At 39.4% G+C, this 102,746-nt stretch overlaps 6 protein-coding genes across 11 annotated transcripts; 3 read left to right on the top strand and 3 right to left on the bottom strand.

Annotated features, from left to right (window-relative positions):
- The first annotated feature begins 5,648 nt into the window (after positions 1 to 5,648).
- dcun1d5 (DCN1, defective in cullin neddylation 1, domain containing 5 (S. cerevisiae)) lies at positions 5,649 to 51,890 on the top strand. 3 transcript variants are annotated; one of them, XM_074641070.1, is made up of 10 exons: positions 43,244 to 43,362; positions 46,509 to 46,580; positions 47,488 to 47,530; positions 47,628 to 47,727; positions 48,254 to 48,416; positions 49,080 to 49,171; positions 49,377 to 49,485; positions 49,766 to 49,870; positions 49,983 to 50,082; positions 51,472 to 51,890. In XM_074641070.1, exons 4-10 carry the CDS (start codon positions 47,660 to 47,662, stop codon positions 51,525 to 51,527), a joined length of 693 nt encoding a protein of 230 aa, XP_074497171.1. In that variant the 5' UTR covers positions 43,244 to 43,362; positions 46,509 to 46,580; positions 47,488 to 47,530; positions 47,628 to 47,659; the 3' UTR covers positions 51,528 to 51,890. The 3 variants fall into 3 exon arrangements, with proteins under 3 accessions (XP_074497172.1, XP_074497171.1, XP_074497170.1); XM_074641069.1 differs by having other exon boundaries at positions 43,246 to 43,362; positions 49,980 to 50,082; XM_074641071.1 differs by lacking the exons at positions 43,244 to 43,362; positions 46,509 to 46,580; positions 47,488 to 47,530; ... (1 more) ...; positions 48,254 to 48,416; positions 49,080 to 49,171 and adding an exon at positions 5,649 to 5,677 and having other exon boundaries at positions 49,980 to 50,082.
- Positions 7,244 to 16,148, bottom strand: LOC141771125 (solute carrier family 35 member F2-like). The gene is made up of 8 exons (XM_074641063.1): positions 16,001 to 16,148; positions 14,583 to 14,758; positions 13,194 to 13,321; positions 12,101 to 12,260; positions 10,878 to 11,034; positions 10,714 to 10,766; positions 9,714 to 9,868; positions 7,244 to 8,257 (listed from the first exon to the last, which is right to left on the bottom strand). Exons 1-8 carry the CDS (start codon positions 16,108 to 16,110, stop codon positions 7,928 to 7,930), a joined length of 1,269 nt encoding a protein of 422 aa, XP_074497164.1. The 5' UTR covers positions 16,111 to 16,148; the 3' UTR covers positions 7,244 to 7,927.
- Positions 17,288 to 37,152, top strand: LOC141771123 (cullin-5-like). Of its 2 annotated transcripts, XM_074641059.1 has the most exons (19): positions 17,288 to 17,411; positions 21,697 to 21,806; positions 23,160 to 23,259; positions 23,891 to 24,067; positions 24,633 to 24,774; positions 25,734 to 25,879; positions 26,648 to 26,728; positions 27,334 to 27,427; positions 29,168 to 29,298; positions 29,820 to 29,927; positions 30,332 to 30,396; positions 30,496 to 30,628; positions 30,771 to 30,902; positions 31,650 to 31,773; positions 33,136 to 33,311; positions 34,314 to 34,475; positions 34,663 to 34,781; positions 35,021 to 35,144; positions 35,755 to 37,152. In XM_074641059.1, the coding sequence occupies exons 1-19, from the start codon at positions 17,388 to 17,390 to the stop codon at positions 35,947 to 35,949; spliced, it is 2,343 nt and encodes a 780-aa protein (XP_074497160.1). In that variant the 5' UTR covers positions 17,288 to 17,387; the 3' UTR covers positions 35,950 to 37,152. The 2 variants fall into 2 exon arrangements, with proteins under 2 accessions (XP_074497160.1, XP_074497161.1); XM_074641060.1 differs by lacking the exons at positions 17,288 to 17,411; positions 21,697 to 21,806 and having other exon boundaries at positions 23,163 to 23,288.
- Positions 51,891 to 53,217: 1,327 nt separating the features above from the next.
- Positions 53,218 to 56,802, bottom strand: LOC141771124 (uncharacterized). 2 transcript variants are annotated; one of them, XM_074641062.1, is made up of 4 exons: positions 56,520 to 56,802; positions 55,911 to 56,080; positions 55,267 to 55,642; positions 53,218 to 54,663 (listed from the first exon to the last, which is right to left on the bottom strand). In XM_074641062.1, exons 2-4 carry the CDS (start codon positions 56,071 to 56,073, stop codon positions 53,646 to 53,648), a joined length of 1,557 nt encoding a protein of 518 aa, XP_074497163.1. In that variant the 5' UTR covers positions 56,074 to 56,080; positions 56,520 to 56,802; the 3' UTR covers positions 53,218 to 53,645. The 2 variants fall into 2 exon arrangements, with proteins under 2 accessions (XP_074497163.1, XP_074497162.1); XM_074641061.1 differs by having other exon boundaries at positions 55,911 to 56,164; positions 56,520 to 56,797.
- A 4,069-nt stretch (positions 56,803 to 60,871) lies between these two features.
- capn5a (calpain 5a) lies at positions 60,872 to 89,349 on the top strand. Of its 2 annotated transcripts, XM_074641056.1 has the most exons (14): positions 60,888 to 61,012; positions 63,757 to 63,834; positions 65,241 to 65,400; positions 71,179 to 71,310; positions 80,894 to 81,102; positions 82,389 to 82,581; positions 82,673 to 82,866; positions 83,135 to 83,212; positions 84,293 to 84,488; positions 84,604 to 84,726; positions 85,331 to 85,527; positions 86,675 to 86,796; positions 88,104 to 88,240; positions 88,905 to 89,230. In XM_074641056.1, exons 3-14 carry the CDS (start codon positions 65,245 to 65,247, stop codon positions 89,079 to 89,081), a joined length of 1,914 nt encoding a protein of 637 aa, XP_074497157.1. In that variant the 5' UTR covers positions 60,888 to 61,012; positions 63,757 to 63,834; positions 65,241 to 65,244; the 3' UTR covers positions 89,082 to 89,230. The 2 variants fall into 2 exon arrangements, with proteins under 2 accessions (XP_074497156.1, XP_074497157.1); XM_074641055.1 differs by lacking the exon at positions 63,757 to 63,834 and having other exon boundaries at positions 60,872 to 61,012; positions 88,905 to 89,349.
- ompa (olfactory marker protein a) lies at positions 77,321 to 79,611 on the bottom strand. Its single transcript, XM_074641057.1, has 2 exons — positions 79,453 to 79,611; positions 77,321 to 77,892 (listed from the first exon to the last, which is right to left on the bottom strand). The coding sequence occupies exons 1-2, from the start codon at positions 79,519 to 79,521 to the stop codon at positions 77,461 to 77,463; spliced, it is 501 nt and encodes a 166-aa protein (XP_074497158.1). The 5' UTR covers positions 79,522 to 79,611; the 3' UTR covers positions 77,321 to 77,460.
- Positions 89,350 to 102,746: the final 13,397 nt, after the last annotated feature.

Below are 102,746 nucleotides of genomic sequence, written 5' to 3'. Positions count from 1 at the left end.
AACAGTGTCCTCGGAGCATCCTTCATCATCACTTCAACAGCACTGTCGCAGAAAAGATACGACATAATTTGGCGTCACGAGACAGGATCGGAGGTGACCATCAGCACAACTTCACAGAACGGTGAGATCACTCATTGAATGCTGGTCATTAATTGGGGCTGTTATGTGGAGTTGTTTGGACACACCGTAAATTAAGAACCTTCTGGTTATAGACATGTACTGTTGATTTGATGTTTAAAGTGAGGCTCCGTGCTAAATTTAATGAAAAAAGGGGGAATGAATAGAGAAAAGATATAAAGGGAAGAAAAGAAGTATGAGAAATACAAGGAATAGTTTAGAATAGCTTTATGGTAACGATAAGGTGAGTTAAAAAGTATCGTGCAAGATTAATGAAGAGGGGCCCTAAACTTCTTAACGGTAAGACGCATGCATATTAGCCACTGCGTAACGATGGCTCTGACATAGTCCGGAATTAACTTAGAAAGACAAAATTGGGAAACCTGGATCCAGGTAATTTGAATAAATAAATGTAAAGAGTGTTAAGAGAGATAAGGAAATAAAGGAAATAAAGGAAATGATCATATGACAAGCCGCAAATCGGATAGGATAGAGCCCTCAGGTGTAGGAGCATTGTAGTACGGGCCATTAAAACCTGAAACAACATCGGATGGTCAGTTAATAACTGGAGAGTGTAGAATCACAATTCGATTGACAGTTACCACTCTGACGCTGTTGACGAACGGTGTTCAAGAAGCAGCTTCTCGTCGAAGATTTTACACCTCAAACGGTAGCAGAAATTTTACGAGAAAAAGTAAGGAAATAGCGGCAGAAAGCATGCATAGGAATATATCTAAATGTTCAAGTGAAGAAAATGTGGGTGCGTGTTTACTTTGGGATGGAAGGGTGCAGTTGAGAAAAATGTGTGTGCGTAAAAGGGAAAAATGTGTGTGCGTTGGAGTTTTGGAGTGAAGAAAAGGTGGGGGTGTGTTTACTTTGAGGGGAGCAGAAGGGAAAAATGTGGGTGCGTAAATGTGTGTGACATTTGGCTGCTGATGGAGTCCAGATGTGGGCCATAAAATGGTTAGAAGACTAAATGAATTGAATGATATATTGTGTAAACCAATGAGCTTCTTGCCTTTTTCTAAGAAGACTGTTGAATTGAATAATGTAGTGTGTAAAACCATGAGCTTCTTATAAAAGACTAAAACATGAGCTCTTCTTAAAAGGGACGTTATATAATAATTAAAGCTGTTAAAGCACAAAATGAACTTCTCTAAGAAGGGTAGTGATGGAAACCTCTCTCTCTCTCTCTCTCTCTCTCTCTCTCTTCCCAAAATTCCTTTCGATGACCCTTTCTTGGGAGATACAGAAAATTCCTTTGCCATTTGAACTGTTTGGTCCAGTGGGGTTCTTTAATGTTTAGATAAGGGGTTTAAGTTAGGAATATAATGTATGATGCTGTTAAAGGGACCTATGGGTTCACAAGAGACTAAATCATTGCCTGTTCCTTGTCTGTTATGTCATTTATGGTGAGTGAAAATTGAGACGGGAGGCAAGGCAGAGGGCCGGCACATCACGGAGGGTGGATTGCTGACGTCAACTTGGAAGGCTTTCCAGGTCAATCTACTAAAAAGGCCGGTACAATTTATACACAAACTCTTTAACAAAAACAAAACCTGCATTTCCATATGTGTATGTGTTCTCAGTCATAAGCAATATTGATGGTACACATATAGACCTGCTTTCATTTATTAAGCCTAAGAGGAAACTGACCTGCTCAGTTAGGAGAAATAAATAGATGAATTAATAAAAAAACTTGGCAACGGATTGATCAGTTAATGCATTTGATTAATTAATGGCATATGATTGTTGAGTCTAACCTCTGCTGACAATTACAGAAGTTCATGTATGTTATGGTGCGTGGTTTGTCTGATCTGTGATGTGGTGGACATTCAAGGTGGTGACTGTTTGAAGATTTGAGCTGAATATTGATTGATTAGATAACTGGTTGTTTATTGATTGATTGATTAAATGACTGGTTAATAATTGATTAATTGAGTAGTTGGATAATTGGATAAATTGTGGATTGACTGATTGGTTAGTTGATTAATTGGTTAATTGGTTGATTTGATTGATTGGTTAATTGGATAATTGATTAATTGATTAATTGGGTAATTAGATTTAAAAAAAAAAAAAAAAAAAAGGGGGGAAGTAATCTAAATAAGCCTTGAGTAGTTTTAATTTCAGCAATTACTTCTTAAAGTACAATAACGGAACATAAGGAAGCCGTTATAATGGGGAAGAAGAACACTAAAAATCCGAAAGTAATCACTCCTGTTGAGATAGTACAGAAGAATAATCCTTTAATTAGGGGCATCGCAAACATTGCAAAAATATCGGAAAAATGGCACAAACGCTGGCCTGAAATTGACCAACCATGGCCAATGGAGGGGACGCTTAACCCAGATGTAATTAAAATAATGCTGGTACTTGTATACGACAAAAAAGAAGTTGCAAGAGGCTCCGGGGCTAGCCATTCCAGACTACGCTAAGAATTTTGTGTTATATGTATTTACTTCTATTGGGGGTAAATATGCATGTGCAGTTCTTTGTCAACCAACGGGTACGGGTACGAGTTCTCAACCTATTTCGTATTACTCCACGGCTGATTCAGAAGTAGAGCTAGGGTTACCACTGTGTTACAGAGCTATGGGAGTTTCTCTAATGTACAATAAAGCATCATCTGTAACAATGGGTTATCCAGTGACAATTCTTACACATCATAGTCTAAGAAATCTTTTGAACTATGGTAAGAACAACTTGACCATGTCTAGGCTCAGAGACTATCATAGGCTTTTAGAGCAGGAAGATGTTACCCTAGCAAGGTGTGTTACGGTAAATCCAGCGGAGAATTTGCCAACTCCAGAAGACGGTGAGCCACACGATTGTGTTCAAGAAGCAGAGAAATACTCTAGGCTTAGATCAGATTTACAAGCTCTCCCATTGCATGTGGTAGACCTGGAGTATTGGACTGATGGGTCTTGTTATCGTGTGGGCGATAAATTAAGGGCCGGCTATGCGATAGTAAAAGCCCAAGGAACTGGATTTACAGTGGAGAAGGCTGAAGAGATACCACAACCTGCATCTGCACAACTTGCTGAGCTGGTGGGGTTAACTGAAGCGTGTTTGTTGGCAGAAGGGAAGCGAGTGACGATATACACTGACTCTGCATATGCACATAATGTGTGCCACTTGTTTGGAGCAGTGTGGAAGAACCGAGGGTTTAAGAAAACGGATGGTTCGCCGATACAGCATCACGCCCAGATCATGAAATTGTTGCATGCTATGATGAAGCCTAAAGAAATAGCAATAGCTAAATGTGCGGCACATAAGAAGGATGCGTCAAGGGTTTCACAAGGGAACAGAGCGGCTGATGAAGCTGCAAAAGCAGTCACTGGAGCAGATAAATTGGGCAAAATTCTTCTCGTCACGCATGAAGTGAACTTGGAAGACAAAATCACGCTTAAAGATGTGATTTTAATGCAGGAAGCTGCTCCTGAAATGGACAAACAGTTGTGGCTAGACCGAGGTGCCACCCGAGATGCTACTGGACTTTGGAGAAATCATGAGGGGCTGGTACTATCACCTCCAGACCTGTTGGGTCTGATGATTCAGGAGGCGCATGGCTTAGCTCACGTTGCAAGGGGGGAAGTGAAGAGAAAGATCACGAAAGAGTATGGTTTTTGGGCACCATGTTTGCTTGAACAGATTGATTATGTCATAGGCAGGTGTACTATCTGTCTGAAAAACAATGTTCGGAGGGGAGTGCCGGTTCCTCCTGGCCACATCCCAACTCCAAGAGGTCCGATGCGGGAACTAGTTATAGACTATGTTGACATGATAAAACCGATTGAAGGGAAAAGGTACATGCTAGTCGTGGTGGACAGATTTTCACGATGGCCTGAGGCCTGTCCAACAAAACGAAAGGATGCTCAATCGGTTGCCAAGTTCTTATGCAGAGAGGTCATAAGCAGGTGGGGACTTCCAGATCGAATATCCTCAGACAATGGGAAAGAGTTTGTGGATAAGACGGTGAAATTGATTTTGCAAAAAAAACTAGGAATTAAACAGCGTACAATTTACTACAGTAACCAAAGGTGATTAGTACACAGATAAAGCTTGTTACGTTAGTTCCGGAAACAACTAAGAATGTTCATACACCTACTCAGGCTACTACTCTAGTTATGACTTCAAAGGGGATGAATGCTACAACAGTGACGACATCCGTGGCATCTACGACATTTGTAAATACAACGCAGACATCTAATATGACATCTTGGACCTTTAAGGATGTGGTTAATTTAGTCGAGAAGCAAGTGTCAAAAATAGAGCCTAGCGTGAACAGAAGTAATGACATTGTGGAAGTTAGAGAACAGAGGATAGAAGAGAAGGATGTAGAGTCATCTACGTCCAGCTCAGAGGCTGCTACTTTAAATTTGAAATCAATAAATAATGATAATGCTTCCAATCAGAGTACTACCTTGGCGGTAATATTAACGCCTAAGAAATTGGAGAATGTGACACAGACACTTGACAAAGTATCCTTGAAAGTGAAAGAGATGGTGAATGAGAGCCGGAAGTCTATGTTAGAGATGGGGATTAGTGTGAGTAGTAGGAAGGAGATTGAGGAAGTGAAGGTTGGAAATTCATTTGAGACTGTTCAGAGGAATATTGTAGATGAGGGAAAGGAGTTTGTTGACTCGGATCGGATAACACAGGAGATGTTTGAACAGAACCATGTAATGCAGAAGAGAGAAGCTAAGTGGAAAGCGTATGGATTTGATGCTTTAGCGTTGGGAATTGTAGACCCATGGGCAGGTAGAAATTTATGGTTTCAGCAGTTAACACACTCAGTGAGATCAATCAAGAAATTGAAGGGTCCATGTGTGTTGAAAGTACCAACACCAGGTACATGGCCTTCAATTTTGGAGGCGGTACCGGAACCATTAACTATGGCATGTCAATCTTCTGTACTGTCATGGCTCTTGTATCAACAGCAGTCATCAGTGGATAAAGTGATGGCTTTATCAGTGAACCTTTTTAAACCTAGAATGAATTGTTCTTGGTTGGCAGGATTACAATATGAGAATTTACTTGAACAACATGAAAATGTGATGACAGCGGTACCTGATCCGATGGAAGTGACACCTGTGAGGGCAAAGTACTGTTTTTGCTCAAACGAAACTATAAGAGGTTTCGAAATGTTGTCAAACACCCAAAGGAGCCATAGATTGACATTGTTAAAACACGACATGGCTCTTGATTATATTTTGGCCAAACAAGGGGGCTTATGTGTTGCTTTAAATTTATCAGGAGATGCTTGCTATACGTTGATTCCTGATAGTTCTGACAATATGACTAGTGTCATAGAGGCATTGAAGCACATAAGAGATGCGTTTGGCCCATCAGAAGACGCGGGATGGTCTGCAAACGCTTGGTTGCAGGATAAATTGGGGCCACTAGGAGCGGTGTTAGTTCAGGTTTTGGTAGCGCTCGTTATGTCGTTGTGTGTGATGTTTTGTTTTTGCACGCTGTTGTTGACCTTTGCAAAGGCTATGATAATTAAATGGGTTGGAGTTGTGCTGCCCGGCGATCAAACGCTGATGCCATTATTACACGAAGCTGACACGGACGTGGATGAGGATGACGCAATAAAGATCGAATTGGTGGAGGAATATCCATTTTAAAACATAATCCTATTATTTACCTCTGTTTTTGCTTGTGTAGTTTGTAGTGTTGTTGTTGTGTTGCTCTTTCGAGACTTTGTTTAGTCTCGAAGGGGGGATATGGCAACAAATGAACAATATGATTAATGGACAATATTTACATTTTTACTTATCTTATTCTGTGTTTGATGTTTTAATTTGTATCTGTTCTGTATGCAAAAGATACTGGTTTTCTTTTCTTTCATTCTAGAACATATTGGGGAAGAACACTGTGAGGGTGGTGGATTGTCAGGGACTCCGATGGGCTGAATGGATTCAGACACTTCAAACATGAAAATACGAATGGCCTGAAGAACTCTGAACGTGGACTGTCGATACAACATCCAGAGTCAAGACGTCATCGATACTACACCGGCGTCAAGGCTGCTGAGAAACTACAGCGTTATACAGTCTTATGTCTTCTCTTAAATGTTACATTAGTATTCTTAAAAAATGAATTTTCTTTTTTGTGTATTACGCTTGAGAAATGATGGTTTCTAAATATAATGGGACCTCAGATGTTTTCTGTTTCTTTTTCTCGATGGTTAGGGACAGTGGGGTAGGCAGGAAAAGGTCCATAGAAGGTGCGATGGGTCGACCAGCCTGACTTTGGACATTGTTTTGTTTTAATTTGCTGAGAGTTCCATATGTATTCGCTTAAAGTCATTTCCATATACAAATTGCTAAAATTCCTCATTTCAGTGTTATGGAGTACGACGTATGGTCGCCTTGGCAGAGGGACCGTGAGAGAATTTTCCTGTATACATTGTTTAATACATTGTTCAAGAAAGATTAGCTGCCTGACAGGTTTTTCACTCTCACTTTTATACTCCATACAGTTGTTTCAATGGTAATAAGGACAAGTTGTTAAATTTGTCATGTTTATACACCTGTATGTTTCTTCTTTTATGTTTTCGAGACTTTGTTTAAGTCTCGAAGGGGGGAATATGTGGTATATTTTCAGGTCTTGCACCGGACAGAGAGGCCCCCAGTTGTAAACATATGTGCAGGAAGCGGACGGGGAGACCTGGGGTCATGCGGTGGATCCAGGGGCTGAAAGATAAACATGTAGGTCAAAGGTCACATACCTAAGCATACGCTTAGCTCAGCAAGTTGCCTGAATTGAACCCAATATAAGGAGGTACGAGAGCCCCAAGCTGCAGGACTTTCAGATTCGACTTGAGACCTCCGGGCGCTCTAGACGCCCGTATGACATGTGTGGCTTGTTTGTAATAAACTCTATTTTACCAGCAAGAACAGTGTCCTCGGAGCATCCTTCATCATCACTTCAACAGCACTGTCGCAGAAAAGATACGACAGTAGTCAACGAAGAGAGACAAATATTTTTTTGATGCTGTTTGAATTGCGCCGTGAATCACACAGATGATGTGTGTCAATTTAAAAGATGATTTTGAAGGTCAAGAAAGTCTCAGTTTGTTGTAAAACTGTTGAAGTATCAGACTGTGAAAATACGTCTCTCTCTCTGAATCTACGATGTCTGTGTGTTTCCTACTGGGATGAACTCAAACCAGCGACAGGTCTGATCGTTCTTTCGCTTCCTGGCTGATAAAAAGACCAGGAGTCGCTGGATGAAACACATCAGGTCAGATAACTTTACATCTGTGCGTGGATCATAGCTAAGCTAGCTAGCTAGTGTTGGTGACGTATATTGTGCGAGACGAGAGATGTAGTTCACTGAGCGGTTTCACACAAAACTAAATGATAATACGACAAACTGAGACTTTCTTGACTTGCAAAATTATCTTTTAAATTGACAAACATCATATGTGTTAATCATGGCGCAATTCAAAAAAATATTTGTCTCCTCGTTGACTACCGTTCATATTTTTTCTGAAATAAGGGGTAGTGGCTAGAAGGGAGCCCGCAAACTGGTTAAACTCCCACGAGATTAAGGTTAGGCAATGACCTTGAATAGTCTCGCGAGAGTTTTTGCAGATTTCAGATCAGATTTCGCAATCTGCCTTTTAGACACGACAGAAATAAGGTCTCATGGCGTCCACTGGAACACAAACACTTCCCAGCACATCAGCTGGTGCCATCTTATATCATGCCAAAGTCCAAATCATGTATAGATGCAAAACTCAATAAATACATTTGTTAAAAAATATATATGACATATTGATAGGTTTTCGTAATGTAGTTCACATTTTAGTGCTGCGTTCAACAGCAACATCCTCATCATTATTCCCTCGTCCGAGGCTCTGTGATGGCCCAGACGCTCTCTTCTTCTTCTTCTTCTTCCTTCTCTTCTCCTGCTGCTCCTCCTCCTCCTCAGTGGTGATCCTCAAGGCCACCTCCTGCTTGGTGATGTCATTCTGAGGGGCCATTGGGTCATCATAGTAACCTTCCTCACAGACGGAAGAGGAAGAGGAGGTGGCAGGGTCTGTGCAGTCGGTGGGCGTCGGCACGGCGTTGAAGGCGATGAAGCCAACGAGGATGACCACCAGCGAGACCATGTAGAGCCCAGAGAACTGTAGAGAGGGTATGAACAAAGGTGATGCTGAGGTAAGGGGACATTAGAGAGGACATATTATGCTTTCCTCCTTTCCTTTAGTGTGTTATATAGTTTTTTGTGCATGTAAAAGTTCTGTAAAGTTACAAAAAAGTTCACGCCAAAGGGAGTTCTTCTCATTTCATATCACATATTCATTCACATATCTGGAGGTCAGAGGTCAAGGGACTCCTTTTGAAAATGGCCATGATAGTTTTTCCTCACCAAAATTTAGCGCAAGTTTGGAGCATTATTTAACCTCCTGCGCGACGAGCTAGTATGACATGGTTGGTACTAATTACGTTAATGTGTTAAAAGATTAACGGCGTTAAAACGATTTTGCGTCAACGCTTTATTAAGTTAAGTACAAGCGCCCCACTTGAGTAAATTAATTTAATTACTGGTTCAGTGAGCAGTTTATGTTACGGAAGCAGAATAAAAACGAGGTAAATTATTGCACGAGTGACGTTTTCAGACGAAATATTCTGTTTGCCGTGAAAAAATCGTTTGATGGACTTCGGACTCATGAGTTTATAAACTGTGTATATGCATGCAGCTGTGTGAAAACATATGACACTGAGATTACACTTTAACAACAGTTATTATTCATTAACGCTGCTGTGTCACTGTAACACTCAGAGGGTCGTTGTGACCCAGACAGGAGGCCAAGACGAAGACCAAAACCAGCAACGTCTCTCAGTACACTCAGGCCCAAGTCCATTGAAAAAAGCTGAAACTACTTGTCATTGTAGTTTTTTTAGCATTTGTTACTCAAACAGGAGTAAATAGTGCATTTGTTGGGGACTATTTTAAGCGGCGGATTAATCCACATTTGGTGCTCTAGTGCAGTGGTTCTCATCTTTTTCATTAGGGGACCTCTTTTCTATCATTGAGTAAACTGACGACCCCCGACTAAGTGACTATTTTATGAATATTTCATATTATGTTTAATGCATAATGATAAACTCTATAATTCACCCAAATAGTGAACGCAATAACTGCAAGAAGTTTGTGTAAAATGAGCCATTTGGATGAATTTTGAGCAGATTATTTCCTGCGAATGTTGCATCAGAGATGAGTTTTCAGGACCTTATAATACACTTCTTTATCTGTATTATGTATTTTTTTAAATTCTTACAATTATACCTACTTAATAGGCTTTTTTGTTTGACAATTTCTGTATTTTCTTCTCCCTGACACTTGGCCATTGTCCTATTAGCACTTTGGCTGTTTTAACTGCGTCCTTTTCTAATTCAGGACGAGGCTGTTCAGCAGAGAGGGAAGGCTCTGTGAATAGTTCAGATCTTCATTGTTATCACCCTTATCTTTTTTATGTCTTAAATAATAATCCAAACTTAACAATTTCATTTCGTTTTCTTCACAGAACTTAATGTGTGTGTGTGTGTATGTGTGTGTGTGTGTGTGTGTGTGCTCACGTTGTACTGGAAGAGGAAGATCCCACAGAAGAGACTGAAGAGGTCGGCGGTGAGCAGGGAGAGGTTGACGGCTGTGGCGCTGCTCAGCTTCACCACTATGGGCATACAGCTGTACATAGCGTACATACACAGCGCATAGGCAGAGAACAGGAGCCCTGAGAGGAGAGACGCCCGGCTGTTAGTTCATAGTAACAACAGAAATAGAAACACTCCACCATTACGCTGATTCGCCATCTTAACCAGTTGAGAAGTAGAAAAGGGGAGACTCGTGGGTACACATAGGACCCATTTTCATTTACATATCTTGAGGTCAGAGGTCAAGGGACCCCTGTGAAAATGGCCATGCCAGTTTTTCCTCGCCAAAATTTTGCGTAAATTTGGAGCATTATTTATCCTCCTTCGCGACAAGCTAGTATGACATGGTTAGTACCAATGATTCTTTAGATTTAGCTTTAAAACTGAGCCCGCTACAACCTAAATATCACAAGTTGCGTTAATGCCTTTAAGAAATTAGTGACGTTAAAACAGATTTGCGTTAACATGTTATTGTTATTATCGCGTTAACTTTGACAGCCCTACTTAGTAATGTCTAACTTTGAGTAGATTTCCCCAACACTGACAAAAACATAAAAACAATATCAGAGTTTTTCTGTCCCTTAGTAAACAAAAACATTTAATGCAGCTTTAAATATTGATTGATTTATACTGATTGATAAATGCTGTGGTTATTCTGGTCCTGTGATATAAAGGGGACGAATTTAATCTGTATTTTTAAACTCCTGCAGGTCACCAACAGTCAATATGGGGTCTATAGATTACCTATTGTGCCTTCATGCTTTGTGTTTTACGACGTTTAGTCCGGAGAAAAGCTAGAGACTACAAAGAAGACATTTTATATCTGTATGTAAGCAATATCTATCAATACAAAAAATATTTTTTTTCATTGTAAAATCAATGAATTGAACCAGGAGAGGTGAAATCTTTTTAGATGAGTACTTACCGACTTGCCAGCTCCACTGGATGGAAGCAACTTCATTACGTTCCAGGATCACCCTGGGTAAAAGACAAAACACCAGATTAACCATAATGTTGAATGTTGAATATATATAATATACATATATGTTGAGTGATTCCTACGTCCCTCACACACCCTCACACACTTACATCTGTATGGTGCTGATGATGGTGCCGAACAGGCCGACCATGCCCAGGAACTCCACCCGGCTGAGGTTCTTCACTGTGTATTCCTGACACACGTTAGACACGGCGTACAGCGACGCACTGAGCAGCACCAAACCGTCACCTAACAGGATGTTTGAGGCTGAGGAGACCAGAGGGGACACGTGTCATTTCTGTGGTCCAACATTGTTAAAATAACACTGATCGGCCTGATGGTGGTGCAATGTCGGTGTGTTCGTCTGGGATTTTGTGAAATTAAATTCTCCTCTATTAAGAAATTCACTGATCGGCCTGAAGGGGACGATAACGTTTGTGTTGCCTTGAAGACATCTGACATCACTGCTGATGTTTACCACCATAGGTCCATATTTATCAAACTGCTAAATGTGTAATTTTGGATTTAAATGAAAGATAAAAGTAAACATCCTTCACCATCACTCACTCTCCCAAACTTAAAGGTGCAGTGTGTAGGATCTGGCGCCATCTAGCGGTGAGATTGCATCCAACTGAGACCTTAATGAACTTCATAGTCATGAAATTCAATGTACTGATTTGTGTATATAGACACAAATTGCCCATTTTTTTGTAATTGGGAACTGGGAAGTATAAAGAGCGGCGAATGGCGCGTAGGGAGGAGGTCGGAGTGGATGAGTGGGTAAAAAAGCATCCGACTTTCGCCCAGGAGACCGGTGTTCGTGTCCCGTGTGAAACAAGAAGTCAACATTGATTTATTTGTCACGTAACTTCCGTACTTAGTTACAGCACTTCTGGTGTTATTTTAACCCAAACCACGATCGTTTCCTAAATCTAACTAAGTCGTTTGATTTTGAAAAGACTGGAAAGGAAATTGACACGTGTGTCACGTGTTGCTGGACATTCATAGGGAAAAGCACGAAAATAAAAGGGAATGAGAGGTCTGGTAAGATCACTTCTCTTTACCTCTGCTAAATTTATTTCATTTTCAAACTTGTAGTCCTCATCCCCAACCGACGCTAACTCAAGTGACATCACTCGAGGATGTTTATCAGACTTCACACAGCTCCCTCTGTAGACACTAAAGCTTTATAGGCTACTGCTCAACACCTGTAAACAGACTTTGCTGTGTAAAAGTGACAAAATTCCCCTTTAAGTGTGTGAATGCAGGCCCTGATCACAGGATTGTGTTCATTGATGAGCTCAGTGAGTGAACATTTGAAGGAGGTTCTTACTGGAGCCCTGGTCTCGTCCAGCCAGCAGATCGGCCCCCACCATGGCCCCCACGCCGAGGACACAGATGCAGACGGCTACGTAATGGACTGGCCTGTAGCGTGTCTTCAAAACCCACCAAGACAGGAACATCAGGACCGGGACCACAAAGCAGTCCAGCAGCTGGAGACAGGGAGCCAGAAGCACACTTAAATATGAATTTCATTAAATACAGATAAATTCAATTAATTGATACCTACACTAATATTGGTAATCCTTCAAAAAGGTGACACAAAACTAATCTTTGGATACACTTAACATGGATTGACATACATTTGTGCTTCATTAACATGAAACATCCTTTTTTCAATGTTGAAGAGTTCAAATAACCTCATTGGTTGGATTAAATTTCAGCAGGTGGAGCCAAAGAGCCACAGTTTGTCTGATTCTGGCAGTAATGTTAGCTGACTGATTCTTTGAGTCTGACTCAGTTTTAGGAATTGGACATTTTTGTCTTCTATGGTACCTTTTTTTTTTTTAATCTGACACTGCACAAAAAATATAAATGTATAAAAATCAATGTTGTTGCTAATCATTGACAGAACATATAGTATGTAAGTGTATTAAGTATGTAAGCAAAATAAAATTCAAAGAATTAATGAATATTTTGGTAGTTGGTTTAAAATGTAACTAATGAAATGAAATTAATGAAATGAAATGAATATTAATATATAGTATTTTTATAGCAGTTTTAGGAAGGTGACATTTTTGTCATCTAAGGTAAAAATTAAAAAAAATCTGACACTGACAATGTTGTTGTTAATCACTGTCATATCCCAGACTGAAACCCAGCATTTAGTATACAGAAAATATTTTTTTAGTATGTAAACAAACTGAAACTTAATGAATATTTGATCATATTTAACTCAGTATAAGTAGAAACTTATTAAAATGAAATCAAATTAAAATTATAATAAATAATTGTAAAATAATAAATAATAAATAAAATGAATATATAATTTAATGTCAGGTTTTTGAGGCAACTTTTTTAAAGCTTTTAAAGCAACACGATGTGTTTTCACTGATGAAACCCACACAAACACAAGCTGTACCCACCTGTACACTGGTGATGGTGGTGTACTGGTATGCTTTAACCACAGCGTAGTTGGCTTCCACGTCCACCAGCCCCAGCAGAAGATACTTCCACCAGCGCCTCTTCAGTATCTGTAAAATATTGCCATCCCCTACGTTTTAAAGGGGAACAGCCCTGAACTTCAGTATTGTATTTAATTCACTACAAAGCCACTGAATCACTGCTGCTCCCTGCGGCCACATGAGCTGCATCTACAATCTCTGCTTGTTTCATTCATTTATTAGGAAATACATTTTCCCATTGACCCACAAATTGCCAATGTAATGTCATGAAATGGAATAAGCAGCTGTTCAAAAAACAATGTAATCTGTAAGCAATGGCACTGATGAATGATAGTAGTATTAGTAGTAGTAGAGGAAGTACTCAGATCAGATATTATCTGCAAAATATATTAAATATAAAATAACTCAATGCAGAAAAATGGCCCTGTGTGTGTTATATTAATATATATATTATTATATATTATGCCAATAGAATATCATGTGTACGTCACTTCGGAGAATATGCCAAATTTAAAAATGTAAATGTGAATATTATTGCTGATGCATTGATGTGTTAGTAGTATGTTACTGTTGTATATTAGCTGGTCAAGGTGGAGCTACTATTTTATACACTGTTGGATAGTTTTAGATATAATATTGCATCATATTTTTTCCAAATAAAATCTTAATTTGTGAAGTAATTAAACCCATCAATTAAATGTAGTGGGGTAAAAAGTACATGTCCCTCTGAACTGCAGTGGTGGAATGTAACGAAGTACATTTACACAAGAACATCTCAGAGGGAAATTGCATGTTTTACTCCACTACATTTATTTGACACTTAATAGTTACTAGTGACTGTTTACATAAAAAAACATTAATATAATGCCGTGCTATAAAATAATAAATCATATTTATTATTCTTATTTTATTTCTTCTTCTTCTTCTTTCAGTTAATGTTTTTTTTTTTTAATTATGCACATTTTTTTATTAATAATTTCCAATTCGTATCTTTAAAACCAATTAAATTTGATCACAAAACAATGATGCAGTATATATCTACATTAAGCAGGAGTATACAAAGTGTCTGAAATAGGCTCCACATTGACGAACTACATCAATAAAATTTATATGAAAATGTTTATGATAAAAACTGAATAATATGATATTCTACAATATTATAACACTTTGAAAGGAGCCATTCTGCATAATGAATACTTTTACTTTTGGTACTTTAAATACATTTAGCTGATAATACTTCTGTACTTCTAATATATTGAATTCATGTTATGTGTAATGGAGTATTTATAGACTATGCTATTTCTATATTTTGTGTTACAGGTATATTATCTCAGGTGTTGGTGGTGTTACCTGTTCTGCGGAGCAGCATGGTGGTGTAGGTGACACACAGCAGGGCGTAGTTGAAGAAGCTCTGCAGCATGGGTGTGTTCACGTGGAAGCTGGTGGCCAGGTACTCGGAGGACATGGCCGTCCCACAGATGAGCACAGCCAGGCCTTGACCCATCGCCAACGTCTTGGCCAACTGCCTGAGAGAGAGACGAGGACGACACAGAAGGCACGCTTAGTATTTTTAAGTAGTATATTTTAACGTCACTGTACTGTACTCCAGGTAGCCTACTTGTACTTTACTTGAGTATTTACATTTTATGCTACTTTACACTTCCACTCCACTACATCTCAGAGGTAAATAATGTACTTTTTACTACATTTGTCTGACAGCTTTAGTTACTTTGCAGTAACTACTGCAGTTAATACTGCAGAAGAGTTAGTTTAGCTCTGAGAATATCTAGTGAATGTACAGTGGACGTTTATGCAGAAATAAATGCTGCAGCTCCTCCAGACCAACAGAGGTTTTCCGTGTCTTGTGAAGTGACGGGGCTCTGCAGAGAGAAACGTTATCGTCTCCAACCAAAACTCCGGTGTCTCCCCTGTTCCCTCCGGCCGCGGTCGGGAGGCAGAGGCAGGAAAAGCCAACACTAGGATCAGCAGTGATTCATGGAGAGACTTTCGTCTGGTCAGCTAACATTACTGCCAAGCAGGTGAAATATGGAGTGATATTGTGGTTTTAGCTGACGCGTGTCGCCTCGCTGTTTTGAGCGATGCTCGTTCATGTCTATGTAGAGCGAGCACAAGCGCGAGCAACAGGACTCTGACTTTCATTGACTTAGCGGCCACAGTTGTCGCTGTTAACAAGCAATTTCTGATTCTTACAAATAGTCCCTTTAACTTTTGGAACTTGTTTTTTGGTGTTACCTGTCGCCTTTACTAATCCTGCCTTTTTTCCCTTGTGTTCAAGATCCACCACATCTGCTTGCCGCATTTGCCCCGCCTGCCTGCCTGCCTGCCTGCCTGCCACTCTCCAGCTACCCCTTCTTAGTAGCTTTATTGAGCACACAAACATTACCCGTGCTTGACTCTGGAGTTGTGCTCAGCCTGTCCACACTAAGATCAACTTCCCAGGACTGGACACCCCGAGCCCCTTCGACCAGCCCCCCTACCCACTCCCAGCATAAGATCAAGATTCATTTTTGTTATTTAATAAACTTACCTTAACTTGATTTGTGTGTTCTGTGTGCTGCATTTTGGGTCTGCTCTTGCCAGCTTAAAACAGTAGTGGTGTATTTTCACAGTGTGGTATTAGTACTTTTACTAAAGTAAACGATCTGAATACTTCTTCCTCCTCTGGTGGTGACTATAATCTTAAAAGAAAGGTTTTGACTGAAACCAGGTGGAAACGAAGGTAACATGTTTCTCCTGCGTCCACTCACCAGGTAAAAACCTCCTTGGGGTTGAACGTCCTGATCCTCCCCATGACTCCACTGCTTCGGCTCTGGTAACTCTCGTCTCTGGATGCATCCTCCGTCTGCTTCGTAGCCATGTTGCCACAGCGGTGATGGAGGAATCCTCTCTGAGTTTAACTGTTAGGGGCTTTTAACTCCTTGACTTTCACTAAATGATTAACGGACTCAGAGGGCAAAGATCACTCTGTCACTTATCTGTGTGAGTAATGTGTTGAAGACAGCCAAGCAGCACTTAAAGATTTATAATCACTGATGATTAAAGATAAACTGAATCACTTTGTCTTGTCTTCACTCTCATCTGTTATCTGCTGATGAGATAACAACTCCTATTGAAGCCAAAGCGCTTCCTCATTGTCTTTTTTTATGGAAATGACATTGGTGGAAACTAAGTACATTAACTCAAGTACTGTACTTAAGTACAATGTACTGGTACTTTTCCTGAGTATTTCCATTTTATCCACAGTGGGAAATATTGTACTTTTTACTCCAGTTGTAATTAGTTACTTTTCAATAAAGTACAATGAATTGTTCAATAAAAAAATCAAACCAATGGTTCTAATATATCATCTCAGGACCCCTCAGATTTATGTTGTGACCCTTTGGAGGGGCCCGACCCCTAGATTGGGAACCACTGGACTAAACCATCTAAACTGTCTATAAAGTAGTTTTTATTGCTTCTTATATTTTTTTAATATATTTTTTCTTAAATAGATATTTTTATCGATTCTTATATTTTGTTATATATTTTTCTTAAATGGATATTTTTATTGCTTCTTGCGTGCTTCTCCTTGGCAAAATAAACCTGATTATGAATATTTCTGATGAACTGAAAATTAGCACAACCTTCAACCAACCAATCTAAAGCAGAAAAATGCAATATACACATTAATGCAGGAGTAATATTAATCCAATATATATATATATGTAAATTAATTCAAATTAATATTATTCTTAATATGAATTAATTTATATTTATATAAATGAATGAATGAATGAATTTATATATAATATATATATAATGCAATACAATAATAACACTGACAGAGAACATTTTACTGCACAATGAGTAATTTTAGTTTTTATACCTTAAGTACATTTTGCTGACAATACTTAGATCCTGTTACTTATAAGACATTGAATGCAGGATTTTTACTTGAAGTGGAGTATTTTCACAGTGTTTTTTCACAGTATTAAAGTACTAATACTCTTAGTACTTTTACTGAAGTAAAGGATCTTATAGTATTTCTCCCACCACAGTTACTGTTAGTGTGCAGGGTTCCCATGACGTCATCCCGAGCACAGCTGTAGCACCTGTTGTCTCGCGAGATTCCACGAGATGATAAGTTGAAGAAACATGGCGACGTCTAATTTGTTAAAGGTAAGAAGCACTTGAATATATCGGATTTCCTCTCATTTGTGTGCAGATTTAAACTCTTTAGTCTTCACATATTTCACTAATAGTGCCTATATATATAAATGCACTATGTGGCGTACGTGTTTGTGCACTAATGCTGTTAAATGTGTGGAATAAGAGCACAGATAGGAGCGTCTGAAGTCACAGTTTGTCACCGTTTGTCGTTGTTTGAGTCTGGTGGATTTATTCAGTTTATGACCTCCTAACTCGACCAGAACCGGTCCTCTAACAGAACCACTCTTCTGTAAACGAAACCGAACCGAAGCCGAGTCACCCGGCATCTCAGTGACGACGAACCAGAGCCGAACCAGAACCGGATAAAGCCCTAAACCCAACACCGAAGGGGACATAAAGTTCTGCTCCTCCTTCCTCCATAGAGCTGCTTCTCTTTATGCTGACAGCACTAACATGTTAGAGCTGTTATTCTGGCTATAGCTACCCAGACACCATCTGTATGTGGGGCCCATGTGGGTAGTAAATGGGCTGACAAATGGGCCCTATATGGGGTTGTCACAAACAACCTACACATCACTAACACCAAGAAAGTGGATCACATCAGTCCAGTTCTGAGGTCTCTCATTAAATTCACTTCAGTCAATAAATAGAGCTGATTGTAAATGTAGGGAGATGGGATAAAGACATTGCTTCTGCCCAAGTATTGAATACATTGTTTTGTTCTAATATTCAGTAACAGCTGGCTCTAGACAGTAATAAATGGCAACTTTACCAAAACAAACATATGATGGTTTTCAGTTTCCTCTTTACTGAGAGGAGAAATGGGCATATGAAACAAATGTTGAAGTACATGCATTAGGATGTAGACAGTTGGTTTTATTCTGTCACAAACAACCTACACATCACTAAGACCAAGAAAGTGGATCACATCAGTCCAGTTCTGAGGTCTCTACACTAAATTTAGCACCAAATCTGTGTAACAAATGGTATATACCCCAAAATTGCTGCAACAACTTATGAGGAATGGCCATCATAAATACACTTTCACAATTTATTTTAATTAATTCATGTTTATTTCTGATTTATGACTAGAACAATGTGACACACAGTGCAGAATCTTCAGATTCCCAGCTTTCAGATGATGTACACCACTTATATGTGACATCTATACTGTTGACCTGCTGTCTCCCCCTAAAGACCTCCTGTACCCCCCTAAAAGAGACAAAAGCTGGTCTATTGTGGGTCTCAGAGGGTTTATTAGGTCTACTATTTTGTAGCCTGGTCTTCCTAAAAAATCGATCAGACAGCTGCAGCTGATTCAGAACGCTGCTGCTAGAGTCCTCAGTAAGACCAAGAAAGTGGATCATATCAGTCCAGTTCTGAGGTCTCTACACCGGCTCCCTGTCTCTCAGAGAATTGATTTAAAAATACTCCTGCTGGTTTACAAAGCACTAATAGTCCATGATCCAGACCCCCAAAATGTGGCCGTCATGCCACTTTGGAGGGACCAGGACTCATAGTGATTTTTTTAAAGGTCTATGTCCCTAGTGTTGGAAAATGCATGATAGCATTGCAGCAATGGTAGCTTTCTATGTGCTATCACTCCTTTTTTCATCCCTCCATCATTACATTGTTTCCATCTTTTTTTGCCATTTTACACATAGATCCAGTATAAAAGAGGTAAACCAACACACAATATCATGAAGTCATATATCATTGTAAAGCTTAGACTATAATCTATCCATCGGTCACATTGTCATGACACTGAGGTCAAGAGAATTTGACCTTTGACCTCTAATGCCGCAATGGGGCAAATTCTTAATGCCACTGCAAATGCCCTTATAACTAACTTCATATTGATCTGATGTGCCTATCGATAGTTCCAACATAAAGAGCACAAAAAGAGCTTTAAAAAAATATATTATATGACTAACAACAATAACATTTCCTATGAGAATAAATGTAACTTTGTGCAGTTTGAATCTGATAGAATGTCAGAACTTTGCATTGGATTCTGTTATTGGGGCCGTTTGTAAATGGCTTTCTAAGCAGCAGAAACACAAAATAATACAAAAACTCAAAAAACTTTCCTAAGAAATTAATTCTCTATCCATTATTTTATGTTTTCCCACTCTTACCTCATTGTCAATATAAACTTGTTCCAACTGATGAGGCCCCGATTCAGTAGCAAAGGTTATATTCCAGGTGATATGTGAAAATGATGTTCACTTTTTTATAAAGGCATGAAACTTGGTACACTTGAACAGTTTGGAGCCCTGATCATTTTATAAATGGTTTAGGGCAAAAATACATTTCTGAACTTCTGCTATGTTATGAACCATCCAGACCTCTCAGGTCATCTGGATCAGGTCTGCTTAGTGTCCCCAGAGTCAGAACTAAACAAGCAGAAGCAGCGTTCACTTTTTATGCACCAAATATTTGGAACAAGCTCCCAGAAAACTGCAGGACTGCTCCAACTATGAGTTCTTTTAAATCAAAGCTTAAAACGTTCTTGTTTGCTGCTGCCTTTTATTAAATCAAATAATGATCTTATCCTGCACTATAACTTTTACTCTTGTGTATTACACTCTATTTTAGCTTCTACCCAGCCAACATTTGTATGTGGGGCCCATGTGGGTAGTAAAGGGCTGAAAAATGGGCCCTATATGGGATTGTCCGCGGGTTCCATAATGACCCAATGTCAATTGCCCACATGGTTTCCATGCAGGATTATAATGGGTGTTATGTGGGCCCCAACTGGGCAACATACCCAAGACCCATCTTGGTCCCTGCTTTAAGTTCTATGTGGGTACTACATGGGGACTCCATGGGCTGAAATATGGGTTGTAAGTGGGTTTGTCCACAGTTTCTATGTTGGCCCCATGCACTAATTTCCCAGTAGTGACCCAACTAGGACCCACATGGGTAGCCCACATGGGGAGCCCATGTGGGACCAACTTAGTTGATCCAAGTGGGCCCCAGATAAGATGCCCATTTTGGGCCCATACCCACTTGGTACCCAGGTACCCACAGCATAACCCATGTGGGGCGCACATAACCATGTTGGCTCGGTAACAAACCGAGCTCCTGTCAAAGATTACAAAAATACACTGTCTGTGTCCATTAGGCCCTTTTAAACATCATCTCTCCCAGTAGAGGAACAGTTATTGACGCTGTAAAGTAGACTGTTCAGGTATTATTAATTAATAATTAGAGCTAACCGTTAGAGCTAACATGTTAGTAAAAAGGCAGTATAAAAGTTAGTAGTGCAAAGTACAAAGTAAAAAAAAAAATATACCAGATATAAAAATACAAGGAGATGAAGAAAACAGTTAAAACTGAATATAGTGCAGAGTAACAGCTGTGATACAGGACTATTAAAAAAGTGAATATAGTGGAGAAGAGACTGTTAAAAATGAGTATAGTGCAGGGTAACTCCAGCAGCTTAGTCTATGAAAGTGCATTGTATGCATTATTATCTGTCCTGCAGACCGTCCTCCTTTGTCCCCCCCCTCCCTAGAGAGGTGTTGTACAGTTTGATGGCTCGGGGACAAAGGATTTTGTTACATTACATGCTGTAATGTAAAAAAAATCTTTATTTTCCTCGTACTGTCTGCCTGAATATACCTGTATTTACCCTCTGTCTGAAACGGGACACGTTTAGAATGATTACATTTAAAACTGGGAAATGATCTAAATATTGTATATTTGTGACATCACAAATGGACAGAAATCCTGACGGCTTGTTTCAAACGCACAATTTCTGAATATGGGCTGTGCGCATTTCTCTGTATATTGAACGCTTCAATACTTTCACAGTATTTATATAGCACTTAAACCTGCTTTATAATATAAAAGACCTTTAACATTACTGTCTACAATACTACTTTTTTACTGTCCACTACATTTATTTGATAACTACTTTGCAGATTCAGATAGACAATACAAATTATAATCAACAAATAGATTATGATGTCCTATTATGGAACAATGGAACAATCCCATTGGCTTTTTGTCGAGGGAACCAGGGCGATGCTAACTTCCTGGTTGGCCTACAAAAATACGTCATCTCTGGAGCACTGTGTTGCAGTAACATTTAAGAATCTAATTAGCTTACTTGACCCCAGCCCTTGGTCTGTGTTCAGTCTTTATGCCTGTCTGTCTCTTCATTTCTGCCTCTGTCTGTCTTCTCTTACTTTCTCTTCCTCAACACCTCCCTTCACATTGCTGTTTTTCATCCTTCTTCTTCTTCTTCTTCTTCCTCCCACTCCATCCTTTTCCATATCTCCTCTAGAACAAGGGGTCCCTGCAGTTTGAGGACAAGTGGGATCTGATGCGCCCCATCGTTCTCAAGCTGCTCAGACAGGAAGCCGTCACCAAGCAACAGTGGTTCGACTTGTTCTCGTAAGAGATGCTCTCTGCTCTGTCCCTCATTTCCCTATGTCTTATTTAAGAAAGTGGTCCAGGATCAGCACAGCTGCTGAAAACAGTTGCCTTACACACCACCCACAAATCACAGCGTACTATTTTGGTGCATTTCAGCAGCACACACATTTAATAGACAGGCGTAGTTTTTACCAACATGTGTTGTGCTTTGCATAATCCCCACACAATGACATACAATGTAGGTAAGCCTGTTGTTGGATTGTGTCCCACTCTTAAACTGGGATGGGAAAGAGTCTTGTTTCCATGGCTTAAATGTCCAGTGTGTAGGATTTCGGGGGATCTATTAGCAGAAATGGAATATAATATTCATAACTATGTTTTCATTAGGGTATAATCACCTGAAACTAAGAATCGTTGTGTTTCGTCACCTTAGAATGAGTCCTTCACATCTACATAGGGAGCGGGTCCTCTTGACGGAGTCCGCCATGTTTCTCCTCCATGTTTCTACAGTAGCCCAGAATGGACAAACCAAACACTGGCTCTAGAGAGATCCTTGCGTGTTTTTGCATTACCTGAAGGGAACCGCAGTTCTCTGACACACTCGAAAAGGGAGGGATGAGCAGAGGGGTATTCAGTTGGTTGCAATCTACAACCTCACCACTAGATGCCACTAAATCCTACACACTGTACCTTTAACTGCCACAACTTGATGTACAACCGCCTCTTATAATAAAAAGCTTCTTCATCAGCCTGTTATCAATAGATAGTCGGACGCTACAAGCTGAAAGTGAATGCATCTACTCCGTACGGAGTCTCAGCTCAGAGTAGCAGGTGTCAGATTTCACACACACTGGATGAGGGAGAGTTGACTGACAGAGAGATGGCAGAGGATTTGGTGTCAAAGCGAAAAGCAAACGCGGCCTATTCGGCAATATTTCAGATTTAAACAGAATGCTGTAAGAACCATAACGTAAATCGAGTGTCCCAGGTCAGAGGGTGTTGCATGCTGTACAGATTGTGAAGGCCCTTGAGGCAAATTTGTGATTTGGGGCTATTTAAATAGAATTGACTTGACTTTACTTATCTGACTAACGTTAAATAACAAAGTGGGTAATATGGAGGGTAAAAGTGTTCAAGAAGAGGAAGTTGGTGATTGCTCTTTTTGGTCTTGAGAAATAGGATGAGATGAGGAGAGGGGAACAGGAACATGGAGAGTTCAAGTTCTCTTTCTGCAACTATATACCATGTGAGTTTGCAACATGTTGAGTAAAAGCTCAGGAGAGTGCCCCAGAGTTTGAGGTGCATAGTTTGACTTGACCAACTTCGAATGAACTTTAGTGATGTCCCATTTTCTTCTTGTCTGTCCCCCAGAGATGTCCATGCTGTGTGTCTATGGGATGATAAAGGACCAGCCAAAATCCACCAAGCCCTCAAAGAGGACATCCTAGACTTCATCAAACAAGCACAGGCTGTAAGCAGTGTGTGTAGAAGTGTGTTTGGGTTGGTTTCATCTTGATGTTTTTTTGTTGTTTGTTTGCTTGTCTTTGGCATTAGTATACTCCTTTCAGATATGCAACCCTTTATGTTAATCTGATGGCAATTCAACATGTTGACCTGCACCCCCTCTTAATTTTTAACACAAAATTACACAAAAAGTCCGTTTCACACATGCATTCAATCTCTGAAATGTTCAGGAACATTTGCTGCATGGGGTCATGAAAATTTGAGCAGGGATCGATATTCAGGGAAATCTGCACCGCCAATTTCCCACCTCAAGACCTTGTAACATTTCAGGGAAAATGCTTGGACGGCTGTGTTGTGAATGATACCTCGCTGAGAAGTTGCAGGTGTGCAGCCTGTCACCTGCAGCTCTTCATTTAACAGCTCACTGTAGCTGTTCCATTACTCCCTGAAATATTTCAAACTTTTTTAAATGACAATTGTCTTGTTGTGTAGATGCATTTTTAAAGAACGATGAACTTAATACAAAATTTAGACAGATAGTGACTTGACAGATAATTATTGCAGGGAACAAAGCATCATAAGTATTTATTGGCTGACCTGTATCATCTAACTTTTGCTCGCATCTGTTGTCATGGTAGCGGGTGCTGAGCCACCAGGACGACACAGCCCTGCTAAAGGCCTACATCGTAGAGTGGAGGAAGTTCTTCACCCAGTGTGACATCCTGCCCAAACCCTTCTGTCAGCTGGAGATCACGCTCATGGGCAAACAGGGCAGCAACAAGAAAACAAACATGGAGGACAGCATCGTACGCAAGGTGAGAGGAGGAAGTGGGAGGTCAAGATTTGAGTGGAAAGGTTAGCAACAACAAGCACAAAGACAAAAAGGAGGAGGAATGAGGAGAGGTGGTAAGAAGGCATATAAGACATAAGAGGAAGCAGTAGGATGGAGCACAGGCAGGGAGAAGGCCAACAGAATTTATAGTTGACAGAAGCAGGATGAGAATAGACGAAAAGTAAGAGGAGACGAAATGCACCAAGAAAGTGACCTAAAATCTACTAAAATATCTACCTAAACTTACTATCTAACTAAAGCATGTTAGCCATCTCAGTTAGTCTAAAAATCCTCCTGTGAGAGAACAGCGTGTGAAAGTTGTTTGATCCCTGAGAGGAAGGTCGAGAGATAAAGTGCAGCAGAGGAGGAAGTTGTGGGTGAGGGAGAATGATTCAGAGGACAGACAGAAGAAGTTCCCTTAAAAGCACTTCATAAATAAATTGGGCTTGACTATTCTCGGATGGGAGGAAATAGAGGTTGACTTATTATTTAACATGTTTGGTGCACTTCATGCACATTTATTACCGCCCTTACCATATTTTTTCCAGCTGATGTTGGACACGTGGAACGAGTCGATCTTTTCCAACATCAAGAGTCGCCTGCAGGACAGCGCCATGAAGCTAGTGCACGCTGAGAGACAGGGGGAGGCCTTCGACTCCCAGCTCGTTATAGGAGTACGAGAGTCGTACGGTAAGACAGACAGAAATTAACACATAAGAGGGCACAGAAACAGAGAGGAACTACGGCTGTCAATCGATTAAAATATTTAATCACAATTAGTCACATGATTGTCCATAGCATTTTGTATCTGTTCAAAATGTACCTTAAAGGGAAATTGTGAAGTATTTAATACTCGCATCAACATGGGAGTGGACAAATATGCTGCTTTATGCAAATGTATGTATATATTTATTATTGGAAAGCAATTAACAACACAAAACAATGACAAATATGGTCCAGAAACCCTCACAGGTACTGCATATAGCATAAAAAATACGCTCAAATCATAACATGGCAAACTGCAGCCCAACAGGCAACAACAGCTGTCAGTGTGTCAGTGTGCTGACTTGACTATGACTTGCCCCAAACTGCATGTTATTATCATAAAGTGGGCATGTCTGTAGAGGGGAGACTCGTGGGTACCCGTAGTACCCATTTACATTCATATATCTTGAGGTCAGAGGTCAAGGGACCCCTTCGAAAATGTCAGTTTTTCCTCGCCACAATTTAGTGTAAGTTTGGAGCGTAATTTAGCCTTCTAGTATGAAATGGTTGGTACCAATGGATTCATAAGGTTTTTCTAGTTTCATATGATGCCAGTATCTTCACTCCAGCTTTAAAACTGAGCCCACTACAACCTCCGATAGATTGAATTGTGCTAATGCGTTAAAGAAATTAGTGGCGTTAAAATTAATTTGCGTTAATGCGTTATTATCACGTTAACTTTGACAGCCCTAGAAGAAACACAAATTGGTACTAAAATCTGTCCAATTAAATAAACCCCTACTGCTGCAGGTCTACTGTAAATATTCAGTAGTAAGCAGGAATAAACAGAAAATGAACTGAGTACAGCAGTAACACTAATTACGAAAAACCACAACAGCGAATGACCACTTTATGTCCCAATCTCTGTGCTTCTCTCCCACCAGTGAACCTGTGTTCTAACCCAGAGGACAAGCTGCAGATCTACAGGGATAACTTTGAGAAAGCCTACCTGGACTCCACAGAGAGGTTTTACAGAACACAGGCACCGTCCTACCTGCAACAGAACGGCGTCCAGAACTACATGAAATATGTACGTCACAATAATACTGATTATTAAAAGTACAAGTGTTAGTACGAAGGATGTGATTACTTTAAAACATGGAAAAGATGCTCTGTACTGCTGTGGACGGGGGCGGCAGCAAAAAGGATTTTAGACACCTAAAAAAATCAATATCAGTTTAAGCGTACGCTATATTTAGAATATTTTCACAGCTTTTCCCTGCTGTCAGACAGCCCTTTCTGATGGGGAACTGAAGCCGTTGTATATTCTCTTCAAAGCCACCAGACTCCTTTGACAAAAACAGTAATTTTACCTCACAGAACACAGGAGTCTATCGCTGCCTCGATCGGTTAGTCTGTTTGTGTTAGTGTGTGACTTAAAGGGTTAGTTTGGATTCACCAGAGTGGTAACAAAGAGGTAAAATTACTGTTTTTTTCAGTGGAGTCTGGTGGCTTTGAAGAGAGCATAGATAACGGCTTCAGTTCCCCATCGGAAAGGGCTGTCTGACGGCAAGGTAAAGTGGAGACAATGGAGCAGAACATTCACTTTTTTCTTATGAAATTTTGTAAAGCTTTAAAAACAGTCACCAATCCCCCATCTGTATAGTATCTATCTATCCTACACTGACTATGGGTAAGTACCTCATACAACTCCATTTCAAAACATCCAAACTATCCCTTTAAGCTAAATTTTGTGGACAGATGTTAGGAGAAAAAAGGAGAGTTTTAATTGCTGGTTTGTACGTATAACCTCTATTCTTAGTATCTGTGTTTTGTGTTGATGTGTGTTTCCCTGCAGGCAGACGCGAAGCTGAGAGAAGAGGAGAAGAGAGCACTTAGATATCTAGAGACACGTCGTGAATGTAACTCTGTTCAAGCTGTAAGTGTCTTCGACAGGATCTGAAGTATCAATACTAGAGCTGTCAATCGATTAAAATATTTAATGAGGATTAATCTCGTAATTGTCCATAGTTAATCGCAAATTAATCACATTTTTTACCTGTTCAAAATGTACTCACCAAAATTTAGCACAAGTTTGGAGCGTTATTTATCCTCCTTCCTGACAAGCTAGTGTGATATGGTTGGTACCAATGGATTAATTAGGTTTTCTAGTTTCATATGATACCAGTATCTTCACTCTAGCTTTAAAACTGAGTCTACTACAACTTTAAAATCGCAAGTTGCGTTAATGGTTAAAGAAATTAGCGGCGTTTAAAGAAATTAGCGGCGTTAAAACAAATTTGCGTTAATGCGTTATTATTGCATTAACTATGACAGCCCTTATCAATACGAACTTATATTTCATGTTTGTTTACAGTTTCTTTAGCCAATTATTTCCCTCTTGTCATCCTGAATTATGTGTCTGTATTTACAGGGCATCTCTTGAGTCTCTTGAAATTTGAAATTGAGCGCACCTATCATGGCCGTTTATTTATTTAAAAGTTGCCCTAATAGTGAGTCTCTGCTTTCTGTGTGTCCTCACAGCTTATGGAGTGTTGTGTGAACGCTCTGGTGACCTCGTTCAAAGAGACCATCCTCGCCGAATGTCCAGGGATGATCAAACGAAACGAGACAGACAGTAAGTAATGCAGCAACCACTCGCTCTACACAAAGGACACACCTGTATTAAACGGGCCGTCGAGCAGCAATCAAACGAAACGGACGAGTTATATTCATTAAAGAAAGTTGATTTAATAGAAAAAAGACTGGCTCTTATGATCCGATGAATCACTTTATTCAAATTGATAATTTTAGATTTAATGTTAGAGGATTATTTTTTTAGGGTGATGACGACAGACATTCAAAGCTTCATCTGAATACCTCAATAGAAGATTCAAATGTAAAAAAGAGGACATTTGGCAGCCGCCAGCCCTGATTAAAATACAACGCAGCTTTTTTTTTTTTTTTGGAGCGAACTGAATGGAGCGGCCTCGAGTGGCTTTAAGCTGAGGACAAGCAGCTCTGTGAGGTTGCCAGTAGGACACGCACACAGTTTCCATTCACTTGATGGTATCGAATGAAGCACTCTATCAGTATCGGTATCACTTTAAGGGTACTGGTATTGGTACTGCCATCATCATTTTTTAAACGATACCCAGCCTTAGTTATGACATACTTAATCGTTAATTTAGTAGGCAGTATGCACGCACATACTGATTGAGTATGTAGTATGCGGTATGTTAGTATGTGATTTCACACAAACACACGCATAGTTGGTATCAACATCCACTATTGCATCAGCCAGATAGACTTTAAAAATAGAAAGCCTCTCCCAGTGTTTGGTTGGTTTCCAGCCAGCGAGGCCAGTAGAGCTGGACAATCTGCAAACGACACTCACAGTTGATGAGTATTTGTCTGGTAGCTGGTGGGATGTTTCATCGTGACACTTTTACCTGCTTTTGCTTTGTTGTATTGTTGGGCTTTGCAATGCAGATCATTCACAGCGTTGCCACCAATTAGCATTGTTATATAATGAATATATATTATTATTATTATTATTATTATTATTATTATTAGTGGTAGTAGTAGTAATTGTTGTATCTAATCTATATTGCTGTTGAAGAATTATGATTAACTTTAGGAACAAAGTCTGTAGGAGCCTGCACCAACAGCAGACCGCTTGAGGCCTAATGGGGACTCAATGACTCCTGCAAAGGCTGTGAGTCTGTGAGGGTTCAGGGCTGTCCCACTGTCAAATCGTCAAGTCCGTGAGGGCTCTCTCGCAGACATTTTGCCTGAGGGAATTACCCACAATTCATAGCGATGTGACAAAACACAGGGTTACCAAGGTTACCAGGGGAAGCCAGGAGTCATACAAAAAAAAGGTAAAAAAAAGAGAACGGCACATGGGTGTTCACCCAGGCATATTTAAATTTACACAGAAACGTTAACATTAACGATGTAAGATGGTCCATAAAAACACATGAAATCAGAGTAATATAAGCATTAGACTATATTACACACCTGGTTTATTCATCCACCATTACTTGCTTGCTTAATTAAGTTTGACAAAAACAAGTACATTGATTTTTTTTACCACTCGTCTCGTGAGGCAAGAGCCTGGAAGACGTTCAAATAGGCAGTTAAATAAAAACCCACAATTGGCATCGTCAAGGTAACGTGATATGTCGCCGCAAAGTGCCGTCCCATTCACATTTATACCATTCCAGGCCCTTGCAGCCTCTCACACTCCATTTACCAGGTGACGTCAGTCCGGTCCCTGAGGGTTCAGGTCTTCAGCCCTCAGGGGGGACATTGGGATCGGGCCTACGTTTCTTGTCCTGTGTGTAACACTGATTTTCTTCCCCCCCCTGAGCAGAGCTGCACCTGATGTTTTCACTGATGGACAAGGTTCCCAGCGGGATCGAGCCCATGCTGAAAGATTTGGAAGAACATATCGTCAATGCTGGACTAGCAGACATGGTGGCTGCTGCCGAGACTATCACTAGCGTACGTGCACAAACACACACTTCAACTATTAGTTTGCCTCTGTTCGGTCCAAGTTTCACGTTATTTATTGTCATGTGCACAACAATTACAGAGAAGGAGTCGTTGGCAAAGAAATTCTTAGATCTCAGGCACCTTCCAACAATGCTCATTAAATATGTATAAAAAATAAGTCAGGAAAGTAAAGTGAGAATCTAGGACATAAGATAGTGCAGAAGTTAAAATACAGGGATACAATACAACATATGTAAAATAAAAATAATGTATTTCTGGTAGACAGGTGTGCAGGAATTGCAAAATGAATAAACTGTGATGCAAACAGGATTGTAGTCAATATACTGTATATGTATAAATTTCTTATCATGTGAAGGCAGCTTTACAACTCCAGAACTCATAGAGTGAGGACTTAACAGTGTGCAGTGAACGAGATGATTAACAGACCAGAGTTAATATTGGAGGGCAGCTTTCACAGAATGTACCGTAGTTTTCAATATGTGTGTCTGTGTTTTTGTATATTTTTCCAGGACTCTGAGAAGTACGTGGAGCAGTTGTTGACTTTGTTTAATCGCTTCAGTAAGCTGGTAAAGGAGGCCTTCCATGACGACCCTCGCTTCCTCACAGCAAGAGATAAGGTCTGTTTTATCCGACTTCCAAAGCCATCTAAGAAATTGACTTTTATACAGTGCTTTTCTAGTCTTCCGACCACTCAAAGCTCTTTACACTACATGTCAGCATTCACCAATTCACACACACATTCATACACTGATGGGAGAGGCTGCTAAGGAGCTAACTTTGCCCATCAGAATCTAATCTAAATACTCATTCACACAACGATGGCTATGCCTTCGGGAGCAATTTGCGGTTAAGTGTCTTGATATATGATTATATCGATAATTTTATATCTGTTATGTCTTTTATATATATATTTGTTTTAGTGAGTCGACAGCAAACGTTTACTTAGACAATGTAAACAATTATAAGTTGCAGCCCTGCTTGTTTGGTCCTCACCTGTACATGTTTTCTGTTTCCCCTGCAGGCTTACAAGGCTGTTGTCAATGACGCCACCATCTTCAAACTGGAGCTGCCTCTGAAACAGAAAGGGTGAGTGGAAACCTCTGCTTTGTCTATGTAGATGTGGAATGACCCAACGTTAATTATGTTGTGGTGTGTATGTAAATGTGTGTGTGTCCATCCAACCAGTGTGGGTATGAAGACTCAGCCGGAGTCAAAGTGTCCTGAGCTGCTGGCGAACTACTGTGACATGCTGCTGAGGAAAACTCCTCTCAGCAAGAAACTCACCTCGGAGGAAATCGAGCTCAAACTCAAAGAAGTGGTGAGTCTCTGTCCTGTTAGCCCGGCTTGTACTAAACAGGACACAACTCAGGGCTAACTTGCTTTTAGGTGATCTGCTTTCGCCTTCCCTTTTCCCCTCTCCTATCACACTAATTTTCTTCTTATATCTTGTCTCCTTGCAGCTCTTGGTGTTGAAGTACGTCCAGAATAAAGACGTGTTCATGCGTTACCACAAAGCTCACCTGACCAGGCGCCTGATTCTGGACATTTCAGCCGATAGCGAAATTGAAGAGAACATGGTGGAGTGGCTGAGAGTGAGTTACACTTAACATTCTTTGTCAGACAATACATCCACAATGTAAGAGCTGTGCTGGGGATCACTGACACCAGTGTTATACCAGAGACTCGGTACCAAAATAGTACTTAGCTTTTGGGAAATATAAACATATCTTTCTACAAAACCCTTTTTTCTATTTAACAAACATCTCAAATGCATCAGTGTTTAACTTTGTCTTAACACAAAGCAGTTGTACAAGAACTTTACCTAAATTTAATACTGTTTTTCACGACAGCATATTAGGGCCTTTTTCGATAAATAAAGCCGGAGGAGGGGGGAAATACTCAAAGAAAAAACTCAGAGTTTCCGAGATTATAGTCAAAAATTTACAAGAAAAAAACTTGGATATTCTCTGACATTAAAGTCGTAAATTTAAGAGAAATATGACCAAGAATTTAGTGCCAGCTTTGGTACCTGATAGTCCTTGATACTACGGAAACATTTAGTTTGTTTACTCAAAGTTCAGGTTCAGTAATCAGCCCTAGGTAAAAGAAAAACATCTGAAAATAGGTACGTAGTGAATTAATTTGTGCTTTGCCTTGTTGTCCTCCTTTCTCTTCCTTTGGGTTGTTCCCTGGTGTCGTGTGTGTGTGTGTGTGTGTGTGTGTGTGTGTGTGTGTGTGTGTGTGTGTGTGTGTGTGTGTGTGTGTGTGTGTGTGTGTGTGTGTGTGTGTGTGTGTGTGTGTGTGTGTGTGTGTGTGTGTGTGTGTTTGTGTGGTTGTAGGAAGTAGGAATGCCTGCTGATTATGTGAACAAGCTGGCCAGGATGTTTCAGGACATCAAGGTCTCAGAGGACCTCAATCAGGTCTTCAAAGAGATGCACAAACACAACAAGCTGGCACTGCCAGGTACCACACACACACACACACACACACACACAAGCACCCACGCTTACACACACAGCAAAACAAGCTTTAGTCTCTTATGGTGTGTTCACACCAAGAGGGAAGCAAACTTTTCGCGTGGCACGATTACATACAAAGTCAATGCAAAAAGGCGAATAGACGGCAATGACGCAAACACTTGAAATTCGCACCATTGTGTATTCGTAGGAGTTGAAATACTTCAATTTGAGCGAGAAATTAGCTTGACGCTGTGTCGCGGAAGCCTTTCAGCGTTGAGAATCTCCTCCTGCCGTCACTGACGTCCAGACATTGTTGAATCAGAGATGGAGGAAGGAAATAATGTAGTTGTCTGTGGTCACCCAGAGCTTCGATAGTACATCATATCTGTACAGAGACTGGACCAAACTCTGTGTGTAAATGTGTGTGTATAAACCACCGACTGTCTATGATAGAAACAACAACGTCGCTGCCGTATTTATGCCTAGACGACGTTATGTTGAGTGTTGATGGAGCAGCTGCATAGCTTGGCATTGATCCATCCAAACTCCATTCAGAAAACAAGCATTTTAAAAGTTGTTTGCTTGTCATCTTGCGGACAGACCCTACAAAGCATGAATTCAGACTTTTTACAAATCGGCATCATTATGTAGTTATTTCGGAATCATTTTGATCTGTTTATTGCAATTAAATCACAGCACAATCTGTTTATTTTGGTTTCATACTGCAGTAGCGACGTGTGGCTCACTAGATACAGTCAGTGCAATTGCGCTGTATCTGAATGCAGGTCGCCACCGGGTGATGTTATGAATCCAGACACGACGGCGTTTGTTTTTTGGACATATCTGGGACTTCAACAACATGTACAAAGCAACAACAGTGTTTATTTCTTCCATGGTTGATGGCGGAAATGGTGGAAATAAAAGTTGTCGGTATCTATGGAGACAAGCTCCTTCTCCTCTCCAACGCATCTCGCGTGAATGAACACAAATGATACTGGTGAAAATTTGCTTCGCTCATGGTCTGAACGCAGCATTAGAAACAGAATCATTTTAAATAAAACAACGTGAACCAACTTTATACAAATCAGTGTAACATTATCACTTTCTAGTAATGTGTCCCTTTTATTACTTTTTCTTTCCATCACCCCTTTTATGCAGCAGACATATAACTTGTGAGAACATAAACACAGTTACATCAGAGCAATGATACTGTTCAGTCAGGATTTGGATGCATTTTGAAATGTTTGTATTTTAGACTTTTTTTAGACACCAATGACAACTTGCTCGGTCGTACTTCATCAGATTAAAAAGTTCTGTGTAACTAATAAAGACTAATCAGAGTTTTTCTCCCTATTTTTCCCCACAGCGGACAGTGTGAACATTAAGATCCTGAACGCCGGGGCGTGGTCACGAAGCAGTGAGAAGGTTTTTGTCTCGCTGCCCACGGAGCTGGAGGACCTGATCCCTGAGGTGGAAGACTTCTACAAGAGGAATCACAGCGGTCGCAAACTCCACTGGCATCACCTCATGTCCAACGGCATTGTGAGTGAGCTATAAAAGTAGATAATTCTGCCATAAAGAGCCATAAATCAGAATCTCAAGGAGTTAAAATACTGTATTTTTTCTCTCCTGGAATCTGGACAATATTTAGATAAATGATCCGTTTGTTCCTGCAATCTCTCCTCCTCTTCCCGCTGGACTTTATCCCCCTCATATTCTCACTAAATGATTAGTAACGTTGAAGTACATGCGTGCATTGTTTGACAGAATCCCTCATGTATGTGATGGTAGTTTAATCCCGTGTGGGAATGGCGGACTTTGCCAGTAACAGTGAAAGCTATAATAATACAGAAATATATAAGTTTGGGGAACTAAATAGGAGGGAAGAGCATGCAGAAATAAATACATAAATTAATACATACAATTTAATAATGATAAATAGATTTAAAAATAAATACATACATTTAAAATGCAATAAAAATAAATAAATAAAAGGAAAAATTGAATAGAGTAAATGAATAGGGGAAGTAATACAAAGATAGTTAAATAGAGAAGCAAATTAAAACTGAAATATAAATTTATGTCACATTTGATCAATTAATTAAAGCTTACATTTATATTTTAATATTATTATTTAGTTCATTTAATGACATATTTAGTTATTTATCAAGTCATTTATTTATTTATTTTTGATTTTGATTGGTTCTGTGGGTGTCAATGTCGGATTATCGTTTTTGGAAAGTTATATAAATAGTCCGATGCAGCCCCCCAACTGAGATGTTGGAAAGGTGTGGGGGGTAGGAGGTTTCCAGAGCTGTTCAACCATGTGTCTAGTAGTTCTGATGGAATTTACTGGCAGCATTATAGTGAAGCTGAACTTAATGAATTGAAGAAAGAGATGGGATGGAGCGGGCAGTAATTTTAGTTGCAGTATTTTTCTAATGTATTCTTTTAAGAAGTTGTCAGGCTACTAAAGCAAACTGACACACTCTGCTCTTCTCACCTCCTCTACCTTCTCCTTTGTTTCTCGTCCCCTCTGCTCAGATCACCCTTAAAAACGATGTGGGGCAGTACGACCTGGAGGTGACGACGTTCCAGCTGGCGGTGTTGTTCGCCTGGAACCAGAGACCCAGAGAGAGAATCAGCTTTGAGAACCTCAAACTGGCCACCGAGCTGCCTGACGCAGAGCTCCGCCGTACACTCTGGGTCAGACCAAGGAAACATTTTAAATGCTTTATTTCAATTAGTGGTAGATAGGAGTTTCTAACGTAACACAATGCAAGGTGACTGTATACTTGGTTGGTAGCATCTGTAGGAAGGAAACACACACGTTGGCAGTATTTATAACTTATTTTAAGATTAACTTGTACTCCTCTGTCTTCTCTGTGTGCAGTCTCTAGTGGCCTTCCCCAAGCTGAAGAGACAGGTGTTGTCGTATGACCCTCCAGTTAGCACGCCCAAAGACTTCACAGACAGCACGCTCTTCTACGTCAACCAGGAGTTCTCACTCATGTATGTTATGGCGATTTTAGAAATGAGAAAAATTGTGGGGAAAAAAACACAGAATAAATTACTTTCCCCATCAAAAACTTGTGATACTGAGGAATCTGGACGCAAAACCAGTAATTTCAGGCCTGCTCCACACCACAACTATGCATGTTGTTCAGTGCCACCTCACCAGAAATTACTTTTAGAACTTAAAACATTTGTGATACTGATCGTCTGTGTCTCTGTGTCTGTTATTTTCTCAGCAAAAACTCCAAAGTCCAGAAGCGTGGAAAGATCAATCTGATTGGTCGTCTGCAGCTGACCACAGAGCGAATGAGAGAAGAGGAGAATGAAGGAATCGTTCAGCTCAGAATACTCAGAACTCAGGTACGAAAATACACTTATAGATACACATCAAAGCGCTCACATTGTCCTCAGGTGTTTTAACTGGAAGGGCGACCTGTAGCTGGAGTCTCAAGTTAAATTTTGCTATTAAAGCTGGGGTCAAGGGTCTATATTTCTGGGGTTCCGGTGTAGCCAGCGGATATCCGGGCCAAGACTTCCTTTTCCGTGCGCTGCTCATTGTTTACAGTCCGATCAGCAACTCGAGATGTGAGACTGGAGTTGGAGTTGAGAGACGACGTGTACGACCGAGTAGCCAGATCACAAGCTAATTTTAAACCAATAAAAAGCTAAATCATCATCCGATGATAGCCGGTGGGTTCCCAGATTGCATTTCAGCCAATGCGTTCTGACTCTGTTGCTCTCCACACGGACTGTTTACCTGCATTCAACCAAAGCCTACTCAAACATGATATGTCAGTACTACTCAGACTACAAACCGAAACCAGAACGCTTTCGATGCCAAAATCTTGTCCCGTTTCCTTCAGATTCTGAATGCAGAATCTTTTTGTGGAGATTAATAGTCCACAATACAGTTTGTAGAACGTGTAAAGATGTAACATGTTAACATTTGCTTCTTTTGTTTCTCGTCCAGGAGGCCATCATCCAGATCATGAAGATGAGGAAGAGGATCAGCAACGCCCAGCTGCAGACGGAGCTGGTGGAGATCCTGAAGAACATGTTTCTGCCTCAGAAGAAGATGATCAAGGAGCAGATCGAGTGGCTCATCGAACACAAGTACATAAAGAGGGACGAGACAGACATCAACACCTTCCTCTACATGGCCTAGGCAGCGAGCGAGAGAGGGAGCGCTTTCTTGCTCTGTTTTTTTACTTCTGGCCTGCAACCGGCGCTTTAAAACCCTGCGAGAGGAGAAGGAACAAAAGGATGTGTGAAGACGACGACAGGGGGTGGTGAGAAGAAGGGAGCTCGTCGAAGGACAAGGAAGAGCCGTTTCAACAAAAGTGTGGATATTTATTTGTGTTTGTGAGACACCAGTGTGTCATGGAGGTGAGAGTCGAGTCATCGGACTGTCTGTTTGTCTCCGCTGCCCTCTAGTGTCGATCAGAGGACAGAGACACAGCAGCTGAGATGAAAATAAATAGTGACTGATAATTCAATTAAATACTTCCTGCCTTACTTTGTCAGCGACGGACTGCAGAGGAGGAGCTGTGAGGAGGAGACAAATGTAACAAGCTGATATCAATCCTTTGCTTTCACTTAATGCCACAGCTGCCATCTTAGCGGCAGCCATTTTGCATCCCTCCTCTTCTACATTTGTCTTATTTTTGAACTGGGAATGCAAAAAAAGCCGCAAGTGAAAGCTGCCATTGAGGAGACGGATGAAGAGATTAGTTGAAACTACCGAGGAGTATTTTGCCAAATTGTGTGTGTGTGTGTGTGTGTGTGTGTGTGTGTTTGGGTGCATGGTGTGTATCTGGTCTTTTAGATGTGTGTATGTGTGTGTGCACTTTTCAACAGCATGCTGCTCTTTGGTTTTTGTTTGTTTGTTTGTTTATTGGAGGATCTGTCACACTTTGTGGTTGTGTCTGAGAAGGTTGGGAAATCAAGACCAGCCCCCTTTTTAAATGCTGATATTTAGTTTTTCTTTTTGCCTCCTGTGGCAGCCGCTAATGTTTGTCAACAGGAAAGCAAGTGTTGTCTGGAGAACCCTCTTAATTATCATACTGCAAACTGTTTGGTGTGTAAAGATCAGTGTTCTGAACAGATTAGAGACCAGCTGATTGCATCAAAGAGGCTGTAAAAGACAGTAAAATAGAAACACAAATACTTACTTAGACTAGATTGTAGCTCCATTACTGAATTTTCACCTCATTCTTTGCACAATGTCAGTACCAGGAAAATGCTGTTAAACTAAAACAACAGACATTTATTTCATTAAGTTTTAAAATGAAAGAGCTGCTGTGTTTTGGGGGTCTTTTCCCCCCAAGGAGGACATTATCTGAGCTATTAATTATAGAGTTCACACAGCCATCATGATATGTGTGTGTGTGTGTGTGTGTGTGTGTGTGTGTGTTGCCCTCTCTTCTCCCTTTCTGCCCAAACTCTCAGATCCGACAGATTCTCATTCATATCAACATATCAGCCGTGGTTTTAATTGTGTTGACGATGATAACGATGTTGAAGCTATACATTACACAATCAGTGCTTTCCTCTGAAGGATCACTTCAGACTTATTACTTTGATTTGACTCTCGAAGGCCACATGTGGGTGTTGTGGAGTCCAGTCCGCTGTAAGAAATAGAGAGATACTCATTCCAACATTCAGCTGATGTGATGCTGCAGAAGTCAGTCTGTCTCTTTAGTACTAAATTCCATCTGTGTGTGTTCTGCTGGTGTTACAATATATTTTGTGACCTGTCAGATTCTGTGACCTTATTGGGAGTTCCAGCTATAGAGAGGCGAAATCCCGCCCTTCCAGTGGACCCCATGGGACCTTATTTCGGAAAAAATATATACGGTAGTCAACGGAGAGAGGCAAATATATATATATATATATATATATATATATATATATATATATATATATATATATATATATATATATATATATATATATATATATATATATATATATATATATATATATATATATATATATATATACTGTATATATGTATTTTTTTTTTCCCATTTGAATTGCATCATGAATCACACATATGATGTCTCACTTCCACACTTTTGGGTGTTTTAATTACGTATTTTCACAGTCTGATACTTCAACAGTTTTACAACAAACTGAGACTTTCTTGACTTACAAAATCATCTTTTAAATTGACAAACATCATATGTGTGATTCATGGCGCAATTCAAACGGGATCAAAATAAATATTTGTCTTGAGTACCTTTCATAGTTTTTCCTAAATAAGGTCCCATGATGGTCCACCGGAAGGGGCAGGACTTCGCCTCTCTATTAGCTAATAGCACTTTTCTACGATGGCGTATAAGGAGCATTGTAGGTAAAAAGAAAATTAATAATAACGAACCTTGGGAGGGGGGTAATACTCCAAGAAAAAACTCTGAATTTCTGAGATTAAAGTTGTAAATTGCCGTGCCGTGCATGGTTAGCACTTTCGCCCCACAGCATGTGTGGAGTTTGCATGTTCCGGTTTCCTCCGGGTTCTCTGGTTTCGTCAGTCTTCGTGCATCAGGAAGGGCATGCCATGTAAAACACATGCCAAATCAAATACGTGGATCATTAAATCAAATACCGGATCAGTCGAGGACCGGGTTACCACCTAGATGGAAACAGATGATCCGCTGTGGCGACCTCTAGCGGGAGCAGCCCAAAGAGGAAGAATCTCAGAAAATATCTGAGTTTTGTCTTGTAAATTTACGACTTTAATCTCTGAAATTTTGCGTTTTTTCTCGTAATATTACACTCCTCTACAATGCCACCAATACGTCCTCTTACTTTTCTACCTCTCAGACAACCTGCTCTGCCTCCTGAGCCACAGCCGTCCAGGGTCACATGTCTTGTTAGCTGTTACGTAAAACACTGACCTCATTGTTGTTGCATAGTTTGACCTTTATTTGCTCGCTGTAACGGCAGGAACTGGTGGTCAGTAGTGTGTAGTAGAGCCAGTGTTAACGTTTCACAAATGTCGACCAAGAAGTAACAAGAAAGTGCAGTACAGAAATGCAAAAGATATTTTTTGGAAGTAATTTAAAAACAATGCCAGAAATAATTATCTTTAAATACTTTCTAAAAAAAAAAGAAAAGAAAATCATCTGAAGTGGGACGTCAGCTTCAGCTGAATGTTGGATGAAGTCTTAACGAGAACCAGTATGGAGGATGAGTTACTGGGACTGAGAGAGCTCTCTACATACAGTTATGCAGAGAGTGTTCAATCAGACTTTAATTAATATCTAAAAAACATGGAAAATTATACTCTTATAGAATGATTTCTGGCATGAAGCTGAATCACTGTGGGATTATATTTAATGCATTACAGTTTAAAATGAATAATGGAAACTTGATCCTAAACACTCACCATGTGACAAATGACCTTCATGTAACATATTTCTTAATTTTGGATTTAATTATCAGTCGGGTAGTCAAGGCAGACTGAAGTGAAGAATAGCCAGTAGGAAATGAAGACGTTGCTTTCGTTTCCTTTAACAGCTTTTATTCTTGAGAGCTTCGCACATTTCTATTGGTTCCAAATTCTCTACAGAAAAATTTCCAGCATTAAATTTTAGTTTTCTTTCAGAGGTGGTTATAGGGAGTTGATGGGAAGTGGAGCTCCTCCAGTGGCTGAACGGCTATTAAAAACATATTTGAAAGAAATACTGTAGTCAAACCAACGTCGCACAGTGGATTTCTACACTTGCTGAGTTGCATCACTGCATTCTTGCTGCTGCTCAGACATTTAATATATTTTAGGTTTTAAATAATTCCCACAGCAGCTCCCCTCATGTTCAGGGTGAATCTGCTGCAGAAACTACGCACTGAGCAATAGATGTCTTTTCAACATCACCTCTTTGCTTTAGCGCTGATAGAGACCACAGGATTTATTGGCCACACATAGCCTGGTTTTAGACCATATTTTAAAAACAAAATTACATATTTTTTAAATGCAAAACCTGTTTACAGTATAACTGTATATGTTTATACACAGATTCACAGATTGAAACAATGCCTAGGCTAAGACTAGACGTCTACTAAACTTAATGAATAATCTTAATCTAAACTAAACGTCTACAGACAAAATGAGATCCTGTGAGCAGTGAGGAAGAGGAAAGACAACAGTGAGTGTGTGGGATTGAATTGTTTTTATATTTATTCTATATTTATGAAGAATGTTACTTTCTTTGTCATTTGAAATGTTTTTGTTTTCTTTTCCATGTTTTGTTTCTGGAAAGATGTTTTCTTAGCGTACATTCATAGAGCTCACACAGTATTTATTTACTGCAACGCTCTCTAATCTCATCTAATGATTGGATTCGTATCTGCTGTTTGTCAAAATGCTGAAATATATTTTCACTTTCTGTTACTACAAGACCAGGATGTTGGTAATAATCACATTTACATTTTACACAAGAGTTGTCTTGTTATTAGCAATTCTTTTTCTGAATGTGGTGAAGCTTTTTTTCTTCTGAGATGAAACAAACTCCCCAAGTCAATCACATTATGCAGTTTCCTTCTCTATGCACAGATCGGGCTCAGTTAGTATTTTGCAGATGATCTCCTGTTGTTATACTTTTAAACCATCCTTGAGTACACAGAGTACAGTGAAAGTACAGTGAAATGAGTCCCAGTAAATCACATTCATTCTTTCTGCAATCAACAACTTATTTAACAGCGTTAACACGGTGAGCTCCACTCATTTGATCTTCCCCAGCAAATCTAAAGAAATGCTAAAAATAATCTGCGTATGTATTATCTCATCTACCCAAAAAAACAGTGACTGATATGCTGCAGGTGATGTATCTTGTACTCCTTGGGCCGTTTTGTTGTTTGGTTTTATTTTTCTTCTCCATCAAAGAGCGAAGAGTTTAACAATCGTACAGGGAGTCATTTGTCACACAAACACAAGAGTGCACAACCACAGAGTCTACGCTGTGGTCACAAGTTTATATGTCTACATCCTGACAACCAAATGTGATTGAAAGCAGCAGAATGAAAGCATAAGGCATTCTGGGAAATGTAGGTTAAAAACTGAACCTTATAGGCGTCATAAAAACAGACTTCATGGCAGAACGGTTGTTTTAGATTTCACCAGTCTGTACAGGTGTACCTAATAAAGTGGCCACCGAGGATATGTTACTGAGTTATGGGTTCTTTTTTTCTGGTATTGACTAAACTAATATGTCACTATTTTAATTTTTTGTAGTTTGGTCATCATATTGAATGATGCCCTCATCCACAACTGCTTCCTGTCTACAGCAAAACTGTAAGAAACCCAGTATGTGTGAGCCGACTGTACAGCTCTCAGACCAGAGCTTTAGACAAACTGCACAGAACTAACTATTTAAAAAGGTCACTTCCCTCCATGGTAACTTATATTGAAATACAGGTATAGGTTTTATTTTACTGCCCTTTATATTAGACATTCTGTGTTATGATGAACAATAGCTGAATGTGTTCTGTTTTGTCCAATCAATAATCAGTATTAGAGCTGAAACCTTTCCGTAGACTTCTGGTTTAACTTCAGTCGAGCTTAAAGGAGTTGAAAGTGTTTGTTAGCCTGTGGAGCGGGCTGTGGTTGCCATGGTGTTTTTCTCGTTGGATACCTTCTACCCGCCCACCCATCAGCTTGGACTGCACAGGTGGGCAGACTTACCTGTAGCCTTGCATAATGACAACACTTGAACTAAACACAATCAGTCACAGCCTAAACCAGCTGAATGTTTGCCACTGCATCAAGTAAAGATATTAAAAAAAACGTGTTGTTTGGAGAATGGGAGGAGAGTGGTTCAACTACTTTCATGTGCGCTGTTTGTTTTGCTTGTTTCAAATATTTTTTGAAAGTTGAATAATTTATTTTGTGGCAAAATAAAGCTGTAAACAACTATAAAGACAGAGAGATTTCTGTTTCTTTTTCCACTTCCAGACACAAGTCACAGATTTATAGAAGTTTTTATTGGACTTTAATTGTTTTTGATGTGCAAAATGACAATAATTTGTTTTTATTGAATTGTAATAGTTGTTATCCAAATATGCAAAAGTCATTTCACATGTGTGTATACTATTAAAGTTAACCCGCAAATTCACTAATTTCTTTAAAGGACCCATATTGTAAAAAGTGAGATTTTCATGTCTTTTATATTATAAAGCAGGTTTAAGTGCTATATAAATACTGTTAAACGATCAAAACGCTCAATATACGGAGAAATAAACACAGCCTGTGTTCAGAAATTGTTGCATTTGAAACAAGCCGTTAGGATTTCTGTCCATTTGTGATGTCACAAATATACAATATATAGATCATTACACGGTTTTAAACATAAACATTCTAAATGTGTCCCAGTTTATTTCCTTTTGCAGTGTATGTAAATAACATCAGCTGACAGGAAGTAAACATGGACCCAAACTGTTGCCTAGCAACGCAATTCCGTTGAAATGCACTAAAACAGAGCGTTTCAGACAGAGCGTGAATACAGGTATATTCAGGCAGACAGTATGAGGAAAATAAAACTGTTTTTTTTAACATTACAGAATGTAAACATGTTCTACTAGAAACACAAAATACTATAATATAAAAGTATGAACCTGAAAATGAGCAAGATATGGGACCTTTAACGCATTAACGCATTAACGCAATCAATCTTCCGGAGGTTTTTCCAGGCACAGTTTTAAAGCTGAAATTGAAATACACATATTCTTCATAGTGGTACAAACACAATGTTTTTTTTTTTTTTTATTAAAATAAAATGTTCCTTTTAGGTTATAATCCCCTGTCTGATAGCCTCAGTGGGTTTGTGTCTAGTCCACTGATCATGTGAGTGCTACATGTGAGAAAATCGTATCATAAATTCGTGAACCTGGTTTGATAGCTCAGGGCTCCTGCCCTTTTCTATCCATAGAATCATTGGAGGAAGAGAGAGGAGATGGAGGAGGAAATCAGTTGGTGTTGAGGCATCATGGCCCATGCCCGGCCAGTTGAGGAGGTTTTTTTTTTCTTGTTTTTTTCTTTTATATATATATATATATATATTTTTTTTTTTTTTCTTCTTTTTTTTCTTTTTCTTCCTTTCTTTTTTCCCCCTTCCTTTTCCTCATAACAAAATGAAATAAAATGAAATATTGATAAAGCAAAATGGAGAGAAAAATAAATTAAAGGAAGAAAATAAATAAATAAATAAAAATAAATAAATAAACAAATAAACATGTGAGAAAAAAATATGGACTGCTCCTTTAAAAAGATGCCGGTTTCCCCCACTTTTTCGGTCCGGCAGGGTGGATGCACAGGATCTTATAGACGTTTTCCTCTATTCCTCTTTTCTGTACTATTGGTATTTAAATAAAATTAAACATATTATTTTCTAAATATGTCTTTGTTAAATTTGTGAACATTTGAATGCAAAGACTTTTAATGACATGGGAACGTTTATTTCGCAACACCCCCATAAAGCGTCGGTGGTATCCGCTCCCCCGGAAGCGCCGGCGACAGAAGCAGAGAAACCAAAGCAGCAGCAGGTGGAACTGATCTGATCTGTCAGCTTAAGTGTGATAAAAGGTGAGTGTTTAAAGTACTTTAACCACCTAAACTCTTACCGATTATTAGAATAAGTAACTCTCTTGTATTTAGTGTTAACTGGTGGTTTTAATGAGCTTTTGACGAGGGTCATATTGAGAAATTAACGTAGCTAGCTAACGTTAGCTAGTAGTTAGCAGCTAACGGTAGCTAACTGCTAACGTTAGCTGCTAACTCTGACCGCTATCAGACAAAAGAAGTGTCCTAGCAGCGACTATTGAACCCTAGAACCATTTAAAAGGTGTGTTTGATGCTGTATTTAAATGTATTTGACGTTTCTGTGGTGTTTAATCGACAACCAGATGCGGTATCTGGTTGATATTTGTGACATTAGTCATCGTAGCCTCGTTAGCCGAGTTGAGCTAAACACCAACACCAACGGAACACTAACGGTAACTGAACGTCCTCAGAGTTTAATATACATATGCTATTTATATGTGACTGTATGTTGACCTGTAGATGTGTTGTGAAAGAATGGTAGAAATAATCTCAACTTTTTCATTTGTACTGTTTATATGCAACAACAGCAATGAGGTTTATTTACATATTTTATTGTTGTTTTATTTATTTATTTATTTGCACATATATAAAACTGCACAAAATCCAGTCAATGAAAAAAAAACAATAATAAAAAAGGAAGAAAGATCTAAACTAACATAATTTTAAAAATAGAACAAAAGTTAAACAACAACAAGAAGTACACAGAATGTGCAGAAAAACCACCAATAAAAACAATGAAATACATACAAAAAACAGTACAGAAGAAAAGAAAATATATCTTTTGACACCTGTAATTGAAGGTTTAAACAATCGTCAGACCCCTCAGAGTGTATTCACTCTATGTATGTGACTATTTGTTGACCTGTTGATGTGCTGTGAAAGAATGGTAGAAATAATCTCAACTTTTTCATTTCTACTGCTTTTATGCAACAACAACAATGGGTTTATTTACATTATTGTTGTTTTCCAAGACGTCTCTGCTACTAACAGCTAACGGTTAACACAACAGCATATACAATATATAGATCATTACAGTTTTAAACGTAAACATTCTAAATATGTCCCAATTTATTTCCTGTTTCAGTGTATGTAAATAACATCAGCTGACAGGAAGTAAACATGGACCCAAACTGTTGCCTAGCAACGCAATTCCGTTGAAATGCACTAAAACAGAGCGTTTCAGACAAAGGGTAAATACAGGTATATTTAGGCAGACAGTATGAGGAAAATAAAGTGTTTTTTTTTTTTTTACATTACAGCATGTAAACATGTTTTAGTAGAAACACAAAATACAAGTATGAACCTGAAAATGAGCAGGATATGGGACCTTTAACTCATTAACGCAATCAATCTTCCGGAGGATTTACCGGGCCCAGTTTTAAAGCTAAAATTGAAATACACATATTCTTCATAGTGGTACAAACACAATGTTTTTTTTTTAACATTAAAATAAAATATGAAATATAATAATTTGAGTTCACATAGCAGACACCCAATAGTCCTGTTTAGTCATTTTCGTTCCTAATTAACGTAACAAATCTTATTAGCGTTAATTAAACACTGTTTTGCTCCTACCTGTTACTCAAGATTTAAGATTCAAGATTCGAGATGTTTATTGTCACGCCGGTTATACAAGTACAATCGTGTGAAATGCTTTTTGCTGGGAAGCTCCATTATAAGTTATATTACAATAATAAAGGGAAATACTTTGTACAAGGCATATTAAGAACATATACAGTATAAGATATATGATTGAGGTATTGCACTTGTTTATTGCAATTTTTGTGTGAGAAAGTGTCGTATGAATTATCTATTTAAAAGTCTGACGGCCTGGCGGAAAAAACTAGTGCTAGCACTGTAGTTAAGTATTGTAGTTAAGTACAATACTTGTGTAAATGTACTGAACTTGAGTACAAATTTGAGGTACTTGTACTTTACTTGAGCATTTCCTTTTTATACAGCTTTATACTTCTACTTCACTACATCTCAGAGGTATAAAGTGTACTTTTTACTCCACTACATTTATCTGATTCAGCTTTAGTTACTTTACAGTTTTTCATCCACTTCCTGTCCAGTGGCTTCTCACAGGACAGCAACGCTACAAACATGATGATCTTATTGCTATAGATTAAACTAGCCAACAGGATATAAAGGAGTTAAAATGCAACATACACAATAATGCAGCAGTAATAGTATTTCAGAAACATCAGATATAATAGTAAAACACTGACAGGGAACATTTGAGTACACTCAGTAATTTTACTTTTCATACTTTTAAGTACATGTTGCAGATAATTCACATACTTTTACTTCAGTAAGGTTTTGAATGCAAGACTTTTACTTGTGTTTTCACAGTGTTGATTATTACTTTTACTTCAGTAAAATATCTGAATACTTCTTCCATCACTGATGACAGCTAATAGCAGGGTACAAGTTGAAGTTTTTAAATGCAGACCCTTTTTTTTTGTTTAAAATGACTTATTCAACTTTTTTTTCAATATCAGAAATTGCTGACATTAAGGAATAATGAGTCCTACTCGTGACAGCTGCTGCACTCTAAACTCTATTAAATCTGTAATTGAGAGTGGCCTCTGTGTCTAGTAAACTTACCTTATACAGCATGATTCTGCATACTAATTTCCGAGATTAATTTTGAATGTCTGCATGTGATATATGGTTTTTAAGAAGTGGATAGTATGTCATCATCTCACTTAGAGCTGAAGCAACGCTCCCCCAAAAATTCAACCACTTGTGTGTTTTTATTTATTATAAATTTTTCATAACACAGTGGTGTTTTTCTGTTTGCCCGTTAATGCTCTTGTAGCTGAATGGGAGGTTCCCAAATATTATGGATCCGTATAAAGCAGACATCCATTCATAGATTTAAATTAATTCATATTAAAGCAAAGCGATTATAGTTGTATGTAACATTGTATGGTTTGTAAAATCTTTACATTAAAAAGATTTTTGCATTAAAATAAACTTTTACAGCGACTTGTTTTGATTCAATTCACAACAATTAGATTGTGTTTAATGGTGAGATGCTTTCAATTACTTGTGACCACAGTTTTCCTCTAGTTTTTAATTCTCTGTGTACTGATAATGATATCTTGCTTGTATTGATTCAGGTGCCCACAGGTAGGACCAATCCACACCGCCTGGCAGGCATCGGTACAGCATCAGTAACACTGGACAAGCTTGTAAGTAGTCATGTTTATTTTTAGATGTAGTGGAATATTGCCATTATCATGCAATGATTTTTTTTTTTTATCATATTAAAAATGATACCTGTATTATCGTGAACAATATGATATGGTACACCCCTAGCGGACAAAGCTGATGTGGTCCAACATTTATACAGTGAATATACAGCTGACTGGGTTAAGGATTATCTCTTTTTTGTCCATCAATTGTTTTTATTTAAAAAAAAAAATTAATATAAAACAATGTGGTGCAGGAACAAGGGCTGTCAGTCGATTCAAATATTTAATCGCGATTAATCGCATGATTGTCCATAGTTAATCGTGATTAATCGCAAATTTATCACACATGATTTATCTGTTCAAAATGTACCTTAAAGGGAGATTTGTCAAGTATTTAATACTCTTATCAACATGGGAAAGGACAAATATGCTGCTCTATGCAAATGTATGTATATATTTATTATTCGAAAGCAATTAACCACACAAAACAATGACACATATTGTCCAGAAATCTTCACAGGTACTGCATTTAGCATAAAGAATATGCTCCAATCATAACATGGCAAACTGCAGCCCAACAGGCAACAACAGCTGTCAGTGTGCTGACTTGACTATGACTTGCCCCAAACTGCATGTGATTATCATAAAGTGGGCATGTCTGTAAAGGGGAGACTCGTGGGTACCCATAAAACCCATTTTCATTCACATATCTGGAGGTCAGAGGTCAGAGGGACCCCTTTGAAAATGGCCATGACAGTTTTTCCGCGCTAAATTTTAGCATAGGTTTGGAGCGTTAGTTAACCTCCTTCATGACAAGCTAGTATGAATTTGTGTTATTATCGCGTTAACTTTGACAGACCTTGCAGGAACTTTTTTAACTGAGATTTTGTTTTTTTTATTACAGAATATCCTAGATTTGAATGGACAAGGCAGCCAGAAGTACACAGGTATCATCCTGCACATTTTATTCTTTCATAGATTATTGCCTTGTGTTGTCATGTAGAAGTGTGTGACAACATGTTTTTTTATTTCTCTAATGTGTAGGCCACCTAGTGAAGCCCATTAAAGGTTCAGTGATGCCTGTGAAGAAGAAGAGGAAGCTCCCTGATGCAGATGATCATGAGCACAAATGTAAAATTACAAGGTAAACAGACACAAAGTTATAGTGTGAGTGAGCGTATGTCTGTCCTCTCTTGTCATCTACTGTATCTGCAGTGCAGGAAATCTCCCCCACTCAAGTTGTTTTTGTATCTTGCGTCCCATTAGAATTTTCTTCTTTTTTTTGCGGTGTATCGCTCAGTTTGGGTCCTAGGTGTTTTGTGGCATGTTGAGCCAACCTCTAATGAGGATCTAGTGAGTAATAGGCTCTTTGCTTGAGAGGACAGTCACTGGCTGAAAGCCTGAAAAAGAACTAGCAGGGTTGTTTTTCACCCGGCAGTGGACATACTGAACCCCTCGCCTTCTCATTTTCCGCGCGTGCGTGTGCGTGTGCGTGTGTGTGTGTGTGTGTGTGTGTGTGTGTTAATGTTGCATTCAGACAACAAGTCAAAGAAAATACATCTGTATGTGTTCAGAGTTTTGTTCCTTTCTGCCCTTATCAGTACAAGATGCATTTATTCATTTAAAACTGTTGTGTAATTTTGAACCTAAAGCTTGTGTCTGTGTTGTAGCTTCACCCGACCTCAGATCCGCGGTGCAAGGCCGATAGCTGAAAAGCTGTTCTCCAATAAGAAGTGCCTGGCCTGGTTCCACGGGTACGCCGGCCCCGACAAGGTGGTCGGTCCGGAGGCCATGGAGAAGTTCTGTATAGACATCGGTGTGGAACCAGAGAACGTGAGTCACCCCCGGCTGCTTATCCTTCACCTGGTCCCCGAATTAATCCAGGACTAGAGTCACTCCTACCTCAGAGTAGGATGCAAGTTATTTATGAAGCTTCATACACTGACGTCCAGGAACGAGGACGACTAGGCGACAGGGAGACAATATTGTTTTACACTCTGAACTGCAAAGTAGAAAATATGATGACATGGTCTAGTTTAGAGCTGCAATAATTAAGCGATTAGTTCTCAACTATTATATAAATTAATCGCAAACTATTTTGATAATTGATTAATCAATTTGAGTAATTTTTTTTTTAAAGAAAAGTCCAAATTCTCTGATTCCAGCTTTTTAAATGTGAATATTTTCTGGTGTCTTTCCTCCTATGACAGTAAACTGAGTATCTTTGAGTTGTGAACAAATCAAGACATTTGAGGACGTCATCTTGGGCTTTGGGTCATTTTTCACCATTTTCTGATATTTTATAGACCAAACAACTAAACCGATCAATCAATATATATTGTCCAGCCTTAGTTTGTGTGCTCAACTCTCCTTCATTTCCCTTTTTACAATCTCTGGAAGCTGTAAAGAGATTACACAGTGTGACGACGACCCTGTGCTCATGCACCAATGTTGATTTTAAATCGGGATTAAATGTATTGCCTCTCTTTCCTTCAGATTATCATGTTAGTTTTAGCTTGGCATCTAGAAGCAGCAAGCATGGGGTTCTTCACAAAAGAGGAGTGGCTCAGGGGAATGACGTTATTACAGTAAGTAACTTCATTTTAACTTTCAATTTTATATTGATTGAAATTAATGTTACAAATGAGACTTCCTCTTGTTCTCATGACCCACATTTAGTTTATGTGTCTGTCTATGCCGACCACTGACTGTCTTTAGTTGTCAGTAAACCTGTCAGAAAAAGTGTTGAACTGTTGCTGTCTGTCTTACGTGCGGCCCTTCACCTACTTTCAGGTGTGACTGCACAGAGAGGTTACAGAGCAAACTGGATTACCTGCGCGGTGAGCTCAACGACTCTGTCGTCTTCAAAAACATCTACAGATACGCCTTTGACTTTGCCAGAGTGAGTTTGCTGTTTTTCTTGTTTGTTTGAAGAATAACTTAACACCCCCTGAAAATCTTGTTTTTGCTACCGTCTGGTGGTTTAACTTCTCACCTCTCGCCTGCAGTGATGTGCAATGAGTTGAGATTTTAATACAATGAATGTGCAGCCTTTAAATATTACCTGAGAGCTCTGTGAGAAAGCAACCATCAGCCGTAGTCACAGGATCAAAAACAGAGACTGAAATTGTCACTCTGTCACTCACTGTTGTTGTCTTTGTGCCATTGTCATGTCTTATCAGGATAAGGACCAGAGGAGTTTGGACATGGACACGGCTAAATCCATGCTGGCTTTGCTGCTGGAGACAACGTGGCCTCTCTTCCCAGTCTTCCACCAGTTCCTGGAGGTAAATATCTTTTCTCTCGCAGCTTGTACAAGGACTGCAGAAGGTTGCGACACCAGTAGGTTTTCTTTGCACTTCCTAACTGCCTCCCCCCCATTCATCTCTCCTTCAGCAGTCCAAGTACAAGGGGATGAATAAGGACCAGTGGTATAACGTTTTGGAGTTCAGCAGGACCATCAACACAGACCTCAGTAACTACGATGAAGACGGAGCTTGTGAGTATACAATCAGCTCGCTAACATCTTTGATTTCACAGTAGCTCCACACTGATGGCCACACAGGCCACTTGAGCGGCGCATGGCGGCTACCTCGCTGAACTGCTGCGTCTTTCACGCCTGTGGTGTCCACACCGGCAGCGTTTCTGCTTCTGGGCTGCTACTGCTTTCTACATAGAGTTTGTATTTCATGATGGCCATTTCACTTCATTATAAATGTCATTTATATTTATTTTAGACCGAAAAAGGTTAAGAAGTGTGTGGTCATTTGTAAATTATAATAATAACCCACAATTAAAAGCTGGCACTCTATTCATTTATGGAGCCGTGCAAGTCACTGCCCTTTCTACAACACTGTCCTGCAATTATTTCAGAATAAAAGCCTTGTGTTAACAAATGAAGGGATACTGTCCACAGAAAAACGCTTGAGGGCTTTTATTTTCGGTGTGGCTACTTTCACTGGTGGATACAGAGAGGAAATCTCTCATTCAGCAGAGCAAGAGTTATACGACACTGCATGATGCAACACAGCTAATATGATAGCTTCCTTCATTTAGACCCTCTGGTTCTCTCCAGACATTCAAAGGTCAGCTCTGCCACGACGCTTTACGGACCTTAAGTGTAACTAAATAATTACAGTAATAAAAATACAAAGATTTACCGGTATGATTTTCATAAATGCCTCAACTTTCCCAAATAATTTATGTAGATGTGGAAAAACTGATCCACATTCATATTTAGAGACTAGTTTATGGTGTGTTCAAGTGCTGTTAGAATAAATGAGTTTGGTAATTGCCATCTGAAAGGGCTAAGTTATGTTCAGGAACACAATAACATTTAAATTGTAGTTTATCGACGGGTGTTTTGAATCGGCTGCTCCTCGGTTATGTTGTGGAAACGCTGTGAACACATCACATGGTAGCACGTGCAGGTTGGATGACTTAACATAACTTTGCTTTTTTCCCAAGTTGTTTAAAGGGTTAGTTAAATTGGTTAGCATGTCTGATTCAGTTGCTATCAAGTAGATGTGTACTTTCTAACCATGTAAGAGATGATTTCATAGATAAGTTAAAGCCATAAACTGCACATTTTTTTTTAAATCAGACTTACACAGAGAGGAACGTCCCTGTCTGTCATACCAGTTAGATCATCACTGAAAATGTCCTGGAAAATGATCTCTGTGAACCATAAATAGGGATCATGTAGCACTGATCACTGTGGTAAAAGTGATTTTAGTTTGAAGTTTTGCTCTCTGAATGAGAGTAACTGTTTATACTTTTATTCGGATGTGATTTTGTTAATGCTCTGTGCTCCATGATTTCTCAGATTAAACGGCTACCCTTAGGATCTATATTAATATAATTTATGTCCTTGTGGTTTTGTCTGCAGGGCCGGTGCTGCTAGACGAGTTTGTGGAATGGCAGAAATCGTGGTCAGCTTCGTAGCAGACGACGTCGCGACACCAAAAAGGAGAAAGAGGGAGAGAAAACACAAACCACAAACAGGAGGAATCTCTGTATCGTTTAAGAAAAATGGAAAAACTGCAGTTTCACACATCCCACCTTGACAGACTTAAACAATTCACACACAAACATGGACTACAGAATCATCCCTGTGTGGGTACGGGCCTTTCTCTCACCGAGTCGACTTTTTATAGTGTTAATTTGGAGAAAAGAAAAAGTTCTTAAAATAAGAAAACAAAATGAACTGAGAAGAGTTGTGGAATTTATGTTTTCTTGATAACTATTTTTTTCCATTTTGTGTCTTGTTTATAGATGTTTTCACAGTAATAAAAGAAATGGAAGTATGACGAGCTGGTTCTTAATAAATGGTACAACCTCTAGATTTCATTCACCAAACACTATAAGTACACACGCGTCACGGTGATTTCTAATGCATTCATAACTGGGCATCCTGAGGCAGAGTGATGCACTTAAGCAATGTTCACACGCCGTTGAAGTGTTGCTCAAGCGTTCGTTGACGTCGTGATGTTGTTAAATAGCTGTGGGAACCACGGTTCTAGTAGTTTTGAATTTTCAATTAATTAAAATTTTATTTTCGTTTTGACTTTTCAAATTAATTTTAGTTAGTTTTCAGTTTTTCAGAAAGTTTTAGTTTTTATATATTTAGTTTTATAGTGATTTTAGTGTTTCTCAGCAGTATGTAGCAACATATACATGGAGAACTGTGAATAGTCATAATGTTTGTTTAATCTTCGCGCTGCTTTAGTGAATCAATCATGGCATCGTATCATCTCCTGGAAGGTCACGTCTGTTCAGTTTCTGTAGTTCAACGTCACGAGACTTGACGGAAATTCTTCTTTTTCCGGTAGTGATATATTGGAGCTAAAAACTGAAATGAATTTGTTCATTTTGATTTTATTGTTTTTTTACTCCAGCAATATAGTTTGTTTAGTTTTAATTTTTCTAAAAGGATTTAGTTTTTAATTAGTTTGTTTACTAACGGATTTTTCACTGCTTCTTTTTGTTTTAGTTGACTATAATAACCCCGCTGGAAGCTGGCTAACGGCATTTATTTTTGTTAGATGGAACCGAACAGGGTGAAACAAAAAGATGATTGGTTGAAACTTCACCGCGTCGTTGGAGCGCTGAAAAAAGTTGAGACAAGATCAACTTTGTAGCGTGTCATGCAGCGACGAGTGTAATGGCCTCCGTCCTTTCCACGCTTCCCGTTCATTGTCTGTTAAAGCAGCCGTGCAATGAATTCTGATAGTCTGGCGGCGCCATTTGAACTGATTCGCGTCATGTCGACCGCTCCTCATTTGCATAAAGTTGAGGTCTAGGCTACTTTATGCAAATCACGGGCGTCCGACGCAACTCGCCGCCTCTAGAAACTCACGAGAGTTTAAAACCTACCGTTTTGGATGCAGAATAACAACAGATTCAGCAACTCTATGGTTTATTTCTCACATCAAAAGTTTTCAGAAACACATTTCGGTGAACTATTTTCATAATATAAGAGAAGAAAGTTTCCAAACGAGCCGCCATGTTGGTTCCGGTTTGAAAGCTGGGAGCAGCAGCCAACGAGGGAGAAAGTTCATCCAATCAGGTGCCTCGTGTCTAGTGGCAGCCCATCAAGCGTCCAACGCTGGGGAGCGAGATGATCCCTCATGATAAAAAAACGCCCCTGTGGACATGTATCATTAAGGTGTCAGTTTGTAGCTTCATGTCTCCGACTTCCATTGAATATGACTTGTAGCATGTTGCTTTAGTGAAGTGCCAGCTGCTGGATTGTATCGCTGATTGTCACTGAAACCTGAAATGGTGAAAGTTAACTGATATGATGGAAGAACGTTGAGTTAAATTATCCAGGTAGATATCTGAATTCATAATTGTGATCTAGTTTTGTTGTTCATACCAAAATGGTGTATTTATATCAACAATATTGTAAATATTTAATGATGCTGTGGTATAGTCCTTTTTAAAGCAAAGGTATCGATAGTTGATTGTAAGCTAAGTATGAGACGAGTGATCCCATGAAAAGATCCTTTGGTTTACTCAGTGGTTCCTACTGACGGTGGACCGGCCCTTTAAACGTGTCTGTTAAATCTCCATGTGGAAGTGCGGCCTCTCCTCTTTCTCCTCCCTCCCCGTCTCTCCTGTGTCCAGCGGCCCTGCTGAGGCAGCGGCCATGATGGCGTTGAGGCGTGTCAAAGAGAGGGAGCGCTGCTTGAGCCTGGGGGCGGGGCCTGCCTGGTGGGGGGCGGGGTCTGGAAGGTGACCGTACCGCTGGCCGTCTTCGTCGTACTGGTACAGGCGAATGACGCGGCTACGACGGCCTGGCGAGGGTGATGTTTCTCCTCCTCCTTCTACGACGCCATTTTTCATTGTGTCCTCCTCTTTGTTACTTCCTGTCTCATCGTCTGTCTCTCCATCCTCCTCTCTCTTCGTCTTTTCTCCGTCCTCCACCTCCTCGCTCTTCTCATCCCTCCCTTTCTCCCCCTCAACACCTCCTCTCCTCTCCTTGTTCCTGTTCTCCTGCTCATCTACCTCCTCCTCCCTCTTCTCATCCCTCCCTTTCTCCTCCTCCTCACTTCCTCTCCTCTCCTTGTTCCTGTTCTCCTGCTCATCTGCCTCCTCCACTTCTTCCTCCTCCTGTCTTTGTTTCTTCTCCCCCCTGCTCTCTCTTCCATCTTTCTCCTCTCCGTCCTCCTCTGTTTCGGTTTGACTCCCTCCATCCTCCCCTAATAGATAGAAACCACTGAACTCTCTTTTTTCCTCTTCCTCCTCATCACACCCTTTATTCTTTTCCTCCAGACGTCTTCTTGCTTCCTCCTCCTCCTTCATGTAGTCACATCCCTCCAGATAGGCCGTGGTTTCCTGCTCCTCCTGTCTTTTTTGCCGGAAGCTTCTCTGAGGTTTGGCAGGAGGAGATGTGGTTGACGACGAACTCGTCGTTTCCATGGTTGCACATCTCGCAGAGTCATCGTCGTCCAACACCTGCTCCATCTCAAAGGCCTGGTTGTCGTACATGGGCGGCAGGGTTGTCACGGAGACCTTAGGGCCATGGCATCGTCGTTGCCGTGGTGATCGCAACCTTGAAGTCACTGCCCCTAAACACCTAAAGAGGAAATGGTGTTAATTACACCAGGCTGGTAAACATGCACCTGGCCATTAAAGGGGAACTACACCAATTTTCAAAATTCATAAATATAATTCCTATTGGCTAAGACAATCCAAAAATTATTAATAAACATGGACAACTTTCCCAAATCCCAAATCTAGAGTGCTAAAACTCAAACTTGTGATGTCGAAGGGTATAAAGTCTGGAGCTGCTCCTTAGACAATGAATTAGGAAAGCAAGTGGATAAAACTCTAGTTTCGGGATTTAGGAGAGAGTTGTTCATGTTTACTAATACTTTTTGTACCGTCTTAGACCATAGGAATAACATGTATGAATTTTGAAAATGGGCATAGTTCCCCTTTAAAGCAGTTTTCAAAAAGCTCCCTCTTGCTAGCATTCAGCTTCTGGCTGTCTCGTTGTTCGGCTGAACTCAAGTTCTGTTCTGTGGGAGAACCATAATCACCAAAACCAATATATCGTAACGTACAATGTCTTGAGAATTTACTGACAGAAAAATTGCAAAATAATTTAACAGAAGTGTCAGATTTTGAGAATCTGATCCCAGTATATAAAGCTGGGATGTACGGGCCATGAACGCACCTGAGAACATGAGTCCTGGTCAGAGCTCCAGCGCTGAATCCAACCACAAAGGTCAGCAGCACTGATGCAGCCACAGCTCCTGCAAACTGCCCATCTGAAACACCTGCCTGCCTCTCCTCTACAGACCCGACATCCCTCCTGAACCTGAACGCATCACGCTGCTTATATTGACTGTCAGGACCCACAAGGAGCTCGTATCGCCAGAGTGTCGTTCCCTCTGTGTGATGCAGGAGGCAGTAGTACATGCCGCTGTGCAGGATGCTGGTGTTGGGGACCACCAGGCTCCCGTCAGGGTGCATGAAGACGGGGTCCAGTTTGCTGTGGAAACCGGGGGTCTGGAGGTCTCCAAAGGGTGTGTGCCAGTACTGGACCACACCTACACATTAAAGGAGGAGCAGTTACAGGTGAGGAGAGCTGCAGGTGTATGCTGATGGTTTTACAGATTTCAGTGGGAACCAAACTGCTGATATTTATTAAAATGTTAATAAGATGACAGCTGTGTTGTAAAGAAGATAAATTGTTGGTTTTCCTTCATAAGTAGAAAAACATCCTTCAAAATCTGTCATGATTTCTATTTATGTACAGAAATAACTGCTTTCATCACTGATGAAACAAGGAGGCAGGACTTGATCCTCTTTACTAACCTGCGTTCTTTCCGTCTCCACAGTTTAAAGTCAGCTCTGCCTCCGGATGACCTTTGACCCTGCAGGTTGGTGCGACGGTGAGAGAGCCGCGGCCAATAGCTGCTCTCTCTGGATCTACTGAGCCGACCAGAAAGGCCGTGAAAGTTAACCACCTGGTTAACATTTTGAACCTTCGCAGGAAGTGTGAGAGTCAGCTGCGTTTTTATGGTTCACGTGCAGTAAATGAGTCAGTGACAGCTGGATTCACAGCAGGGCTGCAGAAAAAAAAACTGAACTGATTAAAGTTACTATACAGGTGAACTACACAGTGAAACCAGCAAAGTTACTCAAGTCATGCTCACACAGAACAGCAGCTGTCGTATAGAAGGCAGTGTGAAACTTTACAAAGAGAGACGAGTCAGAGTAAAATATTATATCACAAGGAGTCCAGTATGGTTCTGAAAATATTGGCCTTTCAGTAAATATCTGTCGACCTGTCGTATGATGTTTTTTTTAGTTAGCAACCCCTTTAACTAAACAGCAAGACTTTGAAGTAACAGACAAAATCTGAGTGATGATCCACATATAAAGTAGAGTATCTGTCATACGGTCTGAGCAGGTGATATTTACCTGTAACAGCTGGTATAGTTTCCTCTAAATGCAGCTGTGTATTCCTTTTCGTGTGTGAGCACACATCGTCTGATGGACGTGTTGGTGGTACAGTCTCCTCTGGCAAAGTGTAAAGTGCAGTTTCTCACATGACACCGTGGATGTCTTCTCCTCTGATGATGTTAAAGATTAATAGCATCACAGAGGCAGACACATTGTTTTATAAAACGCTTTTAGTTTAATTTATTTTGGTTGTTTTCAACTTATACAACTCAGAAACACATATATAAGATAATGATTAACAATAATAAGCTTTTTTTTTTTTTAGTTTTGCAGTAGTGACAAACCAAAGCAAGTTTAAGCTGACCGATAAGGTGTAGACTTATTACACCTACTCTTTTTACATTCACTATTTTGCATTACATTTATACCACCTGGTTCGTATGTTATCAGCTGTTTAAATGTCCGTAAAATGTATGTAAATTATATATATATATATCCAAAAGTCCCAAACAAAAATTAATATACACACTAGTTTTCATACCTCATCTTTATATTTGTTAATCATCTCATTTTTTAAATATATTTTTAAAAATCTATTAAGTGTATTTATAACACATTTTCATTTCCTTTTCAAAACTATTCCACAAATGAACTCCTTTGACTGTTTTATATACTTTGTTTTGCATTTGTTCTAATCTTTAATTAAAATTAAATGCAAAACAATTGTTCATATTGACTTTAATTTGGAGCATCTTCTGCAAGAAACTTATTTTTTACTGTGCAGTTCTAAAGTCCATCAAATCTCTTAATTTGAGAGCATGTGAGTTTATAAATAATATGTTGGTTGATTTGTGATAATCAGCGCTGTTTACAATTCTTATAGCTCTCTTCTGTATTTTGTTCTAAGTCGTGCCACCTCTAGAGTCACGCAGCCAGCATGACTTAAAAATGTATTTATGTTCATCAGAGTTGGCTTTTGTCTGTCCACTCATAATGAAATATAATCCTGTTGTGCTCCTCGTGAAGGATTTGTTGCCTCGCATCAGAAAATGAATGTGAGATGAAGCTCGTTGTGTTTCAGACTGGAGGTTGAGTTTTCTTGTCATCTCCTCCCAAAGGCTTTACTCTGCTGAGATGGTTAGGATCACTTCTTCACCTCACCAAGGCTTGTGCTAATGTAGATTTTGTCAGAGCCGAATTGACGTGATATTTGCCCCTGGGCCACCGAGCAGGCTAAACTGTTGGAGCCTGTTCAACCCGTCAGGTGGACCAGAAGAAAATATGAGCCGTGGGCCCCTCCTGACGTTCCACCCAGACCCTGTATGTTGTGTATACTGTATATGGTGCTGCCTTTAAGTACTCCTCAGGTATAGAGCAAACAGCAGACCACACATGGCTGCATCATTATATTTGGCCCAGACCCCCCAAAAACCAGCCAGTAGTCCCAGAAGAGCATAAGGCTGAAAATCAAAATAAGAAATACTCCATTGTTTTTATTGTTGTTCATATTATGTGTATGTGTTGGCTATTATTATATGTGTAGGCTAAGTGTTGTACATTCATGCAAGAATATTCATGTTTTGGCTTCATTTGCATATTTCTGAGGTAATTAGAGACATGCACCAACATTATTTTGTTGGACTGTAAAATTTAAGGTTGAACATTTTAGATTGATTTTACTCCCCTGCCTTAAATAGAGCTGGCACATCATGCTGATGCTGAACGTACTGCACATGTTGACACAATAAAAATGAATTGAAGGGATCAGGTCACTGTCCGGAAGTTTTTACATTTTACAATAAACACAAATTTATTTAGAAATAATCAAGCGCTGACATCATAAAGGTATTAAAACTACATTTTGACACTGTGGGAATGTAAAACTGAAGGAGCCAGCTTAAGGGCTTTATCATTTCAGTATTGTGCTTTAGTCACGCACATTACAAAATAAACATAAAACAATTAATCAAATTACACAGAAAACGAATTGCTACTGTATACAAATACAATACATGCAGTGATAGCCTGCTCGTTCTACCTTTGTGCAGGATTTGCATTAGTATTAATTGTGAATTACTTGTTATAGTAGCAAGAACTCATTAGTCTTTTGGTTGTTCTGCTTATCGTTATTATTATTATGCTTTCATGATGCTGATTTGCAGAGGGATGAAATATGAATATTTGGTAACTGTAATTACTACAGCGCCCACCAGAGGTCAGTGGTGTTTTACAAAAGCTTTGAGGGAAACTTTCCAACTTTCCTTGATAAAGTAAATTCCTTCCAACTGTCATAAACTGTTAAAGATGCTCCTTTTTTTCTGAGTTTACAATTAAAACCTTCTGTGATGTATTCCCTTTGTTTTGTTTGTTTCTTTGGAGTACTTTAGAACGGACATCATCCGGTCTGTGGTATCTTTTCTTAAATGCTTTACAGATGTTGTTTATAAGACCTCAAACTCAACAGTTGAACCTCTATTATAAAGCACTGTGAGTAAGGCACTCTAGTATAATGAATACAATATAAAGTTAACTCTGAATGAAATATGCCTATGTTGACACTAATTCATTAATTTGACTCTAAACATACTTACAGATAGAATACAAGCTACAAAAAAACATGTTGATTTGAACACAAACTTATTTAAATTTCTGTGATAAATGGACATAAAAACACAACAATGTGCACTGCTGTTCTGATGCAGTAGGACACAGACTCTACTCATTCTGGATAAAGTGATCATAAAATGCTGCTTATATATAATTTGCGTTTTTACGTTACCTGAAGGCCAACGTAGTTCTCCGACACGCTTGGAAAGGGAGGAGTGAGCGGAGGGGTATTCAGCTGGTTGCAATCTGCAACCTCACTGCTAGATGCCACTATAATCATACACACTGTCCCTTTAAGTACAATTTTGAGGTACTTGTACTTTACTTGAGTAATTCCATTCGATGCTACTTCTACTCCACTACATTTTTGAAGCAAATATTGTTCTTTTTACGTCATTTATTTGACTGTTTTAGGTACTTTGTAGATTTAGATGTTTAATGTAAAATTTAAATCAACTAATAAATTATAATATATTATTATAAGCTACCCAGCAGTATATTATTCAGTAAAATGACTGAAGAGTTGTACATTAACTCAAATACTGTATTTAAGCACATTATGGTACTTTTCTTGAGTATTTCCATTTTATACTCTGCAACAATTCAGAGGGAAATATTGTACTTTTTACTGCAGCTGTCGTTACTACTTACTTTTGATATTAAGATGCAGCGTTAAAACATAAAATATGCAAATAAAATACAATGCATTGTTAAAAATCAAACCAGTGGTTCTAACTTATCATCTCACGACCCCTCAGATTTATCTTGTGACCCTTTGGAGGGGCCCGACTCCTAGGTTGGGAACCACTGGACTAAACTCGCTAACTGTGTATACTGGAGCAGCTACGGCAGAAGAATACTACTTACACATTGATGATTCAATATTAACACTAGTATTTCCATTTTATGCTACTTTAATCTTCTACTCCACTACATTTTTGGAGGAGAATACTTACTAGAACTTTTTACTACATTTATTTGATAAGTTTACTTTGCAGATTTACAATATTAATACAAAATAAGTATAAAAAGTAATTAAAATAAGCCCTAGCTTTACCAGCTGCAACATTAAAGAGATTAACACATTAATGCATCAATAATTATAATCCAGTAATATAATATATATTATTCTGAAATGGGCCATTCTGCATAATGTTTACTTTTGGTATTTTAAGTATATTTTGGTGTTAATACTTTACTGCACCTTTACTTAAGTAAGAGTTTTTTTTATGCATGATTTTTACTTGTAACTGAATATTTCTACACTGTGGTATTGCTATTTTTACTGAATTTAAAGATCTAAATACGTCTTCCACCACTGGTAAACAAAACAATATTGAGTAGTTCCAATTTGTCCGTGCCGTACCTGAAGGCATCATAGAGTCTGGATACCAGCCTTCAGGGTTGTGTCTAGGGAGTCCGCAAATTGCAAAAACTCTCGCGAGACTCGCTGCCCGACGACCTATTCTAACCTTAACTATTCGAGGCCAATGCCTAACTTTAACTATTTGCGGTAAATGCCTAACCCCTAACCATTCGAGGTCAACGCATAACCTTAATTATTAGACATCAATGCCTAACCCTAACAAATCTCGCGAGAGTTCTCCCAGTTTGCGGGCTCCCTTCTAGCTACTACCAGCCTACTACCAGATGAGTGTAGGCGGGCTTCTTGGAACCTGGAGCTCCTCCTGAGTGTGTGTGTGAGTGTGTGTGAGTGTGTGTGTGTGTGTGTGTGTGTGGCTTTACTTTGACGTTTATAAACTAACGAAACTCCGGATGAGAAGCTCCGCTCATCACCGACCTGACAACAGAGAGAGGGAATAAAAAAACACCGAAATCCTCCCGGGAGAAGAGAGAGAGACCCCGGGGAGCTGATATTTAACATTAACCAAACCTTTCTCCAGGTAAAGTCTAATTAAAGCTAATTTATCCGTTTTAATACGCCACAATATACCGGCAGTTTAAAGTAACTGCCGTTCACAAGACGTTAACGTTCACAAATTACGCGTAGAAACGATTTATTAAACTTGTATTAGCAGTGTTAGATAAGAAAAACTGTACATAAGTGTTACAGTTAAAACAGGACATTAATTGTTCACGGTTTCTTCAAAGAAGTCGAACAATCTTTTAGAAAAGAAGAAACTCGCCATCTTTCAAGCTAGCTTGTGTAAACCAATACACTTTCGGTAAGAACCTTCAAAATAAAATGTAATTGTTATGCGTTTCAGGCAGAGAGTTTGTGTATTCTGCACAGCGCTGGGAGATTGTACTCAGATCTTTTACTTGAGTAAAAATAGCAACTCTAAAGTGTAGGAATACTCTGCTACAAGTGAAAGTCCTGCATTGGCATTAAAATATTCTTAAAGTACCAAAAGTAAAAGCACCTGTTATTCAGAATGGCACATTTCAGAATAATACTGGATTATAATAATTGATGCATTAATGTGTACATCACTTGCTGATGCTGGTAAAGGTTGGGTTAAATTTAATTACTTTATATTCTGTTGGGTGGTTTTTGAATTTAGAATCAATAAAGTTTTATTTATTAAGGACTATACCGATCCAACTTTTCAGTCCCGATAGCGATACCAAGGCTTTTGGTATCAGCCGATACCGAGGACAGATCCAATACCAGTGTTTAATTAATAATCTGTACTCTTCACTGTGATGAAGTGACTAGGATTATTCTGTTACGTGTAAGGCTACATCAGACTTAACTTAAACATTACTTTCCTAACAAATACATAGATATACATTCACTGAATTGATATTTATTATTAAAATAATAAATTGTGCACCAGCAACTTGGAAAAAAAAAATAATACAGTTGAAATTTTATAATTTTTTTTAATGCAGCAACAAAATGTCCCAAATTTAAACAGGAATTAAAATTCCAGTATAAAATATATATAGTATATAAACAAATAATTGAATTGAATAGATCAGCTCCAACTATTTGAGTCAGTATCGGCTTGAAATCCGAAATCCCTAGCTTTATTTTTATCTATAATATAGATCAGAATTTATTAGTTGATTATATTTGTATTAATAATCTGAATCTGTAAAATAACTAAAGTTAGAAAATAAAAGTAGTGGAGAAAAAGTATAAAGTAGCAGAAAATGGAAATACTCAAGTAAAGTGCAAGTACCTCAAAAGTGTACTCAAGTACTTGAGCCCCACTTCTACCAGCTGTAACATTAAAGTTACGTAAACATGAATACATCAATATTCATAATCCAAGATACTGAAAGACAAAAATAGGATGATTAACAATAATGACAATTAAAGTCTATCACAAAAGATTGATAAGAGGCCGTTGTGGGGTTCATATAAACATGTACAGTTTCTCTGTGACAGACATTGTACTTTTACTTTGAAGGCACATTTTCCCCAATTTCCGGTGTAATATTTGACTTACTCTTGGTGGTTTCACACAACTGAACAACACTTGAAGCTTTTCTGCAAAATGTGTCTTAAAGTTAATTTCAGCAAAGTGAGAGAACAAGTAGACTGATTTACAAAAACTGCATCCGAGTACATCACATATGTTCATGTTGTTTATGTCACACATGATCTAAAATGTGTTATTGTAACATCTGCATTGTTGTTCAGTTGTCACATATATCTGTAGTGGCATGCCTATTGGTGCCCACATGAAACCACACCCATGTTTGGCTGTTTTTCCTCTATTCTTGCTCCATAATCAAACCTCTGTGTCTGTGGAGAGTGGTCCTTAAAGGTTCAGCTTAATCCACTTCTCAGTTGTTTTCATGTTAAGAAACAGTTTATTAACATGTAGCATAGTAAAAGGTATCATACAATCAGGTTTGGGAGTAAATCTGGTAATGCTGCAGGCAGTTTGAAAGAGGCGTAAACTGTGTTGTTGACAGCTGATTGATGTGAACAGGTGACTTCTTGTAGGCGGTTCCTCCCCCTCACAGTCACACACCTTAAACTGTGATCGTGTTGAATTACCGTGGGTTTTCAGCAGTGCTGACAGTTATTTTAGGGGTTGCAACTAGTGATTATTTTCAGTGTTATTTGATCTGTTAAGATGTCAGAGAATAGCACAAAAATGGCCATCACAACATCCGATAGCCCAACGTTAGGGCTACATCTTTAAAGTAAAGCCTAATAAACTAGCCGGGCCTATATTTGGATATAGATCAGGTATCAGTATGAAAATAAAGAATCGTTGTGTTTACAAGATTCTACACACTGGACCCTTAAAGGGTTTGTTCAGATTCACAGTCAGACAATAACACAAACAAACTAACCGATCAAGGCAGCGGTAGACCAGCCACCCCCGTGTTCTGTGAGGTAAAATTACTACTTTTGTCAAAGGAGTCTGGTGATTTCTAAGAGAGCATAGTTAACAGCTTCAGTTCCCCGTCGGAAAGGGCTGTCTGACAGCAACATGCCACTGTCTGTTTCTCCAAACTGGGGGCGTGCCGACCGTCACCTACTGTAGATAATACACTGACTATGGATCAGTACCTCATACAACCCCATTTCAAAACACCCTAACTATCCCTTTAATGGTGTCATTCAGTAATTTGCACATTAACACAGTGTTTGTAAATGTAAGAGTGACAAACATGATTTGAAACAATTTTTTTTAAATCGATTAAATGCACTTAAACACAGAGAAACCCACTGTCCACCCTCCCCCATCTGAGGATGACTCATGTCCCAGTCATGCTGAAGAAGAGGAAGAAGAAGAAGGTCAACTCAGTTTCTTCTTACCAGCTCACAACCCCTCAGGGTCGACATGTTGTTTCCCTTTAAAAACGTTTTATAGCCGTGCAGCTTCACTCTGTCTTCAGTTTAGTGAAAATTCAAATGCTCCCTCTTTCTTTCTGACAACCTTCAAACATCTCTCCGTGACTTTTTCACAACCCACTTTCAATAGAAACACTTCAAAAATTTTAAACGATACCATAAATGGTATTCTCATCCCTATTATTCTCTTCAGTAGATGCCCATTTTTTTTATTCCTAAAAACCAACAGGACTTTCCCAGTGTTAAAGGCTAATTCCCTCCTCATTACAAAGAGATATGCTTTATTTTTTTACTTTAGCAAGCAGATAGTTTGTTTGTTCAGGTTTTGAGATAATTGTCTTATAATAGTTTTCTTTCTTCAGCGTTGTTCACAACAAGGTCTCTGGATTATTCAGAGTAACCAGGATATTATTTCTGGAAAGACAAGTTGCTTTTGTTTTATTCAAATACTGTATATATTTTTTAAATATTTTCAGCATCACAAAGGAAAAAAAGTATTTATTGAAACAGACCACCAAGCAGATAATATCATTTGCTGTTTTGTCTGCTCTGTTCAGTATCCTCTCTGTGTTTAGTGCCTTTAATTGACACTGATATAATTAGTGACTGGCCTGATGTGTCCCGTTAACAGTCTCCATGGTAACTCACATCCTGGCACTCAGTGTTGGAAGAAGATCCTGTAATTAAGTAAAAGTCCTGCATTCAAAACCTTACTAAAGTAAAAGTATTATCAGCAAAATGCTCAATATCTGCAATATTTTTGTAGCCAGAAAAAGCAGATGAATATTTAATGAACATTGCAGCACGAAGTAATAAACTAAACACTAATGAAACCACCATGTTTAGGTCGAACTCATACACCACATCCTCTTTCCATCATTGTCTCGCTTTATTTTTCAGAGAGGAAGTTGTTGTTAGGACTCCACTCACCAGATCAGGCTCTTAATGCTGCTGCATGAAACTTTCATCATGTGTTTGCTTTGCTGGTGATCCGTAGTCAAACATGACTGTCAGAGTTTCTGTTTGTCATCCTGTCACATGACTGGTGGGATAGTTTATGTAATGTGTAGCAGACTTGTGTGGGTCTTATATGTTTTAAAAGAGAAGGATATCCTTGTTAGTAATCTTTATCCACAACACAATGTGCCTTTGAGGCCTTGAAGCCCAATTTTCCTTCAGCTGAGCAGCTGTCCTCTCTTTTCCAGAATAACAAACACTGTTTTAGTCTCAGCCCTGCCTTTATTTCCACTTTTATATTGTAACATACAGTAGGAGCCTTTTAATGTTTTTTTTATTATAAGAATATTGCCATAAAGCCCTGATAACTAAGTCAGCTTCTGTGTGTGCAGGGTGATGGTGGTTCCCTACGAGGGCCAGTCCTTCTCTGCTCTGAGGAGGCAGTGCCAGCAAAATGGACGTCTGTTTGAAGACCCTCTGTTCCCCACATCCGACCAGTCTCTGTTCTACCAGAGCAACCGCATCGGCAGAGTCACCTGGAAAAGGCCCAAGGTGAGGACAAAAGAAATAATGTGTTAAATAGTAAGCAAGACTTCCACATATTTCTAGGACGGCGCATTAGGGCCATTGTAGGAAAAATAAATAAATAAATTAAGGAGTAAAGGAGGGTGGCAATATTACGAGGAAAAACTCTGAGATTAAAGTCGTAAATTTATGAGAAAAAGAAAAGAAATTGGAAATATTTTGGGGGATTTTTGTCAATGAACCACATCGCTTCACTTTGCAAGGTTGGGTCAACCTCACCACACCACAGACACTGCTGCTTGTGGTGTATTATACTTGTATTATTATGTACAGTATACAGTGGATGACCTAATGAAATTATACTTTGCAATCAACGGCCCAGAAACACCATATTATCATCAGCATCCAGACTTTGAAGAGTCATTGCCATGAATTATGATATCAACCACCATGTTCTGTACTGTTGCACCTCCTCACTAATGTGCGTGTGTTGCATTTGCTGTTTACCAGTGGCGTCTGTGGTGGTGTGATAAGGTTGATTTGTTTTTTTGGGGGGGTTTTCGTAAATGTGTGACTCTAATCTCTAAGAATTTCAAATTTTTTTATTCTTGCAAATTTATGATTTAATAATCTCAGAGAATATTCAAGTTTTTTTCCCATAAATTTGTGAGCCTTTTTTCCCGTATATTTACCACTTTAATCCCAGAGAATATAAAAGATTTTTTCTCTGAATACTACCCCCCTCCCCTGCTCCATGATTTTCTTTTTTCTACCTACAATGGCCCTAATAAGGTATGGTAGGTTTCAGCCAAGGATTGTAAGATAAATATTTAAATTCTCCACGTCTGCCTTACAGGAGTATATGATTTATTTTCTGCCTTTTTTTTTAAACGCATAGCTGGTGGATTTGTAGTGGCCACCTGACTGTTTACCCTATTAGACAAACCAGTGAGCTGATCAGCTGATTCACAGTGGAGATAGAGAGAGACAAGAAACAGAGACAGGAGGCAGTAGGTGGGTAATAATGAGGACGGTGGTCATGAGACAAGTACAATGGAGAGTATGCATATAGAGAGGAGAGAGGTTACTCGGACTGAATGGGGAGAGGAATGTATGGAATTTATTTTACCCCACTGAAATCCCTCCCCAACACCCTGGAATGGTTTTCTGTGTGTGTCTGCATGCTGTGATTGCTCTTTGAAGAAATATTTGGACGACAGAATAACATGTTGAGATGTGTCTCTAGTAGTGATTAAGCAGCAAAGGCAAATTAAATTTGTTTCTTACTTCAGTTATTCTCATACGTGTGGTTCAAATCAGGACTACAGGGATGGTGGGATAATATAAAATATGACTCAGCACAGACGTGGAAAGTGTTCTGATTCAATGGTCTTCGGCTGGAACAAATTCTGGATTTGTATAAATAAATAAAAACCATCATGATGTTACACATCCCTGTTTCAGGTGAAGTTGTCATCTGGAAGGAATGTGTAGATGTGTGCCGCAGCAAAAGGTTATCAGTCCTCTTAAAAAAAGGTTTCCAACACACCTGAGCAACAAAGAGATAATCATTAACTGATATATTTACTAGTTTCTTTCTATCCAAGCCCAGCCTCTGCGGAGAGGCCCAGCTAAGTTTAAAGAAGGCTTTTCAGTAACAGGATCAGTACAAATTCATGGCTAAATATAAAATGACATGGCGAGTTTCTGACGTTGGTGTACATGAATTCAGTCATATAAGAGAGGGTGAGTAGTAGATGAAGGATATACATAGGCTTCTGTTAGACACCCCGACCTTAAGTAACCTCTGCATCCAAAACTGTTAATTTCCTGAAATGCTTCCTCAAATTCTCCACAAAGAAACACAGGAAGTCCAACACAGGCCAGCTCTCCCCTGATTTAAGACTTGTTCACTCTGAAGTCTTAGATGGAAACAAACCAAAACACTGAGGCCTCTAGAAGGGACTTTTTTCCTAGTCAAAAATCCCCAAATCTTCAAAGCTTCATCCCAAACTTATTTATTCCAGATTTCTGTCAAGTTCAATTCACTGTCACTAAGCAATATGTAATATTATATAGCTGTATTGAGGATCTGGTCTGTGTCATATTGACAAAACACAAATATTTTAATATATTATTTTAATTTGTTATGAATACTTTTAGTGCGTAGATATCACTGTGATCATATCTGATTGAATAAAACATCTCAACAGATGGCCTTAGTCTAGAATAAACATTGATCTTTGATATCACAGAGTTGTTTGCTTAACGTGACTTGGCTCAGAGACTGAGTCACCCGCTGCATTTCACTGAGCCATATTTGGTTTTTAGGAATGTTTTTATGCAGTGCAGCAGTGACCACTGAAGCTGGTTTATTTGTTAAGATGATGGGGAAATATGATGCTCGTGATGGAGTTATTGCTTAATGGCTTTCCAGCCTCTATCTCTACACTGTACAATGTCTCTGTAATACACACACGCACACACCCACACACAGTACGGGCATTTGTTATTTTTGTTGAAGGAAGGGAAAATATAAGGTGCTAAAATTGGCTTTCTGTAGCAGCTATTCTGCTTGAAATCCAGTTAATTCACTTTAAAATGAACTTTGGTGTGCTTCCCAGTTTAGTCCAGTTCATTTAGGCAGGTGACAGTGATAAGATAAGAACAATGCCATCAATTGAACCATTTTTGAGACCAAAAAAAACTGCAGTAAGATCGCAAAGACGGGTCTGAATATGGATTGGAATGAATACTGGATTTTTAAATTATGCTTATTATGTGTGCAGTTTATTTTTTGAACAAATTCAAATTTGCAAGTCTGATTTCAACCATCATCCAGTATATGCAGTATAAAAGAACACCCAGCTAAAGCCTGAACTGTATCTTTATAATATGCTTTACTTTCAATCATTGATGATCTGAGCTGCTAAATAATTAAACAGGAAACTCAAAGCACTCCAATGGATCAATATTATCGATTTGTCCCAGGAGTGGAGAGAAAGGAAACAATCGTATAACTTCAGCCTAAACTTAAACTGTCCACAATTGCTCCACTTAAAGGGTAACTTCGATATTTTTTAACCTGGACCGTATTTTCCCATGTTTTTGTGTCTAAGTGATTAATGGGGACACACATTTTTGAAATTGGTCCACATTTTATATACAGTCTATGGTCTAACCAAATCTCGGTCAAGGAAAAGTCTCGTTCTGAAATCTGCCGTCGCATCCACATCATTGAAAACATCTAAATGTTCAGCCATGACACTGAAAATCTTTTAGATAACACTAAGCTACACTTTCTGTACTCCAACACAACAAACTCTGACAACACCGGACCTCCTCTCTCCAACTCTCACTCACGTTTTCACTGTTGTCAACAAGTCACATGACACAATAACAAACAGAGTGGATCAAGCAAAAGGTAAAAAATAAGCATGTAAAAAAGTGTCAATGAGGTGTCACATTTATCCTGCCTGTTCAGGGATCAAGCAAGCCCGCTTCTATAAACTTCATGCCATCAATATATCTGTGATAAGCTAAAAATTGCAGATATTATCAGCCATGATGCCGGTGTAGTCAAACGTTAAACTTAGACTGAATGTGGGGCAGTAGTGATTTGCAAAAACAATGACTGTGTTCATTTGAATGGAAGAATGCAAAACAAAATGCCTGTGGGTTGTTAAACCCATGTACATTTTGGTAAAGCCCTCAAAGATCAGTGTGACTCGAGTGATTCACAAATCAGAGAGTGTGTTGCATGTTGCACAACACTGAGTTGTTGAGTTGAGACAGGATGGTAGATCTCCACAGAGTCGTAGGGATAATGACTGAAAGAAAGAACAGAGGGAAACATTTAAAGTGGAAAGATGGCAGACGTGCACGAGAAAAAGAAGGCTATGAATTAAAGGACTGGTTCATATGTTTTCAAGTCCATCTATAGACAATATTGACACACACAAAAACAGTTTTTGTCTGTAAACAATGCCATGCATTACGGTTGTCATTTTGATGTATATCTAGTTGATTCAGTGGAGGTTTCATGTTTTTTAATGAGGTCTTACTGTATGAACACATCAAATTTAGCATGTTTTGTGTACATTTAAGGAACAAAAGAGGAGGATAGGAGGATGAAGCCAGTGTGTAAAGGAGAACCACCCAGGCTATTTCTTCCCACTGAGTGTGTGTCTTTTTTGTGGTTGAACAGATGAGTACATTTATGGTTCTGCGTGTGTGTGTGGGGGTATAATACAGTATTTGTACTTAAAATAGCAACCTCTAATTTTGGGAATGCACACACAGCGAGGGGCAGTTCAGATTCTTTTTTTGTAAAGATTTGTTTTATTGAGAGATGCTCAATTTACAGTGCAATTAAGAGGCATAAACATTTCCATCTGTGCATGAAATAAATGGATTTAAAAGAATGGTAAAGGGAAAATGTAAAGTGTATAGATACACGCAAATATACTTGTAGAAAAAAGGGTTAATTATAAACATAGTAATACATCCACCCACAGGAACCCACAGTTTGCTGTTAAGCAACTGTTGAGGTCACACATTTTATCTTTTATCTTTTATAATCATATTTATATATTTCATATATATATATATATATATATATATATATATATGATATATATAAAGTTCTTTGAATTGCCTTGTTGTTGAAATGTGCTAAATAAATAAACTTGCCTTGCCTTACCTTTACAAGTAAAACAGTGACAATAACATATAGCATATTACTAATAATAAACATAGGGCACTTGAGATTCTTTACATACATCGGTCAGTTAGTCATGTGACTTTACAAAAGTAAATACAAGACAATACTTCAAAATATAAAACAAAACAAAACAAAAAAACTCTGTAGCAACTACCGAACAGAATCTTGGGACATTTGGGGAAATACGCCTACTCGCTTTCTGACAGAAAGTTAGATGAGAAGATAGATACCACTTATCTGTGCACACTAAATATGAAGCTATCATCGCAGCCTGTTAGCTTAGCATAGCACAAACACAGGAAACAGGGGGAAACGGCTAGCCTGGCTCTGTCCAAAGATAACTAAACATGCCTAACTGCACATCTAAAGCTCACTAATTAACATGTTATATCATGGTAGTAAGTGAGCTTCATGTATACGTCCACATAGTTAGTGATCTTACTGGGTGTGTGCCACTGGTTTATTCTAGCTCTATCATTTGGCTGCCTTCCTGATAGTCTGCCTCTCATACGCTCTGTGGTTTGTTTGTCTTTGAACATTCAGAAGCGATTTCTACCTAATCGGAGGGTGTTTTTTTTAACCCTGTATTTACCTTAAGATGGTTGACTGAGTGCTCAGGCTAACGCCCTACAGTACTTATCCAACACTGGCAGCTGCCCAGTATGAACACATCTCGTGCAGCAGCTGTATGTTGACCAGAGACACAACAATATAAATATAGTATTCAGTAGAAAAGGACCCCTTTTAGCCTTAATCTACTATAAATGAATTGTAAAAACTCAACTTATCAAATGAACTTTGACATTATGTCACGTTCAAAAATAACTAATTGTTCTGTCATTCTTTTGTGCGTTATAATTTTGATTGGTTTTGGCTGATATTTCCAAATGCAGCTGTTGAGTGTGTGTTGGATTCTTTCTAACCTAAAAATATTATTGGGATCAACGTTGGCAAAACCATTCAATGGACAATGGACACGCCGATTCTCAATACATTTGAAGGACTTTCAGTCTCATCCTTTTGTTGAATTGATAAGAAGAAGAAAAGGTTAACACTGATTGCAATCATCTTTGTCCTTCTAGGAGTTATGCAGCAACCCCCAACTGTTTGTGGACGGCATCAGTGCCCACGACCTGCACCAAGGCCAGCTGGGAAACTGCTGGTTCGTAGCCGCCTGCTCCAGTCTGGCGTCCAGAGAGGCTCTATGGCAGAAGGTGAGACAAAGACACAGTGTCCATGTTTTATTATCTATTTTTTGTTGCAGCTGTGCAGTTTGAGTTTTTCAGGCTGTTCTCACACAGCGTTCGTAGCTATACTTACACAATGTTAATGCTAATTTGTTTTAACGCCACTAATTTCTTTAACGCATTAATGCAACTTGCGATTCTTAGGTTGTAGCGGGCATAATTTTAAAGCTAGATACTGGTATCATATGAAAGCGAAGGAGGTTAAATCATGGTCCAAACTTCTGGCGTCCCTTGACCTCTGACCTCCAGATATGTGAATGAAAATAGGTTCTATGGGTACCCACGAGTCTCCCCTTTACAGACATGCCCACTTTATGATAATCACATGCAGTTTGGGGCAAGTCATAGTCAAGTCAGCACACTGACACACTGACAGCTGTTGTTGCCTGTTGGGCTGCAGTTTGCCATGTTATGATTTGAGCATATTTTTTATGCTAAATGCAGTACCTGTGAGGGTTTCTGGACAAAATGTGTCATTGTTTAGTGTTCATTGATTTCCAATAATAAATATTTACATACATTTGTATAAAGCAGCATATTTTCCCACTCCCATGTTGATGAGAGTATTAAATACTTGATATATCTCCCTTTAAGGTACATTTTGAACTATGGACCATCATGCGATGCGATTCGATTCGATGCCATATGCGATATGTAATCCACGTAATTGCGAACTAGGAAGTATAAAAAGCGATGCCACATAGGGAGTTGTTTAAGGTGGATGGATGGGTCAAAAACACTGGACTTTTGCCCAGGAGACCGCTGTTCGTATCCCGTGTGAGTCACGTAACTTCCGTACTTAAGTTACGCCACTTCCATGATATTTTCCTAAACCTAACTAAGTAGTTTTGTTGCCTAAACCTAACCGAGTTGTTTCCTGTAAAGACGTACGTTTATTTTGAAAAGACTGGAGTGGAAATTGATGCTGGACATTCATTGAAAATGCACGAAAAATTAGGAATAACGTTTCATAAGATATAATACGAACCGTTGTATGAGGATACGCTGGAACAACTAGCTCCAACAATACAGCATCCTAATGAATGGATCTAGTTATATTTCATGGCATTGATAAATACAGCATGTCAGTTAGAGACTTCTGTTCAAATGACTGAGCCACAGCCGGCGGAGCAGGATGCATGCACACTGTGTGTGTGCATGTGTTTGTGTATAGGATTGTGTGTGTGCGTTAATGGGTGTGGGCATGTGTGCATGCAAGTATATGGGTGTCAGATTTGTGTGACAGAGTGTGTGTTTACTTTAGATTTGTGTGTGGCATTTTGTGTAATCCAAGTGCTTTTAGAGTACTGCGTTGAGTACTTTTCCACACACGCACACACACACACACACACACACACACACACACACACACGCGCGCTCATTAGGAATTTAAATTCTTAATATTGATGTTTGTCAGAGCTCATAAATCATTTACATGATTCACTGTGAAATGGTCATTATCACAACATTAGCCCTGACAGATTGACATGTGAACATTGTACATATTTCATGGCTGCTTAACAAATAGACTTTAAACAACATTATAGATTAAAATCATGTCATTACACACAGATCAATCAGATAAAGGACTTGAACTGGATGCTGCAGCAACCAGGAAATAACATCTTTCATCCATAAGGTGGCACCAGTAACCTTCATTTACAACCCTGTTATTCAGAGATAAGTAAGCAAGATTTTATTTATACAGCCCAAAGCTACAAAGGTGCTTCACTGGACGATACAGAAAAATAAGAAACATGTATATACAGCTATAAACAGAAAAGACACATATACAAATACAGAGGACACAAATAAATTACACCCCCTAACGTCGGTAGAAATGGGTTTTGAGAAGTTTTTTGAAGCCGTTTACAGACTCAGCTGATATTACAGAGGGGGGGAGGCAGCCTTGGATTTGCGGAGGAAGCTGGTTAAAATTAAGAGACCTTGGTCAGATGATCTGAGTGGTCTCTAGAGGACTGGTGTGATGTGGGATCTATGGTTGGATTTAGTTAACAGCCTGTATATATGTATAACTTTATGAATTGGTCTCTAATCATGTTATGAAGTTTAAAGGCTACTTATGTTTCAGAGTTTAATCTAAGATTAAATAATAGCCTGACAGAACGCTTCTAATTCAACACACGTTTAGTCTCTATTAACAGATTCTGCATTAACATGTATAGAGCTGCAACTATTAAAATCGCCAAGTAGTTTGATAATCTATTAATCGGTTTGAGTCATTTTTTAAGAAAGAAAACTTCTCTGATTCCAGCTTCTTAAATGTGAATATTTTCTGGTTTCGTTACTCCTCTATTAGGGCTGCACGATTTGGAAAAAAATATATAATTGTGATTATTTTAACTGATATTGCAATTGCGATATTAGTGGGTATGATCATTTTTACATCACTATTCTCATTTTCATTGAAAAACATATTAAAATGATTATGGTGTGATTTTGCCTTTTAAAAAATATTGTGATTTCCTCCTCATCCTGTGATTTGAAAATTGCAGTAGGCCAGATGTGATTTTGATAGTATTTAGATTAATTGTGCAGCCCCTATCCTCTATGATAGTAAACTGAATATCTTTGAGTTATGGACAAAACAAGACATTTGAGGACGTCATCTTGGGCTTTGGGAAACCCTGATGGAAATTTTTCACCATTTTCTGACATTTTATAGACCAAACAAGCAATCGATTTATCGAGAAAATAATTGACAGATTAATTGACAATGAAAATAATCGTTAGTCACAGCCCTAAACATGTAGAATTTTTAGAAAACGGGATACGATTTTGGCATTCGAAACGTTCCTGTTTTCGTTTGTAGTCTGAGTAGTGTTGAAAAATCACGTTGGAGCAGGCTTTGGTTGAATGCAGGTAAACAGTCCGTGAGGAGAGAAAAAGAGTCGGAGCGCATTGGCTGAAATGCAATCTGGGAACCCACCGGCTATCGTGTGACGATGATTTAGCTTTTTATTGGTTTGAAATTAGCTTGTAAACTGGCTGCTTGTGAAACAATCCAGTCGTACACGTCATCTCTCAACTCCAACTCCAGTCTCACATCTCAAGTTGCTAATCGGACTGTAAACAATGAGCAGCGCACGGAAAAGGAAGTCTTGGAGCAGATATCCACTGGCTACACCAGAACCCCAGAAATATATAATATAGATCCTTGACCCCAGAGGCTGATCTGATGGGTTCAGAGATTGACACATGTTGAACAGGTTCTATAGTGGGTTCAGTGCCTTGCTCAAAAGCACTTCAACAGACCATGTTTGTTTGACCTTTCAGCCACTTAGATGTACATATTATAAACATAATGAGAAGGTATTATTGGAGTCGTGTGTGTGTGTGTTTCTGTCGGTGCATTGTGTGTTTCTGCTGTTGGTTACCTCCCTCTCCTGTCTGGTCTCGGAGGTCCTCTGCAGCTCTCAGTTTTCCATCAGCTGAAGGGAAACTAAAGCCTGTTTTAGATGTCGTCGCCTCAGTGGAGCAGCCAGTTGTCTTGACACCCGTCAGTGGTCCAAAAACAAACACTTATTAAGCCTCTAAGGCAAACTACACACTTTTGACGACAATTATGACAACACTTCCAAGGTGAAGAGACCCGTAGTAAAATAACTCACATACAGAACATGTCGTGTTGAGAGGTATTTCTTAAAGTTATATAGATGTTCATTGCTGCTTACACAAGTTATGGCTGGTTTAAATTAATTATGCAAAGATTATTATTCAGTTTTAAATAATTTATATAGCGTCTCATTTTCCAAATATTGTTCCTGCATCCTGAAATAAATTTGACAAACAAATCAAAATAGAAATCTTAACTCAATGTCCACTTACTAGCTTATTGGGATAAACTAGGCTTTCAACAAATCCTAAATTAAAATGTTTTTGAGATTATGTTTTAATTAATTGTCAACAAAACCTGCAGTGATGTTGTTCCTAGTTCTGTCTGTACTGAAGCAGTTCTGGCTCTCTAACTCAGTTAAAAATGTATATCATGTTCCTGCCGGTATTTGGCTCCAGTAAGGTGGAAAGTTTGACTGGAAACAAAATGGGAACTATTGTAACTGATGAGCAGATACTGGAGCTGTAAACACTGAACATGCTGGAATTTCCCCCTTCAGTCCAACTGAAACACAGAGACAGAAAAAAAACGAGAGAAATGCTGCATTTTATGAAAGTCAAAGTGTGAATGAGCAGTTCTTTAACTCATACGACACTGTGACGGTCAGGATCTAACAGTCATTTACTCCTTCCTAGTCTCCTCTCCTCTTGTTTCCTCCCCTCCTAGTCTCCTCTCCTCTCCTGTTGTTTCTTCCCTTCCTAGTCTCCTCTCCTCCCCTTTTGTTTCATCCCTTCCTAGTCTCCTCTCCTCTGGATTCCTCCCTTCCTAGTCTCCTCTCCTCTTGTTTCATCCCTTCCTATAGCCTCCTCTCCTCGTTTCCTTCCTTCCTAGTCTTCTCTCCTCTGGATTCCTCTCTTCCTAGTCTCCTCTCCTTGCCTCTCCTCTCCTCTTGTTTCATCCCTTCCTAGTCACCTATCCTCTTGTTTCCTCCCGTCCTAGTCTCCTCTCCTCTTGTTTCCTCTCTTCCTAGTCTCCTCTCCTCTCCTCTCCTCTTGTTTCATCCCTTCCTAGTCTCCTCTCCTCTTGTTTCCTCCCTTCCTCGTCTCCTCTCCTAGACTCCTCTCATCTTGTTTCCTCCCTTCCTAGTCTCCTCTCCTCTTGTTTCCACTCTTCCTAGTCTCCTCTCCTCTCCTCTCCTCTCCTCTCCTCTCCTCTCCTCTCCTCTCCTCTCCTCTCCTCTCTTGTTTCATCCCTTCCTAGTCTCCTCTCCTCTTGTTTCCTCCCTTCCTCGTCTCCTCTCCTAGTCTCCTCTCCTCTTGTTCACTCCCTTTCTAGAATCTCCTCTCCTCTTGTTTCCTCCCTTCCTCGTCTCCTCTCCTAGTCTCCTCTCCTCTTGTTTCATTCCTTCCTAGTCTCTGCTCCTCTCCTCTTATTTCCACCCTTCCTAGTCTCCTCTCCTCTTGTTTCCTCTCTTCCTAGTCGCCTCTCCTCTTGTTTCCTCCCTTCCTAGTCTCGTCTCCTCTTGTTTCCTCCTCTTCTAGTCTCCTCTTCTCTTGTTTCCTCCCTTCCTAGTCTCCTCTCTTGTTTACTCCCTTTCTAGTCTCTCCTCTCCTCTTGTTTCCTCTCTTTCTAGTCTCCTCTCCTCTTGTTTACTCCCTTTCTAGTCTCTCCTCTCCTCTTGTCCCCTCCCTCCCTCCCTCTCTCCTCTGTCCAGTAACACCGATACCAATCAGCACCAATGAGAGCACAGAGACAGCTTTCAGTCAATGTTTAATAGATGTCACTCCATTGATCTGTGTTTTGTGTCGGGCCGACAGTCATGCAATGTGAATATTTCATATTCTCTGCTACTTTCTACTGTAGCTGCCTCTCCTGCGAGCGCTGAAAGACTTCAGAAAAGAAATACAAAGACAAACATATTATCACAATATTCAGCTGATCAGTGATGGCGTTTTATTTACAAGAGGAAGTTTAGTTTGTATCCTCATAAGTTTTGTATTCAAAGGTTATAAAAATTCAAAAATTTTAGTTATTGATTATGAAGTTTCAACATCATCAGATAATATTTTTTAAATATTTTTTAAATGATTGCTCACGTTTCTGTACGAATTTTAAATATGTTTTGAATTAATGATTAATGTTGATGATACATTGATCTTTTAGCACCAGGGAACCTACAAGAGGTTTAGTTCCATGTAAATAAAGTGCGTTCATACTTGTTCTTTCTCTTGTTATTTACTAGGTTTGCTTTGTTTTGTGGAAAAATACTTTCTTTTAAGTGCTTATAAAATTTTGACTTGGCTGTTGAGATGCTGTTAAAAGTTAGCTTTTTGTGCTAAAATGTTCGGAAATTAAATAAATCGCGCACAAAGAAGAGGGAACTACAATCTTGTTACTGTGGACGTTTTGAGGGAGAATATTTAAGATGATGTATTTCTTTGATTTGAGGAGAACCAAAGTTTTTTAAAGGTCTAAGATTGGACAACATATTGCAATGCTTCTCCAGTACTAACAGGATTCTACTGACAAACAGTGAAGAGTCATTTGTCTGGTGTGAACGCCACCGAGCAGCAGACATTTGCGGCCTCTGCTGTATCCTTGAAAGCAAACAGGAAGTACATGACCTTCCTGACCTTGGCCAGCTCAGCAATCCTTTCGCCGAACTCCTGCATGTCCGCCTCCAGCCATTTGAGCGGCGAATCCTCCGGGTCGTTGGCGTTTCGCCAAAATGTTCCGATCGGTTCTAGTAGCTGACGGGTCATCAGGTGGGTGAGGTCAGGGGTCCAGTGCTGGGAAATACCGGTGATGGTGACGCGGCCGTGGTCAGCGAGGGAGAAGTACCAGCGGGAGAAGTTCAGCTCCTGGGTGGGGAAGTCCAGCCGATACACGGCCTCATGGGGGAGAAGCAGACGCTCACCGTCCTGACGCTTCTGCCCTGAGCGCTGCAGAGACGACACACGGAGACGCATCATCTGCAGAGGAGGTAAAAGAACACACAGGAAGACAGAGATGAAGTGGACATTGAGACGAGTTAGAAAAGAAGGAGTAATGCGGAAAGAAAAGTCGTGTGTGGGTCAGATTTGATTATCCAGCCCATTTGACCCCAAAGTCCAGTTCGTTTGACTCGTGTAAACACTGTGTAGGCTACCGTGCTGGAGCACGGTTTGTTGATCCGTGCCCGTGTCCACTTGAAAAGGTGGTCTTGAGTACGGTTCAGGTGCACTTGACTACCAACTATACGAAAACCACCAAAAGTGAACTGTTAGTAGCAGCCAGTGAGTAGTTTTGAAAGGGAAGGCTTCCTTCAAAGCTGCCGGTCTCCTCCGAAATTTGCATAGGCGCATGCTGCGCCAATCTCATCCTCTGAACTGCACGGCCATGGGTGATGAAGCAGGAAGGCAGGCGAGAGGTTCCGTAAAATATGAATATAAAATATAATATAAATAAATGATTAATAGATTATCAAAAGAATTGGCAATTAGCTTTCTTTTGATGCACGGATCGATCAGTTGACCAATCGTTGTGGCTCTAAACCACTTTTTTCTCTCAGCGCAGCAAAGGTGCACATTAACATTTGAGCCCAGAAGCCGTTGACCTCCACTGTGGCCGCCAGACGGTCGGTTAGAAAGACAGAAAGTAAACAGTTTTTTAGGCAGAGTGCCAGGCTAGTGGTCAGAGTTTTAACTCTTCTGATGAGAAGACCTATTGATCACTACACTGGGGACATTCAAAGCACCAGGCACACTATAGAAAACTTTAACAACAGATGCTATGAAGACTGTTCATTAAAGCAGGGAGAAAAGTTTGAATAAAAAGTTGCATGAATCTCCAAAAAGTAAACTTTGAAAAGTCAGCCAACAATAAAAAGAAAAGCAATACACTACATTTTAAATGTAATTGTTACAAACTTCATATAAAAGCATTATATAAGTATTTGTTAAATGTATCTATGTTTAACGTCAGCAGTCGAAACCGCAATGTTAACATTTTTGGTGATGTGCACAAATGCTCCAATGTGCACAAAAACCCCCATCACATCAGGTTTAATCTTTGTACATTCAGTTATATGTTCTATCAGGTAAAAACAAAAATTGCATCCACACTAGGGCTGCCAAAGTTAACGTGATATTAACGTGTTAACGCAAATTGTTTTAATAGCACCAATTTCTTTACCGCATTAACGCAACTTGAGCATATTTTTTTATGCTAAATGCAGTACCTGTGAGGGTTTCTGGACAATATTTGTCATTGCTTTGTGTTGTTAATTGATTTCCAATATAAATAAATACACACATTTGCATATTTGTCCACTCCCATGTTGATAAGAGTATTAAATACTTGACAAATCTCCCTTAAGGTACAGTTTGAACAGATAAAAAAATGTATGATTAATTTGTGATTAATCGCGATTAACTATGGACAATCATGCGATTAATCGCGATTAAGTATTTTAATTGATTGACAGCCCTAATGCACACACATTATGATAACAGACAAGGTGAGAAGTTGTCATGTCAAAGTGAGATCCTCACCTCTGTCAGTGCCGGGTCTTCTTTAAACGCCAGCACCAGTGTGTTGGAGGGGACTTTGGCATCGTCCATGTCCGACTTCGAGGTTATAGTCCTGGGTTAAGGAGAGGGTGAGGCTGGCCTGTCTGGATGGATGCTGTGATAGATGGAGCTCTGGTAGAGTTTCAGATTTCTCTCTCTACCGCTCTCCCTCTCTCTCTCTTTTCTCACAGGCTTGTATGCCGTCTCTGTCTCCCCTCCCCTCTCCAACTATTTCCATCACAGAGTGGCGGTTTCTCACTTTTGTCCCCCCCCCCCCCACCTCCCTCCTGCCCACAGGGTAGTTTAGTTAGGACGCATTGATTAGCCACATAACATGAGAGAGGATGGGGGAGAGCATTGGGAGATGGGATCAATGCAACAGTCAGAATAATCAGTATTCAGCCCAGTAAACCTTTCAATCCTTTAAAGGCTCATGTTTCTGCACCAAATTCTGAACGTTATTGACACCAGAAGCAGCTGAATTATTTCATATAGATCAGGTTTGAAATGTCTGAATATCACATGAAAATACTCTCCAAGTTTTTTTGTTTTTTTTAAGGCGTTACGGAGGTGGGTGATGTGTGAGGGTGCTAGGCAACAGGAGGCGCTGATGACGTACGAGAGGGAACTCTGGGAGTTTCCTGAGGGCTTCTGGGAGCTTGACTGGTTGTGGCTCAATGGATCAGTTATTTATTTATATCACTCACTTCACTGAGGATTGTTACGGTGTGTATGTGTTAATGAATCGTCAGTGGGGATCTTAGCTCAGGATATGGGTGGATGGCATTCCCTTGTTAAACACTTTGTACATCCTCAGGTTAATTAAAGGGGAACAAGTGGAAAACCAGATGTTTTTCAACTTTTTAGGAACTAACAAATGGACAGAATATGTACAGATGATATTGTCAGAGGTGATGCTTTTAAAGAAATAATCTCGAAGATTTTTATTTAAATAAATGTCTGTTAAAGGCAGGGTTGGTGATCTTGAGAAACTAGCCAGAGTACTCTAGGTTTTAAAAAATGATCCAACCAAAAAACTGGGCCCAGTCTCTTTTCCAAATGAAAGTAGCTTCAGCACTAGCTTCAAAGTCCCTAAATCTAGTGGGAAAATCACCAGCGAGAACCCGGGATTTAGGACATGTGCGTCTGCGTGTTGGTGTACTGACGTTTATTGTATGTAGTGAAACAAAGACTTCCAAACCTCATTAACACGCTGTCACAGTCTACTTAAGTCCAACAGGTATCACCATGTCCAATACCCGAGTGGAGGTTATTGGATCCAAACAGAACAGCACACTGCGTCTTTCTCTTGTTTTTATTTTTTCTATTCATTGTGGATCCCAGTATATCACTTTATATTCTGGAATAAAACCTGACCTTTGACCAGATGATGACCGTGTGTTCTTTCTGTTTTTTTCCCCAGGTGATCCCTGACTGGAAGGACCAGGAGTGGGATAAAGAAAAACCAGAGTCCTACGCCGGGATCTTCCACTTCCGGTTCTGGCGGTTCGGTGAGTGGGTGGATGTGGTGATCGATGACCAGCTGCCCACGGTGAACGGAGAGCTGGTGTACTGCCACTCCAACGACAACAACGAGTTCTGGAGCGCGCTGGTGGAGAAGGCCTACGCCAAGTAAGACTTTTACAATTACAGTGGAGCAGTTGTTGGCAATGAAATTCTTGTTCTCAGGCTCCCTCCAACAATGCTACCTCAAAATGCATCTTCCCTAAAATAAATGAATAAATAAATGAATAACTCGATAAATAAATAAATATGTCATTAAATGTAGCAAAAATAATATTAAAAATAAATATAGCCATTAAATAAATGATAAAATGTGACATAAATTGATATTTTAAATTTGTTTTAATTTTTCTTTGCAATAATTTGCCTCTGTTTAATTTTCCCTTTTTTTAACTATGTATTTATTTTTATTACTTTTTACATATATTTATTTTACATTTATTTTTGTATCTATTTATTTATTATTGCTTTTATTTTTGTATTTTATTTTTATTTTTAAACGTACAAATGTATTTATTTATTTATTTATTTATGCACTATTTTTCCTTTGCATTTCACCCCTTATTTATTTCCCCAAACGTATTTATTTCTGTTCTTTTCTTTTTACATTTCTGCCTCTTTATGCGGATGAGGGGGCTGTCACTCAACAAGTGTCATCATGGAGTTAGGGTGCATGACTATATGCTAGCTAGCAAGCGAACTAACTGTGTCTGCTTCTGCTTATCACTGGCTGTAATGCAAAAATACATAAATAAATACATGCATTAAAAATAAATGCAAAAATAAATAGATAAATACAAATAAATGCATAAATAAATACATTGAAAATTAATAAAAATAAATTCATAAATAAATAAATAAAAGGGAAAATTAAACAGTAGAGTAAATACATAAGGGAATTAATACAAAGACAAATAAATAAACAATTATTTAACATGAGAAATGGGGAAGAGAAGGCAGCAAGTGTTTTTATTTAAATGACAACTACATTCTGAAAAAACAGGGAAAGCCTGGCTCCCCTTGGCCTTCGGGAGAAAATGGCAGTGATCACATCAATGGTATTAAGTTTTGAATGTTGTCTTTGAGCACCACATAGTCAACGTCCTGGTGGAGTGTGAATCATTTCAGGTTCACCACAGTTGAAGGAATAACACCAGCTCTTTTTGAGTCCATACCAGTTCCTCATTTGTTATGGCTCTAAGACCACAGCAAATAAGGGAAGCACATGCGAGGAATTAACTAAAAGAGTATTACTATTTAATAAAGATTGAGGGTTGACGGTCACTTTCTTTTGCAGACTTTTCTTAAATTTGAGGGCAGAGATACATGAATAAAATGTATTCATTAAGATGTCTGTGTGTGAGCGTTAATGATCGCTTGTGTGTGTCTTCTAGGATGAGTGGATGCTATGAGGCGCTTGATGGGGGCAACACAGCTGACGCTCTCGTGGATTTCACCGGCGGTGTATCGGAGCCAATGGACTTGATTGAGAACGGGTTCAAAGACGATGAAGAGAAACGCAACGAGCTGTTCGAGAGAGTCCTGAAAGTCCACGACAGAGGAGGCCTCATCAGCTGCTCGATCCGGGTGAAGAGAGGACAAACACACAGCGGCTGAATGATTGAATGAATTGATTTAGGAAAGATTTATAGAGACTGACTGAACTGTGTTGTTCCAGGCAACCACTGCAGCGGACATGGAGGCCAGGCTGGCCTGTGGCCTGGTGAAGGGTCACGCCTACGCGGTGACGGACGTCCGCAGGGTGAGGCTGGGCCACGGCCTGCTGGCCTACTTCAGGTCAGACAAGCTCGACATGATCCGCATGAGAAACCCCTGGGGAGAGAGAGAGTGGAACGGGGCCTGGAGCGACAGGTGATATGACCATATTCCTACACAGATTGTAAATCGTTTTTTAAATATGCCCAGAGAACCTACGATTTAGATTCGTGTAGTCCCACATGATTGGACTACAAACTGTGTCTGCCTAGTTTGTAAATACACTGAATTTATCATGTCGGTTTGATGTTATTTTGTTCTTTGGTGTTGACATGTTTACTTTTTACTACACACATTTCACATCTGCCATCCACATTTTATTATTATTAGAAGAATACAGATGTTTTTTTCTGCCTGTCTGCAGCTCTGAAGAGTGGAAGAAGGTCAGTAACAGTGAGAGGGAGAAGATCGGTGTCACTGTGCGGGATGATGGAGAGTTCTGGTGAGTTTTAGTTCAATGATGCCCCCTGTTGGCAGACACCTGGTGCCTGCATGTGGAGCTTTTCCCCTAAAGTCAAAGACCTACAATAATTCTCATCTGTTATATTGACATTTGTTCAACCTCCATCTCTCAGGGGTTAATGTGTTGATTTAGCAGATCATTTTACTGATTCTTAAGTCTTCTTCTTCTTCTAGAGGACTCATTATGCTCATTTTCAGGTGCATAATAGTATTTTGGGTTTCTACTAGAACATGTTTACATGCTTTAATTTTCAAAAAATGCTTTACTTTTTTCATACCGGCTGTGCTGCAGCACCTCATTTCATTTCACCCTCTGTCTGAAACACTCTGTTTGAGCTCTAGCTGCTAGGCAGGTATTATGCAAATGTTGTACTTTGTGACATCACCATCTTCCTCATCCTCATCCTCATCTGCAACCGCTTATCCCGTTAGGGGTCGCGGGGGGGGGCTGGAGCCGATCCCAGCCGACATTGGGCGAAGGCGGGGTACACCCTGGACAGGTCGCCAGTCCATCACAGGGCTGACACATAGAGACAGACAACCATTCACACTCACATTCACACCTACGGGCAATTTAGAGTCCACAATTAACCTAATCTGCATGTCTTTGGACTGTGGGAGGAAACCGGAGTACCCGGAGAAAACCCACGCTAACACGGGGAGAACATGCAAACTCCACACAGAAGGGTCCCAAGCCTGATTCGAACCTGCAACCCTCTAGCTGTGAGGCGCCAGTGCTAACCACTGCACCACCGTGCAGCCCATCACCATCTTACGGAAGAAAAAGCAGGACCTTAAGCAAGGCGTTTCTGGCAGTTTGGGAGCAGTTTTTCTGTGGAGGAGAGTAACTCCCTTTGGTGTGGACTTTGCAGAACTTTTACTTGCACAAAGAAATACATAACACACTAAAGCAAAGAGGAAAAACACAAAAACAAAATAGGTCCTCTTTAAATATTTTCCTCTTTCATCATAAATCTCTCTGAACATACAGTAAATTACTCTCATTGTAAAAATACCAGAATTTCTACTTATCCACCTCTCTTTCTCTCCCTTCCTGCAGGATGATATTTGATGACTTTATCGCTAACTTCACAGATCTCATCCTGTGTCGTCTCATCAACACGTCCTACCTGAGTTTCCATAAGACCTGGGAGGAGACCGTGATGCGGGGCTCTTGGCGCCGCCACGACGACCCGCTGCTCAACCGAGCCGGGGGCTGCACCAACAACAAGCAGTCCTTCCTCCAGAACCCGCAGGTGCTATTTTCTCTCATTAATTCATAAGCTCTCAGATTTGGTGTTAGGCAAGACTGTAGTTTGCAGTAGTGACAACTCTAACAATACTTGTGTATTCCTTTTCTCTGTGTTGCAGTACGTGTTTGACGTGAAGAAGCCGGAGGACGAGGCACTGATCTGTCTGCAGCAGCAAGACCGCAGAGCCACACTGAGACACGGACAAGGAGAAAACCTGGCTATGGGCTTTGACATACACAGGGTCAGCTCACTGTGTGTGTGTTTTCAAGACATTCATAGATGTCATCTCAAAATCCTTTTTGTAACCTTTATGAAGGTGGGATTTGTTGCAGGGCTGTGTATTAGATTACATTAGTTTTAGGGGTTTTGATAGGGGCAGCTGTGGCTGAGAGGTAGAGCGGGTCTTGGTGGAAGACTCAACTGGTTTTAAAATTTAAGGGAAGATGCATGTTTTTTGTGAAGCAGTGAGCATACAACTGGATAAATGAGACTTGAATATACTGCACAAGTTGTGTGAGAGTTTGTAAACGGATGTTTTGATATAGTTTTGCTGTTGTTAAACGCGGCCCCCCATTTACTTAAACTCAAGACTTGTCTCCGTTTTTTGATTCTCCGTTCACCGTGGAGGCATGATTTATGTGGGTGAGGCATTCCTTGAAGTCTGACTTGCACTGATAAACGAGAGTCCGGTTTACTCGTCAAACAGTTGGATTAGTTTAGGATAATGGGGTCAACCCAGGCCACTCCCTGGACACGCTGCTGCCAGATTCAATACAATAGTTAAGCCAAATACTGTTCAGTCTTCAGCTATTTAAGTCTGTGTCTTCTCTGTTCTCTGTGTTCAGGTGGAGTTAAACAGGATCTACCGTATGCATACCACCCAGCAGAAGGTTGGTGGGAGCACCTACATCAACTCACGGTCTGTGTTCATACGCATCGAGCTGAAGGAGGGGCGGTACGTCATCTTACCCACGACCTTTGACCCTGGCTTGGAGGGAGACTTCCTGCTCCGCATCTTCACTGACGTGCCGTCCGACTGCAAGTAAGCAGAAGCACACTGGGCTCGTTTTATTTTGAACTCTGCTTCATTTTTTTTCTGTGTGACCGTTTCAGTGTTTGTTGTTCAGCAGCATTATTGGATATTATATAAGGACGAATTGATTTTGTGAAAAGGCCATTTAAAAATGAAAAGTGACATTTAAAATCTTGAAATGGAAAATCGAACGCCACTTCGGGAGTTATTTTAACCCAAACTACAATCTTTTCCTAAACCTAACTAAGTAGTTTTGTGGACTAAACCTAATCAAGTTGTTTCCTGTGAAGACGGAACTTTATTTTGAAAAGACTGTATACATGTAACGAACGGAAATTAGCACGTGTTGCTGGACATTTGTATGAAAACGCACGAAAAATGGGGATTAACTTTTCGTAAGATATCATACAAACTGTTGTATGAGGATATTGCAGAACATTACTGATTGAGAGCAGGTCTTAGTGACTCTTGACTGCATATAACTTCTTTCAGAATTAGGAGCTACTTTTAGTCTTAGAATGTTTTGTGAATGTGACTCCGGTTCTGCAGCAGGTTTAAGTTAAACCTTGGATAAAAAGAACTCTAGCTGCATTTCAATGACTTTTTTTTATGACACATAAACTAGTCTGCACTGAACCACAGGTGCAGATTACGCCTGAGGACACAGCATTGAGGTTTAAGAGACCATGTAAATGGTAAATAGACTTGCATTTATTTAGCGCCTTTCTAGTCTGCCGACCACTCAAAGCGCTTTACACTAGATGTCAGCATTCACCAATTCACACACACATTCATACACTGATGGCCGAGGCTGCCATGCAAGATGCCAACCTCCCCATCAAGATCTGATCTAAATACTCATTCACACACCGATGGCACTGCCTTCGGGAGCAATTTGTAGTTAAGTACTTCCAATTGGTGGACGACCCACTCGGACCTCTCAGCCACAGCTGCCCCCATGTGATTTTCTTCCAGACAACATAGGATTACACTGTAAATCTTTAAGCTTGAAGCTAAGCTAATGACAGAGCAGCAGTCCCTTTTTTAACAACAACATAAACATATGGTTCTAGATAAAAACATGAGAACACAAACACAAGAATAAAGACAAGTGTCCCTGTCTCTCTCTCTCTCTCTCTCTGTGTCTGTCCTGTAGGGAGTTGACTGTACATGAGCCTCCACAGACCTGCTGGTCCGGGTTGTGTGGTTATCCCTCTCTGGTCACTCAGGTCCACGTACTTCAGGCTGATGGACTCGCAGGACAAGACTCTGACGGAGGTATATTTTAGTTTTTTCATTTACACTTTACACCATGACCAGATTACTGAGTTTAATCAGATCAAATTGAGCTTTATAAGCTTCACAAAACAGTCTTTTTTATATTCTAGTCTATATTGTGCAGTGTTTTAAGGTGTTTCTAAGACACTTTGGATATTTCAGTGTTATGCACTACCCCATCTTTTATTGTTTGGTTATTATTTAAAATACTTTGTGTCCCTTTTAAAACTGACCTGCTGTCAGCTGAAGCAGCTCCAGCACGTCTTTTTTGATAGTAGATAGCAGTAGCAGCTTTGTAAGGTCAGTTATTGGCGTAGCAGCAAGTTAAGCCAGTCTGAATGCAAAACAGTCATGATAGCAGACAGCTACAAGGCCTGTAGTCATCTACGACGTTTACAGTTGTTAAAAATACTTGGCACCTTCATTTTCTTTGATAAGCGTGTGTAACATTTCAATTATTTTGTCTATCTTTTATATTTAGATACCAATACAAGGAGTTAATTTGAATTTTTTTTTTTTAATGTATATCCACTGGATAATTAACTGTATGAAATAGGAAAAGATAAGAAAGAAATTTCAACACAAGAGTCAGAAGTCTGAGTTAGTTATAATTGTTTACAGAGTTAGTGATTTTGAGATAAGACCTCTGGTTCAGTACAAATATTTCTGCTGTATTGTCTTGTTTAGAAGTATAGTGATACGGAGGACGGAACCTGACAAAATAAAAAATAAGTAAATGACTCGATAAATAAATAAAGATAAATAAAGGGAAAATCATGCAGAAATGAATAAATACATCAATTTAATAATAAATAAATAGATTTAAAAATTTATTTAAAATAAATAAAAAATGCAAAAGAAATTAATTAAAAAGTTAATAAAAATAAATGAATAAATAATTAAAAGGGAAAATTGAAAAGAGTAGATAAATAGGGGAATTAATACAAAAGAAACAACTTATTTATTTACGTCACATTTTATCAATTAATTAATGCTTACAGTTATTTTTTTATATTGTTTTTAGTATATTAAATGGCATATTTATTCATTTATAGAGTCATTAATTTATTTATTTTTGATTTTGGCTGGTTCCGTCCTCCATATAGTGATACCCAATGGTGGCGGAAGAAGTATTCAGATCTTTTACTTAGAAGCATTACAACAGTGTAGAAATCTGTTACAAGTAAAAGTCTTGGATTAAAAATGTTACTTAACTAAAAGTAGATAAGTATTAGTATGAAAATATATATTTCCTAATATTAAATAGCACATCAATTATTGCTGTGTGTGTGTGTGTGTGTCTCCAGTGTCGGACCCCTACGTGATCATTTGTTGTGAAGGACATAAAGTTCGCTCTCCGGTCCATAAAAGCACACGCAGCCCCCGCTTCGACACCAAGGGGCTCTTCTACAGGAAGAAAGCCAACCAGCCAATCAACATCGAGGTTTGTGTGTGTGTTTGTTGGTACCCAAAGTGAGGCATAAACATTGTAAACATGAGTTTATGGTTTCAATCTCTAGTTTCAAGTCTTCTTCAATACAGCATGATGTTCATTTAGTAAATTATGGTTCCATTTAGAGTCAAATAGACCATAAAGCAGGGAATGCTTTAGGGCGTGGCTACCTTGTGATTGACAGGTCGCTACCATGGCGTTGTCCGGTCTGGGAGTCGTCCGTGTTTTTGTCTTACAACTTTAACCCTTTCACAATGTGTTTTCAGTTCATGAAAGTTAGTTGCAACATTTTGGTCTCCTAAAAATGTCTTATTCAGCGTTCAGTTGTACTTAGCTCCACCCTCTGGTGTCACTTTTGGTTGCAAAAACCAAGATGGCGACAGCCAAAATGCTGAACTGAAGGCTTCAAAACCATAGTCCACAAACCAATGGGTGACGTCACGGTGACTACGTCCACTTCTTTTTTACAGTCTATGCCAGCAACTTCCGTGTTCTGCAAGGAAGCATAGCATAAAATGGAAATACTCAAGTAAAGTACAAGTACCTCAAAATTGTACTTAAGTAGCGTACTTGAGTAAATGTACTTAGTTAACCGAAGTTGTAAATTTTGTTGTCACATGTGAGCAGTGAATTCCTCTCTCACCGTGTCTCTCAGATCTACAACCACAACGTGTTGATGGACTCCTTCCTGGGTCAGGTGACGTTGCCGGCCGAGCAAGGTGAATTCCGGCAGACGCTGCACCTGAGGGACAAGGGCAATCAACGTAACAACGACCTGTCAGGGACCCTCTCTGTCGTCATAGTGACCAGCACGGGGCTCACCAACATCTGAGACACACCACTAAACCGTCCAGTCAGCTAAAGTTTACCAGGTTACCGGTTTACCGCCCTATGAGGGTAAATACTTGGCACGAATAGAGGGTTTACTTTATAGAAGATTACATAATCCAGCAGTAGGTCTGTGGAGATCAGAGGAGGAGGAAACCTGATTCTCTTGCTGTGTTTTAGCCTGATGCCATAAATGTATGTTTACAAAATGATTTACAATACCTGTAACGGGTGAAACTGAATATCCTGAAGACAAATGATTTCTAGCTAGCTTATATGTACATTTACATGCACAAAATATTCATTTCTTTGACCTTATTTCGAAAAGAAAATATTCCTACTAAGCTGTTTACATGCCTAATGAAAGGGAATATTCCACTAATATTCCCGTTTACATGCAGCTGTGCATACTACGATTCATGTAAATCTTGGAATAACAAATAGGATTTTCCACCAGTGCAAACGCAGCCTCCCTCTTTCATTCCTTCAACCACTTCAGTCACTTTGACTAATGGCCCATTAACTGCAACGATTAATGTCAAACTTGATTCTGTTTCCACTTTACAGAAAGTAATTTGCCGCCGCAATGCACTTTCCCCATTCAAAATTAATAGGGAGACTCACGTTTTTGCCGCACCAATGGGTCTGGTTTGAATGCTCCATTCAGAATAAGGCCTAATTCAGAACATCAAATCAGAATATGCTGTTTACGTGACCCGTATCCAATTCGGACTATTGTCATATTCGGAATAATAGTGGAATATTAGTGTGCAGTAAACGTTGTCAGTGTTTACAGTGTTCTTCATGTTATGTTTATCAACCACTACTTAGTGTTTAGTTTGTTCTACTATTTAATATCTTGTTCTATTTCAGCTTTATTTTAATTTACTCTTTTTAAAATCCTATTCTTGTGTCTTTTGATATCGGCTTCTTTTATATCCTGTCTATGTGCCTCTCATGGCTCCTGTACACCACTTTGTATTGCCTTGTTGAAAATAAATTCCAATTTATGTGCAACTTGGTGGCTTTTTTTTAGCAATACATCCATCCATAAGGCGAAATATTTCACGGTAGTGAAATAAAATAGTAATTGGCTGAATTACTATTTACAGGTTAGTTACAGGTTTATACAAAATAAATATAAATATATTAATAATCAAAAGTTTGTAATCAGCTGTTACAGTCATGTTTTTCTTTGTTCCTTCAGTAATAACTAGTTTAACAGAGATAAAAACGGTATAATTCAGACACCAAATGTCTTAATTCACATTTGAATAAGTAAAGAATAGGAAGAAGAATAGGTGGGAATAAAAACACAATTAAGGATAATGTACTGTCCTTCAAAAGCCACTCCAACTTCACAGTTCAGATAGCTCAGAGTAGTTTTACCAAGAGAGTTCATACCTAACCAACATGTGTCTTAAATACATTTTACAGACAGAAGTTCTTAGGGATGTACCATTCATGAAGGTTCACAAAAACACCTTCATTAATTATTCTTAAGGCAGATTTCAATGAAAAAGCACAATATAATAAGGTTATATGCTTGCTATCATAATAAACCATCTGAATATAATTGGCTGGCGTTAACAAAGCTGCAATGATTCTAAATGAATGTTAATGTTGCTCCGTAGGAGCTGGATGTGTAAATATGAACCTGTTTATATTCAATTTATGAGGTGATAATATATACAGCTTGTTTCTGCTGCCCCCAGGCCGTGCTCCTGTCTCTATTTCCTTGTTGTTCCCCACTCATCCTGTGTCTTCCATGTCCCCAGTTTGCCCTTGAGAGATGGAGACTGAACAAATGTCATAAAACAGGTGATAATTATTGTAGGTCTTTGACTTGAGGGGAAAAGCTCCACATGCAGATACCTGGTGTCGGCCAACAGGGGGCATCATTGGACTAAAACTCACCAGAACTCTCCATCATCCTGCACAGTGACACCGATCCTCTCCCTCTCAATCTTACTGACCTTCTTCCACTCTTCAGAGCTGCAGACAGGCAGAAAAAAAGGTCCGTAGTCGTATTATATTCCATTTGTACTATTAGATCCCACAAAATGCTAAACACATCGGCCCTTTAAAGGCAGGATTGGTAATCTTCAAAAACATTTTTCTGACGTTGAAAGTCGTATTACATCCCAACAGCAATCGATAAATCAAATGCTCTGACAAAAAAAGAGAAACAAATTTGGTATCTGTGGCTGTCGGAGGACTGTAATAAACCCGTCCATATTCGGGCCGAATGAAATGATGGACGGCCTGCCTACCTGCCTGACAACCTACCTATCTACCTGCGTGCACTCATTGCACGTCACCGGAGTCTTACACAAGCTGCTAGCTCGACAGCTGTGAGAACTGACAAGAGTCGTGTTCGTTGTTTACGTTCATAAATATAATTGTGGGTGAGCGGCTTTAGAGGGAGGCTTGAACGGGTTGCTGACTTGGCGATTTTCTCGTTAGATTTAGTGACTTTTGAAGCTAGTGCTGCTGGCTTTTCACTGGATTTTTTAGTTGGATAATTTAAAATCTAGCCTACTTTAGTTTCTCCAATGTTACCGACCCTACCTTTAAATTTTGATTTCCATTCCACCAAAACAATAACCAAATTAAGTCGAATCCTTGAAGACATTGTGCATTGTTTTCTCAAAGCACATCTGGAGATATATGTTGTTTTCACTGGATAGGAAGGAGATGAAAAACTCTAATCTGAAAAGTAACTAAAGCTGTCAGACAAATGTAGTGGAGTAAAAAGTACAATATCTACCTCTGAGATGTAGTGGAGGAGAAGTATAAAGGGGCATAAAAGAGAAATACTCAAGTAAAATACCTCGAATTCAGTATTTGTACATGAGTAAATGTACTAGTTACATTCCACCACTGGTGTGTGTGCGTGTGTCTAATTACAACCTCCTCTATTGTTGCACCTCAGCACCCCCCACTGACTCTCTCTCTCTCTGTAACAGGGATCAGTGGCAGTGAATGAGCAGCTTGCCGTGTCAACGTTAATACCAACAAGAAAGAGGGAGGGGAGAGGAGGGAGTCATACACTCCTTATACCTCTGTACACCTTCACTTGAACGAGAGAGGAGAGGAGAATAGAAGAAGTCAATAAGGAGTGAAACAAAAGAGGCAAGGAAAGGGAGAAAGAAGCCACTGAAGATATACATGAAAAGAGGAAAAGCTCTGAGGTTGGAGGAAAGGATAAAAATTAAGGTGTCACTCTTTTTCTTCCAGCTCCTTCTGCAGTGGGATTAACAGGTTTCTCTACACCTCTTATAGACCCGACTGTCTCGTCCTCTGCTCCTGTTCTTTCTTCATCCCTCCATCCGCGGAGGAGGAGGACCTCTGTGTGGTGAAGACCAGAAGGACGAGAGGACGAGCAGAGTTCAGATCACACAAAAGGGTAAGGACAAACAGTCATCCAGCAGGCTTATAGAGGCACGTTGGCTTTATGCATAATCTCCTTAGTGTGTGTGTGTGTGTGTGTGTGTGTGTGTGTGTGTGTGTGTGTGTGTACTTTTACACTTTTACACTTTTCCAGTTGACATCTTTCTTATTTCTTAAAATACTAGCAGTTAAATATGAGAAGCTTCTTTAGAAAACACACCTAGAACTGTTTTCTGTTAGTCAACATTTTATCAAACAGTAGCAGCACTTATACTATTAATAGTGTTAGTGTTAAATAATGTAAACACCTGTTTTCTAATTAAAACCAGATTTGTTTGTTGAGCAGCATCATCAGTTTGTAGCTTTAAGATTATGACGGCTTTTTTGATGAGTATCATATTCTGCAATGCTAATAATTCATGAATCCACTGCTACTAGTTCTCATACACCGTTCGTAGTTATATCTATGAAAAGTAATGCACTTTAATTTGTATATATGTCCCACAAAATCAATTCATGTACAATAAACGTAATTGTGAAGCAGGAAGTAAAAAGAGCGCAGCGTAGGGAGGTCGGGGTGGATGTGTGGGTCAAAAACACCGGACTTTCGCCCGGGAGAGCGTTGTTTGTGTCCTGTGTGAAACCAGACGTCAACGTTGTTTTATTTGTCACGTAACATCCGTACTTAAGTTACGCTACTTCCGGTGTTATTTTAACCCAAACCACGATCTTTTCCTAAACCTAACTAAGTTTTGTTGCCTAATCCTAACTTGTTTCCTGTGAAGACGGGAGTTTATTTTGAAAGACTGGAGCGGAAATTGACACGTGCTGGACATTCGTAGGATAACGCACGAAAAATGAGGAATACGTTTTCGTAAGATATCGACACGAACCGCTATATGAGGACACGTTGACCAGTTTATGGCTAATAGTAAGGTACACTACTTCTCACATATTAGTTGTGAATATGAGGGGTTATTGTAGAGTTTTACCTCCTCGAAACTCATTGTTTGAAGTGCTCACAACTAGGAGACAAAGTGTGTCATCTCAAGGCTATTAATGGATCACAAGCCAAAAAAAGGTTTGAAACTAGTAACTAGAGAAATTTTACTAGCTGAATTTAAGAAAACATGTAAACATAATGGTATAATGTGCACATATGAATGGAGAAAATCTATTTAGATTCGATCGGATAGCAGAAATAATCAGATCTTCTTCTAGTTGTACTTTTTCAATGAAATTAAGATCTATCCAGATGTAGTTTATTTTATTGATTTTTTTATTTTTTTTACCAAAAGGCGATATACTGTGTTGTGTGCCTGTGCTTAAGTCCTCCACATTAAACGACAAATACGTTGTTGGTCCTCCAGAGTGGCACATTTAAGCGTTTTCTGATCTGACCCCACTATCAACAGGATGACAACAAAATGAAAATGAAAATAAAACGTTTTGATCGTACACAGCTATGGTTTAGGTTTGGTTAGGTTTAGGCACAAAAACACTTGGTTCGGGTAACATTGTAGTTTGGTATCAGATGATTTACTCAACTGCACTTTCGTAATACATACATTTTTAACACATCTTCTGCACACATTGTTGTACTGTACTTGTATATATTTGTTTAAATCAACTCTATGCAGCAAACTTGTACTGAAACACCTTTAATAGTTAATTTCCTAAACAAAGTCTGATTTTATTTACTAAGTCTGAGACTGATCTGACTGTGCAGCAGGTTGGGTTTGACTCCTGGTCCCTCCCTCGGTACTCACAAAGCTTTTATACTCTTATCTTGACGCATACATTAAGATATCATTTTCTGAACTGGGTGTAGCCGAGGTCATGTCAACATTCATATTTCAACACAATCCGCTGACATGAGCTAATTCTGGCCATTCATAGTGTTGCTCTCATTTGTACACATCACAAGTGACAGAAATAGCTGTGTAAACCTCCACCTGGGTAACTGCTGCTTGAAGTGGGTGTGAAAGTTCTGTTGAACTGAGAGTGCCAATGCCTCTCCCTACCCCACACACACACACACACACACACACACACACACACACACACACACACACACACACACACACTTTATAAACACATTAATTTATCAGCCTGAACAACATGTTCCATACTGTACTACAAGCTGCAATCTGTGAACCCAAATTTAACTCCTGCCCACTGACGGGCCCGAGGGAGACAGCACCGACCCCCCGCTGGGAGAGGCAGCCTGGCAGAGTAACACCCTCTAATGGGACAGCGGTGGACTCATATCGAATCAATCGATTACTTTCTGGGGCAACCCAAATGGAAGTGAAAGTGGGGGATACAGTTTGGATGTTTCAGGTTGTTTGCCAGTGACTCCCAAAGCGATATATAAATATATGACCGTTCTATTTCACATTGAAACGGTCACACTGTGGCAGTTTTAAACACATGGTTAACGTTTTGAAACAGAACTACGTGGTCATGTTTAGGCAACAAAACTACTTGGTTAACATCGTGGTTTGGGTTAAAGCTACGTAGCTACGTATGTTACTTAAATTAACTGTTGTGTCATTAGCAGCTAAAGAGCCTGATAATTTTTATCAGGATTTTATGGACACCGAATCAGAGTTAAGAGAAGAGCGAATATTACATTTATATTTGATACCAACATAACTTCACGGCAACTGTTCCTCCATGTCTGCTGGATGTATAAATAAGCAAGTGTTTGCTAAAACATTCACACGTTTTAAATTAAAGTGACAATATCAGATGTTGTTTTCAGCTTGTTTAAATTATCCCAACAGGCTAAATAAATGTATTAATTCAGCTTTAATAAATTGACGTCGCTCTGTTCACAGCTTCCAGGAGAGACTGTCTGAAAATGTGTGCCATTGTCCCCATCCTTAAAGCAGCTATAATCAATATTTTTACTATAATAATTAGGGCTGTCAAAATGCATGTGATAATAACATGCAAATTCGTTATAACGCCACTAATCTCTTTAACGCATTAACGTAAATTGCAATTTTTAGCACGCTCAGTTTTAAAGCTAGAGTGAAGATATATGAAACTAGAAAACCTAAAGAATCCATCGGTACCAACCATGTCATACTAGCTTGTTGTGAAGGAAGTTAAATAACGCTCCAAAAATGGGTTCTATGGGTACCCATGAGTCTCCCCTTTACAGACATGCCCACTTTATGATAATCACATGCAGTTTGGGGCAATTCATAGTCAAGTCAGCACACTGACACACTGACAGCTGTTGTTGCCTGTTGGGCTGCAGTTTGACATGTTATGATTGGAGCATATTGTTTATGCTAAATGCAGTACCTGTGAGGGTTTCTGGACGATATCTGTCATTGTTTTGTGTTGTTAATTGATTTCCAATAATAAATATATACATACATTTGCACAAAGCAGCATATTTTCCCACTCCCATGTTGATAAGAGTATTAAATACTTGACATATCTCCCTTCAAGGTACATTTTGAACACTCTAGACTAGATACTCTGTCTCTGTTGCAGGATGTTTTACTTTCACTGTGTTGCTCACCTTTTGCTAATGTGTCTTAATCTACAGGTATAAAATCTGATATGTTTAGACAACACACACACACACACACAGAGAGAGAGAGAGGCCATGGTTGCACACAACCTTTGTCCCAGACCTCTGCTGGGGTAATTAGATGCTGAAATATTGATAGGGAGTGTGTGTGTGTGTTTGTGTCACGGAGAGAGGCACGCTTGTATTCATGTGTTTCCATTATATGTATATTTGTGTGCATGTGGTGGTAACTCTTCCAGTTTTTATGATTAGACCATTTTATGGCTTTTCTATCCTTCATTGGGAATACAGCTGCTTTGGACAGGTGTCTGCATGTCTCTTCTGAAAATTAAGATGATTAACAGTATATTTCTGTAAAGACGAACTCCACACTACATAATTGCAATCAATTTTGCGTTGTACACATCATCTCATAGATTCTTGTTGGCATATGATGTTAATACAGCAACAACAAAACAAAAAAGATTGCCTTTTCTGCTCAAAATTAGCTCATATGTGAAAGTTCAATTCAGCTGACTTCTCTCCTTCCTCTCTTACCAATAGGCAAGACTCCGAGGTTCGTATGTCAGTTACCGGATCAAGTATAAATAGCCAACCTGGTCACACAGGAAGGCATAAAAATAGCATGACTTTACAAGGACATTCGGCATGTCATGAGGACGCATTTGGCTTTTTCCCGTGTCATTTGCACGCCACGCAACAAAACTACGGTAACATCCACTCACTCAGATTTAAGAAAAATGTCATTGTTGGGCTTAAAAAAAGTGTGTAAACTAAGTAAAATAAAAACAACGTAACATAAGTACGGAAAACACATCACAAACGTTTCTAAAAAACACGTCCCAAACATAACTTACAAAACACCGGTCTCAAACGTCGGTCTCCTGGTTGAAACTCCTGTGTTTGTTGGACCCATCTACCTCACCTCCCGCCCGCCATAATCAGCCTTTCTCGCTTTTTATACTACATCACTAGCTCTGAGCGTATAGCGTCATATTTCGGATACATTTACATCGCAGTCAGCACAGACTACATGGCGTACAAATGACTCACCAAAAGCAAGAACGGTGTTTGTATTGCACGCTAAATGCCTTGCACATTATCGTGGTATTCATACGCCTTTTGGTGTGAACAGGGCTGAAATAGCAGAACACAGTCTGACCGTAGCCCCAGTTTGGGCCTCTCATAGCTGCTGCTAACGTTGGCGGAGAAATAACATCTTGACATGAATACGATTTATTCCTCTTCTGCAGCAGTAAACACAACACATGTGCCCATTGATAACTATATTCAGAGCTTAACAAGATATTCAGTAACGTAAACAATGGCTATGGCTATGTACTGACACCCCCCACACATACACATGCCTCTCATATTAGTAGAAGTTTGAATCTACCCGTCTTCTTGTTGGCGTCCACTGAAGCGCAAAGCATTTTGTATCAAACCCTTTTATCTGTTTGTATGTCGAAGAGGGTATCTCCGGTAGATGGATGCATTTACTTCCTATAACTTAAGGAAGTCATCTCTTTCTTTGCTTTATTTTCTACTTTAGACACAAAGGTGTTTGAAACTTGCTCTGATGCCACATTGTTTAATGTGTGGACAGACGAAGAACTACAGGAATAAAGGATGTTTAATGTTTTGAGACACGAGGACAGTTTTTTTTATGGTGCCTGGTGTGTGACAGAGCACCAAACCTGACATTTAATCATTAGCGCTGCCATTGGCGTGGTGGCTGTGCAGTGAGGGAAAAGTTCCAGCGTCTGTCTGAATAAGAAACCCCTTTGAGAGGTTTCAATCTCCCCCACGGGAGGATTTAGTTATTCAGAGTTTTGCTTTCAAAGAGTCAGTTCTCCCTCTGAAAGGCAGCTGTCACTGCTACCAGGTGTCAAAGGTCAAATGATCCAATTAGAGCTGGATAACGAGAGAGTGAATAATTTACTGTGGTTAATTCTCATGTACACACACGTTTGCCTCATTGGGGAGGACTCTGATTGTTAATGAGAAAGAATTTTAATTTAAACATCAAGAACAGGTTTTGATGTCAGTGCCGAAGAATAAAAAAGTTATTTTTTTTCTACTTGAGTAATATTTAAAGTCCCCCCCCTTAAGTCTATTTTGCCATTTCTATGATATTTCATATTTATTTGAGTCATTTCCTGACTAAGTTGATTAGCCACACTGTTTGCCAATTTCTTTTTGACAAATAACCAATTTCTTTTTGACAAATAACTTAATTTTGTGCTCAAAGTAAAAAAAAAAAAGAAAGAAGATTTTTGTTAAAATGGGAATATGACGTACGACTATAGTAGAAGCTGCAGGTCAAAGGTCATTCCCCAAGCTTGTTCAGGCACACTCATGCTCGTTGGCGTCTGAGAAGCAACAAACCGATAAATCTGTTTATCTGTCTGTCAGTTTGTCTTTCTAGTTAGTTAGCTAGTTAGCTGTAGTTAACTAGCCCAACTTGTTGCATTAGCTAAGTGGTGGTTTTCATTTTATTTTTTAGTTTCCTCCACTTTAGTTTAGTGTGTTTATTTTCACAATGGCATTTGTGTGTGCGGTGAACGATGCAGTCAACAGTGAATTACATGAAATCCCACCGGCAGAAATAACACGATACACTGACTGTCTCTCTCAGTCGTTTTCTTCTTTACCGTCTCCTCCTCCTGGAGATAAAGTAACGGGAAGCAGCCGATACCGCTTTGGAGGTTTGCCGGCCTCGAACAAGCCCGGACGACGGGGAGCGCAACTTTCAGCCCAAAAGCAAAACATGAGAAAAGCCCCGTTATAGAAATAAACGAATCTCAGTGCAGCCCGGTGCAGTGTCGGTGCTGGAGCTGAGACGAGAGCGGCCAGTGGACGATGCACCTCCAGAACATTCCGAAAATACATTTCAAACACCAGACTGGGGCCGGCGTGCAGCGGCGGCAGCGGCGGCGGCGGCGGCGGCGGCGACTGCGGCTGCGGCGGCGGCGACTGCGGCTGCGGCGACGGCGACTGCGGCTGCTCGGTGCTGAAGTTAATTACAAAATTTCCTCACAAAATTACTTCTGACATGCACTGAACTCCTGATGCAGGACATCACAGATGACATGTGATAGTGTAGGGAGGACTTTAACTTTAAACTCTGACTCTGTTTTGTAGCTCAGGTGTAACCCTGACTCGCTGCCCGAACAAAACGTCTAATGAGGTCGAGGTGTCACGGCTGCCATGTGTCAATAAGTCAAAGGATCAAACTAAAGCTTCATTAAGGGAGGCTGAATAATTTAATGGGGCTAACTCACACACACACACACACGCACACACACACACACACGCACACACACACACACACACACACACACACACACACACACACACACACACACACACACACACACAAAGATAGCTGCAATTACTCTGGTTTAAAGCTTATATGCACATTCAAGCAACACTAAATCTGTCCTTGATGAATAACACACACACACACACACACACACACATATTGGGTTTGTTAGGCGTCATGTGACACAGCCAATGAGGCAGAGTCAGTCACAGGTCATATGTGAGTTTGACCTTTAAAGTGTCTCTCTTAATTGGTCCTGGATATTAAATGTAAAATGGCAAAAGAGGAAATGACACAGTCGGTCCTTCTCTTTAAAGCAGCTATAATCAGTGATTTTAAAGGGATAGTTTGAGTGTTTTGAATTGGAGTTTATGTGAAGTACTTATCCATAGTCAGTTTATGACCTACAGACGTAGGCAAAGTTGTTGGTAACGTTCCGTTAAAGAGAGAAAAACCCACAATGGTCACTGAAATAACTTGAAACTGACAAAAGTAATAATAAATAAAAATTCACTGAAAATTAACTAATGAAAATCAGATATTGTTTTTGAATTATGGTTCAGCAGAATCCTTTAAAAAAACAAACTAATGAAACTGGCCAGGACAAAAATGATGGTAACATTAACTTAATATTTTGTTGCACAACCTTTTGAGGCAATCACTGCAATCAAGTGATTTCTATAACTCTCAATGAGACTTCTGCACCTGTTGACAGGTATGTTGGCCCACTCCTCGTGAGCAAACTGCTCCAGCTGTCTCAGGTTTGAAGGGTGCCTTCTCCAGACTGCATGTTTCAGCTCCTTCCACAGATGTTCAATAGGATTTAGATCAGGGCTCATAGAAGGCCACTTCAGAATAGTCCAATGTTTTGTTCTTAGCCATTCTTGGGTGTTTTTAGCTGTGTTTTGGGTCATTATCCTGTTTGAGGACCCATGACCTGCGACTGAGACCAAGCTTTCTGACACTGGGCAGCACATTTCGCTCCAGAATGCCTTGATAGTCTTGAGATTTCATTGCACCCTGCACAGATTCAAGACACCCTGTGCCAGATGCAACAAAGCAGCCCCATAACATAACCGAGCCTCCTCCATGTTTCACATTAGGTACAGTGTTCTTTTCTTTGGATGCTTCATCTCTTCGTCTGTGAACATAGAGCTGATGTGACTTGCCAAAAAGCTCCAGTTTTGTCTCATCTGTCCAAAGGACATTCTCCCAGAAGCTTTGTGGCTTGTCAATATGCATTTTGGAAAATTCCAGTCTCGCTTTTTTATGATTTGGTGTCCTCCTCGGTTGTCTTCCATTAAGTCCACTTTGGCTCAAACAGTGACGGATGGTGCGATCTGACACTGATGTACCTTGACCTTGGAGTTCACCTCTAATCTCTTTGGAAGTTGTTCTGGGCTCTTTGGTTACCATTCGTATTATCCGTCTCTTCAATATGTCATCAATTTTCCCCTTGCGGCCACGTCCAGGGAGGTTGGCTACAGTCCCATGGACCTTAAACTTCTGAATAATATGTGCAGCTGTAGTCACAGGAACATCAAGCTGCTTGGAGATGGTCTTATAGCCTTTACCTTTAACATGAAGGTCTATAATGTTCTTTCTGATCTCCTGAGACAACTCTCTCCTTAGCTTTCTGTGGTCCATGTTCAGTGTGGTACACACCATGACACCAAACAGCACAGTGACTACTTTTCACCCTTTAAATAGGCAGACTGACTGATTACAAGTTTGAAGATACCTGTGATGCTAATTACAGGACACACCTTAGTTTAATATGTCCCTATGGTCACATTATTTTACATCTTTTCTAGGGGTACCATCATTTTTGTCCTGGCCAGTTTCATTAGTTTGTTTTTTAAAATGATTCTGTTGAACCACAATTCAAAAACAATATCTGATTTTCATTAGTTCATTTTCAGTAAATTTTTATTTATTATTACTTTTGTCAGTTTCAAGTTATTTCAGTGACCATTGTGGGTTTTTCTCTCTTTAACGGAACGTTACCAACAACTTTGCCTACGTCTGTACAGCAGATGACGGTCGGTTTATTGTGCCGTGAGACAGCTATACAGTCTATGTTTCCGACGGGGAACTGAAGCCGTTATCTTTGCTCTCGCCAAAGCAACCAAACTCCATTTAAAAAAAACAAAACAGTAATTTTACCTCCAGTGTGTGTTACCAACAGCGTTTTATGTGGATCCTATTAGCAGACTCGGCGCTGCTATATAATTTACTCTTAAACCAACAGAATTTTAACAAGCGCAGTTTTTATGTGTCTGCTGCTCCTTTGATCATGTTTATAGGTAAAACAACACCTGAGTGTGTGTGTGTGTGTGTGTGTGTGTGTGTGTGTGTGTGTGTGTGTGTGTGTGTGTGTTTGTTTTGCACCACTTGAGCTGCTCTGCACACTGAGTACTGGTCATCCCTACTTTTTTCTATTCTTTTATTATTGTTGCATTTGTTGTGTGTATATAACATAGACTGTATATATATATATGGACGACGCGTCTCCACTTCACTACATAGACACGAATTTCCCTTTTTTTTTTATCGTAACACTCAGCAGGACTTTCACCAACATAATTTTTCGTGCTTTTTCCTACAAATTTCCACCAACATGTGACGCATGTGTCAATTTCCGCGCCAGTCTTTTCAAAATAAAACTACTTAGTTAGTTTTAGGAATAGATCAACTTTTTTTTTTCATACTTTTTTTTCCCCCTTTTTTTCGAGGTTGTTGTCATATATGCAATTTACAGTTTGTAATTACAATAGTTTATAAACCAATTTTTTAAGTAGTTGAGCTTAGAGACGAACACAATGAGCACACTAGGGAAAACAACTTCAGCATTCAAAATTTAAATGAAAATTATGAAAAAAAAAATAATAATAATAAAAAGAAAGAATAGAATAATAATAATAAAAAAAATATATTTCAAAAAGTAAAATAATAATAATAATAAGAAGAAGAAGAATAATAAGAATACAAAGAAAAGAAAGTAATAATAATAAATTAAATAAACAAATAATTTAATAGAAAAAAAAATAGGAATAGATCAACTTGGTTAGGTTTAGGCAACAAACTACTTAGTTGGTTTTAGGAAAAGATTTGGGTTAAAATAACTCTGGGAGTGCCGTAACTTAAGTAAGGAAGTTACCTGATAATAATGGTGTTGATATATAGATAGATGCCCTCATCGTTCTCTCTGTCTTTCTCAGAGTCTACAGGTGACTGCTGATGTCCAGTCATAAGGACAGAAACCAGAACCATGGTCATTCTACAGCAGGTAAACACACACACACACACACACTTTCACAAACTCACTAACATGACACTATAGCTGAACTATTGCAGGTCTATAAAGTTTGCCCGTGTGCAGCTCGTTGCAGTGAAGC

This window comes from Sebastes fasciatus, chromosome 7 (genome assembly GCF_043250625.1).
Source record: "Sebastes fasciatus isolate fSebFas1 chromosome 7, fSebFas1.pri, whole genome shotgun sequence".
Lineage (NCBI taxonomy): Eukaryota > Metazoa > Chordata > Actinopteri > Perciformes > Sebastidae > Sebastes > Sebastes fasciatus.
This window is presented reverse-complemented; position numbering and strand designations above follow the sequence as displayed.

Bases quoted from the DNA above. Each gene is read 5' to 3' on its own strand.
- LOC141771125 (XM_074641063.1), bottom strand. From the start codon at position 16,110: ATGGCTACGAAGCAGACGGAGGATGCATCCAGAGACGAGAGTTACCAG. The intron at 9,869-10,713 runs GTAAGTACTCAT...CTCTCCTCTCAG, and splicing joins CCAGTGGAGCTGGCAAGTCG to GGCTCCTGTTCTCTGCCTAT. The intron at 8,258-9,713 runs GTGAGCACACAC...CCCTCTCTACAG, and splicing joins TCTTCCTCTTCCAGTACAAC to TTCTCTGGGCTCTACATGGT.
- LOC141771123 (XM_074641059.1), top strand. From the start codon at position 17,388: ATGGCGACGTCTAATTTGTTAAAG. The intron at 30,397-30,495 runs GTGAGTGGAAAC...CCATCCAACCAG, and splicing joins CTGCCTCTGAAACAGAAAGG to TGTGGGTATGAAGACTCAGC. The intron at 31,774-33,135 runs GTACCACACACA...TTTTCCCCACAG, and splicing joins CAACAAGCTGGCACTGCCAG to CGGACAGTGTGAACATTAAG.
- dcun1d5 (XM_074641069.1), top strand. From the start codon at position 47,660: ATGCCTGTGAAGAAGAAGAGGAAGCTCCCTGATGCAGATGATCATGAG. The intron at 49,486-49,765 runs GTGAGTTTGCTG...ATGTCTTATCAG, and splicing joins ACGCCTTTGACTTTGCCAGA to GATAAGGACCAGAGGAGTTT. The intron at 50,083-51,471 runs GTGAGTATACAA...TTTTGTCTGCAG, and splicing joins CTACGATGAAGACGGAGCTT to GGCCGGTGCTGCTAGACGAG.
- LOC141771124 (XM_074641062.1), bottom strand. From the start codon at position 56,073: ATGTTAACCAGGTGGTTAACTTTCACGGCCTTTCTGGTCGGCTCAGTA. The intron at 55,643-55,910 runs GTTAGTAAAGAG...TTTAATGTGTAG, and splicing joins TGGAGACGGAAAGAACGCAG to GTGTGGTCCAGTACTGGCAC. The intron at 54,664-55,266 runs GTGCGTTCATGG...TTTCCTCTTTAG, and splicing joins ACCAGGACTCATGTTCTCAG to GTGTTTAGGGGCAGTGACTT.
- capn5a (XM_074641055.1), top strand. From the start codon at position 65,245: ATGGTGGTTCCCTACGAGGGCCAGTCCTTCTCTGCTCTGAGGAGGCAG. The intron at 71,311-80,893 runs GTGAGACAAAGA...TTTTTTCCCCAG, and splicing joins GAGAGGCTCTATGGCAGAAG to GTGATCCCTGACTGGAAGGA. The intron at 82,582-82,672 runs GTGAAGAGAGGA...GTGTTGTTCCAG, and splicing joins TCATCAGCTGCTCGATCCGG to GCAACCACTGCAGCGGACAT.
- ompa (XM_074641057.1), bottom strand. From the start codon at position 79,521: ATGGACGATGCCAAAGTCCCCTCCAACACACTGGTGCTGGCGTTTAAA. The intron at 77,893-79,452 runs GTGAGGATCTCA...CCTCCTCTGCAG, and splicing joins AAGACCCGGCACTGACAGAG to ATGATGCGTCTCCGTGTGTC.